This window comes from Canis lupus, chromosome 4 (genome assembly GCF_048164855.1).
Source record: "Canis lupus baileyi chromosome 4, mCanLup2.hap1, whole genome shotgun sequence".
Lineage (NCBI taxonomy): Eukaryota > Metazoa > Chordata > Mammalia > Carnivora > Canidae > Canis > Canis lupus.
In genome coordinates this window covers 29,104,487-29,247,399 of record NC_132841.1, presented here as the reverse complement: position 1 = coordinate 29,247,399, position 142,913 = coordinate 29,104,487, and the positions used below count along the sequence as shown (strand labels likewise).

The following is a 142,913-nucleotide window of genomic DNA, read 5'->3' as shown; positions in this document are numbered from 1 at the left end:
TATGGTGACCAATGGCTTTGCCTCCTGCAAGGTGGCTGACCGTGAGCAAGTCCTCTACCATCTCTGAGCTCCAACTGCCCCGGCCGCCCCCGCCCCAGGGTTTTGCCTGTGGTTCCACGTATGTGCAGGTCCCCGACGGTGCTCCTGGCACACAGCAGTAACTCAGTAACTGGTGGCTGCAGCGACGATGATGCTGACGACCCCTAAGTCAGAGGAGCTCCCCAGCAATGATGTCTGTGAGTCCGTCGCCCTCAGCAGAGCCTGCTGGGTCCGAGATATGGGTCTGCCTGTCTCCCACCCGGACAATGCCTGCTTTGCAAGAGGCAGCTCGTTATGCTGGAGATATATGTCCTGTCGTAAAGTGTTTAATATTTTAGCTCCTAATTGCGTTACCAGAGACAGACAGCCGTTTATCCTCATTGCTCTCGCGTCGCTGTCTTTGGCAGGACCCACTGGGCCGCTCCAGGTGTTTGCTTGCCTCCTCTTTCGAGAATCTGGGACGGCTACACGGGCACCTGGAGGCTATTCAGTGTGGTCAGTGATGAGTGGTGCCAGCAGGTGGGGGCCAGGCTTAGCACTGTGGGGGCTTCGAAATGACCCTCACCACCTCCTATCTGCCTGCCACCCTCTTGTTTATGAGGCACCATGCCAGCCATCAGCTCATCTGCTTCTCATAGCAGTCCTGCAAGGCAAGAACTGTTGTTACTGACCCTGTGATAGAAAATGGGAAACTGAGGCCAGGAGAGGTTGTGAATTTCATCCATCCATTCATCCATCCATCCATCCAACCATCCATCCATCCACACATCCATCCATCCACCCATCCATCCAATCATCCACTCATCCATCCATCCATCCATCCATCCATCCATCCATCCATCCAATTGTCCATCCATCCATTCATCCATCCATCCATCCATCCATCCATCCATCCATCCATCCATCCAATTGTCTAACCATCCATCCATCCATCCATCCATCCATCCATCCATCCATCCATCCAATTGTCTAACCATCCATCCATCCATCCATCCATCCATCCATCCAATTGTCCAACTTTCCATCCAACATCCATCCAACCATCCATCCATCCATCGAATCATCCATCTAATCATCCATCCATCCATCCATCCATCCAATTGTCCAACCTTCCATCCAACCATCCATCCATCCATCCATCCATCCATCCATCCATCCATCCAATTGTCCATCCATCCATCCATCCATCCATCCATCCATCCATCCATCCAATTATCCATCCATCCATCCATCCATCCATCCATCCATCCATCCATCCAATTGTCCAACTTTCCATCCAACCATCCATCCAACCATCCATCCATCCATCCATCGAATCATCCATCTAATCATCCATCCATCCATCCATCCATCCATCCATCCATCCATCCAATTGTCCAACCTTCCATCCAACCATCCATCCATCCATCCATCCATCCATCCATCCATCCATCCATCCAATTGTCCATCCATCCATCCATCCATCCATCCATCCATCCATCCAATTGTCCATCCATCCATCCATCCATCCATCCATCCAATTGTCCATCCATCTATCCATCCATCCATCCATCGATCCATCCATCCATCCATCCAATCATCCAACTATTCATTCATTCATTCATTCATTCATTCATTCATTCATTCATTCCCTCAGCAATACTTTTAGGTAAGAGCAGCATATGGAAGGGACAGGGAACATTAGAATGAATAAGACACAGTCCTCCCCACACCCCCACCCCTGCTGGGACCCACAGCCTTGCCTAGATGACCACAGTACAGCCACCCTTGGCATGTCTCAGCACTGCCCAGGTAGTGTTCACAGTCAGCAAAGCGCTTGTTCTAAAACACACCCCAACCTTAGGTCCAGAGCTCTTAGAGAGGTTGCCCTTGGTTTAAAGCCCCGGAAGCTTTCTGTTCACATTCTCGTCTGAGCTAGCCCCGGACCCTCTCCTTCACCACCTGGAGCCCCCACAGAGCCTCATGCTTACCACTGACCCTGGACACACGTGGCAGCCCTGCTCACTGCCCACCCAGGGGCCATTCCCCCACCGGTCTTTCCATCAGAGCCCTGATGGTGTTGGTGGTGGGCAGGGACTCAGTTTCCAATCTCCTCCACAGTGTAAACGGATCATAGGAATCTCGATACCCTTTTCCAGACACTTCCTGAGCCCGCCTTATAACTGGGTGGCCAGGCCATGACAATGTTAGAGAGACCAGAGGGTTATTATGGATTGAATGTCTGCTCCCCCTCAGACTCATATGTTAGATCCTAACCCCCAAGGTGACGACGTTAGGAAGTGGGGCCTTTGGGAGGCAATGAGGCCGTGAGGCAGGGCCCTCGGGAATGGAATCGGAGCCCTTATAAAAGAGACCCCAGGAGAGCTCTCTCTCCCTCTGTCTGCCCTGTGAGAATATGAGAGGTTGTCAGTCTGCTTCTGGCCCTCGCCAGAACCCAGCCACGCGGGCACCCTGTTCTCAGACGTCCAGCCTCCGGCACTGCGAGAAACGGTGCTTCGCTACAGCAGCCCAACCCGTCTAAGACTGGAGCGTATGCAGTAGAGCTTCAGGACACAAGGTGGGAGAGAATCCTCTGGAATCTCTCCGTCTCTTTCCTCCTGCCTTGAAGGTCCTCGTGGGCAGGAAAGGCGTTTGGCACTGCCACAGCCACCTTTTGATCATGTGGTAACAGGCGGAGAGCCAAGAGCCAGGACATGGAGAAAGGCTGAGAACTGTGGGGCAAGTCTGGGTCTTTGCGGGCGTGGCCGGGCCTCTGCATGACCCTGGGCCCGGCCTCCCGCCAACACCCTGCCCTCTGGGGCTCGCTGGCTTCTACTAGGTGTCTTCTGACGGACCCTGAGCCAGCCTCTGTTGTGCCCCCCTCGAATGCTCTGTCCTCTGGTTTTGTTTTGAAAACTGCTTCTCAGTTTTTCAAGACCTGACTCCAGAAACCCTTTCTGGGTTTTCCTTGAAGTCCCCTCACCCTACCCTGACCACGGGACTGGGCATGCACGGCATGTCATGCACGGCATGTCATTCATACCCCTCTCATGCTGCCTTCACCACAGCCATTTGAATAGTTATTTATTCTCCTTGTCTGTCTGCAGTCACCCTGGGAGCTTCCCCCCAAGGAGGTACTCGGTCAAGGCTAGAGTGACAAGGGGCTGCTACGGGGCCCTTAGGTCATTGACTTCTCCCAGTGACCTTGGGAACCAAGACTGGTGCCCATGAAGAAACTGAGGACAGGGATGTCTCAGAGTGAGTTCTGTGCATGCTGGAGGGAAGCCCTGGACCAGGGCATCTGGGGGTCTGCTCAGCCCCGACCACCCCGCCTGGACCACAGTCCCCGTGAGCCACCTTCCTGCCGTGGCGGGCACTGTCTACGATCACAGGGTGGTGGGTGGCACAGCCAGGTGCTTGGCCCCAGGGCAGTGAACAGACCTTGCTTGTCCTGGCACAGCCGCTGGGGAAGGGTTCAGGGGCCATTCTCTGTAGGCAGCTGGGGCCGGGGCCCATCAAAAATATCAGACCCAAGCAGGGCCTGCCGGGGGGATGAAGTCATGTGGAAAAACACTCAAGTCAGAACAAAACTGTCTTTCTGCAAATGACTTCATCACCTTGCCAGAAGGCTCGGATCACTCCACCTCTCACCTCTTCCAGCCCGCCCACGGGAGCGGGGAAGACCAGTTCCTCGGGTCCTGTTACATCACTTAGCAAAAGTAAACGCTGCAGAGACCCACCCATGAGGTGCTGGGGAGCGGGTGCCTCCATCTTCCTCCACAACCAGGGCTTCCTTTGACCCACCAGGCTGGGAAGGCTTTGTGGGCAGGCCAGAGCCTTCTCTGCCTCTGTGTTCCCAGTGCCCAGCTCAGAGACCAGCAAACATAACACAACATAATGTAACACCCGCTTACTGAATGCATGTGTTCCTGTGCTCTACGGATACTAACTGAGCAGCTCTTCTTCTACCAGACATGGTGCTGGCACTGGGGTTATGCTTGCAGAAGAAGGAAACGAAGAGGGAAGAAAGGAAGGAAGGAAGAAAGGAAGGAAGGAAGGAAGGAAGGAAGGAAGGAAGGAAGGAAGGAAGGAAGGAAGGAGGGAAGGAGTGACTTCTTCACTGGCGTGATAGAGCATGAAGGAGCAGGACAGGCCCTGAGACAGGTGAAAACAAGGCTGAGTACTTTTTGTCATCCCACAATGCATTTCCATCCAGCAGGGTTTCCTTGGGCATAGCCCCACATTCCTGGAAGTTTAGTAGGACCTGGGGATTAGGGAAGCCGTTCCAGTGCTGTGGCACTGATGGTCTTGCACAGGAGGTGGATGAGGTCGGTGACTCGAGTTGTGTTGCTGTCATGACAAGGTGATGTGGGGCACACAGGAGGAAGTGTCAGGGGGCTGGCCAAGGAGGGGAGCCTTGAAGGATGAACACACCAGGCTGTTGGGAGGGGGTGGATGTGGCAGGGATCTGAGGTTGCAGGGGGCTTGGGTATAGGACAGACAGTGATGTGTTGGGAGCACAGGGTGCATAAAGCACATAATAATAGGTGGTGTTGGTGGCGCGGGCTGAGAGCCAAGCTATGGGGGAGTAGGGAACAAGGAACTGCTGAGGGTCTAGAGAGTTAGATGGTCCAGTTTGGGGTGTGCATTTCAGCAGCACTGCTCTGGACTGGAGGCGGGGGGTGGGGAGTCAGGGAGAGAGAGCTATCAGGAGGCGTTTGGAGTGGTTCAGGGCCAAGAGGGAGACCACCTGGAGTAGAGTGGTGGCAACAGGGTTGGGAAGAGGAGGGAGAGCGAAACGCCCAATGCTCGCAGGCCCTGGAGACCACCAGGACCGGGGGAAAGTGGAGGCTACTGATGTTCTGATCTCTTTGGCTATTCAGTTAAAATTTTAGTTCTAACGCTACAGCAGGGAAACTCAAAATAGCAGTGGCCTAGAAGAGAGAAAAGACCAGGTTGGCAAGTCGCAGGCCAGTCAGTGATCCAAACTCCTTCGGCCGTCTTCAATATCCAGCCTTGACCGCGTGGTCCAGAATCGCTGCTCCAACTCCCACAGACACCATTGCTCTCCCAGTGGTAGGACGGAAGAGAGGAAGTGGGGTGAACCTCCTTTTTCCAGAGATAGGACTTAGAAATCTGCTGATATTCCATCGTCTGAACTTAGCGCTGAGACTTTACGTGGCTGTAAGGGACGCTGGAAATTGTGGGCCACCAAGCCCCCAGCTCAAAAACGCCTCCATTGTGGAAGAAGGAGAAGATGTATCCGTGGAGGGACCCCTGATGATACCGTGTATGTCTGTTGGCTTCTCTGAGTGTGAGATTTCTTCTTTGCACAATGCATTCTGTGGAGAGTCTTACTTATTCCTAACCAAGTAAGTGTTAAATATGATCAGCTCTCTGCCAACAACATGCTGTATTTTCCTGGACAAGGGGAGCCCTCCCATTGGGCTTTAGGTTCTCCAACCATTGAAGGAGATATTGGAAAATATTTTTAGAGTGAACTCTGTGGGGCTAGCTGAGTGGGCCTTAGCGTTCTACGAGTCTCGTATGCTTACATGCTCAATTTGAGGCATACATTTTTCTTTGGAGAGAATCTACAGCCCTCAACAGATTTACGAGGGAGTTTGTGATCCTAAAAATTTGAGGAACAGGCTGAAAGAATTACTCAGGGCCCTCCACACCTAGATTGTATGGCTCTTTTGTCCCTTCCTTGTAGGGGATCCTTGGAAAGGAGTCCACGGAAAAGATAAAGGGGATTGAAGGACTTCAGGAGGGTTGGAGGGTGAACTCCCACCCCACCCCGACAGTACCCACAGAGGCGTGGGTGTGGTCCCCCACCCCTGGGCCTTCCCCTCCGGTCCTTGCCCTGGCTGTGTTGGGATTTGGCTGGGTGCGCGCCTGGCACACGCTGCCTAATGCCTCCCACGCGGTCCCCCAAGCTCCCAGCCAGGAGCCAGTTAGGATTTCAGAGGCACAAGTGAGCTGCTGTGTTTGGCCTGCCAGGTGAAAAGAACAGAGCCCGCATTAACGAGAAGCTCCTCTCTTGGTATCGGTTTTCCCTTCTCAGGCGATGTCTCGGACCGGGAGCAAACCTGTCTCTCTGTCCGGAGCCAGGGATTTGATATTGTCGTGAATGGAGGTTTTCATCCCCCACTCGGCGTCTGCCCTCCGTGGCGCCTGCCGCTGGTGCCAGGCTTGGCACGTGAGTCCCAGCTGCAGGAGCCGTGGGTGGACGGGAGGAGCTGGGCTCCAGGCTCCCCACTCCTCACCCCGCCAACGCTCAGACTCGGTGGAGGGAGAAGAGCCCCCCTCCCCCCGACCCCCTGCACCAGAGAAGGAGCGAGGAAACAGGCACCGTCCTGGGTCTAGGTGGTGAGCATTACGTGGGAATTTCTTGACGGCCCATGGAAGAGCCACACTCACCAGAGCGGAATCACCATGCACAGTCAGGAGGGTTCGGGATAAAGCCACAAAGATGGATTTTATCAAAGGGGAATAGGAGAAGAGAAAGGCATCGTGGCACCAAAACACGTAGAGCAGGGATGGGCATCTCAGCATATGGATGGCAGCAAAAAGGAGGGACAGGGTGCCCGAGGGGCCAGCCCTGGACGCTCCCTGGGGGTGGCCCAGGGAGACAGGAGGGGGCCTGGGCTGCAGTGGACGCCCCAGCACGGGGTTCTAGGACCTGGAGAGCAGCGCCTTCCCACAGGGGAGCTAGACCAGGAGAGGTCAGGGCTGGGTGAGAGCGTGTTCCTGCGGTGACCAGGGAGCTGGAAACGGGCCTAACACCTTGACAGCGCCTGCCTGCCTAGTTCTCCCCTTGTTCTCCCATCCGCAGGCCCTCGGGCCACCTGCCTCCGCCCTGAGCTCTCGCTCAGGCTGGGGACTTGGTTTTGACAGCCTTTGACGGCAGGTGTGGGACCCAGGAGAGTGGCCAAAGGAAAACAAAGAGGGAGAAGGGAATGGCTCCGCTTTCCAAGACCTGCACACACGGGCCGTGGCCTGGCTGCCAAGCCCTCGCTGGTCGGTTCCGCAGTTGAGGCCTGCGTGTTAAGGGCGAGTCTTGTCTAAACACCACGACATTGAGGACAGCTGGACAGGACAGCGGTTCACCAAGCATCGCCTGGGCACTAGATCCTGGGAGGGGCGTGATGGAGATAGAGACCAAGCTAAACACGATGACCTCCTCCATGGCACCCCCCCACCCCCCTGGAGAGCTCACAGTCTGGTCACCGCGGGGTCTGTATCTGAGAGCTCCCTGGAGGTGGGGCTCAGCTGCAGGTCAGAGGTCTGACACGCGCGTCTCGAAGAGCACCCTCACAGCATTCCTGGGACGGAGGATCAGAGGCTCAGAGATGCTATGTAACCTGCCTGGGACCACGCAGCGGGGGAATTTTAAGCCATTCTGTCTGCATCCAAAGCCTGCCTGCAGACCACACCTGCCCACTCTTCTCTGCGGGACGAGGTTTGGAAGGACACGTGGGTGTGGCCTGCAGCCCTACGGGGAGCTGGTCTCGGACACAGCAGTCATTCCTGGCTGGGAACACGTCGAGGTGAAAGGACCTTCTGCTCTGAGACCACCTGTCGGCCGAGGTACCAGGCTCCGTGGAACGTTTGTGGGTGAAGAGGTCAGTAGGAAAGAGATGGCAAGTGTGTTAAGGCCACAGGTGTGGAGCCAGACAGATCTGTGCCCCCCTCTGAGTGGGGGGGCCCGAGGTGAGGGCCAACACATCTCGAAACGTCAGCTTTGTCCTCTATAGAACCCCGGCCGCTGTACCTCATTCATCGCGCTGCTGTAGCGACTACATGAGATGTAATGTGCCCCCCACACAGGGCCTGACACGAGGAGGACCCCGGGATAGTGCCCAGGAGGTGCTCCCGGGATTCGCAGGTGGGGAGAGGGCAGGAGAGGTGGGGACGATGCTGGAAGGCTTCCCGTTTGGTGTTTGTTTTCGTGTCTCCCTGTAGAGTCCTCTTCTTTGAGCCTCTCCGCTCTCACTCATGCTGGATCTCTGGGACCGGCCATCCCTCCAGTGACTGTGCGTGTGTGAGTCGCAGTGTCCATCCGGCCTCAGAGCTCTGGAAGCCTCGGGCACGGCCGTCCCTCCGCCCCTTCCCGGCAGCTCCGGCTCAGGGGCTTCTGCGGAGCCATGAGGCCAGCCATGGCCCAGCAGGCCCTGCCCCGCACATCCCCACTCCAGCTCCTGGAGCGGGGACCCCTGCTCCTGAGCAGCCTGTGGACCTTCTGCCGCTGTTTGCGTTGGCCAGGAGGCCGGAGAGAGCAGCAGAGAGGAGTCCAGAGGCCCGGCCTAGCACCTGCCATCTGCAGACGCGGGCCAGGCTGCTCACCCTCGCGGTGTGGCGAAGCCCTAGGTCCTGCTCTTGCCCCGGTCCACAGCAGAGGGTGCCAGTTTTGCCCACGGGGCAGCAAACACCGCCAATGAGGTGAGATTTAGTGGGTGCACACCTCAGTCCGCCAGTGGGCTGCCCGAGGGATGGTCCGCAGGGACGTGAGCCGTGGACAGACCTACGCAGCCGTACGTTCCTCATTTGCCCCTCTTGATTCCTTGTCTTGCTTCCTGCGTTCCCCGCAGTGCTCCTGGACTGGGGCCACCTCCCAGACGAACTGCTTGTGCCCGAATCCTTGTCTTGGGGTCTGCTCCTTAAGAGCCCGGGTACAGGACAGCCATGGCTGGGGTGTGCCGTCTCTGCGACCCGTTGGCACCGGCCCGGCTGGTGTTCCCTCAGCTTGCCTGCCTTGCCCACGTTCCTGGAGTGTGGGGTGAAGTCAGACCCCTCTGCTCGCCGCCCTGGGTTACGGTGACCTTGCGTTCCCCACATCTTCCTCGATGGCAAGAAGAGACAGTTGGGAAAAAAAATTAAGCGGCTTTGGGCCGGCTCCAGGAGGAGCAGCAGGCCGCTCCCTCAAGCCTCCTGTAAAATGGGTGTGCCGGCTTTATATTTAGAGGGAACACTGTCAGGGGACAGGGGAAAAGGGCTGACTCATCAGGTCCTAATGACACTAACAAGCAGCATCTGCCAGCGCTCCCGGGGCTCCGTCGCGGGGGTGATTTACTTTCTGGGGCTCCAACATCAGAGCCTCCATCTCTGCCTCCCTGGAGTGTGTCATGCTCTGGCTTTTCACAGGAAAGCTGCCTAACGCCATGGCAAAAGCAAGGTAATAAAATATTCATCTGCTGAGGCCGGAGGATGGAAGCTCTCGGGTCCTCCAGGAGCAGCAGAGCCCTAAATTAAAGACACGCACAGACCCAGACAAAAGCATATGCCCACCCAGCAGACATTCCCAGGCACGGTTAGGAGCAACACAGCCTCACGCATGCACAAAAGCACATGCCTGAACATGAACACGTACACGCAGGTGCACCGGTCGTCCACCTGTGCAGCACACAAGTCCATACTAAGGATGCACGCATGTGACCATGTGGGCACATGCATGTGCATTGCATGTACCCATGAACCCCCATTGCATGCCTGCACCCGCACACGTGTTGTCATGAAAAGTGACGTCTCCCTAGCGGTTGGATCGGGGGCAGCAGAGCCCATCACCCAGCCCTGACTTTTGAATGATAGCTGCCCATCTCGGCCGTCCTGCGGAAGCTCGGCTGTGTCAGGCAGAAAGCAAATGCTGTGCTGGGGCAAGTGTGACTCAGAGGTGAGTTACACAACTCCATTCAGCCTGTCTGTCTGCCCGCCCGGGAGGGGGAGGATGAGGAAAGCCTGCAAATGTGAACGCCAAAAGGGCTGCTGCTCTTCTGGAAGCTTCCACATTGTCATGTCTCTTGTCCACGCTAGTGGAGGCTGAGGATCCCTGGGGGGAGAGGGCGGTTCGAGGAGCCACTGCACTGCACTGTCCCACTCGTGACTGTGTGCTTGGTCACAGGAGCACCTTCTGTCGGAAGGGAGGCCGTGGAGGGTCATCTTCCCTCCAACCGGCTCCTGCCTCCTTCCCTCCAACCGGTGCGCTGCCCGGGGCTCCATCACACCTGCAAAGAGAGCAGATTGGCCCCTTGGCTTGTGAGGTAGGGTACATATGTTAGCCTGTGTCTACCAAGGTAAAGGGGATCCTGCCTTCAGATTGTTCTAGAAGCTCGGACTGAGCAGCTCACCATTAAAGGACTGATGCTAGACATAAGGGTTTCGTTTTGTTTTGTTTTAAAGATTTTATTTATTTATTCATGAGAGACAAGAGACAGAGGCAGAGACACAGGCAGAGGGAAAAGCAGGCTCTCTGCAGGGAGCCCGATACGGAACCGATCCTGGGACTCTAGGATCATGCCCTGGGCGGAAGGCAGGTGCTTAACCACTAAGCTCCCCAGGCGTCCCAAAACATGAGGTTTTTTTATTTTTTTTAATTTTTATTTTTTTATTGGAGTTCAATTTGCCAACATATAGCATAACACCCCGTGCTCATCCCATCAAGTGCCCTCCTCAGTGCCCGTCACCCAGTCACCCCCTCCCTCCTCCCTCCTCCCCTTCCACCATCCCTTGTTCGTTTCCCAGAGTTAGGAGTCTTTCATGTTTTGTCTCCCTTTCTGATATTTCCCACTCATTTTTTCTCCTTTCCCCTTTATTCCCTTTCACTATTTTTTATATTCCCCAAATGAATGAGACCATATAATGTTTGTCCTTCTCTGATTGACTTATTTCACTCAGCATAATATCCTCCAGTTCCACCCATGTCGAAGCAAATGGTGGGTATTTGTCGCCAAAACATGAAGTTTTTGAAGCCACTCCTGTTCACAGACCTTCTGTCCTTCCCTGGGATGCTGCGTCTTTGCATATATCCATTCTGCAAACATCCACCAAACATGTACCAAGGCCTAGGGCCTGAGGTGGCAGCCTTGACCATCCTTAAGATCTCCTGGTCTATGAGGGAAACAGACGAGGTCCAAGAGATCGTTGTAATGTGCTTGTCGTGGGGGTGGTGGTGGTGACTCTAAGTGCTTCTGGAAGGGTAAGAAGTTGGCCAGGCAAAGAAAGAGGTATGTGTGTGAACAGGTAGGAGGGGGGTGAGGTGTGGAGGACTAAAGGGTGGGGAGGAGGGAGGCTTAAATTCTGAGCAGAAAAAGCAGCATTCACAAAAAAAAAAAAGGTTTTCTGCACAGGCAATGGCCGGCCAGGGGCTGGTGGCCTACAGCTCACATGCAAGCCCAGCTCATTTCCTATTTTGTAAATAAAGCTTTATGGGTGCACAGCCACGGCCACTCACTTACGTACCATCTTTGGCTGCTTTGGGGCTACAATGGCAGAGTTGAGTCATCATAGCACGGCCTCCGAACCCTAAAATATTTACTGTCTGACCCTTTTTTTAAAAAATTGCCAACCCCTATTCTAGATCTATCAATTAATTCTAGAGCCCGTCATAGAATCCCTGAAACCAACAGCACATATCTAGAACCCACAGCATTAGAATCCAGCACAGCCCTCCAGAGCTCCTGTAAGGGTGACCTTTGTGTAGGATCCACAAGTTTACGGGGAGCTTTTGCGTCGATTTCTCCATTTAATCCTTCCTCAGGCCTGTGTGAGTTTAATGGTAATTTTATCCCGATTTTGCAGATGAAAAAACTAAGACAAAGGGAAATGAAGGGACTTGCTAAAGACCACACGGCTGGGAGATGCCGAGTCCCAGGCAGCCTGGTTCCTACATCCCGTGCTCTTTCCACCACATTAACCCGCAGATGTTTCTCCGACGCACATTCCACCCCTGAGCTGCCCTCCCTGACGGTCCACTTCCCTCCTCTCCGTCCTAACATCCCTGCTGCTGCGGAGGATGCCTTTTGTGCATTGTGCTGTCTTGGGGGGAGAGGGTTCGGAGGAGAATCGAATTTCCTTTCCGTGTCTGTTCGCCGGTGCCCGGTGCACCCTGGGACGCTAACGAACAGTGACAGACGAGCTTCCATTGACTGGCGCGTGTGAAGAACCAGTGGACCAGGTAATTCCGATCCACCTCCCCAGAATGCCATCCCAGAGGGGGCCCCGGGGTGCCAGGGATGGCCCTGCCCCTGGGCCCTGGTGGGGGCTGAGCTGGGAGGGACCCAGCTGTGTCCCCTGGGGGGTGGGCAACCCCTGCCACCTATTCGGAGCACAAGGATTGCACTGCCCTTGCTCATTTGTTTGCAAGGGAGCTGCTCTTAATGGAATTACATTCCATTTATTAGCTACAAGGACCTGCAATGTGGCTGTGTTGTATCAGGCGCATTCTGAAGACCCACCCCTGCCATGCACACATGCACACACACACACACACACACACACACGCGTGCACACACATGCACCTTTCCTGCAGCTCCACGCTGCTGCTGACTGGAGCCCTGCATGCTGTGGGTAACACATTTAGCTCGATAAAATATAATATACGACGGGATCATATTTAACAAGGAAAACAGGGCCCGAATGGACAGAGGAGCAGTGTGGCTGGGTTGCCATGGAAACCTCTGGTTCGGAATTTCCTGACTCCTAGGAGATTACATTTTCAACCTTAATGCTGTATTAACATAAGCTTTGGCACTTAATGTCTCTGTTTTTCACCTCCCCTCTTTCCTTTGCTCACAGACACAAAAAATTAAAAAAAAAAAAAAAAAAAAAAAGCTTTGGGGATGAGCTGGGGAGGAGGGGAGAGGCTGCACTTCATGAAAGGCCAAACAGGATCCGGTCCAGGGCAGCAGCCACCGCACCCGGGCGAGGCGCTCTGCGGTTTTCAGAGAGCATCCCATCCATTATCTGCCATGACCTGCAGACAGGCCCGCGCAGGCCACCTGCCAAATGCCTCTTGAATCCATCCCTTCCTCCCTGTCGCACTGCCACTGACCTTTTCGTCTCTCCCGGAGCTGTTGCAATAGCTTCTCACGGCCTCCCTGCTTCCAGCCCATGCCCTCCTGTCCCCTCTTGCTGCCTGAGTGATCTTTCTGCACCGCAGATTTGTTCATCTTGCCGTTGGCGTCCGAGCCTCCAATGGCCCCCCCCCAGGTACAGACTGAGTTCCCAACTCCTGTGCATTCAAGGATTAATACTTCTGTCACAAGCTCCTTGCCAGCCTTTCAGCAGCATCTCCCACCCTCCAGCCCCGGGGAGGTGACGCTGCGCTTTCTGAACTCGCCAAGCACTTCCAGGTGCCATGCATCTGCTCGTGCCCTGAGCTCAACCTGAACCCCTGGCTTTTCCCATCATTGACCGAGTCTTAACTTCCCTTGAGACCCAGCTCGCCACCACCTACTTCTGAGGTCCCCTGCCCACATGCTTGCCATGTTCCATGGCACTTGTACTGAAGGCTGTTGGATTCCTTCCCAACCGATGGCCCCTTGGGCCTTCATGCAACTGCCCCCTCCAACCATGTTGGGAATCTGTCAGGCCCAAGGGTCGTGCCTCCTCACCACCATCTCCTCCTCCCTCCCAGAATGGTTCTGGCACAGTCTAGGTATTCACATGGCAGTAGTGAAACTGAGTTTACAGGTAAAAGCACTGAGACTCTGAGAGGTCAAGATGAGTCAGCCTCCCTTGTCTGGTAAGAGGCCAAGTTGGTATCTCTCTCCTGTCACTGTTCTCCCCTGCCTCTCTGCTTGCTCTGGGGTTTCAACATCACCTGCAACCCACAAATCCCCTCTCTGTTTGCAGCACTACACACGTCTTTTCTCTGCCAAACACTTCTTTCCTTCCCTTATGCCTTCTCTACCAGCTGCCCAATAGCCTTGGCCCCTTGGGCCACTGGAAAGCCTAGATCTGGGACAGAAAGGCTCAGAGACCCTTCAATTCATAGAAAAACCCATGACTCTTCTATCTGGTGAAACTTTCCATTCTTCTAAAAAAAATGAGGTTCTCAAGGTTCAAGGAATAGCCACTTGGGCACGCAAGCTCATGCCTTGCTGTTTCACAGTAAGGATCCAGGGAGGCAGAGTGAAGGCCAGGATCTCCACTACCACGAGCAGTGACTGGCTGCCACCCCCTACGCACCAAATTATGTCCACCCGGAACCTCAGGAGGGGATGTTAATCGGAATAAGAATCTTTGCAGACGTAATTAGTGGGAAGGTCTTGAGATGAGCTCCTCCAGATGAGGTTGGACTCTAAACCAATGGCAGGCATCCTTTTAGAGGCGGGAAGGAAAAGACACACAGAGACACAGGAGAGCAGGTGATATGAGGATCCCAGGGAAGTCAGACGCAGAGGTGGGAGGGATGGGTCACCAAGGATCGCTGAATGCAGAGTCAGCAGAAGCGAGGACAGAAGCTGGAACGGAACGTCTCTGAGAGCCTCTGGAGGGAACCAGTCCTGTGACACCCTGCTCTCAGACCTCTGGCCTCTGGCACTGACAATAAATGTCTTTTGTTTCAAGCCTCTCCGTTCGTCGTGACTTGTTACCTATGCAGCCCTAGGAGATGCAAACAACCAGGCAGTGCAGCAGGGCAAGTGCCAGCAGAATCATGGGGAACGAGGACTGGGGGCTCATCACCCATGGGTGCCCACTCTGTGCCTTACCCTGGCACCCCTAGGCTCTTTCCAGTTTCTTTGTTGACATCCAGCTGCCTCTGTCCTGCCACACCCCCCTCCTCCCTGTGTCTCCAACTCAGGCTCTCCCTGGGTTCCATCTGCTCCAGGGTCTGCAGCGTGAACTGTCCCCCATGTCCCTCTGTCGGCGGTCTTGCCACTTCCCTTACACCTGCCCACCAGCCAACTCTCTCACCACATTTCTCCTCTCCAGGAGAGGTGATCTGATAATGGTTAACCACCGTCATCCCCAAAGGGCCACGCTTCACTCCAGGCCCCCTCACGGGCAGGAGACCTTGGTCCTGCTCATCCCGGTCAAGGTCCCCCAGAGTCCGGGCAGCTGTGACCAGAGAGGTGGGCCATGCACAGGGAGGGGGGCTCTCTCTCTATGAGGGCAGGACAGGTGACCAGAGCCAACCCCAGACTGGAAACTTCCCTGAGGCTGAACTTCCTGCAGAACTGGCCACCAGGGAGGGGAAGGGGAGGGGGAAAAACACTTCTTTAAAGTGTAAGAAGAAGGGCATCATCAACTGAAGCTTTTGAAAAGCCCACATTGCAACCGGCTTACCTCCTTCTCCAGAGGATAGCTGCCTTTGTCGAGCTGCTTGGAAGTGCTCATTGCTCTGGGGCAGCCCGACAGCCGTGGTGACAGCAGGTGGGGGCCCGAGAGGCTGGGTGGGAGGAGCCGGCTGCCAGGGCCCTGGCCGAACTGGGCGCAGCCTGGGCACCGCAGGTGTCTGCAGAGGGCAAGGACGGCGGCTCCCGTGTGTCAGGCTCCTCTGGCTACAATCCGCTCCCTGCAGGCTCCTGTGGGCTGCACCGTGCTGGCGACGGCCCAGACGTCCTCTCGTTCACTCTCCCCAGGCCCCAGGATGTGGGCATCAGGGTTGGGACCCGTTGTACAGGTCAGAGGATGCAGGTGTGAACATCCAAGGTCACGGGATGAGTAAGCGACGGAGTCGGGATTCCCACCTGGGCCAGGCGGGGCTAGAGACCATCGGCCAAACGCACTGCACGTTCCCGGAGTGGATCCTGGGGTGTGGGGATGCTACAGGGACAACTGGTGACAGTTGGTTATGGGTTCCAGATCAGGTAATAGTTGGATTATCAAGGCTAAATCTCCCGATTTTGATACCTACCCTGTAAACCGTAGAGGGTCTTATTAAGAAATATACACCGCAGAGTTTCAGAGTCATAGGGGGCAGGTCCCCAACTCAGTCTCAAATAGCTCAGGACAAAACTCCAGAAAATTATAAGGTCAGTGAGATGAAATCTGACAACTGGAGAATCCAGTGAATCCGATGTAGGGGACCCTCGACTCTTCCCACATTCTGTACATTTGAAACCATATGAAAATTAAAACTGTTAAAAAAGAAAAGTTCAAAGTACTAGCTCGTATTTTTTTAAAAGATTTTATTTTTTTATTCATGAGAGACACAGAGAGAGAGGCAGAGACACAGGCAGAGGGAGAAGCAGGCTCGCAGCGGGGAGCCTGATGTGGGACTCGATCCTAGGATCCCAGGATTGCGGCCTAACCACTGAGCCACCCAGGGGCCCTGATCTTTGTATTTTTTAAAGCAGCTTTCACGAGGTATCGTTTCCACACATGAACTCCACGTAGTCAAAGAGTGTGCTGTGATAACTTGTGACATGTGCACGCAGCCACGAAGCCGTCACCACTGCCAAGAAGGTGAACGTGCCTGTCACACCTGGAAGTCTCCTCCTGCCCTTCATAGCTACTCCCTGTCACCCCTTCCTATGCCCCCAGCCCCAGACAGCTCCCTTCTGTTGCTTTAGATTGTTGGTATTTCTTAGAATTTTATATACATGGCATCATACAGTATGCACTGTTTTTAGCCCGTCTCCTTTCACTCCATAGGATTTTTTTGAGATTCATCCATATTATACTGTGTATTGATAGCTCATTTCTTTTTATGGCTGAATAGTATTCCACTCCATGGATACACCATTTTGTTTATTCATTCCTCTGCTGATGGATATTTGGGTTGTTTGCAGTTCTTGGCAATTATGAATCAAGCTGCTGTGAAGATTTGTGTACAGTTCCTTGTATGGACATATATTTTCATTTCAACAGAATGACTGGCTCATACAATAGTATGTGTTAACTTTCTTTTTTTTTTTTTTTTTTAAGACTTATCTACTGGGGAGCCTGGGTGGCTCAGTCGGTTCAGCAGCTGACTCTTGATTGCGACTCAGGTCATGATCTCAGGGTCCTAAGATGGAGCCCCACATCAGGCTCCATGCTCAGTGGGGAGTCTGCTCGAGAGTCTCTCTTTCCCTTGTGTTCTCTCTCTCTCTCAAATAAATTTACTTATTTGAGAGAGAGAGAGCACGAGCAAGCAGGGGGAGGCGCAGAGGGAGAGAGACTCTCGAGCAGATTCCCCACTGAGTGCAGAGCTCTATGTAGGGCTCGATCTCAGGATCCTGAGCCGAAATCAAGAGCTGGATGCTCAACCGACTGGGCGACCCAGGCTCCCCTATACGTGTTCACTTTCTAAGAAGCTACAAAACTGTTTTCCAAAGTGGCTGTGCCCCCAGCAGCGTGGACGGGTTCTGGTTTCTCCACATGCTAGCCTCAGTGTTGACTGACTTGGTATCGCCAGCCGCTTTGATTAGACCCATTCTAGCAGATTCTAAGTGGTCTCTCACTGTGGTTTTCGTTCCCATTTCCCTGAGGACTGGTGGTGGGGATGTTATCACTATGGCTTTCCTTCTCTGACTCCCCTGGGCGAAGACATACATGCCACAAGCCTGGCAAGCTCAGGGACTGCCGCCCTGCAGCCCAAAGGTGGACAGTCAAGTCCACGACAGGGAGCATGGAAGCGCTTGGGCCCCGGTTGAAGACTGAAGCCCCAACGTAGAGCACAGGGTACGCGCCCACAGAGGTATTGGCCCCGTGGCTCCGATGGGCAGAGGCTGCCTTTCAGACCACCACCGGCTCAGCAGCCAAACCCGGGGCTTTTCGAGTTAATCAGTAAACAAGGTGCAACAGGTCCTAACCCTTAGCCTTCATTCATTTACTCAACAACCATCAAGTGCCTCTCAAGCCCTCAGTGCTGTGACCTTTACGTGTTTGACAGGCTTTGTGTGGGTCTTAGGTTTTAGGCAACTCTCAGAGTACAAGTCAAAACCCCTAAGGATGATGATCAGGGCCTTTCTTGATCAAGTTCCTAAATTTAGGTTTTCCTACCACATTCTTTCGCCCAACCTGTGTCCCAGGCTCTCACAGATGCCCAGCGTCCCAGGCCTGCCAGCTCCTTCCCGCCTCTCAGCCTTAATCTTCCCTCATGCTTCTCTCTCTCGGCTGCTGGAGAATGACTCAGCCAGCTGGAGCACCAAGCCTCCCTCGGGGCCTCCTCGTCCCACAGAAAGAACTTCCTGGGGCCAGTCCTCTCTGAACATCTACCCCATGCGCGGTGTGCAAGGGCTGTGGGCTCCTGAGGGCCAAGATGCTATTGCCTGGGCCCGTCCTAGCACAGAAGTCTAGTCAGCCAGTCGATGTGGACCGACCTCGGCTGATTGCTGCACCGCACCCTCCCTCTCTGCATTTGGGGGCTACGGGGACTCGCCGCCTCCGCATGCACACACCACATGTGGTTCACAAATCACTCCAAATGCCGGAGGTGGCACCTGCTACATTCTAGAAAGTTAAATACCTTTGCCACCTTGCCCACCATTACCTGGAACAGCCATTATCATTGTGTGAACACATGGCCCAGGAGTTTAAACACTATAACCAATTAGTTTCTCAGGGTGCGTCATCTTAAACACGCCAAGCTCCACGAGATATGAGCTGGTCCTGGAAGCTTTCTTTTCTTCCCTTCTTTTTTTTTTTTTTTTTTTTTTTCTCCTCTTGTTCCGGCAGCACTTACCCATCTGTACTTCCACCACAGAGCTATTCCCACTAGAAATGCCATGAAACCTTTCAAATAAAATATTTAACGTGTGGATTCAGTAATTTTATGTTGTGAGTAATGAAACCTTTATTTAGGTCCCACCTTTTATTAAACCTCAGGGTTCTCCTTTGGTCTCTAATGACATTACGTTGCGTCAGAGTTAGACGGTTTTTTACAGGGGGCTGTATTATTTGTTGTGACTCGGTAATGCTAATGTTTAAATTTTGAGTCCTTTTACTGCTGATTAAACCTCTAAAGACTATAGCAGAATTTCCGCTTCACTGCTAGAAGAAAAGAAAACAGCTCGGTTTGTATTGAGGAGATCACTTGAAGAATGTGCGGGAAGGTTGCTGCATTTATGAATAAAGCGAGGCATTATCATTTTTAATAGGAATTAAACAGCTAGAGGGAGAAGTCGGGCAATGCTGTGATCAGTGCAAAGGAAAACAATCTAACAATTTTAATTAACTGTATTTTAATAGCTTTAGTTATAATTGAATAATTTAAATACCAAGGGAAACAGTTAAATCTCCTAAAAGCCTTTTTTTATTTACATTTTAAATACAGTTCACGGTGAAGAGATGACAGTATGTGTGCTGGGGGGAAATCGCCGGGATGACTCCAGCAGCCGGGCAAGCCTGGAAGAGGCAGGATGGAACCTGGAGTGATCGTGGGCCAGGGGCTCGCACGGGAGGGAGAGATGGCCTCCTGAACGGCCCCGGGGGGCAGACGTGGGCAGCGAGGGGTTCCCCGCCCACCGAGGACCTGCCGCACATCTGCTGTTGCAGCCCCTCCAGCTAGTGGGGCCTGGAGTGAGTCTCCGTATTCACTCGACATTCAAGGGATATTTATTGCCCTCCTGCAGTAATAACCACCATGGCAGTACTAAAATAGTAGAAATAATAGCCGGCACTCACTGAAAGCTTCCTGAATATTCGGGGCTGGAGATAATGGAAGAGGGAGAGAGAGAGAGAGAAGAAGGGAGAGGACAAGGAAACAGAGGAGGAGGTCCCCACCCTCCTGCAGAGATAGATGAGCCAACTACCAAATAAAATAAGCATAAATTATGGTAAGAGGCCTATAGGAAGTAAAATGGGATGCTAAAACAGATGACAATGGGGTGGTGGGGATAATTTTGGACAAGATGGGCAGGGATGGTTCTTCCCTGGAGTTGATATTTATGTCAAGACTTTGAGAAGTGCAGGATGGGGGCTGGTATTGAAGTCTGAGGCAGCTAGGTAGAGCTTTCCTGCCAGATAAGCAGCATATGCAAAGGCTCTGAGGTGGGGAAAGTGTGGTAGCATTTGGAGGAATGGAGAGAAACTAGCAGTGGCCAGCCATAGGGAGGAGAAGAAGATGGTGCAAGGTAGAGTGAAGAAGCTTCCAGGGCACATAGGCTTCCGAGCAGCCGTTGGGAGGTTTTAAGCAGTTGAATGATGCAATTCGGTCAGTGATTCACAAAGATTTTCCTGCTATTTTATTAAGCCTTGTGCTGGGGTTTGATCTCCTCCTTCCCTCACCCCTGTGGGCCCATTCAGGCACGATCGCCCTTCCCTGGATGATGACTGATGTGCGTGCGCCCAACCTCCACCCCATCCCATGCGCTGTGCCTGGAGCCCTGCCCCTTGGCCAGCCCCTCTGGCAGAGTTCCTAATGCCCTAGTTCCTACACATACCCCATCTGGGAGCTGGCCTTTATTCCACGTCCCTTGCTGATCGGGGCCCAGTGTGGAACTGAACAGACTTCCCCAACCACCGCCAACCACCAGACCGTGAAGAGGTGGCTCCCAAACCACTCAGGTTCTACATAGGGATCCTCCCACTACTGCACGGCCAGCTGTGGGCTGGGGCCACCGAAGTGCAAGGGGTCCCTGTATACTAACCAACAGCTTCCCCTTGGGAGACCAGCCCACCCACTGCCCACCCAGTGCCCCTCCCTCCCTTCTCACCAGCCTACTGGGAAAAGCCCTTTGTGACATGCGGCCAAGTCCTCCTGCAGCATGAGAATCTCCATCAGTGCTAACGAGGAATCCTAGGAGTGGCAAGTGTCCACCTCGGCAGAGACTGGCACTGGGAGATGGCAAGATGCCCTCTGGGGGTAGCAGCTGGGGTCACAGCAGACGCTGCTAATGGACGGTGTTTTGGATTGCCATCCCCTTCCATTAGGGGCTGGGCACTCCCACAGCTCCAGGCTGCTCTGGGATGCCCAGGATCCTCTCCTGCTGGGGAAGGCCGGGCTGTTTCACTAATGGGGCCTCCATCCAGCTCAGAGAACAGCAGGGGAAAGCGGCTGCCTGAGCAATCCGTTTCTTCCTCCCTGGAACCCCACCGGCTTCTTGGAGGGCTCAAAGCAGGAGGGACCAGCTCGGACTCCAAGTGTAAGCAAACAGGCTGCACCGACAGGTCTGGACCTCAAGTGCCTTCATGAAATGATGCAGAGTATTCATCCCACAGGGGATGAGGCAGGCTGCGTGGGGCGATGGGGGGGTCTGTGACTCAGAGCCGAGCTACCTTGAGCATACTGTCGACCCTGCTGCACATGCTTGAATTTGTGAAGTGCCCCTTGAGATGAGTCCTGTCATCCCAGCTTCACAAAGAGGGAGCAAACAGCAGAAGGTGTGGCAATGTGCCCACGTCCCCCAGCTGGTGCGCGATGATGGATCGCGCCAGGCTGGCCCTTGTCCTCAACCGCTACGCTGTTGACTCTCCCCAACACCAGCCCTGGCCTGACCTTTGCTGGCCCATGCCACCAGGCCGCATCACCCACGCCATGCTCACGCTTGCTCACCTGAGAACAGTTACCAGGGGCCTCCTCGGCGCCTCTCATCGATCTCATTTACTGGTGAAGAAACTGGTGCTGGGAGACACAAGGTCCTACAGCAGAGCATACACTTATTCATCTCCTTAAACTTGGGCTAGTGGTCCCGCCAGGCTCAGTTTCTCCACAACCCGGTGGTGCCCCTCAGGTCAGCTGCAGCGGCTGGGGGTGCCTGGCTTCGCCATCCACAGCAGGGCGGCTGGGCCGGGTCCAGAATAGGCAGCAGGCAAGGCGGGGAAGGGCCAGAGCTTCCTGAGTGATAAGAGTGCAGAGAATCCAAGTGTGGAGAGTCTGAGTCCAAAGCTCAAAGAAGAAGGACCTGGAAGGTGGTGGAGGGGAAGTGCAGGGGCGGGGGGTGGCATCAAATGCGCCTTCCTGCCCGCAGTAGTCACAGGGTCAAGGGGAGCCCAGGTGTGTATCCTGCTGGGGACAGCTCAGGGCTCTCTGCTCCGTGTGTCTGGAGTCCAAGGCTGAACATGGAGCGTGACCACATCCTGCTCTAGCACCTCTCTGGAAGGCTTGCCCCTTGGAGGAGCCCCTGGCCTGCCCCAAGGGAAATTGGAGGAGGAAGGGGCACAGTGGGCCTGGGCAGAGGGGCCAGGAGGAGAGAGGGAGGCTGAGATCGGGGGTGGGGGGGGGCTGGGGGGTGGCAAGGCCACGGGGAAGGGGTTACAGTATGGGAGTCTCACATCCTGTCCCATAGGGTGTGCAGGTCTCCCCTATGGGACCAAAGAACTTAATTCTCCAGCTGCTGGGAGGTTATTAGCTGAGAGCACTCCACGGTCAGCCCTCCTTAGGGATCCACGTAGCTAAGGAAAGCTGTCAAGGTCACAGCCCCTCACTGACCAGCCACATGGACAGGGAGGAGCCCCGTCCCTTTGCCTAAACTCAGAACCACTCTGAAGGGCCACCAGCTTCCGAGTTCCCCACCGGGCCAGCTTAGGCTTTGCTGCTCCTGCATCCCTGCCCCATTTCTCCCTCAGCTCCTTCCTACTTTCTTCCCTTCTCAGGCAGGTGTGAATCCCGAGAACCTAATTCACATCCCATGCCAACCTGCAGCTCAGAGCCTGCTCCCCAGACAGCCCAACCTGCAATAGCCACCGACCAAAATTTCACACGTACTCAATCAATCTGCATCTAGTTCCTGTTAGGGACAAGACATATCCGGGCCCTGGGGACAGATCCGCATAGGAAATGTCCTTGTGCTCCCTTCTGGCCGGGTAGCCAGGCAGGGAAGCCTATCTGGGTGCTGAAACGTGGTAGCGGCCGTCATGCAGCCTGGCTCCTGGAAGGCCTACCCGGGGCCACTTGTTTTCCCGGCGTGCATTCCCAGTGTCCTAGACATGAAAGGTAGGAAGGGGCTGACCCTGCTTCTGAGGCTGGGCTCCTCGGCCAGTCAGCCTGTCTGGCCCTACATACCTTCAGTGACAGGGGGTTCCCACAGTCCTGGGCAGCTCTGCAGACGTGAGACGTGCTTGTAAAGAGTCCACCCCCGCCCCCCCGTAGTCGTCCCCACACTGGCCTTATTTTCACCCTTGGTCTTCTAGGAAAAGTCCCTTGTAGGGTTGCTGAATGGGTTTGGGAATCCCTGAGCAAGTGAGGAGGTGCATCACTGAGAGAAGCCCAGAGCACGTGGCAAGGGGAGGTGCTCCACCACCCAAGTCTCCAGAGAAGGGGGTCTAATGTTGCTGGGTGTGTGCCCTTGTAGGAGGTGTCTCCTGCTTGAGCCTCGGTTTCCCCTCCAGCCTAGGCCTGTGCTCTCACATTCAGAACAAGTATTCTCAGGATAAAGCATGACTTGGGAAATGCTGCAGGACTTCTCAGTGCCTGCGTGGTTCTAGTGCACATGGGAGACCTGCAAGAGCAGAACGGAGCACGCAACACCTCCCCTAAGCTGCTGCTCCTGCTATTTCCCCTCCTCCTCCTCCTCCTCCTTCTCCCTTTTCTGCAGGACATCTCTCAAGGGCAAACATTTTAGAGAGCGGGCCTTAAAAAAAAAAAAAAAGGCTACTTTCAGAACTTTCCAGAACTGCCCCTGTTCTTGCTCAAAAGAGGAAGAGGAATTCCATCCCGGTGGAGGCTTGCAGCAGAAAAAGGGAGGAGTGGTATCTGGGGGAGGAGGAGACGGAGGCCAGTGAGGAGGGGCAGGGGAGGCAGGGCACCCCTCCTCTCACCTTCCTCAGAGTTGAGGGCGGTGGCGGGGGGGCCCATCTGGTAGGCCAGGGCGAGAAGCCTGGGGAGGCTTGGGTGGCATGACAAGTGCCATGCTATGGGCCGACAATGCAAACACGGGCGTGGGCCAGGCCATCCTTCCTCCCTGCCGGTTCAGATGCTCGGTCACCAGGCACTGGCTTCCATCCTCCCTGACATCTGAATTACGGCGAGGCGGGAGGCAGGGCCCGGCCGGCTCCGGAGCAGGGAAATGATAAACAGATGTTGGAGGACTAAGGGGCAGGATGTGCTGGAAAGGTTTGTGGTACCTTGGGCCTGCTTGCAAGAGCCTCTCTCCCTGGGGGACCCAGAGGGCAGCGAGGCCACAACAAAGAGAAACCGGTGGCAGAGGGGGTGAAGGCCACGGGCTTTGAAGTCCCACAGGCCTGGGCACGAATCCCGACTCTACCACTTGCTCGCTGCGTGACCTTGGACAAGTTGTTTAACCTCGTGTGTCAAGTAGGGAAAATAATAACTCCTTACTCAGACCGTGGCTTTGGGCGGATTAAAGGAGATGCTGCACGGAGAGGACTTCACATAGGGCCTGGCACACAACCCTCAACAAATGGTGGCTATTTGTGCCCAGAACGAAAGCTGACTTGTCCCGCGAGTACGGACTGTGCCCTGCTCGGTGCCAGGTGCCAGGCACAGACCCAGGCAGGCCCTGAGCCTGGCCTATGGAGTCGACGGGCAGGGAGAGGCTGCGCCAGGAGGCCACTGTCATCCAGAGTGTCTGTAAGACTTAGGACCCTCTGCTGTGCCTGAAATCAGAAGGTTGTGGAAGCTGCCTGTGCAGGTCCTGCCTCTGCCGTTAGCTGGCGACAGCGTAGGTCGTCCCGCAAGCTGCCTCCGCCAGACGGACTCTTGCTCAGCCGCCAAAGCCCAGCCCAAATGGCCCCTGCCCCAAACAGTCTTCCCCATAAGGCCAGGGCCCTCCTAGTGCTCGAAGGATGCCTTGGCTGTGGCACTTGCCGGGTTCCGGCAGTGCAGGTGTTCACTCTTTACTTGACTCATAGCCCTTGTGTGGACAAGAAGGGCTGTGAGGGCAGGAAATGTTTGGACAGCAGTGCGGAGTGATGCCTGGGGGTCTGGGTTCTGGAATCAATCTCACGTGGGTTGGAATCCCTGAATGCACCAGCTCCTATGACCTGAGGGGAACTCACTAACGTCTCCAAGCGTCGATCCCTTTATCTCCACCTCCAAGAGATAAGAAAGGGGCCCTTGGCACAGAGCCTGACACAGAGGGGTCACTCAGGGACAGTCGCCAGCACATCAGTACTTCCATCTCCGCGTCTCTCTAGTCCTACCCCGTCACCTGGCTCACCGTGCGTGCTCTCCGAGTTGTTACCCATGGAACGAAATTGATAGTCCATTCCAGGACGCGGGATCAAAACCTGTCAACTTCACATCTCCTCTGTGCACCCAAAGGGACTCTGGAGCAGTCCAGACCCACCCCTTCAATGGACAGACGGGGAAACCGAGGCCCACGCACTTTCGTGGGGGGCCGCGCAAGGCAAGCCAAGCCTCCTCCGTGAGCTGGAATGTTATTTCGGTTAGTTCCGCGGCGCACGGATTCTCAATAGCCAGTCTCTTTCCCATCTGAACCGTTTCTGTGCAGAGGAAATATCAAGGTGTATGATGTCAATGCAGTTAAGTAATCCAGCCAGCTGTGTAAACATCTGGAAGTCGTAGAGACACAGCCCCAGAGCGAAAGCAGGGATCAGCGCGTCCAGACGTCTCGGTGAGGCTTCTGAACTGTAACCTGCACGGAGCCCGTTAGGAGAGGCAGGGCTCTGGTCAGAAACCCGAGCGCATTCTTTCTTCTTCAGGCCCGGGGTCCTGGAGGGCCTGGGAGGAGGACAAGGGGGCCACTGTGCCCGGTCGGTGCAACGTTGGAAAGTGGACGTAAGGTTTAGGAAAATCCTGCTAATGACACGTTAGCAGCAGCTGGAAACAACATGTCAGATACACAGGGACCTGCGTCCTCTGTCTCTCCCCGCAGCAGGGAGGGGCTGTGGCTGTGCCCTGACTCCGATCCCTAAGACAGAAAGGGTGGGTTTGGGTGTCGGGGCTTTTAGAGCTTCGGACGAGAAATCCCTGCTGTACTTTCTCCTTCGAAGTGACTGTTCTTTTTTTTTTTTTTTTTTTTAAGATTTTATTTATTTATTCATGATAGAGAGAGAGAGGCAGAGACACAGGCAGAGGGAGAAGCAGGCTCCATGCAGAAGCCCAACGTGGGATTCGATCCCGGGTCTCCAGGATCACGTGAGCCCTGGGCCAAAGGCAGGTGCTAAACTGCGGAGCCATCCAGGGACCCCCGAAGTGACTATTCTTGAGACAGAGAGCCAGTGGAGAAAGGCCCCTCTAGAGCTTCCAGGCCAGTGCTTGCGTTGAGGATGAGGAAACTGCAGTCCAGAGAGGCAGGCTGCGTGGCCAAGGTCACCCAGCCAGGCACGGAGAGACTCCGAGCTGGAAGCCTAGCTTCCGGATTCCAAATCCATGCCGATTCCCCTACAACCCAATTGCCCGCTCTCATTATTTAAAACTATTTTCCCAGCGCTTGTTGCTCCACACTTATGTCTAATCATGAAAGTAATACTGTCAGAAATGCAGGAAACACTCAGGAGTACAAAATAAACTTGTTAACAGAATGTCCAGCAGGAGTTCATCACTGGTTCTCACTGTCTCTCTCTACACGTAACCCACGCGCACAAATGGTATTCGGCGTCCTTGATTAAGTTTCTTCCTTTTCTTTCCCTTGACAGGTGCGGCCTGGGCTTTTCTGGGACCAGACTTGTCATTTGCATGCAGAGAACACAAGGCAAAGGGGGAACCTGTCTGGCTCATCCATCATGAACGATGGGGTCTCCTCTGAACCCCACTTTTTTATCTTTAAAGTGGGTCATCGTATGTGCCTTAGAGGGGACCAAATACAGAGTAAGGATGAGCAGTGGCTTTACGAAATAGAAAGCATGTCATTCAAAGGCTGGGCAAGTGATGGTGGCAACAGCAGGTGCTTTGGGGAGGGAGGTGCTCTTCTGCAGCAGGCCACCGGGTCTCACGTTCTGCCTCAGGGCACCCACCTCACCCCACTCAGGGTAGCTTCCATCTCCTTCCCACAAAGCCCAATTCCAGCTCTCAGGCCAGCCTCTTTCCCTCCACCCAACGGCACCCAACTCCACCTGACAGCAGCCCCAAGGATGAGGCCCCTTGCTTCGGAACCCTCCATGGATGAACAGGCCGTGCAGGCACCGGGGTGGCGGCGGTGGCAGGATGGCCCTGCGAGGGAGACAGGCAGCTCCCCTCACCTCAGCTGACCTTCCTTGGCTTGGCTGGACCCCAAAAGCTGCCACACTTGAGGCTCCGACCCACAACCCCGGACACTTTGGGGCCGTACACACTGTCCCAGCCACGACGCTGGCAATCTCTCCTACGGGCTGTCACAGCCTCTTCACCCTGGGCAGGCGGGATGTTCATACCTATTTTACAGGCGACGAAATCAAGGCCCTCGGCACTCCCAGGTGATCCTCCTTGGGGGATGTTTGTTTGCCTCAGAAAGAACAAGATGCTGGGGTGGAACTTGAGGGACTGTCTGTGCTGTTGCTGCTGGGGTCTGCAGGGACAGCGGACGTCCTGTCTTCCTCAATCCTGTCGCTGGCGCCCGGGGGCTACGACTGGCCTTTGTTGCCAGCTGCTTCTCCTCCTCGCCTGCCCAAGCAGGGTGGAGGTGGCTGACACCCCGTCATTCCCCTGGGAACCAGCGGAGAGCATGGGGCTGGCTCACACTGGCTGAGCACAAAGGTGGCCCAGTCCCTGGATTCCACCGGCATCCACCCCAGGTGTCACCTGCCCAGGGCTTCGGGTTGGGAAGCTGGGGTAGGCACCTGACATCGGGAGGCTGTGGCCTCCCTGGGGAGCACCCAGGCGGGCGCTGACCATGTCTCAGTAACAGTCTCAGCTGGATCTGGACCCAGAGGGCCGGAGACAAAAGTGTGCAGGCCGCCAGGAGGGGAGCTCCTCCCCCGAAGTCCCCTTGTCTTAGTGACAGCCTCCTCCCCGGATATTAGATGTCCTAGTTTCAGCAACACCCCTCACGCCCTGGAGCGCTTGGACAGACATCTCTGCCCTGTCTGCACCCCAATAATGAGGCCCACGTTGCCACCCTCCTTAAGGACAAATGAAGGACTGTCGAAAACTCTTTTCGAAACCAGAAGCCCGGCCTGGTCTTAGTGGGGCAGGCGGGAAGTGGCCTCTGGCCACCATGGCAGGGGACCCGGGAGCCAAGGGGGATGAATCCAGCCGTGAGCCCCCGTCTGTGGATGACATCCTGGCTTTGGGTCACAGAAACCTGGGATCAGCCCCGTCCAGGAGCCAGGCTCCAGCCTGGCCCACCGCCGCCCGGCTCATGTTTCCCACACGCCGTGTCCAGCCTCGGCCACGCTCACCTCCCGCCGGGGCTCCCCCAGCACTGCCCCACAGGCTCCAGGCCCATCCCCTTGCACGTGGGGATGGGGGTCACTGTGGGAGGTGCCTCTGGATCTGGCCAGCCTGTCGTGGACCAGGGCTTGGGAGGTCTGCGGGAGGCGGGGGCGCGCAGGAGCCTCGGGGTGCGCTCTGGGACCCTCCGGGGCACCCGGGCTGGCCTGAGCCTGGTCATCGTCGCTGTGGGACAGCGACCCATTCGGAGCAGCCAGCTCCAGGGCTCCCGTGGAACCTGGCCCGGCCCCTTAATGGGTCTTGTCAGGGAGCCCCCGATGCGGCGGCGATAAGGAGGCTCCGCCGGGGACAGCGGCCCGGAACCAGCCCAGACCTCCTATCTTCCAGCCTCACAGGCAATCACTGGGGTTCAGTGGCTTCCATTTATCAGGCAGATGCAATCTCCTCGAATAGCTGCCATGCGCTCCTCTTCCGGGCCCGGCCGAAGATAACTGCTTCCCCAGGAGGGGAAGGGGCACTTCCGTCCCCGGGAAGAGATGCCGTCTGCACGTCGGTTTGCACAGAGCCACTCGCTTCTAGGAGCAGAGTTTGCTGGTTGTGCTCAACAGCACCCTCTCCCGCTCTTCTCCTTGACAATAGCGTGGGTGCAGGACAGCCATGGCCCCAGCTGAAGGACGGCTACTCCAGCCTTCCCTGGTGTTACAGGGGTTCTGGTCAATGGCATCTGGTATGGCATCTGGTATCCCTGGTGGTATGGCAACTTTGGGAAGTCTCCTAAAGGGCCAAGGGGAGATTCTACACCTTCCTTTTCTGCTTCCTGCTACCTGGAATGGTGGTGTAATGGCTGGAACCGCAGTACCCATTCTGGGCCTTGAGGTGACCTGCACAATAGGTGCCACGTGCTGCCATGGTAGGGCAGCAACTTTGAAGAGTTAGTCCCTCGCCCTTTGGGAACACTGGATCAAGCTCAGACTCCCTGCCTAGGGCATTCTTTGCAGAGTAGATGACCAACTCCACCTTGTTTAAGGCACTATTATGGAATTTCTATCACATACCACTAAACCTAATCCTAAGAGATACACTTTGATTCCAGTCAGACCACACCACTGCTTTGCTCATTCATGAATTCCTTGATTTTTTTTTTTTTTTCAGTCATGCAGCAAACGTTCTCTGTGCTAGTCTATGTGCTGGGGGTTGAGGGCCTGGAGATGAATGCACCCAGCTGCTGCTTCCTAAGAGCCCCCAGTCCAGGTTACAAGTCAGATGTGGTCTTGCTCTGCTCAGTAGCCTTCAGTGGCTCCCTTTGCCATGGGCATGGTGCCCTGCAGAGCTTCCTGCCCCTGCCTCTGCCCCATCTGTCTTCCTCTCCCCGTGCAAACTCTTGATGGCTGGCATGCAGCCTGAGAGTGAGAGCAATAGTGGCAGAGTCAGTGGCTCTTCGCCTGAGCTCTGATGCTGTCTTTGACTACCTGTGTGGCCTTGGGACATGTTCCTAGAAAGCGCTTACCTGTCCCCTCATCTGTAAAGCAGAGATAAGTCACCCTGTGACCAAACTTCAGAAAATTTGAGGAAATAATGTGGGTACGGCACGTAGCATGGTCCTTAACAATACATCATATTTTTGTTATCATGCTTTATTTAACTCATCCTGCCAGAGGGTAATGGCTGCGTACGAAACGCTGGTTTGTCCCAGGCACTGCATCCTCCCCAGTGTCCACGCCTCTCCCCTCTCCCACAGGGCCATATCCCCTTCTTTCCTGATGCCTAGGCTCTGGGAACACTTAGCCCCGTTGCTCCAGAGGATCTTCTCAAGTTTCACCAATGCTGCGGTCAGTGTCTGTCGTGGCCAGCCCATTCTTGCTTACCCCACTTCATGGGCACGGGCTGAGGTCCATGGGAGTCAAGACCATACCCTTGTTTGTCTCTTTCTCCCCAGTAGGTACTGGTACTTAGAAAATGCTTGCTGACTGGATGAAAGAGGATGGAGGATGGATGACAGATGGATGGATGGGTGGATGGATGGATGGATGGATGGATGGATGATGGATGGATGGGTGGTTGGATGGATGGATGGGTGGATGGATGGGTGGTTGGATGGATGGATGGGTGGATGGATGGGTGGTTGGATGGATGATGGATGGAGGGATGGATGGGTGGATGGATGGATGGGTGGATGAATAAATGCACTAAAGAGCTGGCCACAGTCAGCAAGATAAGTGCTGTAGTAGATGAATATACAAAGTACCATGGGAAGAAGAGGGTTATTCTAACTTATGCAAGTTAGGGAGAGGGAAGAGGGAGGACATTTGTGCTGGTGGGGGTCTCCAGGATGGTTGGGGGTCTCTAGGGTGGGCAGTTACTTGTATAAAATCATACTGTAAGTGGGGTGAACTGGTTTTGTCACACTGATCCCAAGTGCTGAACCCTTTTCATCATGCCTGAACTCTTCCTTCCTCGAGGTGAGGAAAAGTGGGTTCTTCTTGAGACTCTAACCCATAAGGCTAGAGCATGCCTAAGTGTTTCCTCTTAAGATGAACAATCATGAAACTTTGTCATGAAGAGGCTGAGGGCTGGTCTCAGGACACCTGAGGAGGAGGAGGAGGAGGAGGAGGAGGAGGAGGAGGAGGAGGGCTGAACCAACATGAAAATGCCACCATGTCCTGGAGTCAAACACACGTGACTTGGAGCCCGATGACCAGGTGAAGACACTGGTTTGCTCCTCTGCTGCAGCATGGAAAGTGGGACTAGGAACAGTCAAGTCACTTCCTCTAATCATCCAGCTAGTGGGTAGTGGAGCAGACCCCGGAACCTTGAAATTGAGGGCCAAGAGCACCCCCATTCAGGTTCCCATACTACCCTGGAGCCTTGCAGGGGCAGCCAGGGAGCTCAAGACTCACTCAAGAGCCTACCTGGATGGGAGAAAGTCTTGGCAGTAGAACAGGTGGGGTGGCAGGCTGCGGCAAGGAGCATCAAGGCACGTGCTGGTGAGAGTAAGAGGAAGGGTCCCAATGTTTCATTCATTCATGCATTCCCTCCCTCACTCATTAATCTATCAACCATTCATTCACACATATTTATCGATCACCTTATAGGCACCAGGCACTGTTCTAGATGCTGAAGGGAACAGAGGCAGGATCTACACATCCTGGAGTTTATTCACAGGGTGGGGGGATGGATGACAAATTAAGATGAGCCAAATGAGGACATGTGGAGAGCACAGCGGAGAAGACAGAATGGGGCATGGACCACGATGGCTAGAGGTAGACGAAGCCAGGAGAGGCCCAGGAAGGAGGCTGAGACCCGAATAACAAGAAGCTGGCTGTAGGAGGGGTTGGAGAAAGAGCTCTAGGCAGAGGGCTCAGAGGGGTGGAATGGTATCCCAGGGGGCACCCAGAATGCCCAGGAGAGCCTCAACCCAGGGCCAGAGGAGCGTGGGAAGCAGGGCTGCTCTTGAGAGCGCCCACCCCCCAGCATGGAGCTCTGGGGGAGGCTGGCTGCGAGCGTGGGGCAGAGACCTGGAGGTCTAAGTGGGGCCTCCCACTTCCCTCACCCTGGCAGCCAAATTTTTGGTACCAGTATTTGCTCAGCTGTGCACAGGAAGAGAACAAATTTGGCAGGCTTGGTGGGGGCAGACCCTGGCTCACGCCACCCACCTAGCAGAGGCTGTTATTTATGTCCTAAAACCCTTTCTCCTCCTTTCCTTGGTAACGGGGGCCCCGATTCCTATCTGGGCGCTGGCCACCCAAATGAAAGATCACATCCCCAGTTTCCCTGGATGCTTAGCTACGATCTCATCAACGAGATATAAATGACGAAGTACGGTGTGGCCACTTCCAGGGCCTTCCTGAAAAGACAGTGGGCTCAGGGCCCTTTGTTTCCTCTTCAGACATTCCCTCCGTTCCTGTGAGCCGGTGGCAGGGCCTGTTGGCTGGTGCTGTGCCAGCCTCCCAGGACCTCGAGATGGTCTTAGGAGAGGAGGCTGCACGGGGTAGGATGACAAGACAGAGGAGCCTCGATGGGAAGAAACCCCAGCAGGAGCTCCAGACTTCCTACATTCCAAGAGTGAGATGAAGAAGAAGTAACTGTCTATCTAATGAAGAGGCTACTATTTTGTACCTCTGCCGCTTGCAGATCGGCACACCGACACGGCCTACGGAGAAGAGGCACATGCCAATTCAGGCCAGCCCCAAGGACACAGCCGCTATGGGGCACCCAGGATCAAGGGGTTGGCTGGTCCTGAGGGGCCACAGCCTCCCTCCATCGGCGGCAAGAAGTGCAGGAGAGGCCAGGCGGGGATCCTTCACCACGGTGAGCCCGCTCCCCAGGAACCAGGGCCCAGCCTGGGTCTCGCAGGTACCCCGGCCTGACTGGCAAGCTTCCCCCTCAGCGTGTCTGGGGAGGGGCGTAGAGGTGGGTTTGGCACGGGGAGCAGGTGGGAGCTCTTCCCCGCACAGAGCAGAGCTGCCAGTAGGGAAGTCTGACCCTGGGTGGATGTCTGGCCGTGTGCACGATGGTTCTCTGGGACGCTGGGTGTCAGTCAGCAGCCACGATGCGGCCTCATGCTGGAGCCACATCTCCGGCCACACTATGTGATCTGGACGGATTGTCAGGTCGGGGTGGCTGGGCCCACTGAGCAGAGGGGTGGACGGTGATGTGACAATGGGATGCGGCCTGCACGGTCTGAGTCGGAGCCACCCCAGGGAGGGTACGGGAGTCTGAAGTCAGGTATTTTGGTGGCTTGTGGATACCGACAAGGACCCCGCTCCTTGACCAAACCCCAGTCAGGCTGCTCTGAGCCCCTCTTCTTGACTAAGCCTCCACTATGGCCTATAGAGACCCGGATAAGCAAGAACGTAGTTTCTTACAGCTCACGGGTGCATCCCTAGGGTGACTGTGGCCCCCTCCAGAGTGCCTGCCTGGAAAAGCTCCAGGCTGCCGGAAAACTGAGGGTTCCAGTCATCACAGCCTCTGGGGGAGGGGAGGAGGCCCAGGCAGCAAAGCCAGGGAGGGTCCCCGTGGAGGGCCACTCCCTCTTGCCTGTTGCCTCGTGCACTTCCCTGACCCCCCTGAGCCCCCGGGCTCAGAGCCCTCTCCTGTTCCCTCAGACTCCCTTTAAGATGCCCCATCCCCTGGCTGTAAACAGAAGCTCAGCTCTGTCTGTGCTGAAGTCTTTTCCCTATTGCAGTGGCAGTTACCGATCACTTCTGTCCCTCCCCATTAACTGGTGTCTGGCTCTGCTCACGTGGGAGGGAACCAAACAGAGGCTCTAGGAGCACCAGTGCGTTTGTGAGCGCTGGGACTCTGGGACTGCGGCTTTGAGCACCCAGGTGAGCTGAGTGTGGGTGAGGCCGCCTGGGCCAGGGCTGGGGAAGCAGGGGTGCAGAGAGGTGTGGCGGGGGTGCCCGGCTCAGTACAGGGCAGGGCAGAGGTACCCCCCGAAGATGGGTTTTCTAGGGGAGCCTCGCATGCTTTCGTTTGTCAGACCCTGTGCCCTCCTATTGTCACTCTGTGAACGGGAAAAGCTGAGCTGCTGGATGGGCAGCCCCTGCTACCAGCGGGCGGTTTCGAGAGGCTGCAAGCCGAAATGGCAGGCCCCCTGGGGCTTCCTTCCCGCTGAGGGCCCGACCCCATCCCCGGGCTCCTGCTTGCTCGGCCTGGCCCAGAGCTCTGCGACTCCCACCCGGCCCTGTTTTTCTTTACCTTGCTGTAAATGTCAAAAATGTCAGCTTCATAAAGTCAATTGGAGGTCTCTTTGACCTCTCGAGCTGCACGGCAGCGCCAGGGTCTCCCCCCGCCCCGGATCCGGGTATTATTGCTCTGATGGTCCCCCGGTGGAATTTCCACAGCAGCCCGGATCCTCCCGATTCAAAAGCGCCCTGTGCTGCTTGATGCTCGGGTGTCGGGGGCGCTGGCCGGCTCTCCTGGCTCTGCACGTGCCCTGGGTGAGCCCAGACAGTGTCTGTCTGTCTGTCATGACCCTGGTGCTGAACCATCAAATGCACGTAATGCCTTAGCGGGAACACCCCCCTTCTGGCACCTGCCGCAGTCCTGGAAGCTCCAGGGGGCACCGTGCGCAGCGGGGGTGAGCCTCCTCCTGCCTCCGTCTCTCTTCCCCGCCTTGGTCCTGACCTGATGCCACTCAGCTCTCACCACGACAGGAGACGAAGCCCAGAGAGGAGCTGTGGGTACAGACAGCACCACCTGGCGCCGGGCCTCTCGGCTTCCTTGGCACCCCGACAGGTGGACCTGGGCGACTCTTCCGCTCTTGGGCTGGGGGTGGGGGTCGGTGCTCCCCACCGTGGGACACGCACCGTGGGGCATTTAGCAGCGCTCCTGGCCTCTACCCACCAGGCGCCAGCAGCACCATCGTCCCCTAGCTGTGACCAAAAATGTCTCCAGATAGCTCCTGCGTGCAGAGCCACCCAGGGGGGAGAGCCCCTGATCCAGGGCAAGGGGGCTGTTCCCGGAGGCTGGAGGGGAGGCCACAGAGTCTGGTGGCTGAGAGCATGGCCTCTGGAGCCCCCTTCCCGCGCCCACAACCCGCCTCCACCTCTTATTTGCCGAGTGCCTGTGGGCAGGTGGCCTACTTCCCTGTGCCTCAGTGTCTTCACCTGGACACGGGGAAATGCCAGTAGCTCACTCAGTGAGCCCGGGTGACAGTGCGTGACTCCTGGTTAGCACAGCCTCGGGTGAGACACAGACAGGCCCCTGTGCAGAAAGGCTGTGCCTTGTGTTCCTATTCCCAGCGCTCCTCTGTGCCTCTGGCATGACGGCCCTGGCTGGCGTTCAAGGTCTTGGTGGTCAGAACTTGGCCACTTTCTCCAGCGCCACCTCTCTCTCACCAGCGTTCCCCACCTGAGTGAACCCCTCAGAGCTCATGGGAGGCACCGTGTTCCCTCTAATAGCTGTGGCTGGGGGCCCGGTGTCTGCCCTGGGGCCGGGAATGGGGGACCCCATCCAGTTCCTTCCCTCGCCTACTCTATCCCTGCTTGGGAGTCAGGAGTTAGGGGCTCTAGGACACCCTCCAGCCCTCCCTCTCTTGGCTTGTACCTCCCCCTCCCCAGTTGCAATCCCCTCCACTAGCTCCTAGACCAAGGGCTCGCTTGCAGGTATTCTATTTGGGGGAAATGATCTCGGGGTGGGCGGACTGGAAAGAGTGGGACAGGAGAGGAGAAACCAGCCCATGAATGTGTCATTCATTGAGTTGGTTCTAGCTGCCAGCAACTGGGGCCACTCTCAGGAAACTTCTGGAATATGTCAGTGAGTTGTATACCCTAGATACCCACCCTACTCATCCCTCCCCTCCACCCACCATCCCCTACTGCATTCACCCATCTGTGTGCCTTGCCCCCTGGGAGATGGTGACTCCCATGAGTGGAAGCCATTCCTTGCTAGATACCCAGGTCCTAGAGAGTGGCTGGAAGAAACTAGGTTTTTAAATAGACGCTAGTTGAATGAATGACCAAATGAGTCAGGGGTAGGCCTGGACCCCAGTGCTCAGAGAGCTTCTGGGGCTGTGCTGAAGGGACGTCAGTGCCCACGGCATCTGGAGACACCAGCTGTGAAGACTCAGAACTTTGGGGGGGACAGGAGCTTTGGCAAGCACCCTCTACAAGGAGCTCATGGTAGGGACACGGGAACAGAGGCTTTGCCTGAACCTCCGAGATCCAGGGCTTTGGGCCTGACATGCATGTGCTCTTGTCCGCAGAGCGCACTCCACGGTGTGGAGCCGAGGACCGTCCTTAGAGAGGTTTGCGTACTGTTTCAGTTGGTAGTCTCTCAAGAGCAGATGCTCATTCAAGGGCTGGGGTGCCAGCGGTTTATCTGGGAGGCGCCCCCGGGAAGCAGGTACAAAGGAGCGGGGAGAGGGAGGTGCACCGGTGCGCTAGTGGGGTCGCCACCGTAGATGGCAGGGCCCACTTTCACCAAGACTTCTGGGGAGCCCAGGGGATGCCCGTGAGCTGTTCAAGGAAGGCAGAGAAGCTGGGGCATCTCTTCCCTGGCCCTGGGGCCATTGACCTGAGGCTGGCCACCGGGGTTGGCAATTCCCTTCTCTCTTCTCCTTGGGGACTGAGTGATCCCTGCAGGTGCTGGAGAGATGGACAGAGCTGCTCAGCTGCACTTGCGGGAGAGGCTGGCGGTGCAGGTGGAGTCTGAGCATGTGCAGGACCCCCGGGGGCTGAAATCAAAGGTGGGCCAAGGGGCTGCGTGCCTAGCGTCAGCTGCCAGCCTGGGCCCACGCATGAATGTTTGCTAGCGTGTCTCCCGTTGCACCGGGCGGGTTGCTCTGGGCCCCTCACCTAACCGGTGGCAATCTGGTGGCATGGCTCTGGGGACTGGGCAGTGTATTAGGGACCATAGCTGGGGGTGTGGGTCAACACAAGAAGGTGGATGGACAGGAGGGAGCCCGTCACGGCAACAATGCCATCAGGGAGGCCGGACGAGAAGACCTCTTTGCTTGTGTTGTCATCTGCTAGCCCACACAGTGGGCCCTTTCCCTGCTGAATTCCACGGCCCCCCGTGGAGGTAGGCGGGCTTGTGGAAGGTAGGATGGCCAGCCGCTTGCATGTGATGTGAGAAACGACTAGAGAGATACCAGAGGCCTCTGTGAATCTTCAACCATTCCTTCAGCAGAGGAGGCTGGGGGAAGCAGCATCTGGAGAGTTCTGGCCCTGTTACATGTAGAGGCTGTGCTGGGGGCTCTTTGCAGATGTGAACACATTTGGTCTTTGTCACGGGTCCGTGTGGTGACTTCTGTTCAATCAACAGCCCAGAGAGGTCAAGAGAGATGTTCCAGAGTCATCTGCAACAGGTTGTCTGCAGCACGCGGTGGGATGATGGACGCTCGGGTGCTGCTGACCCTGGGGCCAGGCACTCCTGAAGAGAAGCAGGCTCAGAGCACGGAGGGGAGCTGCGTCCACTGCATGTTCCCATGTTCACTGTACTCATGCCCTAGGCCCCCTGGCTTTCAGATGGAATCTACACTCCCCCTCGCATGCACTCTGCAAGGCGGCTGCCACGGCCCCAATTTAATAGGTGAAAAGACAGGATTCAGGGAAATGCAGCACGCAGGCAGTTGGCATTCTTTCCAAGATCAGCCTCTCCGTTCCGTGCCTCTTCTGGGATCTGCTAAGTCTAATTTTCAAAACCCTCTCTCTCTCTCTCTCTCTCTCTCTTTTTCTTGTTCCAGGAAACCACTTGAAAGCTTTGCTGCCCTTGACGCAAAGTGTTCCAGGTCAGCTCACATTCTAGAAGTGTCTGTGACCGAGGGTATTTTAAGAGCAGTGAGCCAGGCAGGGAAATTTGGAAAGCAGCCAGCTCCCTGATAAGTGTCTTCCAGGGGGTTGGTGGCTGATAGAGAGGATGAAGATTTTTCTTTCTTTCTTTTAGAAGGAGCATCTCTGCTTCTGAACCTACAAACTCAGGGTGAGAGCAAGGGGAAAATTAACAACAACAAAAAAAAACCCTCTTACATGTGGGTGTGCTGCTGGCGTGATCTGGTCTCGCTCATCCTCCCAGCCCCTCTCTCTACTCACTCTTCTAAAACCATTGCAGATTTTTGTTGCTTGGTATGCAATACCTCTTTTTTACTCTGGCTGCTTTGCAATTTTTTCTTCTTCTTCTTTTTTTTTTTAGCACCTTGATTATCATATATTGTCATTTGGTTTTCTTTGTGCTTATCTGGGGTTTGTTGAGCTTGGGCGAGGTGTCTGTGGGTTTATAAATTCTTATCAAGTTTAAAAATGTTTAGCCATTATTTTTGCCAAATACTTTCCTGCCTCCCTCCCTTTTATGCTCATGTTTGGCTGTTTGATACTATCCCAGAGCTCACTGAGACTCTGCTGAGTCTTCAGTATCTGTGCTTCATTGTAGATAAACTCATTTGCTAGGCCTTCAAATTCACTGATCTTTTCCCTTCCGGTATCTGATCCATTGTTAATCCTATCCGGTGAAATATTCATTTCAGATACTGTATTTTTTTTTAATCTCTGGACTTCCATGTGCTCTTGTTTATCTTCTACTTTGCCTCTTCGTTGGGTTCCTAATTTCCTTTAGATGCTTTAACATAACAGTTGTTCTAACTTCCTTATCTGCCAGTTCCAGCATTTCTGCTGTTTCTCATCTCTTCCTGTTGACAGGTTTTTCTTCCTTATGGTCTGCTTCTCTTTGCTTCTTGGGGAGTCTGGTAATTTTTAGCAGATGATGGACACAGTGAATTTTATGTTGTTGACTGTCTGGATTTTGTTGTCTTCCTTTAAAGGGACTTGGGTTTTATTCTGGAAAGCAATTATGCTCCTTGTAGATTATTTGATCACTTTCAGCTGGCTTCTGAGATTTGCTAGGGCAGGACCGGAGCAGCCTTCACCCTAGGGCTGGAATCTTTAGAAGTGACCTCCTGAGGTCCTATCGAATGCTCTGGTGACCACCAAGGACTCTCCATTCTCGTTATCAGTATTCACACATCCCCGCCCTGTGTAAGTGCTGGGACTCGTCCAGCTTACAAATCCCCAGTGACTGTTTGCCTGATTTTGTGGAGTTTCATGCTATGTAAACAAGGCCCCACACTCATCAAAGACCCAACGGGCCTCGTCTGCAGATTTATGGAGCTCTTTTACTCTGTTCCAGAAATAGGTTCTATAACTTCTAGCCATCTCGGCTTTCCCAAACTTCCATCTTTACCCCTTTGTCTCAGCAAGACTGTGAGTTCTATTGTACTCCCCCATCTTCTTCATGCCCAACATCTGGAACTTGCCTCTAGTGCAGAAAGCCAGGGTGACCACAGCCAGGAGGTTGTCGACTGCAGGGCACCCCTGCTCTGTTGCTCTTTTCTCAAGAATCCTAGCCCTGTGCTGCCTATCACCCCATGTTTGGAAAGAATCATTTCATACAGTTGCTCCCTTTTCCTACTTGCTCACAGCAGAAGGATAAATCCCATCTGTAATATTCCATCCTGGCCCAATTTCAGGATTTTGATGATATTCCTTTTGGCTAGAACCCTCCTGTTGGACTCTACTATCCTGCTCCCCAGACTTTCCCTCAGCAACTCCAAATATACTGCCTCACAGGAGATCCCATTTTATGAACAGTTCCCATTATTGGTGGGTTATGGCCAACCTGAGCTAGAACCTGCATGGTCGGGGACAGTTAGAGCGAGCATAGTTCACGACTTGGTCAGTGTGTTGTGCTAGACAATGCACTTTCCTTTCTTCTAAAATTATTTTCATAGAAACTCAGAGCAATGAAGACACAGAGGCTGAGAGATGCTCTGGACCTGTCAAGTAAGCCACAGGATTACTGGACTCCAGAGTCTCCACTGTGGGATTTACCAGCAGCAAAACTTAGATGTGGGATTTACCAGCAGCAAAACTTAGATGTCATGGTTCTAGTTCTGCACCCCATTCATCTGGGGTGAGTGATAGGAGATGCTGGCAATTTCTTCTATTTTGCAGCTACTCAGATCTCACTCTACCTGCAGGACCCAGAAGCCTCAATTTATAGCAACATTATGACAATTCTGCTCTCTCAGCAACAGTGTTAGGACCCTGGTTGGGGAATGAGCAATGGTGGAAGCCCAGTATCACTGGGGAAGAAAGCTGGTGGCAGATGAGCCCAGGGCAGTGACATCCAGGCAGCCTGGATGTCAAGAAGGGACCTGCCTTCTGAAGAGCACTGGTTCAGACATCATATCACGCAGGTGGGCCTGAGGCTCTGCCCTGGGATGCTTGGGGTGGATCAGATTGCTCGCTGCTTGGGATGTGGCCCTAAGAAGAGAGAATTCCTGAATGAAGAGGGAGCGTTTCATTTATCAAGCACCCACTCTGTGCAGAGAACTGTAAGAAGCGGTACCTCCTATAATTCTCACAGTGTTCTCTTGGGGGGAAATTCTTAAATATTACAAATGTAGTATCTGCTGGTTGAGAGGAAAGAGTAGAAACAACCCAAGAACGACACAAATTACCTTTGATCCTACCATTCGGAGGTAATAACTTACCAGTTCGCTGTATGTCCTTTCAGAAACGTTAAGAAGTAGCTTTGATGGAGTATGATTTACGTACCATAAAATTCATTTTAGGTGTATGGTTGGATAAGTTTTAGTAAATTTTTACAGCTGGGAACTTACCACCATAATCCAGCTTAGAACATTTCTGTCACCCCCAAAACTCTCGCGTCCCTTTGCAGGCAGTCTGCCTCCAGCCCAACCCAGGCAAACGTTCATCTGCTGTCTCTTTTCTAGAAAGTTCAGGCAAATTGGCTCATGCGGCCTGTACTTCTCTGTATCTGGTGTCTGACATCTTTCACTCAGCATAGCCCTTTTGAGATTTACCGTGCTGCCACTACACAGACCAGACATCCATTCCTTTTTTATTGTTCCATAGTATTCCCCTGTGTAAATGCACCAGTTTATCTCTTTATTAGTTGATGGACATTTGAGTTATTTCCAGTTTCCAGCTGTTATAAGTAACGTTGCTATGAACCACTTTGTATGGGTCTTTGCATAACCTATTTTCATTTCACGTGGGCCAACGTCTGGGAGCAGAATTGTTGGTCTGTGTGCTAGGTGTATTTTTAACTTGATCAGGAGACTGCCAGGCTATTATCCAAAGTGGTCACACCATTTATATTCTGAAAGCAATGTGAGAAGGTTCCAGTTCCTCTCCATTTTTTTCCAACTTTTGGCATCTTCCATCCTTTTGATGACAGACATTCTAGTGGGTGTGTAGTGATCATTCATTTTGATCTTAATTTGCATTTCCTTAATACTAATGACGGTGAGCCTGCTTTCATGTGCTTATCGGCCATTCATCTATCTTCTTCTGTTCAGATATTTTGTCTGTTTTTTTATCTACTCTGTTTACCTTCTTACTGAGTTGTTGTAATAGTTTTTGTGTTTTGTTCTGCATATACATCCTTTATCAGATGTATGACTTGCAAAGAGATTTTCCTGTCTGTGGTTCATCTTTTCATTTTCTCCATCGGTGTTTTTTGAGGAACAGTAATTTTTTTGGTTTTGGTGAAATCTGGTTCAGCAATTTTTCTTTTCAGAAATTTTTATGTAAATATATTTTAATAGGATTGTGAAGGTGCCATTATGTTTTCTCTTATTATTTTTATCTTGATAAATTATGTTAATGGTAGGTTTTAAGCCTACCATTCCCAGATTATACCCTATCTAATCATACTGCATTATCCTTTTAATATCCTTCTGAAATTTGATACATATACTTACTTTATTTAGAAACTTCACATGTAAATTCACTGATATCATTTTGTAGGTTTATTTTTTTGTATATTGTTTCTGTCAAATGTGGTATTCTAGTTTATAAAATGAATCGGTTTTCTTTCTTTCTTTCTTTCTTTCTTTCTTTCTTTCTTTCTTTCTTTCTTTCTTTCTTTCTTTCTTTCTTTCTTTCTTTCTTTTGTATCTTGAATAGTTTACATAGCCTTGAAGTTCTGAGGAAAAAACCAGAACAGTGAAACTTGTGTGTCTGTGAGTGGCCTTGCATCACCGTCTTTCCTGAGTGGGGCTTAGCTTTGCTTTGGAAAGATGTCTCTCCCACTGCAGACCTCAAGTGGGATTTGCCTATTTATTTCCAGATGGAGAGACACTCCTGTGCTTTTGTACAAAACTATTTAATGTGCCTGAGTCTTGGGGACTCAGCAGACAGGAGCTTCCAGCCCCTTTGGCCATTGCTAGTGGTCTGTCATGGGTGGGATCAGCTCAAGGGTGATGTAGGCACACTGGCCAGCTCCATTCCCTGCACATCTTGGGGTGATGTCATCCCATGTAAAACCACCACCTTCATCCTGGATCTCTGGAAGGGAAATCAGGAAATATAGGGAGTTCATTTCTATTTGAGTCTGTTGATTTTTTTTTGACAAAGATACAAATTGTTTAGAAAGGTAATTTATTGACACCCCCCTAATTTTTTCCCACGGTTTTGCTCTGATAAAGTTTTCACTGCTAAAGTTAATTTTAGCAATTTCTATCTTCATAAAAAAATCATGTATTTGCTCTTGACTTCAAAATGTTTATACAGTTGATACGTATATTCTTATATTAGTCTAATAATGTCCTTTGTACGATGCTGACAGTCGCTTCCCTCCCGCACTCCAAATTTTGACGATTGTTTCATCTGCCCTATTTTTGTTATTAGATGAACTAGATGTTTTCCTACTTTGAAGCTTTTACACGTTCTCCACTCTCCCCGTCCCCATCCCTGCTTTCCATTATCTCATTTTGTTTCTAAGACAAGAGAGTGGATAGATTTTTTTAATGCCAATTTCTGGAAGTCAGAGCAGTCCATTCAAGGGGTTGTCATTTTATAGATGGAGGAACCTAGGTTCCGAGAATTTTCAGGACCAGGAGAATGGCAGAGCTGGAGTTGGATGCAGAGCTGCCTTTCTGCAGCTCATCCCTGAGAAGCAATGTGGGTGCTTGAGGGGTGCAACGGGGTACAGAGGGCAGTGACCGCTCACCTCCGAGGATCACAAGTGAGCCTGGGGCCCCATCTCTCCTGTGCATGGTCTCTGTGACCACCCCAGCCCTTCTCTGTGAGGTTGCGGGGCCGCACCTGCTAAGTTGCTAAGCTTCACACTCACACACTGGGGCCCAGAAGCCTCAGGCCACATTCTTCCCCTGCAGTCAGGGATAAGAGGGTGGGTGCGATGTGGGTGTGTGTGGAGGTGTGTATAGAAGAGGAAGGCAGAGGCCAAGCACGTGTTGCTCCCCGGCAGCACTGCCCAAAGAAAAGAGGTTGGCCAAATATTTGGCAAGATCAAATATTCTGGTCTCTGGAAAGAAGTGCTGTGGGAAGGGGGAGAGAGCTTTGCTACCAAGCCCTGCTATAGTCTGCACCCATTTACCCCGTTTCCTTAACCCCCTCCCAACAAACGCTCACTCGTCCCAAGCTCCAGGGACCACTAAAGCCACTAAACACTGCCCTGCTTTCCAAGTTTTTGGACACTTAGGTAAGTACACAAATGGTCTGATCACTGCAGAATTCTGTCCCCTATTGTGAATTGATGAGTAGTCTTTGGACACCTAAATGAGGCAGGAAGACAGCCTGTAATTCACAGCCAGGGAATCCCTAAGCCTCTAACACCCCCTCCTCCATGAAGCTGTCCCAGATTCCCCAGGTGCTGCTTCCTCAGGCCTTCTGGTTGGTTTTGCCTCTCTATAGCCATCCCTGGGGTCTGCTTTGTGTTCATTCATCTCTTCTTTTACTCACTGTTATATCTATTAAGCTATAACTGTGCTATGGGACAGGTGACAAGGTGCATAGATCAGACCCAGTGCTTGTCTTCATGGAACCTGCAGTCTGGTGGCAAAGAAAAAAAAATAAGTAAGAACCAGTTACAAACTGCAATTGGTGCTCTGAAGGAACCAGTTACAAACTGCAATTGGTGCTCCGAAGCAAAGAAGCGAAATGGGAGCCGGGTTAGCCGGGCAGGAGCTAGCAGCCAGCTAGCAGGAGCCAGGAGCCAGCGTGGCTGATACTCAGTGAGGGGTGAGGGGTGAGAGAGGGCGGGGTGGATAGGGACGCAGAAGCCAGCCTGCAGCACCGCCCCCCCCACCCCCCCCACCCCCGGCTCTCTGGGTGCCTCCTCTGCTGGCACAGCCCTCTCAGCCCCGAGACCTTATGGAGTGTCCTTCTCCCGCTCGAGAGCACAGGGTCTGGGTCTGAGTCATTTCAGGCCCTGGCTTTGAGGCAGGCCACGATTAGCCAATGGACAGAGCTGGAGTGGGCACCTGCCTTGGTGAAACTATAAATATGGGAATTGTTTGCCAACCAGATCAGCTACTATTTCAAGCCAGAAGCCGCCAGACAAACGTGCCCATTGCTGTGCCCCTTTGAGTGGCAGGCAGCTCGTCTCTCACAAGAGCAGCCCTGCCTTCCTGCCTGCATCCCAGGGTCCCTTGTAGGCACACGATTCGGGGGAACGTGCACTGAGAGCACTACGAACCTTGGAGATGCACGGACATAACAGATACGATCCATGCCCCTTATTTGTGTTCGAGAGAGAAGCCTCCAGACCAGCTCATCCCTTCCTTGGCCCCCTGAAAACCTTTGCGCCCTGGCTCCTTGGAGGGTGCCAGTTGGCGGTGCCTCATCTCTTACCTCTTCCCCGGTAGCAGTGTGGAGACACCCGCTCAGAGAGGACTGGTCAGGAGACGTCCCTGACATGAGAAGCCAGCCTGTGATTTGTGCTGGGGAAGTGCATAATTGATGGGCAGTCGGACCCAGGCCCTCTCGGGGAACAAACTGTAATCAGCTGTGGCGCTTGGTCAGGACAGGAGTTCCTTTTACCTTCTAACGTGGCCGTGAACCTGGCGAACAAGTCCCCGTGGTTATTAAGAAGCATCCTGACTTCAGCAGGTTGCCTCGGGTCACTGCAGCTGCATCCATTCTGGCTGCTGGACTGGAAGCGAGCACCAGGCTCAGATCAGGGCTCGGGTGTCCTTGAGGAGATGCTGACTGAGTGCGTGGTCCTGCCCGTGCTTGGGCAGGTGGGTGGGGGAAAGTCGTGTCTCCCAAGGCAAGAGCAGGAGAGGGCGTGCAGTCCAAAATGCGAAAATGTGCTACGGCTACTTCCACAATGAATTATTCACACACCGGGATGAATTAATAATCTGAGCTGTGAATTAATTTCGTTGGGCTTCTTCCAAAAAGGTGAGCATTTCAGAGGCAGGAAGGAAGTAGCCTGTGCCCCACCCCCAACCCTGGCCCCCAACCCAAATCATTAGAGGTGTGAGCACACGGTTCACCCACAGCAAGTCACTCAGAAAGTTCCATTTTTTCTGTGTTGGAAGGTGACTCATGGACCCTCTCAACAATTTTTTTTTGACCTTAGTAAGAAATTACAATACCCCTAATTGCCCCGGCATCTTTCCCTGTGGCCAGAGTAAAAATTTCAAATTAAATGCCTTCTCTTCTTCCCTGAGGTTGGCTAAGACAGCCTTGTAGACACAAATCCCTTTACACTTGGACATGGAGAGAAGAATCAAGATGGATGGCCCCAGCCCTCCCAGCCTGCTGCACACCTGCCTGCCCCCGCTCCCACCGCTTCGCCACCTCCCTCCTGGCTGGTTCCTTGACAAGTTCATTGCTGTGTTCACCAGAAAGCGATCAGCAGAGTCTTGCTTCTGGAGAAGTTAAATGCAGGCCGACAATTCCTCAGGGGTTCAGTGGATGAAAGGCTGCAAAAGAGGGTTTGGAAGCGCTTCACAGAGGGGCTCACGTCTACACATACGTCAAGAGAACTGTTGTTTGGGGAAAACAAGTTGTATTGGAGGCTTTGGGAATTGCAGAGAGGTTTTGCAAGAATTCAAAGGAGCAAAGAGGAAACAAAAGACACAGCTAACATTTACTGAGTGTGTGCTATGTGGTGGGGTTCGTGTTAAGGCTTTTCGAGTCATTGTTTTGTGGAAGTCTCGGGACCCTAGTGGACTGGCTCCTGTTACGAACACGCAGAGGTCAAACCATCCTTCCGAGGTCACCAAATAGGTAGCAGAGCCGAGACTTAAACTCAAGCCTGCTGGAACCCAAGAGCGCATGACGTCGCTCTGTGTGCACGTATCTCCGGGATGAGGGAGGGGAAAACAACACAGGCACATGCATCCACAGGGCAGCAATAGCAGCAACAAAGAACGGGCATGCTGGGAGCTCTGGACTCCCAGCCCAACCCCATCACCAGCTCCCTGGGACCCTGCAGAGGCCCCTTTGCTGCTCTGGGCCTTAGTCTCCTCACGGGTAAGATGGCAGGTATGGAGCTCAAGCAGTCTCAGGCCCAATTTGGTAATGCTCGCCTCTTCCCAGTGCACAGGTGAGGAGAGTTTAGCTCAGGAACAGGGCCACAGAAACTCGTGGCCAATCTGGCCCAACCAGTCCCTGAGACCTTGAAGCCCCTTGACAACATGTCCAGGGACTCCTGGCCCTGCTACCAAGGGCCTTAAGACAAAAATGAATGAGGTCAAAGGCTGCTTGTAGCAACGTCAGAGAGTTGGGCCAAGTCCACTACCTGCCCTGTCAGAGACCCGTTGATTGATGTTCGATGCTTACTTATTGAGCAAATGTAGTGTTTTTAGCACAACTTCCCCAAGTCCTTGCCACGTGCCCACACTAGCAGCAGCACTGAGCTCCTTGTCTGCATTGAATTCATTCTCTCTACCCAGTGCCACCAGGATCCTGACAGCCAGATGCTTGACTCCCTCTGTCCTGGGGGATGAGGGAAATCAGGGCAGACCTTGATTCAATTTGATGGAAAGAAATTTATTTCTAGCAGTGAAAAGTTAGAGGAAGAGCCGAGTGTCGTAGAACAGAGAGCACGCAGGCTGGTGTCCGGCGGGCCTGTTTTGGGCGGCAGCTGATGCTTACTGGCCACGTGGTTCCAGATAAAACCCCTTGTGTCCACATGTCTTGGTTTTCTTCTCTGAATAAAGAGATGTAGGAATCCAGCCCGTGGAGATCAAAGCACCAGGAAGGAAGGGTGTGTGTGTGTGCAGGGGTGCTCATTGCTCCATTGTCTAGGGTGAAAACACAGATAACAGGGTGAGCACCTGGCAGGGGGGCAGTGGGAGTCAGCCTAGCCGTGTCTCTACCCACGGTGTGGAATGTTGCACAGCCTTTCAGAAACCATATGCCAGTTCACCTGGAGGGGGTTTCTAATACCGAGAAGTGTCTAGAATAGGATCCAATTTTGTAAATTCAAGAATAACAGAGGGTCTACTAACCTATGATGAGAAAGGTGTGTGGGGGACACACTTGGGATTATGAGCCTAGCGTTTTGGGGATGGATTGCAAGTTGACATCAAAGGGAGGGAGAGAAGTGGGGAAAGGAAATGAAAAGCCAAAGGGGCATAAAGGTGAATGAGGGTATCCAAAGCAAAACAGCATGCAAATACACACCCCAGAATGGACAAAAGCCCGTTCAACAAAACATGACTCTCCTAGATAGAACCCTAATTCCTGTCTTGGAGACATGTCTTGGACATGATGTGTCTTGGACAGGATGGGTCTTGGACATGATGATGTCATCATGTGTCCGGCTCCGAGAACTGTCAGAAGCCCCATCTCATGAGGTGCTCCAAGACTTTGAGTTGTACTCCGCCGGCGCCCTGGCCAGGGCTCTTCCCCCCACAGCCGCCGCACTAAATAATCATGAGTCAGACAGATTCCAGTGACTGACTCGTTGAACGTGGGACATTGATTATTAGTCATTCTCTCAGGCTAAGAGCATGAATCAAAACAGATGGCAGTCCCCTCGCTTTAGTGGGAGAGGTTCACCCAGTCAACCACGAGTGCTGTAATCATGATGTCAAAGCAGCAGTCACATTTCAGCTTAAAAATAACTGGAAATGCCCACTTGAACTAAGTATGTGAGGGGCGTGAGGCTGACGGGTGGTACCGGCGGATGATACTTGACATTAACCCACGGCCAGCCCCGCGATCCCGTGTGCATGAGAGCCAGGAGACAGCTCGCTCTGTGACACAGCTCGCTCTGTCCATTCCATGCAAAGCATCTTGTGTGCATTAATCTCAACTAATAGTGCCAAGAACTCCACTTAGGTTCAGGAAACTGGGGTTCAGGGAGTTTAGGTAATGCACTCCAGGTTTCACGGCTGGTGTCTGGTAGGACCAGGATCAAACTCCAGGGCTGCTTGACGCCAGCACCCACACTTTTAATCCCACGCTACCATGGTAGGACTCCAGATTGGGAGATTTTTGAGGCTTTATTCTTTTCGCTTGCTGTGTGTGTCCATAGTGACCAAACACAGCTTTCCCCTGTCACCAGTGGTGGCTTAATTGTGGTGTGCTCTTGATGTTGTGGGAATGTGACATTACTCAGCACACTCCTCTGCAAAGGGATATGACCCGTAGATGTCATTGATGTGTCCTTGGGGGTGTTACTAACGTGTGCTCTCGATGGAGATTTAATTTTGGAAGTGGATTTCCCTATCACAGTAGAAGCTTGAGAGAGAATTAGAGCAGCACCCCTCAAAATATAAATTTGCTGTTCTCTCAAAGATCACCAGTGACCACTGAGACCCCAAACCAGTGGGCCAGTCTCGTTCTGCTTCCTCCTCCACTTTGCCGCACGTGGGACACTGTGGCTGTCCCCTCCCCATTGCCGTTTCTGCCTCCTTCCACTGTGGATCCACGGTGAATATGATCATGGAGATCCAGATGGAGGAGACGGAGGGAGGTCTTGGTAGACCCACCCTTTCCCATGGCTCAGCTAATTCCGGAGCCTCCTCAACAAAATGCGCACTAAGCTGGTGTCCGGCATCTGCTCGGACGTCCCTTGTGGGGCAGAGCTCGCTCGCTTGCGATACAGTAGCTTCAACTTTGAGCGGCTGCACTGCTGTTCTTCTGCTCCAAACGTGAAAGGACGTGGGAGTCCTCTACTTCTCGGCGCTAATTCTAACTCTGGGGCAGCAGACTTTGTGTCTAGTCCCTTTCAGTGGCCGGCTCCTTGATGAGTCGAAAATAGGGAACATACGCCTTCTGAATTTCTTTTTCAGGCTGCACATCTGTACTTCTTTGCACAATTGTGATGATGTTTGAGCACCTTCAAGATTGTCAGTTGTCCTCCTAAATCTTGGGGCTGAGAACTGAATGCAAGACTCAGGCAAGACGTGACTACGAAAGCCTTGAATAGGAAGCTTTGACCTTCTTTGTCCTACACACTCTACTTCTGTTAACGCAACCCCAAATTGTTTCTCACCGGTGAGCACTAGGGCATGGTGTTGATGCCTATTGAGCAGCTGATGATCCAAACTTCCTTTCCTCTCAGGCTGCTTCCCAGGCAGGGCTGCCTCACTCTCTGCTTACACAGTAGAGGCTCCCGAGCACCACTGAGAAGTCTCCTCTCCCCTTTATGTTTTTTTTTTTGCCTTGTGAGTTTTGTTGCATCACCACGACCCACTGAGAGCTTTGGGATTGGAATTCTCCCCTCCACCTCATTTGTCATCCCCTCCCGGTTCAGTGGCATCCACAGATTTGATAAGGAGCTTTCTATGCCTTCATTCAAGTATTCACAAAATTTGTTTTAACAGGAGAGAGCCAAGGACAAAGCCTTATCTCGGGCCCCTGGAGAGCTCCAGAAGTGACAAGCTGAACAGGAATGAATTAATCACAGCCAGCTCTGGGCCTGGTTCTTGAAGTGGTTACAAGTCCACCTTCCTCACCGTATTCTTACCCTAGCTAGAGTTTTTAATGTTACCCAAAAGGATATTGTAAAAACTTGATTATATCCTGTGCCCAGGTGCGTTTTCCTGGTCTACCTAATAATTACAAACACCCCTCGAAAAGGGAAAAAAAGGAAGGCAAGAAGGAGGGTCGGAGGGAAAAGAAATCAAATTGCTTTGCTAGGACTCATTTTTAAATAGACATGCTGATTGCTAGGAACCAACCCAAGTTCCTGGACCACCTTTCATGAAAACCAGCCCTTTCATTGCTACATTATTGCTCGGGATACAAGGTCAGTCATGGGCCTCTAGGTGTTGTCTTCATGTTAGTTTTGAAAACTGAAAGAGCTCCGTTCATCTTCATTCATGCTTCCTACATTTTCAGGGCCCCACTCTCTGGCACTGGCCTAGCACTCGGGGCCCAAGGGGTGGGAAATCCATGGGCCTGTATCAGGACCCTCTGTGCCTTCACTTCTCCTTTATTTGACAACTCTTTCCATGTCTCTGGCCAAGGATGAGGGACCCCATGTTCAGGTCCTCTTTTGGCCCCATGGCCAGAGGTCCCAAAGTAATTGAAAACTGTCAGGTGGGTTCCTCTTCTCTCTCCAGACCACTGGGGTCTCCCTTTCAGGCCAAAGCGCAGCCTCCCGAGCTGGAAAGACAAAAGTCCATTCCCATCATCACAGTCACATTATTTTACTGGGCCTGGGGAAGTTCTTCCTCACCCTTCTTGCTCTGACTATGAATTTGAAAGCCGATTTCCTCCCAGATCTCAGTCTACTCTGGGCTGTGGCCCTTCAGACTGTAGAGTGTTAGGACAATTTTATTTCCAGGGATTGAGAACCAAATGCAAACCAGCTAAAGAAAAAACAGGAATGTAACGGCTGACGCGGTTGAAAAGTCTGAGGACAGGCCAGGCTTCAAGAATTGTCCTGTTCAGGGGTGCAAGCAGCATCGTTAGCACCCAGTCCCTGTGTGTCTGTCACGTCTCCTTGACTTTTTTCTCAGAAGGCACCTTTGGCCTCAGGAGCTCCTCAGGAGCTCCTCAGGCTTTCTCTTCACTGCTGTAGAGCACAAAAAGAAAGGTATCCTCCTTGATCATGTGAAGTACTGGGTTAACAGTGATTGGCTTCTTTCACATGCCCACTGTGACCAATCTCCATCACAAGGCCATGCTGTGCTCTGATTGGCCAGGAAGAGCCACCTGTCCATGCCTGAGGCTGGGGTTAGAGCTGGCCCCTCCTAACTCTGGAACTGAGTGGGAGCCAGTGTCCAGAGAAATGCTTGGGTTTCTTATTGTCGAAAGAAAGGAGAATAAAAACTGAGATGTAAAAAAAAAAGAAAACAACCTAGAAGAGTTCCTCAATTGCTCATAAGGTACCTGGCATGGAGTACCTGCTCGATGAATCTTGGTTGAGAGACATTAAAAACCATGACCTCACTTGTGCTCTTGCATGTCCCTCTTTCTCTGATGTCCTCACCAATAGTAAGTTGATCCTGGTGGTTGTCTACATAGAGACCATTCTTATTTTGTCCCTTGTGAATAAAACCTGAGCTGGCTGAGGTCTCCATGCCTCAGGGAAGACGATGTTTGAGACAAAAGCTGATCCATCTAGATTAGAGGTTCTCAAACTTCTCTATGCTCAGAGACACCTCCAGGGCTCCTTACAGCTCAGATTGCCAGCCAGTGCATGCACCATGTTTTAAGGACCATGTTCTGGAAGGGTCATTTCAATACAGAATGTAGGCTAAAGTTTAAGAAACTCCACTCCAGGAAAAAAAAAAAAAAAAAAAAGCAAACAGACAACAGACAGAAAAGCCAGGATTGCATGGTGTTGGCATGTCTTGATTGAAGAAAAAGCTCCAGGAAAGCCCTCTCACATTTATAAAATAAAACCCAGCCCTCCCTATCAGGGCTTTCTTCTCCACAACTTGCCTTCCAGCCTCAACCCCACTCCCTGAAATGAGCTTTCTCCCTAGCCACGTAGAACCATAATCTTTCACGGACTTACGCCACTTCTAGAGCTCTTGCCCACCTCATCCATCCACTCATTCTCCGTGGAGTATCTCTCCTGAGAGGCCCACCCCAACGGCCCTCCTCTCTCCTGGGATGCCCTAAAATGCACAAACACCCACCAAAACACCATATGTGTCTTTCTGCCTTGCACAGTTTCTGGAGGGCAGACACCGGTCTCTTCTCCTGATGACCCTAGGCCCAGAAGTAGGGTGGCCCATACTGAAGACTCATTGAATGAATGAGGTTCCCTGGGCAGAAAGAACATCTATGATCTTTCATAGATGCGGTGCACCCTTCACCGTCCTGAGCCCTGAAGCCCCTATATGAACAATGGCTTAAGAGTAGGTATCTGGTTGACCGATGCACATCGAATGCCATTCCAGGAAGCCCAAAGCCAAGAACTGCAACGTAAAACGTCAGACAAAACAATGTTTGATCCTGGCTCTGCCCGGTTACCCGCTGTGTGACCCAGGCTTTGCTATACCTCACTGTCCTCATCTGTAAGATGGGAATATTGATAGCATCTAAATGATTTTTATTAAGAGACTGTGAGTTTAGACACCAGGCACCTGCTTGCCACATAATAAGTCTCCATCTGTGCCAGCCCTTAATATTATTTTATAACAATCATTCAAATATTGCAACCAAACACGTACACCAGCTTGGCCAATTTCGGTTTCCAGTGGCTTTGTTCTTAGGAGGGAATCCCGGACAGGATGACAATGGGCTCATACAACTTGGCCTAATGTTATTGAAGCTGCCTAACACAGTCAGTGGGGCTCAGGCTCAAATTCACCAAGAAATCATCGTGCAGAGCCAAACTTGTTCTGCAACAATCTCTGCACATGTGCTGGAGTGGAGAAGGCAACGATTCACCAGAAAATGACGACACAGTTCTGCAGAAGCAACCTCTCCACTTATCTACTTGTGAGGCAAATTCTTCTTCATCTCCCAGATGTGAGGCTGACATTCTTGTCCGGAAGCCATCCTCATCCCAGGGTCTTGAGCAGTCACTCAGCTTTGATGTCACCTCTGTCTCTTGTTCTTATGCACCTTCTTGCCTCATCTCCATGATACTGAGTTGTTGACAAGTCTGCAGCAGGAGCCTGGCTGTTCCTTGAGCCCAGCCCCATGCCCAGCACAGGATGGGAGGTGGGGCAAAGTTAGGGATCTCCCTTTTTCTCCGAAGAGTTGTCAGTGTCTTTGAGGGAGTCTCACTGACCCACAGCATGACCACAGGGAGCTTTAAGTGGTGCCATACTTACAATTCAGCCTGGGCTCAAGGGCCTATCAATCCTGTCATCTTGCTCTGTGGATGCTGGAGGAAGCCTGGGTGGTCAGAAGAGTCGGACAGTCACAGGAGAATGGACTTATGGTAGCAGAGGGGACAGGAGGACAACCAGGAAAATAGGACAGCCCAGGAGAACCCTTCCTAGGGGAAAGGACCCACTGGATAGTGAGGGTTGAGTCTTCTGCATCTAATGAGGCTGTCCCAGGCTCTGGCCCAGCCCCAGGGTAATCAAGGCAGCCAGTCCTATGACACCCTGATGAGGATGAGGCCCAAGTCTCGGTTAAAAGCACCATGGGGATTTATTTACTATACTCAAGCCCTGGCCCTGCTGTTCACCAGCTGGGTAGTCTTGGGCAGTAGTTGCATCTGATTGCCAGTTTTCTCATGATTTCTACCCTACATCATTTGGTAGCAGCTTGGTGTGGATCAAACGTGGTGTCTGAAAGCCGTGTCTGTGATGGTAGCACAGTAGATAAATTCAAGGCATCCCGAGCACTGTTACTTGGATGTATTAACTCTTCGTCCTACAGGTATGGAGAGGGAGGAAGGGATGCAGAGGGAGAGAACACCAGGAATGAGTTTCTCGTCATGGCACATCACAGCGGTACACCCATCTGAGCCTTTGTGTAATCCTTCACACCCCACCTTGTCCTGGTTCTGTAATCTCTAGTATTTTTGTCTTACCCAAAGTGCCAGAAGTCGGTGCTACAATAAGAGCCGAGAAAAGGACGCAGAACAACCGGCCATTTCTTCTTTCTCATTAACTCAACACTCTCATGATCTGCTGCACGTTTTCAGAAAAGAGATCACAGAGGCCAATCCACGCATCAGCGATCCTGAGGTTTCTATCAAACGAATCATTTGAAATGGGATCTTCCGTGGATTTGAGCAGAACCATGCCAGTGCTCTGCCCAGTGAAAGGTGTCCATGCTCTGCATTGGGACATGAAAAAAAAAAGTTTTCATCACAGCAAATGTTTAAGCTTGTATTACAGGCCGGTGCTCCCTGCAGCTTCAAGCCTTTCTGCTTGGTTGGAATCAAGTTTCCTTGAAAAGACTGGGAACCCATACTTAATAAGGGACGAATGGAGTCCGGGCCAGTGTCCGCGGTGGCAAAGTGACACCACACCCACGAGCCGTAAAATCCGAGTCCCAGGCAAAAACGAGGCCGACTCTTTGCCTACTGAGCCTCTTACTCTTTTCTGTGCCGACTCCTTTCTTTCCCACACACCAGGGTGGGTAAAGACACGGTGTCATTTGTACAAATCGGGCTCCCTTCTTGTAAGTTTCCAGTTAAACATTCTTTTGTAGCTGACACCTATTAATAATTTAAAATGCCTGGTCTTTTGAACAATGATCAAAATTAAGCTATTACCCACTGGGGGATATTTACATACAGTTAGTCGGCAGCTGCTTAACAGCCTTTTTGACTCAAGATTTCTCGTGACCCTCACATACCGTTTGTGAGCAGAAGAATATTTGGTGATTGTATGATTTTTTTTCCTTCCGCGTGTTTGATAAATGGCCACTGGGAATCGCTTAGGAAGTAAATAAGGTAATTCCGTGTGATTTCTGCAGGCTGCTGAAGTTATGGGAGAAAGGCAATTACTTTTAGATCCCTCTACATGCAATTTACTAATAAGCTACGGAAGGCAGAAACATGTAATTAGTAATTACTATAGTATGTAGTGATGCAGTGCTCACCCAGCCCGTCTTTGGGCCTGTAATCTAGTGGCAGAAAATGAACCGAACTTCGTGCACCCTGTATTTGAAGGCAGTTGCAACGGTACACTGAACTGCTGTCGCGGAGGGGACACCAAGCGGCAGTATGTTCGGCCTCGTATGCGTGACCTCCCCACCACAAGGCTCAGGGGAAATTGCCTCCGTGACTCCACTTTGAAGCCAGTCTCCAAACCTGTTGAGGGGCTGCCTGAGATCACAGGGTGATGAGGACTGGACCCAGACCTGCATCCTGGGCTCCAGGGCCAAGCCCAGCCCCGTCGATCACCGCGGGGCATTGCTTAGCCAATGCTGCCGGAGAAGCCATACCACCTCCTAGGGCTCAGGCGTAGGTGGGACCCACCTGTGGGTGTGTTTTTATGGCAGTTGGGGCCTGGGAAGAGAAGAAAAAAGAAAAGCAGACAGGAAACAAGTTCCTCGTTTTGAGAAGGAGACACTCACTCACCCCTTGATGTGTGTTACCTTATTTACAGTAGCTAGGTATTATTGTGCTCATTTTTATAGCAGAGAGGATCAAGGGTTCATGGTTTTATATCACTTGGTCAAGATCACTCAGTATTAAGTGGCAGAGCTGGGATGTGACCCTGGGTGAGTCTGACTCCAATGACAACCATCTCTCCCTCCTACCAAGAAGTTATTCTGTTGCACGTGACTCCTTATTTCAGCAAACTAAGTGGATCTGCATCAAATGTCTCTAAAAGGTATTTGGGGGGCAAGGGAGGAGGGCCCACGGATAGCAGGATGTTAAAGCTGAGTGCTTTCACCCAGTAATCTCAATTTTATCCTGAAAAGAGAAGAGAATCTAAAAACTGCAGATATTAGTTTATGCACAGAGAGATGTTCAACAAAGATGTTATTTATAATACCAAAACCTAAAGAAAGAATTCAAATGCCAAATAGCATAATAGTAGAGAGGTAAGTTATGGTTGTAACCATATGACTGAATATCAGGCAAATCTGAAAGATAATATTAATGAAGTTATTAATAACACAGAAAGAGACTTAAAATCTAATGGAGAGTGAGAAAAATACAAAATTACGTGTAGAGTAAGGGCTCATTTATGTACAGTACTATTTATAGAAAAAGACATAGAAAAATGGTGTGTGGTAAGTTAAGGAGTGACTTTATTTTTTATTAAATAACAGCTTAATTAAGATATAATTTACATACCACAAAATGTACTTTTAGCATGTGACACATGTTGGTCTTAGTGTGTTCACAGGCTTGTACAACCATCACCACCATCTAATCTTAGAAAAATGTCACAAACCCATTAATCACTCCCACTTTCCCCATGGCCCCAGCCCCTGGCAAACACTAACATATTTTCTGTCTCTATAAATTTGCCTATTCTGGACACTTCCTATAAATGAATCAAATAACATGTGGCCCTTTGTTTCTGGCTTCTTTCACTTAAGATTATGTTTTCAAGGCTCATCCATGTCATAGCAGGTGTTGGCACCTCATTACTGTTTAAGGTGAGTAATGGCCCATTGTGTGGCAATATCACATTTTGTTTATTCAATCGTAAGTCGATAGATGATTTTTCCATGTTAAGGCTATTATAAATATTGCTGACATGAACATCAATATGCAATATGTTTTCAGTTCCCTTGGGTATATCCTGAGAAGTAGAATTGCCGGGAACTCCATGTGTAACACCTTGAGGAACTGCCGAAATGTTTTCCAAAGTGGCTGCCCTACTGTGCTACATCCCCACCAGCAATGACTGAAGGCTTCAACTTGTCCATGTGATTGAGAATGATTGTTATTATCTGTCTTTTTAATTTAAATCATACTCGTGGGTGAGGAGAAGGATCTAATGCTGGTTTTTATATATATTTCCTAATGACTCACAATGTTGATCATTTTTTCACACAAATATCTTCTTTGGAGAAATATCTGTTGACATTCTTTGTCCATTTTTAAAATGAGTTGTCTTTTTGTTATTTATGTATGAGTTCTTTATATATTCTGGGTACTAGTCCTTTATCAAATATATGATTGGCTTGGGGCAGCCTGGGTGGCTTAGTGGTTAAGCACCATCTTTGGCCCAGGGCCTGATCCTGGAGACCTGGGACCGAGACCCAGGATCGAGTCCCATGTCGGGCTCCCTGTATGGAGCCTGCTTTCCCTCTGCCTGTGTCTCTGCCTCTCTCTCTGTGTATCTCATGAATAAATAAATAAAATATTTAAAAAAAAATATATATATATGATTGGCAAATATTTCCTACCATTTTATAGGTTATCTTCTCACTTTCTTGATGATATGGTTGACAGTACAAAAATTTATAATTTTGAGAAAGCCCAAATTATCTATTTTTTGTTATTGCTTGTGTCTAACCCCAGGTCATGCATATTTACTCATGTTTTCTTCTAAGAGTTTTACAGTTTTAGATCTATAATCCATTTGCATATGGTGTGATGTAAGAGGCCCCCTTCAATCTTTTGCATGTGGATACTAGTTGTTCTAGAATCATTTGTTAGCACAGCTATTGTTCCCCCATTGAATTGTCTTGGCACACTTGTCAAAAATCAGTTGATTACAAATGTAAGAGTTTTACTTATGGGCTCTCAATTCTATCTCCTTGATCTTTTTATCTGCCCTTATGCATGTACTGCATTGTCTTGATTACTGGAGCTTTGTAGTAAGTTTTTAAAGTGGGAAGTGAGGGTTCTCCAACTTTGTTCTTCGTCCTAAAGATCATTTCAGCTATTTTGAGTCCTTTTGAGATTCTGCATGAATTTTAGGATTGGCTTGTCAACTTCTACAGAAAAGGCAGTTGGGATTTTGATAGAGATTGCATTGACTCTGCAGCTGTTTATTGCAAGTTGTCACCCTGTTGACAAAGTGATGGCTGTTGCCCACTGCAGATCCTATGATCTTTTCTGAGCTGTGAAGGAACATCATCTTTGCCTGGCAAGAGCAGTGTAGCTCCATGGAACATGAAGGCAGGCTTGGAAATTATATCCATATAGAGACGACCTATAAAGGAAAGGCGGCTGCTCCCCTGAGGCCGGTTCTTGGCCACTCCATACACCATGCGGCTTCTATTACTTAGGCCAGCAAGGCTTTAAATACCTCCGGGCACCCCTCCTCCACTTCCTGTGGAATACTATTTCACAGTCCAATAGATCTTCCTACAGGGGATTTCCCCTGTTACTTAGCCCACATTTCCTTTTGCGTTTTCGTCCATTGCTTCCTTAAAACCACACCATTCCAGATTGGTTTGCCTACTTGGGATTTCCGTGTTTCGCAGCCTCAGAGGCCATATCTTTCCCAGTTGTTAGGTAAATTCTGGGTTTTATAGATGAAGGTTCTCAAAGGAAGCCCCTAGAGTCAGGGCTAATACCAGGGCCCCTTGGCTCATGAAGCTAGGAGCAAACACAGCCAATTCAAAGACACCAGAGAATCTGAGGTCCTCCTCATCAAGAACTTGAGAGTTCTTTCTGCACTTTGGAGAATGGCTCACTTCTCTGGCTTCCCTTTTTTCTTGCACGGATCTGGGGCTCTAGTCTCCCCAGGTCCCCCTCTGTGCCCCAGTGAGAAGGGCAGGGGGTTGAGTGCCAGCCTGGTACCTGCCTAGCAAACTCACAGGAGATCTAGGCCCCAGGGCCAAGGAGGGCTCGCTCATCACTCTAGAGGGGGACTGGAGACAGACACTAGAGGCTCAGTGGAGAGGGGGGAGCCAGAAAGTACGAGGACATGGAATGAGCATGTCCTGAGTGCTTTGCTCACATGGTACACTTGATCTTGAATCAGCCCATCCAGGTGGAAAGTGCTAACAGGATGATTGCAACGCAAGATGGGAAAGTCACCAACCTGAGCCATACCTTAAACCAAAGGAGTAAGGCAGGGGCTCAGACTCAATTGGGTTTTCTCTAAAACCCATGGTCTTTTTGGTATACAATAGGCCTCGGTTTCCTCATCTAGGGAATGGAGCTAATGCAATATCACAGACTGCTGAGAGAACTGATTGGGAGAATGACTGTGAAAAAAATCAGGCTCAATAAATGTTATATTGCTTCTTGCCTCTCTTCCCCCCTGGATGGCTGATCAGGGCCATTTCTCCAAGTAATTTAGCAAGGCGACTGTCTGCGGTCCCTCTCCTCCCAGCCTCCTGCCCTGCACTGATAAGTTTTATTAGCAAAGAGGGAAGGGATTTTCTGTGACCAAATTTCTTCTGGGCTTTCCAGGAGAAATTGATGGAGCTGCCTGGCTCCTTGGCCGGCACTTCATTCTGATGGGATTGCTGGCCTATGCGGGGACTGAGTGCTACAGAAACCTTTCTAGCCCAGGGAGGGAGGGCCGGGCAATGTTATTCTTCTGAAGGGGAAAATCATCATTTGGCTTCTTGGGTTTATGTACCCTGGGCGCCAGGGAAGCAGCTGGAATTTGCCTGGAAACCACGGCGCTGTCTGTTTGGTTCTCAATAGGCGGCTGGGGACAAGACTGCATTTGACAGTCGGTCACCTGCTTTTCTGTTCTGCATAATAAAAACCAATTCCCGGGGCATCTCATTGGCTCTGCTGAGCTAGGGTCTGCTGTTCAATTTCCTGAGAACACGAAGGGGTGTGTGTGTGTGTATGTAAGCTTGCCTGCAGTGCATGTATGTTGTGTCCATGTGAATGGATATATGTATGAATATGGTTGTATATGCCTGTGTGTGTAGCATATATATGTGCCTGTGTGTAAATGTATGTATGTAAGTATATGTGTATGAATGTGTATGTGAATATACATTTATGGCATGTGTACGAACATATGTGTATACATATAAGTATGTATACATGCGTGTGCGTGCAGAATATATGCATGTGCCTCTGTGTGTAAGTTGGTGTGTGTATTTATGTATGTGTGTACAGGTGGGGGACATACACCGATGTTTGTGTGTGTGTTTGGGGCACAATTTTGTGTGTGTGTGTGAGTGTAGTTATCCGAAGGTAGTTATGTGTGTGTACGTATCTGTTTCTGCCTCCATTAGGTGCTAGGTGGAGTCCCAGAAACACTCTGAGGAATGGAAGTTTTGGGAGATGCAGAGACACATCTGCGGATGCCCCACCTAACCAGTCGCTTCAATCTATCTTGGGAAGCAGGAAGTGCAATGGGAGTCCTGCCCAAACTATGCTGCATCTGCCTGCATAGATGGACACCCCAGTCACTAGGGTAAGTTCCCCACCCCTGGTCACTGCAAGGGTAACTCTTAGTACCTCGTGCTGTCCTCCACTTCCTCCTAGAAGCCCTCTGATTCTGCTTCCCATTCCATGCCTGGGTTGGGCTCCTCTCTCAGAGCTTTTACTTATGCCAGCACTAAAGACTCCATCATGAACTGGTACAGGTTCTTTCTACACATCTGCTTCTACAGATCTGGACTGCTAGCTCTCTAAGAGCAGAGTTGTTTCTAGCTCAGAGCCTAGTACTGTCAGCCACCTTTTAGACACTCAGTAAATGATGTAGAACGAATAAATGAATGAATAAATGTTCTCGGTGTTTCACTGGTCTCATCTCTAAATTGTAATTAAGGTAAAAATACTTTAAATGGTTCCTGGGAGGATCACCTGGGATGAACTCTCTGGAAGTATGCTTTAAAGTACCAAAGGTTCACACAGCAATTCAGCCCTTGGAGGTCTGGGGAATCCCTGCAGTTGAATGGGACAGCAGGTAGCAGGCACCATAGAAGGCAAATAGGTTTTGGAGAAAGAAGGTTCTGGTTCAAATTCTGGTTCCACCACTCAGTGTCTGATTGACCTTGGATGAGCCACTTTGCTGTCAGCCTTCCTCTCCTCAACTGTAGAAGGGTCATTGGCACTTCCCTTATAAGCAGAAGGGCCAGCTTTTACACAGAGAAGGACACATGGAAGCATTCAATAAAGGTTGGTTAAACAGAGGAACATGTGCAGGTACATGGACACTGGCATAGGGTTGGCATGTTGACAAAGAAGTACCAGGAATCTCAAGTAGGGAGTGTAAGTGTGCCCTGGAGAAGCAAGGCCTGGTGAAGGGTTTGGAGAATCATGGATTTGGACAAACAGGAATGAAGGTGTCTTGGGTGGGCAGGCTCAAGTGAGCACATGAGCAGATGATGGAAGTCACAATGTGAATTTGGAGTTTGTGTTAGTTTCCTATTGCTGTGTTTTCAAACCAACAGAAACTCGGTGACTTACGACAACTTCCATTTTCATCTGATGCTTTTTATAGGTCAAGTGTCTGAACACAACTGAACTGGGTTCTCTACTCAGGATCTCACAGGCTGAAACCAAGATGTCATCTGAGCTGCATTCTCATCTGAAGGCTCAACTAGAGAAGGATTTGCTCCCCATAGGTTGTTGGAAGAATTTTCCTTGCAACTCTGTGGAAATGATGCTGCCATTTTCTTATTGGCCATTGGTCAAGGGTCTTTCTCAGCTCCTAGAAGTTGCCATTAAGTTCCTGTCATAACACAGCTTACTTCTTTCTTCTTGCTCACTTCCTTTTCAGGAAGTGCCACATCTTTCTAGTAAACGCTTTCACCTGATTAAGTCAAGCCCATCTAAGATAATCTCCCCTTTGATTAACCCAAAGCCAACTGGTTTAGGACTTTAACTACATTGACAAAATGTTTTCATCTTTCCAAACATAGCCTAATCATGACGTGATATCCTCCCATACTCACAGGCACACTCAAAATAAGGAGATGACACAGGGTCTGTGCGTTAGGGTGGGGGAGTGGTTATCTTCTAATTCTGCCCCACAGAGAGTTATCAGGCCATCTCATCTAGCTGTGCCATATGGCTAGAATTGTGTGAAGAGGCAACTTTCCTGTCTCCTATACCAATCCCTAGAGCTGACAAAACAAGTAGTGGAGGGTGGCAATATGATCCTGTTGGCTTAGACAGTCCTGGTTTATGCCCGTTTTTTCAGGTGTGATTATTAACAGTGTTCTTTTCACCCTTAAAAGTGACCCAGATGGGGGGAATATAAATTGTCATTTGGGCTAAAGGAAGGAGCTTTTCTCCTGAGTCTTCCGGGTTCTTTTGAAAGAAGGAGATGGAGGTATGCGTGTAAGCTATTATCATGGACAACAGAGTGCAAGTACTCAGCCATAGACAGATTGTAAAAAGAGAAGGAAAAGGAGATGAGCATGTGCAGAGGTCTTGGGAAACATCAAGGTATTTTGACAAGGTGTCTTCCTGAGTTCCCATGACAATCCTATAAGAAACAAACAGCATCATCCCAAATGTCTGGCTGAGAAAACTGAGGCTCAGAAGGTGACATTGACCAGTCTAGGGTCACAACACCATGCAAAGGGGGATTTGACCTTCATGGACCTCACTTCAAGTTCACTGCACCTGCCCCATCCTGCTGCTCCACCTCCCCCCACCCCCAGAAGCTATTCTAGTAACTCATCCTGGGCCCCACCTCTTACAGTCATCTATTTCTTTTCACGGTGACTTGCTTTTTTTTTTTTTTTTTTACCACTGAGAGACATCAAGTTACAAGGCTGAATTTTGAGATGTAATAAGCTCAAACCGTGGGTACTGGGATCTGTTCTTCAATGGGGAAGATCAACCAACTGCTCTCAAGCACCGGCTTTTATCCTGAAGGTGAAGTAACCAGACACTACCCTCGAATGGAGCTTGAATGTCAGCTCTACGGGAGTGAAAGCTACATCTTCATTGTTGCATCCCCAACGTCTAGCAATGTTCTAGTATACTGCATGGTACTCACTAAATATTTGTTCAAAGGATGAGTGAATAAACCCTTGACTCAAGGGAAACTCAACTTTAATATCAAAGCCAACTTATCTCTTTGAAAATGCATTCCAACAAAGAATCAACAGTGCCCAACGAGTCTACCTGTCTGGCTAAACCTTCCTTTCATAAGACCCAGTGTCAGGAGACTGAGACAATATGCATTTTTAATTAATGTCTAAGACCGTCAATTTACACGAGTTCTCCAAGGCTGAAAGTGAATTAACCACTCAATGACCACTTCAATCAACTCACAGGCGACTGGCATGAGAGATTTGCATGGTGTTCTCAACAACACCTGGCGAGCTGGTTTGTGCTGACTCAGAAGCCTTCACAATTGGTGTGACGTGGTCTCAGCAGAGCCGGCAAGTGTGCAACCTGATGGGGGACATTTTGTACAGGATTAAACAGTGGTGCTGATTACCTGCCTCCCTCTGTGTCCTCACAGGTAGTCCTGAGCACAGGTGATGCCAAAGAGAGCAAAGGTTCTCCCCTGCTGAAAGGCGAAGGTGGGTTGTCTGATGGCATTTGCCGCTAAATCCCTCCTGATTAATCAGGCTGCTCCAGTCTGTGAGTGCAAATTTCTGCCTTGAATGGAATTATCTTGAACCCTGATGCCAGTGTAGGTAAATCCTTCAAAAAGCAGAGGGGGCTCTGAATGGTAGGGTCTGTCCCCATCATGCAAACTGAAACAGCACTAACAAAAGGTGGATGTAGTCTGATGAGGGCTATTTTCAAATTATGAATATATTTGTAGGAGAAGTCTTGCAAATGCAAATGAACTCACATTGAGTGGGTTATTTTTACCAAAAATAAGAGAATCACAAAAAAATTCAGAAACCCAGGATACATAGGGCTGCCCCGCCCACAGGGACTGGTACATTTCTAGCATCATGACCACGAGCTCTCCAGCTCGTGTTGGCAAATATAAGGGAGCCAGGCTTCTCTCTTCATCAGAACCAAACTGACGGGCAGTCAGGCCCCGGGCTTTTGCACTAGGTGACTGCACCTGGCTCCAGGGAGGAGATTACAGTCAGAACAGGTGCAAGTGTCTTGACTGGGCTCCCAACTTCCAGCTGAAGTCTTTCCCCTCCTGTCTCTCAGCCTCTTCTTGGGCAGTTGGCACTCTCTTCCATCTATGACCCTCTGCCTTCTTGAACTCACCCTTCCATCCCTCCACTTGACTTTACATCTGCCCCTTGGAATACTACTATCTCAATTCTTTGGGGAACTCTACCCTACTCCATTCAACTAAAGGAATCAAATAATCAAGGGATTGTGTCTCCCTGGGAAAAGGATGCTGACTTTTTCATTGATCACAGGTTGGCCCCTTCTCTTTTTTCAGAAGGTGCATGAAGTAAAGGTGCTAAACCAAAGGAAACTGGAGAAGCAGCAGGGTCTATGAAAGGCAAGATTTCTCCTGACCCTGGAATATTCACAGCTAAGCCACCCAGAAGCCTGCCAAGCAACTGAGTATTTTTTTTAATCATTATTACTCTCTTGTAAGGAGGGGAAAGAGTCATTTGTAGCCTGGCAACCGAGATCTGCATGTTCTTCCTTCATGCCAAGCTGTAAACACAGCCTTGCTTCTTCTTCTAAACCTAATGATGCTAAAAGGCCAGTGACCAGGACAAATTAGGGTGGCACTACTGATGGCTGCAGGCACTAGTGATATGAACAGGCCAACAGGGAGTGTCACAGAAATTGGCACGTGACCGACAGGCATTTAGTAGAAACCCAAAAGATCGTTGGAAAAGTTGCACATTAATGGGTAAGGAGCTGCTCCCAGCCTCAAGGCTCCATTTCCTAGACTAGACAGTGATGAGGTTCTGGAGGCCAGGGTGGGCAAGAGTGCACCATGAAGAAGAGCTATAGCTTGGGCCTTAATGAGGAGCTACATGCCCGGGAGCCGTTCCTGCTCCCTCTTGGGGCACCAGTCCCCGGCTGCCGCTGCTACCACCCACCAGATCTCCAGGCAGCACTCCTCTGCTTTTTATCTCAATCCGGACACAAATCCTGCACCTCGGCATGCCACAGCAGGCTTGAATGGTTCCAAGAAAAGTGTTCTTGAGGCAGAGTAAGAAACAGACCTGAAGCAATAACTCAGGTGAGCATACTCCCCAGCATTTCGCACCACCTTAGAGAGGCTGCATGGAGGAATGGTTAAGAATGTGGCACTGGGGGCAGCCTCCCTGGGAGCAAATCCTAATTACCAACAGAGGAGTCATGGGCAAGTGACTTCCCTCCGAGCCTCAGTTTTCCCCTCCATGAAGTGGAGATGGAAGTAAATCCCATAAAATAGAGATTTACGCAAAACAGTTAGCACAGGGCCTGGCAATGGAAAGTGAATGCTAGAGGATGTTAGATACTATTGGTAGTATTATTATGACTACTGCTACTTCTGAAATATTTAAGTGTGGACAAGTAACATATGTACTTGGCTTTCTCCTTTCAGGGTTGTTGTTGTCAGGTTTAAATGAGATTACGCATTGAACTCATTTAGCATAGTTCTTGGCACAAAGCTGGTCTTTAATCAGTGTTACCTAGTAATTCCTTCTGTGGGCAAAGCCTGCAAGGGATGAGGTGAGCCTGCCTTGCAGACCATAGTACTCTGGCCACTCCCTCTCCCGCTCCCCGGAGCCAGGCACGTAGTAGGTGCTCAGGAGGACAGAGTCTAAGACTATCTCCCCGTAAGTTTACTTACTTAGCACAAAGGGAAAATGTACTTTTATAATGAGATCTAGGAGACACCCCCTCAACCAAGGGATCAAAGCCAACATGACCAATATCAGGACAGATCTACATTACCTGCTCCTCGGTATGGCGCACTGAGAGGGACACAGGAGCACTTCTGTGGGATTCCTGCCAGAAATGGAAAGCCTGGATCTTACCCCGAGAAAATAGCAGATGAACCCAACTGAGGGATATTCCACAAAACAACTGCCCTGTCTGCAGAAATAACAAGGTCAAGAAGCAAAAAGGAACTGAGGAACTGTTCTAGATCAAAAGACTCAAAAAAAGACATGACAACTGAATGCAATGCATGAGCTTGGCCTGGATCCAAGACTAGGAAAAAAGTGAATCTAAATGACATTATTGGCACAACTGATGAAATCGGAATATAGGCTGTGGGTTAGATAATACTATTATATTAATGTTATGTGTCCAGATTTTTATCACCGCAGTGTGGTTTTATAAGAGACTCCTTAGTCTTCGGAAATATACACTGAAATATTTAGACACACACTGAAATATTTAAGAACAAAGGGGCAGGAGGTCTCAGATTCTCAGATGGTTTGGAAAAAGTATATATTTTATTATATATATGGAAAGAAACAGATAAAAAGCTCTCTAGCTGTACATCACTGTCTACCTATCTTTTGTCTACCCACCTAGACCATCCTAGTTATCACTCAGACTCAAGGATATCTATTCTCTTGACTTCTCAGTGTTGTTTGCTGGGGAATTTATGTAGATGAGGTCACCTAGTATGTATTTTTTTGGGTTTCACTTCTTGGCTTTATAGTATGATTCTGAGATTCATCTGTACCATGTATAGGAATGGTTTGTTCCTCTTCACTGTGGTAAGAATTCCATCACATGCTATATGTATTTTTATAGATCCATTCTCCCATTGGCATCTATTTGGATTTTTCTCTCTTTTTGGCTATTACGAATAATGTGGCTATGAATAATCTAGCACATGACTTTTGATGAACATATGCATGCATTTATGTTGTATTTACTCATAGAAGTAGAGTCACTGATGCACAGACTATGTGTAGGTTCCACTTTAATAGAGCCTGATGGTATCCCACGTTTGTTGGAGCACTTTCCATCTTCAGAGGCAGGGTATGAAAGTTTCAGTTGCTCTACGCTCTCGTCAACACTTAGTATTGTCAGCCCTTTGGATTTTAGCCATTCTAAACAGTGGCATCTCACTGTGGGTTTAACTTGTTTCTCAAACAACCATTGAGGATAAGCCACTTCTGCTTATTGACATGTCGATAAGAGTCTTTTGTAGAGTGTTTATTCAAATCTTTTGTCCATTTTTTGTGGGCTATCATTTCTTGTTCATTTGAAAGATTTTTTTTTAATATAGTCTGGCCAGAAGTCCTTTGTAAGATACATTTATTATGAATATTTTCTGATCTTTGGTATGCTTTTTAACTGTCTGCAATGGTATGTTTTGTGAGTATAAATTCTAATCTTAATTAGGCCCAAATTATTATAACTTCCAGAAATGTATATTCTAACCTTTATTCTTCAAAAGCATTTAACTAGGGGGAGATCATGAAGAATAAAATCAGCGAGGTCTCAGTTCTAGGTCCTAATGGGAGAAGTCCTACCTAGAAGACCCCAGGTCAAACCAAAGGGCCCTCTTCAGGCCCCCCAGGCCTGTGTGTGGTCTAGGGCAGTGTTTGGGGAGACTGGTGGAGGAAAACACACCCTCTCCTCAAGGTAGCATATAAAATCCAAAATTCAGAAGTCCATCTCCCTCTTCCCCTTGCATCCTGCTCCCGCGTTGCAAGGTCATCTTTCCCAAGGTCAGGCATAGTCCCACCTAGGAGGAGGCCTCAGTGTGGACAGAGATCAGACCTGGGGACAGAACTGCAGTTTGTGTCACAGGATCAGCTGCAGAGGTGGGGACTGAGCGGTTCAGGGGGTCTAGAGGGTGAGGAAGCACTCTACTCACAGCAGGTGGGAGAGAGGAATAAATCAGTTAAGACTTCACAGAGGAAGGGATTGTTGGAACGGGTCTTGATGGATGCATAGGGGCCTGCCAGATAGGCAATGGGGAGAAAGGCATTCTAGTACAGATAAGCACCCAGGGCCCAGGCAAAGCCGTAATACTTGGGAAAACTGTAAGATATAGAATAAGGCATGAGAAAGGGAGCAGCGACCGCCCTCTGTTTCTCCGTCTGCAAAGGGGATGTTTGAATCAGCCCATCTCCTCGCTGATGCGATTGCTCATCTTTCACTGCCTGGTGCAGCAGACATGGAGATGATTTCCAGGTATAAGCCCTGTCTTTAAAGACACAAAAGAACACAAGCTAAGAGCTCGGAGAGTTAGGGAGGTCAAATCCTGACATGGAGGAGGCGGCCCTGGAGCTAGGCCTTGAAGACCCTACTGTCCCCTCAGCTATGGAAGATGCATCAGGCCTGCTGAGAGTCACCAGGAAATTCTGAGCGGTCCCTCAGCGTGGCAGTGAGGACTGGGTGCTCTCCTCCCAATGCAGAGTCCCTACGCAGGGACCCGGAGGGAGAAGAGAGGGAGTGGACAAGTTAAGGGAGCTCAGGCTGCATGCCCCCCTCCCATGGACTGTGCGGCCCTGTCCATGTGGCCATCTGGAAGGATCTACACTATCTGTCTCTGTGAAAAAGGTACATAAAGTTCAAGCTGCACCACGAAGAGCCCGCTGAGCAGGGGCCCGCGTGCAGGTCAGCGAGCATGAGCCCCGTCGACTGTCCAGTAGCCGCCTTCCTGCAGCACACAGCCCCTCCCTGCCGGGCCCCACGGACACAGGCAGGCTGCCACTCCTCCACTGCCCTCCCTCCCCAGCTTCCTGACACAACCGAAGCTTGAAACCGGGGACAGAATTAAAAACTAGAATATTTTATCGCTCTCTCTCCTCTATCTTCTGAAGGTCTTGACTTTTTTTTTTTTTTAAGTGTTTGTTACCCTTTCCACAAATCGCTTTCGGATGCACAACCTACGTCACTACATTTTTCTGTCTCTGTCTCTGGTTGCCCTCTGGGTAGTGGACACAGGACCCGGGCCTGTGGGCATGGCAGTGATGCGCTGCAGCTGGCTCCCTTGGGTTTGTGAGAGCACATCTCTTCCCAGTCCCGTCCTCAGTGATGTCAGATAGGGAGCGTGAAATCAGCCATGGCGGGAGGGCTCCCACCACAGGAGCCACCAAGTGCTCCAAATCCAGCTTCTCTCACTTTTTGCGGGGAGGGGGTGCTGGAGGAGGAGCTGGTTGTTTGACTTAACACAAGCACAGCCCTGGGACAGGTGGCCCGGTTCTCACCTGCCTCACCAGCCGTGGCAGGTCCTGGTTCATGCTCTCGTCTGTTGCCCCTACATTTACTATGGGTTGAGCACAGCCCTGCATGACATTTGCTACACCCACAGTCCCTCCTTTGCAGGGGTTAAAGATGCAGAGGGAGGGGCCCTAAGGAGGCTGATCCTGTTGAAGGATACTCCCCCAAACACTTCTGAGTCAGACTCCAGGCCAACTGTAAAATAATTTCACACCAACATTTTCCAAATATCCGGTTAGTGGGAATTTAGAGACCAGGCCAAGCTCTGCAGAGCAGGAGGATACAAAGCAAGGAAGGGGGAGCCTGCCTTAGTTTCTCCTTTCTTGCTCTGAGCTATTCCACTCTCGCCCAAACGTACACAACCCATTTAGCAGCCAGAAGTCCCACAGTCAGGGCTGTGCTCACCCTCTGTAGAAGGCAGGGGGGTGAGGAGACGTGACTACAATGGGAGAGGAAACGTAAGTGTCCCTCCACCCTTCTGGGTTCTTGGCTGAGACACTCGCCTCCCTCACTGCTGCCATGATGAAAGAGAGACTAATAGGAGAAAAACAAATTTAATTTAATTTCGTATAAATTACCCCCGAAGACATGAGACCCCCAAAGAAATGACCAAAGCAGGCAGCTTTTATACCTTTTAGACAAAGAAACAATGGATTAGTGAAGAACAGACAAGGCGAAGAAGTTGGGGCTTGGGTAGCAACTCAATGAAGTCACAGGGTTTGTTTCTACAGCCTTCTGGGTCCCGAATCTCCTACCTCTGGCCACAAGGATGCCTTCTACTCTCCAGGTGCAGGGAGGGCACCCTTCCCACGGGGAGTGTGGCTCCCGCTTTCAGAGAGACAAAGGCGGTCAGAACGGCCTTCTTGCATCCCTGTTTCTTACGTAACTTCAATTCAAAATAACCAATATGCCAGAGTGGCACAACTGGGGGCTGCCTACCCTGAATCCCGTCAACACTCAGGCCTGCCCTGGGGGGAGTCTCTCCACCCCCACCTGTACTGCTCCTACTGTCCACAGGTGTGCACGGTGTCTTCCCCACCCTAGGCGTTGACCCCAGCGGGGTCCTAGGGAAGGAGAAAGAGTCCCTGTCTTACTGCACTTCTAGGGATGCTTTAGGGCTCTGCACGAACCGGCCCCCCCTGTGCCGTTGTCCAGCTGGCCTGTCCTCTAAACACCCCTGAGGACCTGGAAGAGCAGGACAGACGGCGCTCTCTGATGCGGAGCTTGTTGATCCATCATCTGGCTCAGCCTGCACCTTTCCCTCCTCGCTCCTCACTTCCTCCTCCATCCTTCTCTGCCCATTTCCACTCACCTTGGACTTGTTAACTATTTCAAACAAGGCTGGGAAAAGCTCTGATAACGGGTCCTCATCGTGCCCTCAGCCTGGGCCATGTGGCTGATGCCCCAAGTTACATTCTCGGTCCCCTTGTGTCACCTTGGTGCCAGGAAAATGGCCCAGTGTGATGAGAGAATGTCCACAGAGTGGTTGAAACCCAAGCGTCCCCATGGCTTAGATCTGAGCCCTGTGAGTTGACTGTACACCTGTGGGTGAGACGTTTAATTTTCCTGTGCCTTAGTTTCCCCATCTGCAAAGTGGGGCTGATACAAAACCCCTTAGGTTTACCAAGATGAGATTATAGCCTAAAGGCATCTACTCTTCCATTCGACAAATATTTAGGAGGCAGCTCAGTGTGCCAGGCCCTGAGCTGGCAGCTGGGTGCTTAATTGATCATTAGTTCCCCACACCCCTCCCCTTCCCCCAGAGGGACTGCAGAGATGATGAAAAGGAGTTGACAAGATGATGCTAGAGTCTTCCCTTCTGGGCTGTGCTGCAGGGAAATCGTGTCAGGCGTAGCTTTGATGCCACTACCCCAAAAACCAAGGCTGCAGGGCTAAGTCTCTTTTCCATGGGGGTCACAGAGCCTGTGCAGCTGGGCGAAGGGAGCATCCCCCTTGGGTGAGCCCAGGCCTCAGCACTCGGCCTGGGCAAGCAGGTCTGTGGGCAGTCACCAGATTGCCATAAAACGGGGAAAACAGCTGCAGATTCCTTGAAAGCCTACACCTTCAGCCAGCGCTTTACCAGCAGGGTAGGGTCTGGCCCAGGTTCAGAATGGAAAGTTCAGGCAGGCTCCAGGGCTCGAGGGCTTGAGGGCAGCTCCCGGCAGGATAGAAGGTAGGTGAGCAAGGATGCAGGGCAGAGAACAGCCAGCCCTGGGCCCAGGCTTCGAGGGGTGGCAACATTCACCGGGATCAGCACTTTCTCTATATTATTTTTTCTAATCCCCAGTGAGCCCATTTTACAGATAAGGAAACTGATTGACTGGGGTCAATGCCTTGTCCGCTATCCCCTTAAGGGGCAGAGCTGTCATGGGAACTCAAGTCCACCCACCTTTTCTGCTACCCAAGACTGACTTCGACCTCTGGGGAAGTATTCCATCCCCACCGGAACAAAAACTGGACCCTGAGCCAAAACCTGGAATAGTCCATGTGTAGTAAAAGTTAAAGCGAATGGAACCAGCCTCCAACACCTAAGTGATGCGGACAAAGACCACACCCATACCTTTAATTATTTAACGGGAGCTAAGTAGTATTAAAGGGTGCCCTGCTGGGCTCAGAGGAGAAATCCCCAGTCCTTGCTCCCGAAAAAGTACATGTGTGCAAGAGCACCGATACCCAGGGCCGGGCTGGTGCTGGAATGCGGGGACAGGGAAGGGGGCTGCTGAGCCCCAAACAGATCAGATCGGCTCCGGTTCCAAACGGGAGCACTGTCACCGGCGGGCGGCAGCATCTCGGTGGGAAGGCCATCCCGGCGTGGGCTGCTCTCAAGCAACCTCAGGGAGGGCCAGCCTGGGCCCCTGCCCGCCGCCCTGGGGCCGCACAGCCTCCGTGGCTCTAGAACTGGAAATCCCAGGTGGATCCGGATCGAAGACAAGCGGTCTCAGGGTTCCCTAGCAACCGGAGAGGCTTGCAGTCACCCGCCCCGCAGGGCCGCAGCTGCCGCCCGTCCCTCCCTTCGCACCGGGCACTGGGTTTTAGGTGCTCCAGGATGCTTCCTAACGTCCCTCCAATGAGCCACGAAGCCATTTGCTTATAAAATCTCCCTCGGTCCTTCCCCCCGCCCCCCCCCCCGCCCAGAACCCTCTGCCACAGACAAAACCCTCCTTCCACAGCGGTGGCCACAGCCTGGGAGTGACCCCCACCCCCCACCACGAGGATGCTGCCTCCCGAGGGCTGTGCTGGGAGTGGGGTGCTGCGGGACGGGATGGATGGGATCCAGAGACAGAAGCCAAACAAGCCCAGCACCAGGCAGAGGTGGAGGGGAGGGGGGGGAGAGATGGGGTGCAGGAGGAGGGGAGGAGGGGAGGGATCGGCGAGGTGGGGGAGCAGGGGGAGGAGAGGAGAGGCCACTTCATGTATTTATTATGATGCCAGTTGTAGCGCCGGTCTCATGTGCGGGGAGCAGACTGTATTTTATGTTTTAATCCTCCAAGCTGTGTGTGTGGGCTGGGGATAATTACATTGAAAAATGTGTATAATATGCAGAAGGTTCTTTTTGTGGGGAACGGGAAGGCTCCAGCGGAATATCTTCCTCATGGCAACCAATGCCTTTTCCATAAGCCGCTCCGGAGGTGCCAGTAATTGGGAGCCCGTGGAAGCCTGCCGCCCCCCCCCCAGGACGGCCAAGCCCCCTATTTGAGGGGAGGCTCCGGCGTGGAGAATCAGAGCCCGGCACCCCCACCCCGCCTGCCCAGCAGCCTCGTGCGTGACAGGCAGGATACAAATGGGAGTCCTGATTGCTTTCTGGGCGCAGCCTTGGGGCAGCCGCGGAAGGATGCGGGAGGGAGATGACAGGCGGGCTGCTAGGAGACAGAGCTGGGCTGTGCGCGCGCACACTCGCCCTCATGCACCCCTCCGCACGCTACGCGCATGTGCACAGACTCACTCATCCACACACACAATATAGGCACACATGCACACACACACCCCCGCCGGCCCGCCACGCTCGCACCCCCTCATGCATACACACACATGCACGTGCACATGCGAGTGCTTATGCACACAAGCATGTGTGCACCCACACACTCCCATACCCATACTTTGAGACAGACACACATGCACACACTCACATAAATGCACACAACAGTGCACACTTGCAGTCACACACATGCACACAATGGCGCACACGTGTATGCACCTGCACACTTGCATGCAGCCTCTCTCTCTCTCACACACACACACACACACTCAAATGGCTGCAAACCCACTTAGGCCTGCATCCACGTTTCCACCAGCTCCCCATTCTTACCCACAGCCATACACGTGTACCCACACACCTTCCCATCCTCTCTCACACACACACACGCTGTACACGCACAACTGCCCTGGGGAGGCAGACCAGGTGAGGTGAGGTTGCATCAGAAATATTGCCAGTGATGTTTTTACTTGGAATTCAAAAGAAGAGAAACACGAAAGGACATTGACGTCTGCCTTCCCTAAAAGGCCACAAGGAAAGAGTATCCTCAACTCTGACATTCTAATGTTTGTGTTTTAGTACACATGCTCTAGTGACTGCACCACTCACTTAATTTGAGCCACATGGTGAGTTTGCAAACTTTCCTTTGGCTCACACCGACTGCTGATTTGATGCCTGTTTACCCAGAAACTGCAGATCCAGTGGAAAAAAAAATACCCCAACCTACAGAGGTACGATTAGCCGCTCTTCCCACAGTAGGCCAGCATCCCACTGAAGGAAATCCACGGGTGGACAGCAACGCGGTCCCCAGGAAGCTGGGCTATGATGAATGGGGTTCCTGGCTCCCTTGAGACTTGGCTGGTTATTTTGTAGGAAATTCAATTTCTTGGTACATTAGAGGATGCGCTAATGAGCATTAATGTGGGCCGAAGGGCTGGGGCTGGGCTCCGACCTGGCCATCAGCTCGGTCAGCTTCCACTCCTGCCTCTGGGTGGGACCCCTGGATGCTCCTCTCCCCTCTGCCCTCTCCTAGCTCCCATGGCCAGACCCACATGATGCCGTCGACATGCTCTTTGCCCTGGCATGGCTTCCGCTCCCGTCCAGGCCTCCGGTCTCTCAGAGAGTCTACGCTGAGCCCACCAGCTTGTGGCCTTCCGCGGCCCCCACAGACAACTTAAGGCCTGTAGAATTATGTGGAGTTTCTCAGCCTCTTAAAGCCTCTTAAAAATCTCTTCTCTAGTCTCCATCCAGCCTTATCTACTATTTCTCTACTCCTGCCCTCTTGGGGGGCCAGACAACCCTGGTCACGGTTCCCTCAACTTGCCCTGGCCCTGCACCTTGACCACCTCCACCAGTTAATTGGAGGTCATCCTTCCCTGTGGGAGTGGAGGTCAAAGTCCCTGGTCCAGGGTGCCTGCAAAGCCTAGAGAATTTGGCTCCTGGCAGCTGCTCCAAGTTGTTCCCCTTTGTCCCCTCTGCCCCAGCCATGCTGACCACCCTCAGCTGCTCCGGGCACACCCCCACTGCAGGGCCTTGCATCTGCTACTCTTGCTGCTGCCTGGAAAGTTCTTTGCCCAGATGCACACTCGGCTCACTGTCCACCTGGCTCACTCTCATTCCTGGAATGTCATCTCCGTGAGGCCATGCCTGGCCAGCTGTTCAAGGCCTCCCCCAACTCGGGTCCCCCGTGTGCCCCTCTCTGCCTTCCCCTGTTTCCTTGGGCAGCCCTGGCCACCTGCCACACTATGTGTTACTAGTCAGGGAGCTTTCTGAAGACTCTCCCAGTGGCTGTTTTGGTCACTGCTCTATCGTCTGCACCCAACGTGGGAGCAGGTACTTAGCTGATCCACAACCGTCTGTTGAACAAATACATGATGAGCTCCCATCCAACCACCGGTTCCCCCCCAGCCTCCCCAGCTCATCGCCAACATGGCCCGACCTGGGTCCATCTTAGGCTGGAAAAAGGAGCTGAACTTTTCTTTCTTGGTACAGACATACTTCGGGTTTTTTTTTTTTTTTTTTTTTTTGCCCTTCGTAGATGCTGCATTTTTTTTTTTTTTTTTTTTTTTTTTTTACAAACTGAGGGTTTGTGGCGACCGTGCATCAAGCAGGTCTATTGGTGCCATTTTTTTTCAACAGCATTTGTGCACTTCCTGTCTTTGTGTCAAGTTTTGGTAATTCTCGCCATATTTCAAACTTTCTCATTTTTATTACATCTGTTACAGTGATCCAGGATCAGTGATCTTTGATGTTACTATTGGGATGTTTGGGGGCATCACCAACTGCACCCTGATAGGACAGCAGGTTTCATAAACGTGTGCGTCCTAACTGCTCCTCCCACTGGCCATTCCCCTGTCTCTCTCCCTCTCCTCAGGCCTCTCTAGGCCCGGAGACACAGCAATATTGCAATTAGGCCAATTAATAACCCTACAGCGGCCTCCAAGTGTTCAAGTGAAAGGGAGAGTCAGTGGATGTGACAAACTTCATTGTCACCTTATGTCATGGAACTGCCCCAGTCGCCGCAGCCTTCAGCAGCCACCGCCCAGCCATCAACATCCAGAGCCCTCCACCAGCAAAAGGATTGCGACTCACTGGAAGCCCAGTTGATAGCTAGCGTTTTTCTGACAATAAAGTATTTCTAAAGTAAGGTGTGCACATTATTGTTTAAAACATAACGCCGTTGCACACCAAACAGACTACAGCAGAGCCTTTGTATACACATACGTAGCTTTTGTACACACAGGGAAGCCCAAAAGCTCATTGGATCCGCTTTATTTGCGTGATTTGCTTTATCGCGGGGGTCCAGAACTGAGCCCAAGGTATCTCCGAGGTGCACCGGTACTCCAAACCTGTGTTCAGGGTTCTTGCTGTTCATGTAGAGCACACACACACAGGTTTCTTTTTATTGAACCTATAGTGAGATTTGGCCCCATGTTTTTAAGTATTTTCTCTGTAGGATCTGACTTGCTGGTCACAAGAATGCAACAAAATAGGTACTGTTATTATACCCTTTGGACAGGTGGACAAACTGAGGCTCAGAGAGGTGAAACGACTTGCCCGGGTCACACAGCCTCCTCTTGCCTATGCTCTTTGTGCCATCCCCCAGCCACCCCCCCACCCCCAGCACTGCTATTTGTACCTGGTGGGCAGTGATGTCTGTTCCTTGGCCGGCACCTGCTCTCCACCCAGCAGAAACGTTCTGCACGTCAAGCCAAGACAGTGCAGATGTGGTCTGAGAACAAGGGAGAAAACATGCTCTCACTGAAGAGTGGGGTCTCTAATCTGGCCCTTCCTGGCCTAATGACCCGGGCCTATTTCTCCACCCTCTGAGCCTCTGTGCCCATATCTATCAAATGAGTGTAACACCCACCTCCTAATCACGAAATCACATAGCTGATGTATACAGAGGGAGCCCAGGAAAGCTTAGACTTGTTCCAGCCTCCAAATAATCTTTCTATACATTAAATAATCTATGATTTCCTGACTGGGGCAAGTCCATCTCACCCCTGGGTGGTTTCACGGTGGCCCACCATCGCTTGGGCTTTATTGGGCAGCTGCTCCGCCCCGTGGACCCCCAGGACAGCAAAGAATACCCCGCCTTTCCCCTACAGCACAGCTCCCATCCTTGAAGGCGCTGCCGGCATCTGTATGCCAAGCAGGGAGCCCATCAGCATCCCCAAAGAGGGGTGCGCAGAAGCTGTGAAATAAAACCTGAACGTGGCAGGGGCGGGGGGGTTGTCGGGGACTCGATCAGGCCAGGGTGGTGGGAAGGACAGAGAGGCAGCAGTGGGGACAGCTTGCCTGCGTGGGGGGGGGGGCGGTGTCAGGAAGGGGGTCCCCGCGAATCAGGCGGAGGTGAAAGCCGATGGGAGGCAGGTGCCTTTGCAGCCGGGATGTGGGGCCGCTTCCACGCAGCAGCCCCGTCAGCCGCCGTGGAGCAAACAAAGCCAGAGGTGCTGCTGCAGACATCGCACGCGGCTGGGAAACAGGGGCCGGCTGCACCTTTCAATGCTCTCATCTCATTAATCTTGTACCTCCGCAGTCCTCCTGAAGAGCGCACTCACCCAGGCTCATTCATTACGGCTCTAATAGCGCGGCAGGCATGGGCGCAGGGCTGCGGAGGAGCCGGCCTCTGCAGCAGCAGAAAGCCAGTACCTTCTGAAACACATTTACACAGCAATAAATAAAAGCGGTCTCAGTTTACCTCTTTATTAAACTCTATTTGCTCGTCGGAGTTAAGGGCCGCATTTGTGTCTTGCTATTCAAATTTATTTGTGCGCGTCCCCCAAGCTGGCCGCATTTATTCCAAAGCGCAGGGATGGTGGCTGGAGCTTCAGGGCTCTTTCATCATCCAGCGGCCCTCATTAAGGGCTCTGCTCCAGGCTCCCTGGTTCCATTTGAGCACCACGAAGACCAGCCCCATTATCCAGAGGGGAAAACAAAGGCCAGGACCCGGCGTGCCCTGTTGAGCCCCTCCCAGCAACCAGTGAGCTGATGACCCGAGGCTGATGAGACCAGAGTTCCCACACCCAGGACCAGAGAGGTGGTCCCCTAAAGGGGTTCCTGCAGCTTACCCGGCTGTCACCTGTCACGGGAACAGTCAGGGAGATTCACAGCATGCAACCTATTCAAATTGGTTTTGACTTTGGATCTTCTCTCTCTTTCTCTCTTTCAATGCCTGGTCTTACTCCAAGAAACCTACTTGATATGTTTATTGAGAAGGCAGGATTGACCAGTCTGGAGGGTTTCCCTGCTTTGAGATCTCTTGACAGTTCCCAGGAAGGACAATTTCTTGCCTCTGCAAGCATTTCCCACGGCCTCTCCTCTAGGGCCTTGTCTTCTTTGAGAATCTTGCACTCTCTGTAAAAGACCCCGGTGTTAATTGAATTTAAGTAAAATAAAATTTAGAAAGAAAGAAAGAAAGAAAGAAAGAAAGAAAGAAAGAAAGAAAGAAAGAAAGAAAGAAAGAAAGAAAGAAAGAAAGAAAGAAAGAAAGAAAGAAAGAAAAGAAAAGAAAAGAAAAGAAAAGAAAAGAAAAGAAAAGAAAAGAAAGAAAAGAAAAGAAAAGAAAGGAAAAGAAAAGAAAGAAAAAGAAAGGAAAGGCCCCTAGTGGATGGGTAAGTACAATCACTAGCAATAAACTCTTATCCCAAAGCTCAGGGGTGCCTCCACCCTTCTGAGTGTAGTGTCCCAAATTCTCAGACTCAGGACTAAAGTAGGTTGGCACAATGCTGACTGATCATGACCAGAAGCCCCAGGTGGTCAGGTCTCCCTGGGCAGGTGTCACAAACAGGGTTTTGCATCAACAGGTTGGGGACAGCCTGGGAAAGTCACCTGAGGGTGCCTGAATGTATGGACCTGGCCTTCTGTGGAGATGAGTGGGGTCTTACCCTGCACCCCCAGTTCTTACCCTCCATGCTCCCCGCCATGGCTCACCCGTACTGACTGTGGGTGACACACCAGGAACACGTTGCTACCTCCAATGAGACAGCAGACCCACAGAAGCAGTGGGACAATCGTCCCCATTTCATGGGTGGAGAAACGGGCACAGAGAGGTTGTATGCCTTGCCCAAGCTCACACAGCCAGTCAAGATTCCAGTTCAGGGAGTCTGTTCCCACTCCTAACGTCTGCACTGCAGATCCTCCAGAAGCAGTGTCAGGAACCAGCCCAGCATCAGTGGCCTTCGGGAGGTGCTGAGTGATCCCTGCGTTAGAGAGGGAGGGGGGACCTGTGGGGTGGGAAGGGCTCGTGAGGGCCTGCAGCCAGTTCAAAGCGCCAAGTTATGCTGAATATTGGAGTCCTCTTTCCCTGGGATTGGTCACTGCTTCCTGCCCTTCCTTGGCCTTTTTCCCCCATTGACACCACAGCCAGGTGCTGGGCACTGCAGAACAAACAACGACCAGGAGACCAGCAGATGAGGACTCTGATTCCAGATTTGCTTCTCTCTAGCTGCAGACTTGGGGCAGGTCACCTCACCTCTCTGAGCCTGAGGGAGTCAGACCATGAATCCACACCTTCTATGTCATTCCAAGCCTGCTGCATGGATTCCTTTGGAAAGAAAGAGAACAGGTGACAGTCTTGGGCTGGCCGTGCCCGTGGCTTGCTGACTTATGAGCTGTGCCATTCCACGCGAGCCGCTTCTGGGTCTCAATTCCCTCATTTGGTAAAAGATGAGAGAACTCACACTTCCCACGCCATGTACACAGAGTCGTCGAAAGGATGGGACACCCAGGAAACATCCAGTATAGGAAGTACACGGTGAACATTGATTCAGTTCCCTTCCTTCATCTTAGCTTGGGTAGATGGGTAGGCAACTGGGGCAAAGGAGGGAATCTGTTCTTTTAATTTTAAGTTCAAGGGAAGAGTGCAGAGCAGCCTGGCCGTTTACTATAACATTGGAGCACTGATACAGCCAGGTCATGCCAAGTAAGAGTCTGAGAGCACTGACCACCAGCTGCGTGACAAGTCTTTTCTCCATTTGGAACGGTAGGTTGGGCAGACAGGACTCATTAGCTGGCCCAACATTGGCACTCTATCCCCTTTCCCTTGTCTTCTGGAAACCAAAGCACTGTATTCCCAGCTTCCTTTGCAGTTAGGAGTGGCCCTAGGACCAAGTTTGGCCAACGAAACAGAAACAAAAAATGTCTAAATCTTCAGAGTGGGTGGTAAGCTTCTGGAAAAGATTTTGTTGGGGAAGAGGATACACTCGCCATCTTGATCATGATGATAGTTCCACGTGTTTACGCTTCTCAAAACTGATCAAAAGGTACAGGTCACATACGTACAGTTTGCTGTGTCAATCATACCTCAAGGAAGCTGATTTACAAACTCTGCCAAGAGTCCTGAGAAATGCTGGGATTCCCAACCAAAGGGACCTTCGTGGAAGACACCTCTGTTCCCCCCTCTTCCTGCTTCAAATGAAGATTTGGTGCCCAGAGGCTGGGTTGGGAATAACCAGGGGGGCCACGTCTGTTGGAAGGCCACCAGAGATCCTGAGAGGTTGACTCCCAATCTGTCCACAGACACCTTTTGTTGAGGAAAATCAACACTTCTTTGTCTAAACCCTGAGGTTTGTGTCTTGTTGCTGCCCAAAGCCTTCCCACATATACGTCGGTGCTCAATCAGTATTTGTCAAATAAATGCATTAAGAGTTGGGTAAACCAAGGATCGGGGAGGAAGGAGAGGTCTGGATGATGTTTGGGGCCTGGAATTAGAGCTGGCCCTGGAAGGACGGGCAGGATCTGGCCAGGAAGAGAAGCCGCAGGCGTAGGTTCGAGGTGGGGAGGGCCGCAGGGACACAAGGTGAACGGATGGGGCACTCACAGATGAGCCCCTCTCGGAGGAAGAGGCAGCTTCACCCCTCCCTCTGTTGTGGTTAATAAGGCATCTTATAGTTTGCTTTCCTCCCACATTACTTTTTTTCAGTGGCAGAAAATTATAGCTGACAAGTGGCAATTGATCTCTTCACATTATTTTGAAGCAATTATATTGAAATGGGAAACAATGCTTCCAGGAAAGCGCCCGATAACAGAGTTGAACACAAAGCTCCCTCCAAGACAGATAGGGAAGGCCAATTTGCACTGTGTAGAAACTGACCAAATCTCCTTCCCCTGAAATTACAGTTAATTATTGCCTAAAAAATCTTCAAAGATAACTTCTGTTTCAACCCAAGGGGCAGAGGATAGGCCAGTGTCAGATAAGCTCCCTCAATGCTGTCCAGCCTGGGGCTTGCTGGGATTGCCCCCAAACCTCCCACATACCAAGGAGGTGGGGGTGGGGAGATCTGTGGACCCAAATCAGGGCACATAAAACCAGCTTCTACAGAGCAGATGCTATAATTCCCCAAACTCAGAAGAGCCTAGGACCCCCTTAAAGCAGATTTCCACAGGCCCCCGATATTACCTTATTATATTTGAATGTTGCTTACATCTATACAAACCAAAGGAAGTATAAATGTCCCCTGCTTATCGTTTATATCTGATGGCAAACAAAAACACCATTACAGATTAAGAAATAAGCCCTAAAACCAGAAGTGAATTAACAACATTAATCTAACATGAAAAATCACGCAGCCTTTCTCATACTGGATTTGCACCTGACCCCGGCACGCATGGCTACCTGCCACAGCACAGCCAGATCCCGTGAGATTCTCCTGGCCCTACTGTGTGCGTGGGACGAGGCCCCACCACTCGTCTCTACCAAGTTTCTGCTCACATAGCATGGCCCTCACCTGCTAAGGGGGCATCCCTGGGCCAGCCTTTGCTCTGTCCTCGTTAGTTCACAGCGATGCATATGGTGCCATCGTGACTGTAACACCCCTAGGTCATCTGAAAGCATAAAAGGGCACTTTGGTGTAAGCCATTCACCTGTATCAGTGGTTTTCAACCTTAGCTACACATCGGAGTCACTTAGGGAGGCTTTAAAAATCCTCATGCTTGGGGCCCCCAGGTGGCTCAGTGGTTGAGCGTCTGCCTTTGGCTCAGGTTGTGATCCTGGGGTCCTGGGATCAAGTCCCCACATCGGGCTCTCGGCAGGGAGCATGCTTCTCTCTCTCTGCCTGTGTCTCTGCCTCTCTCTCTGTCTCTGTCTCTCATGAATACATAAATAAATAAAAATATTTTAGAAATCAGGCTTTGTTAGGTGGGGCAGGGGGAGAGACGTGGGCTTTGGTCCCAGCTCCGTGACCTGGTGGCTGTGTGACCTTGGTCGAGGTGCTTATCAGTACTGAAAAGATGAGGAAAGGGCGAGTAGTAGCTGGCAGGCTTGTTGTGAGGCTCAACTGTATGTGGAAACACTTTGACAACTGCAAAGCACTATAATGGCTTATTTTGTAAATTAAAACCTATTTCAAAGGTGGTAGGGACACTTGTGAAACAGTTTACGAAAGCCACACAAAGCCATCTCTTCTGTCCATGTCCCGGGTGGGCTTTCCTAGAGGGGACCCTTCCTAGCAGTTTGTTGAGAAGTCCCTCCTGTTGCCAAAGCTGGAAAAAAAAAATCATCTAAGTCCCAAAGACGGTTGCTGATGGGTGGCCCATATGAGGGGACCTGTTCAATCTGGCGGCATTTACGAGCAGGGCAACCATTGGAACGAGCTCCTCTTCATTATCTGCCCCCTTCGTAACTGACGCTCAGCACAACGAATGAATGCTTGAATGAATGAAACGAATAAAGGATTTTAAAGACATCCCTGCATAGCACAGTTAGCGCAGAGCTCAAAAATTTGCTGACGCTTGAACATCTGTAACATAGCAAAGGGGCACGTGTTTTATGAGGAAACCAAGAAGGATCTTGGAAAACCAAGTAATTGAGTAACATGACAGCAGATGAATTTCATTTAGGGGAACAATTTTAAGTGTTCGCACAAGCTGATGGATTTTGAATTAGTTGTAACCTTTGGGAAAAAAAAAAAAAAAGATCTCAGTGTCGCTTTAGACACCTCGATGGAGTCCGAACCCAGTGGCAAGACTTCACAATTAAGATGTTTGGTCTGACCGGGGAGGGGAGAAAAGAGATGGAAATTATTTTAACGTCTGCAGGACAAGTCCGCCGAGAGAGGGACCATGGCACATCTCCTTCCAGAGAGACCTGGCCCCCAAGCCAGAAGGGAAGAGTCAACAGCAGCAGATCCACTAGCTTTCTCTTTTTGGGAAAACTGCAAAATAGCAGCTGGGAACAGAATGAGGGGAGTTCAAATTAGGAGCTCGCATTTATCTTACTCCATTTGGCAGAAGCCAACAGTCATTCAGAATGAAAAGCCCAAAATTTAAGGCAGAAAGAAGGAAATTGCTTTTTCTGGGCCACGTCTAATTAACCCTTGGAGCAACACAGCAATTCTCCTTTACTGCGACTTCTCGCTTAGGAAGACTCAAAAATAAAGATTAAATACGGGGTGTTCGTGAGCGGTTATTCTCACCAGGATGTAACTCGCAGAGGCCATCCATCCTTGTGCCCAAAGGAGCAACTGGGGCAAGAAGCACATCTCTGCTCCTGTGGCCTCCGTCCTACACGTAGGATGAGACACGCTACTAGGAGGAGTTTGTCTTCCAGAGCCTTAGCCGGTGGTTACTGCTGAAAAAAGGGATGTGAAAAATCAGCCATAGGCGACTGCCCCAGGCTCTTCGAGGGAAGTCAGAGTTCCCTTTGATGTATCCTGGTGTTGACCCTGACTGCCCCCCACCCCACTCCAACCCCAAAACAAGACTTGGTAAATAGACACACACTTTCTGAAGGTCATCTCTGTCATTCTCTTGAGGTTTGGGGAAGGATTTCTTAAATTGTTGGAAAAGCTATTTGAAGAAAGAAAAAAGGAAGGAAGGAAGGAAGGAAGGAAGGAAGGAAGGAAGGAAGGAAGGAAGGAAAGGAGGGAGGGAGGGAAGGGAGGAAGGAAGGGAGGGAAGGAGAGGAGGGAGGGAGGGAAGGGAGGGGAGTGAGGGAGGGAAGAAGTGAGGGAGCAAGGGAGGGAAGGAGGGGAGGAAGGGAGGGAGGGAAGGAGGGAGGTTGGGAGGGAGGGAAGAAAGGAAAGCAATGCTTAGGCCAGAGGTGATCCATGACTCTGGGCAAAACCCACCTGAACATGGTTTCAAATCAGCAGCAGGGCCGGTGTGAATGCTTCAGCCTGCAGGACAGCGCACCTTCCGGTTGAAGGATCGGCCTTGGCTCCTCCGTATAAACAGCCGCATTAGCCCCAGGGGCAGAGAATCAGGCCACCTCCACTTCGAATATGCTACGTGTCCTCATTATGCAAAGGCACAAAACCGGGCAGGTGCTCCGTTTCAATGAAGAGCCGCACCAGCCAGCTGCATGCGTCGACGGCAGGCGCGCCTCCGTGCAACCGGGTTGGAGTTACAGGAGGTCCAATTTCTGGAGATGGGAAAGCCGGGGACCAGGGACCAGGCCTCCATGGACAAAATAAGCTCTGAGAACCCCCTGGATTTCCAAAGCCTGAGCATCCCCAGGGTGGCCCCCCACCCCCCCACCCCCCCACCCCCCCGCCTCTGAGAGCGGCCTCTGCTGGCGAGGTGCGGCCCGCAGGCCGGCTGAAGGCGCAGAGAGCCTAGGATAGCAAACGTGGATGTGATGGATGGATGTGAAAATCTCGGGGTGGGGGGGAATGTACAGGCTCAAATGGCACTTATGTAACAATTCCCAAAGGAAAGCTCTGCGAAGGGCTGTGGAGTTCTGAAAAGAGAGCTCACCACAAATAGCACATCATGGGCGCAACTACCAACTCCCCTGCGCCAGAGGGAGCAGAAGCTGGCACAGACCCTTTCCTTACAAAATATCTTCCATTCGGTATGTGGAGACATGCACCTAACTTTGTCACGGGAGCCAACGCAAAAGTGATGTCTTTAGTTATCTTCTCACCGCCGATTTAAGAAAAAAAAAAAAAAAGGCTTCCAGCCGTGTGAATGGGCTATGGCCACACTATAGGCATCCCCTGAGTTTCAAGGCACATAGAGTTGGTTCCTAGAAAACAAACACTTATTTGTCCAGATAATTTAAACCCTCGAGGCAGAGGTTGAGATGCCTAGGATAGCAAACGCGCAGAAGGAGCGCATCAGAGTCCAAGGGGCCGCAGAAGGCTAGCTTCCAGGTTCTCCCTGCTGTATGGATGGAGAACCTGAATCCCAAAGAGGGGTGCTGACGTCCCCAGGGCCTTTTGGCAAAAGGCTAATCAACTCAGACAGACTCGAGGCTTGATTGTTACCAGCCCAGAGCTCCTTATCATTTGGTAGACAGGCTCCTGGATTTTTGTAGCAAAGTTCCCATTTAAGTAGGATGTCCCCTCATCCCTCCAAAATATGATTGTCTAGTGGAAACTCCAATAATTCTTCACCAAACCATATTTCTCAGACTGTCTCTGTCCTCCCCAGGAAAAAGTCCTTTTTTTAAAAAAAAAAAAAAAGATTTTATTTATTTATTCATGAGAGACACACTGAGAGAGGCAGAGACCCAGGCAGAGGGAGAAGCAGGCTCCATGCAGGGAGCCTGATGCAGGACTCGATCCCAGGACCCCGGGGTCACGCCCTGAGCCCAAGGCAGATGCTCAACGGCTGAGCCATCCAGGCGTCCCTGGTCCTGACTTTTGATTCAGAAATTATGGTTACGGTAACACTACACCCCTCTCATTCGTGTTAACCTGGATGGCTGTCAGTAGGGTGAGGTATGCCCGGAATAGGTAAGGTACATTAACCACTCAAGAGCACGAGGAAGAGGAGCCCACCCAGCCCACCCGGAACCCTCTTCCCACAGGAGTAGTATCTCCTGCCACCCACCCCTAGGGCCTCTTGCAGGAGCTGAGAACTTCGGTGCCCTTCAAGAGACAATTAGAGTCAACTTAAAGAAAGCTGAATTAGAGAGAATGAGCCTCCATGGATTCAAGAGCGTCTTCCCTCCCAATGTCCCTTATGTTCCTCATAATGGATCCTTTCTTTAAACATTACACCCCTCAATTAGCTCATAATTGCTGTCCATGCCGTATGAATTATGCATCACACAATGCGAATCCAGGTTCCCTGGCACCGGACAAGTCACAAGCTGTTGAAGAAGCTGCAGTAATTACCAAAACAATCCCAGGAGACCTGGACAAAATGAGCATTATCTGGTCGCCAGGCCCTTCTTTCTGCCCCGCCTTTCCCACCTGCAGCCGGGATTCGCCCCCTCCCCACCGAGCGTTAATAAGTAGTGGCTGGGGCTGGAGCCCGTGCCCTGTGCCAAGCAACGTGCTAACCCGCCTTCACAGTTCTATTCCTTGCGATCCTTGGGAGGCAAAGACTACAGTTTTACATATCATACAAACTTAGCTTAAAATACCCTCTCCTTCTGGAGTTTCTGGGTCTCACATGCCGGGGCGTGGGTGAGGTTCACCTTGGTGACATAAGTGGAAAAGAGAGCTCGTTTAAGTAAGTGACAAATGTCATGACAAGGGATGGCTGGAAGCTATGCAAAAGGACAAAGAGGGCACTTTGGAGGCACTCAATGTGTTCATTACCAGTCAAATCACATTTATTGAGACTACTTGTTAAGAACCTCTAAAGAAGGGTTAATATATATATATATATATATATATATATATATATATGTATATATACACAAAAAACATTAAAATTGCACTTCTTCCCATATATTCATATTCATGTATGCAGATTCTTAACAAATTTCAAACAATTATCTCAAATCGTCTAGTTACTACTACTACTACTACTACTACACACACTGGCGCACATGCACACACATGCACACAGAGGTGCGTGTGTCAGTTATATCAGGTCGACTGGTAAGGACATACTCCCTCAGTGGTTGCTACCTTCCTTCTATCACCATCTCTAGATGTAAATTTGGAGGGTAGCCCGTCACTGCAATTATACCTTCATTCACGTTCTTTCAATAAGATTTGTCCAGATTTTTATTCCCCAAACATTTGCAATAAAACAAATCATTCTCTATAAGTGTTCATTCAGCTTAAGGGGGTAAATGTTTATCTTTGGTTTCTAAGCATTTGTTGGATCAATGTACGGCCCTCTCTGAATCCTACTCGTCTTTCACGGAAGCAACGTTGAGCCAAGGGCTGCTTCAAGCTCTGGTGTTGCCAGAGACAAATAAGATGCAATCTCTAACTTTTCTTTCTTCTTCTTTTTTTTTTTTTAATTTTTAAATTTTTTAAATTTTTTGGATCTCTAACTTTTCAGTAGCTTGTGGTCTACTAGAGGCCACTGTAATTTGAAATGGTGTTCGGGGATCAAAAAAAGTGACGGGCAGACGACTTGGAGGCAGACAGGCCAGCAGCAGCGCTCACTAATTTCATGATCGTTATCATACTCAGTTTGCTCATCTGTAAAATGGGAGTAAGGAACAACACACACTTGCAGTGGTACAATGCTCTGTAAGCAGGACTTTTGGATCTGTTCATACTTTTCAACAGCCAGGAGTGTATCAGAATTTTTATTAAAAAAAAAAAAACAAGCAGACACCGTTTTGAAATTAATGCTGACACAGAATGGATTGCTGCAGGGACACCTAGAGACTTCTTTTTCATCTTGCCCAAGGACAATTCACCTATCTTGTCTGGTTGCGACTTTCTTCACTGGACAAAAGACGAAGTTGAATAAATGGCCTTTAAGGTAGCTTTGATGTTTAAGAGTCAGTGATTTTATTTATAGGTAACAAATCACAAGCCCCTTTGGTGGTCTTCCCATCCTCGGGAATATGATTGGGGTCAAGCCCGATGGGGTGGATGGGGGGGTGGGCTGTGGTGGTTGTGATGGGTGGGCGTGACCTCGCCGTGTGTGAGTGATGTAGCCAAGAGTGGTGGCAGGGAGCCAAGGTCAGGAGATGAGAGACACCAGCGCATGCATCAAATCCCAAGAGGGAGCTAGAATTTCAATAGAAAAGCGACATCAAAGTTGAGAGCAGAAGAGCTCAAGGCATTGATGTAGGGAGGGCCCGGGCAGATGAGGCCTACTTCTTAGCACAGAAATTCGTTCATGCATTCACTCGCCCAACAAATATTTCTTCGGTTCCCACTGTTTGCTGGTTGTACCGTGTGGTGCGTGTGCAACACGAGCAAGACAGGCCAGGGCCCCTGTCCTCATGAGGTTTGCAGTCTCATGGGAGAAGCAAACGTTAGGAGAAGAACCACTTAAATGTATAATTTTTGGCCCTGGAGACTGCTCTTATAGTGATGAAACATTACATGGGGAGGAAAAAAAAAGGGTCATGCAGGTAGAAAAAGCCAACCAGATCAGCGTGCAGTCAGGGAAGCCATCCTGGAGGAAGTGTCATTTAGTGATACAGAGGAGACCTAAGAACTAACTATGCCAAGTTAAAGGAACAATTTCCATAAATGACAGGCACTGTGGGGAAGCCAGTCTATATGGACATTGGTGTTTCCCACTTAAAGGGCAGCCGAGGGGGCAGTTCCTTAAAGGGCTGTTCAAAACAGAAGGGCTATCACGTTAGGTCTCTGTAAATGGGTTATATATAAATACAGAGAGGGCATCAACATATTTCTTGCATCAAAGTTTCAAAAACTGCTGCAGCAGTATCTGTTGCCTGTGAAAGGGTTCAGATTTGAGTTCAGGTTCAGGTTCAGTTCAGGTTCCTGCTTTTCCAGAATTCTCCGGAAGTTTTAAGCGCTGTGGATGAGTTGTTCTTCTAAGCAGACACTGAACATGGGCCCCGGGTAGCTTAAAATGGACTCTCTCCTCCCACTCCCGCTCCCTGCCCAGGATCCTTCCAGAGATAGAACTACCCACAGAGAATAGGCTAGAAGGCAAGCATCGAAGGAGATGAGGATTCACCAATTTTAGAATTATTCTAGTGTTTGTAAAGCGTGTTCCATAGCAAAGTAGTTTCACCAGATGTCAATAAATGTTAGGTGGGGGAGAAAAAAAGGGTCCAGAATCCAATACAACCAGGAAATAGATTAAATATTTGTATAAACTTTCATTGTAGGACTCATCAGAACTTTCAACATTATAAGGTACGTTATAAATCTCTCATTGGCAGGTATGATTGGGAATATTTTCCAAACACACTTGACCATGAAACATGCTTTCCTAGGAATATTTCTTGGGTGTATTGTGCTCCCGAATGCATCTTTTTAGCAGAATTTAAACAGAATGCTGTTTAAATAAGTAGCTCAAATTTAGGGTTTCAAAGTGAAATAGATCTTAGAGACCACCTCATCCAACTCTCCCATTTTGTACAGGAATAGAAGCAAAAACTACTGCTCTACATCCACTTCTTTGGCATTTTAACACGCATTTCTCTTCTACTATGAACATCCATCCTGTTAAGCTATAGGAGAAAAAAAAATGCCATAAAGGAACAAGGAAATCCCTTCCCAGTACGAAGTAACTTTGAGATGGTCACTGCTCTGGACTTCAACTTAATTACGTGTTGAATGAAAACGATGCACCCCTGGGCTGTTGAAGAGCCAGTACTGTGTGCAAAGCACCTGCTAGAGGAGGCACTCGGTTGTTAGCTCCCGCTCCCCCCACCCTGAGAAATAAGCATCCTGCTTTATATAAACACCACCCGCAAATTTTCTGTATGCAATATGCAAATATTCAAGACATTTTCTATAATGTTAGGTTTTATCCTGGTCCCTTGGGGAACACATTAATGCAAAGTAAAATCCTCTGTTCAGTCCTGCTGGCTTAGATGGTTCCTTGTCCTCCCAGGAAGTACCTCTACTTTATTTATTTATTTATTTTTTTAGTTTTATGATAGTCACAGAGAGAGAGAGAGAGAGGCAGAGACATAGGCAGAGGGAGAAGCAGGCTCCATGCACTGGGAGCCCGATGTGGGATTGGATCCCGGGTCTCCAGGATCGCGCCCTGGGCCAAAGGCAGGCGCCAAACCGCTGCACCACCCATGTACCTCTACTTTAGAAGCTCATGTTAAACTTCATTAAAGACAAATACCTGGGAGTTTATCAATTTTGGCTCCCTTACATTTCAGAAAACTAGAAACAGATCCACAAGAGGAAGTGACTGGCCCAAGATCACTGTGCGATCTAGCAATCCCAACCCCAGCTAAGCTAGCAATGTCTAGCCAGGGGCCTTTTCTCCAAATCAGCAACTCCTCATTTGTTTTATTGGAAGCCTAGGACCAGAATGCTGACCTGTTTGCTCTTGGGTTCTCTTTACCTCTAGTAAAACCAGAAGTCTCAGGAGATTTTCTATCCCCGGGTAGGAAGATTCAGTTTGTTGAAAAGAGATAACCCCTTCAGCTCTGATCTGAAGGTTTTGTGCCACACAGAGGGTTTGGCAGGTTTTAGCAGGGTTTGGGCTAGAATCCAAGCTGGGCACCGGCCTCTGTCTTTCTGCAACCAGTTGGGAGGGAAGAGAAAATTCTCAGCTCCGAGAGAAAGCCCCCTCCCTGACGTGCACACAGTGGAGCAGGTGCCAGGCAGCAGCCCCGACAGTTAGGCAAATCAGTTGTGCAGATTTTAAAAACAAAAACAAAGGTAAACTGAATAACGCTGAACATAGCATTTTGTGCCACATGAGTGTAAATAATAAGAGCATCGATTCTCGCTCTCTGCTTTCTCTCTGGGACTTACCCAGGTGGTGGCTTGGACGGCACTGCAGATGGAACAGTGACAGCTGTGGAGCCTGCGGGCCTGGGTTCTGATTCTGCTCCTCCACTCACTGCCTGGTGACCTGGAACCCGGCACGCTCACTTCTTCCCATCTGATCCCTTGTCCGTCCATCCTATGGAGATGATAGCTGCTTCAAATCCTTTTCATGAGAATCAACTGGAAGACTGAAATCAAACCTCCAATTCCCCCTTGCTACTCCAGAGCAAGTACCACACGCTGTGAGATCCCTCCTTGCCCTTCCTGGTCCTTGCTCTTCTGGGGCACCTGCACCCCAGCTTCTGTGATAGGTCCCCTCATTAAAAGTCCCTGCAAAGTGCTCACCAAACAGCAAGGAAGTGCAAGGCAGACCTTTGCCCTCTGCCCGGATGATGTATTTGCTTGTTCCTGGCTCCTTCAGAGAGTAGGTTTTGTAGCCATTGGGCCCCAGAGCTCATGAGCTGATGAGGGGATTCTGTGCGTGATCTGCTTGAGCAAAATCTGAGAATTTGCTAGGTTATGAGGGAGGACAGCAGACAGATCCTTGGAACCAATTTTAAAAGGAAGCTCCCCCCTGCCCCCAGAAGTTAATGCTAACGGGCATGTCTTCCAGTTTATAGGCTGTGGGTCCAAGGTGGCACGGGTTTCAGGCTTCAGGCACTGTAGCTAGCACAGGCTAGGCCAAAGGGTTGCCTGGCACAGGGGAGGGAGGCCTCTGGAGATCGGAAACCAGACTAACCCTGACATGCTTGTTCCCACTGGACCTCACTCAGGCCATTCAAGGATCATAGGGAGGCCTTGGCTTCTTCACTGAAAAGAGGGCTGGAAGGTGCCCTGGAAGGTGACCAGACTTAGTCTTCTCTGAGAAATCAAATGGTTCTGGCATCACCCAAAGAACGCCCTAAGAAGATTTTCTTCCCTCCTGGGAAGTAAAATCCTAAATCCTGGCAGGACTGTCGCTCAGACAACAGAGTAGACTTGAGGTGGGCCACTGACGCCACCTGGCCGCCTCTAAAGTCACAGATGGGGAAACTGAGGCGGTGAAGATTTGCAGGAGGATCCGCAGTGAGCTAGTGGCTGGTTCCGAAAGCCACGGTCCCGTCCCTGGGGAAGCTCTCAGTCCGCAGAGTGCGCTGCATCACAGGGGGGGCGTTCAGACCATGACCTGGCAGGAGGCCCACACTGCCCTGGTTGGGAAGTGGGTTCCAAGCTCATCTGTACAGCCCAGGGCTCGCACCCTGCCTTGCTGTTTCTCCCCGGCAACGGCCCCTGCCTAGACACCCCCAACCCGATCCCCACACCCCCCCCTCGGGGCCGGGGAGCTTGACCACCTTCCCATCCTTGACCAACACATCGGAGCTTCCCTAACACTTGCACCTAAGTTTGCTTCTCTCGATTGGAACCCTGACCTGTCCAAGCACTTCCCAGGGAGCGTGCAGATGGGCAGAGTGGCCCCCGAGGGGGACACCGGGGTGCAGCATGGGGAGCGGAGACAGACAGGAGATTTTTAACCGGAGACCTGCGCCCCCTCCTCCTTGCAGACCCTTCCTGAGCGCCTACTACGTGCGGCCGCCGGGGATGCTGGCCGTCTAATCAGTGCTGCGAGCCGCGCGCCCCTCTGAATGTCAGCCCCCCAGCCCTGGCTTTGTGCTGGGTCTCTTTCTTCTTCACTCTCTTTCTTTCTTTCTTAAGCCACCAACAAAACTCTGACCTCTCCCCGCGCACACAATGCAGGCAGTCACTCATGCATTAACAACCACCCGGCCCCAAAGGTCGTTTCTATGACAACCCCGAGGTCCTTAATGACCCTGGCAGGCCAATGATTTTGTTTTGTTTGAGAGTGAAGGAATAATAAGTCAGGCCGGCTCCCGCGGCCCCTCCCCCGCGCCCCTCCGCAGCCGCGATCCTCTGTTCATTATCTGGCTGCTGCATCAGCCCCAGAGACAGGGCGGCAGCCAGCAATGAAAGACAAGAGCCCGCTGCAGACAAAGAGCTGTAAAGGACCAGAGTGTGCCTGCATCCGAGGCTGCCCGGGCCTCATTAATTCCATCGCCGGCCAGGGAGCGGGGAGCGGGAACCGGGGCCCCGGGGTCCCCGGTTCCGGGAGTCCAGTGTGCGCGCGGGAACCCCAAACCACAGCGCAGAGCCCGGTTTGGGAGGCCTCTCCAGCCAGCAGGCAGCCCCCCTCCCAGCGGCAGGACCTATCATTTTAATGATGGGATGAACAAGGCAATTAACGTGCAGCCCCACCAGCTTCCAGGGGATCATCGCCGGTAACTTCGGAGGCTGGGCCGTGGCTGCCAGACAAAGGAGGGCAGCCTGTCCCCCCCAACCCCCCGAGGGCTGATTCCCCGTCCACTGCCTCCGGGTGGGGCATTGCCCCTCTAGGTTTTCCACTGGGCTCTTTTGGGGTTCAGCCCTGTGAAGCTTCCTGGGGAGGAAGCTCTTATTGTCTTCTGATCTTGGGGCAAACAGGCCTCCAGCTTGTCACATTAATTTTCAAATGTGATGTTTGGCAGCATGGGATTTTGCTAGCAGACACTTGGAATTATTTTTGGTGTGTGTGTATGTGTGTGTGTGTGTGTGTGTGTGTGTGTGCACGGCTGAAATCCCCCAGAATAAGTCATTATCCTGTAAAAAAAAAAAAAATCTGCTGCTACTGGCTGCCTGGTGGCCCAATCAGCTGACTCATTTTCCACGCTTTCCCTCAAGTAATTAGCGTTTTCATTTTTCCCAACCTGCCTATTAGATAAACTCCGGGATCTCATTCTGTTGAAGCACATTTTTGTGAGTTGACTTGCCCCGGCCCCTCCCCGAGAAACAAAAGGAGAGGTCTTGGAGGGAGGCACAAAGATGGGGGATTTAGGCCCACGTTCTCCAACCTGGACTGCTTCTTAATCAAGGACATGGTCAAGAAGGGCCGTGTGTCGTCGAGGGAAGAGCTTGGGCACGGTGTCCTGACGTGGATCCCAGCCTCTGCTGTCGGTCCCCGGCGGGATCCTGCGCAAGGGTCCCTGGCAGTCACGGGTCTCCGGCGGTCACAGAACCCCTCGCAGAGCTCGACATTCCAGAGAAGCAGCACTGAGACCCTACAGGTTACAGGAAGGCCACCCCCCGCCCCCCCATGCCCATCTCTTGCCATCTCTCTCTCTGGCCTCAGTTTCCCCTCTGCCAAACGAGGGACTTGGCTCTAGATCCGGAATGGAAACCTCTAGGCTCTCACAGGCCAGCAGGCAGCATGGATGATGAGAGAGGAGGGGAGGCCGGGGAGGCTGGCGGGCACCCCACCCTGCTAATTCCAGCAGTTGCAGAGCAGCTCTGGGAGTGGGAGTATAGATCCAGGATGGCCGCAGATCCGAGGCTTCTCAAAAGAAGACAGAACGTGGATTTTTTCTTTTTTTTTAATTTTCCCCAATGTGAAATCTTCAGATTTTCAAACGTGGTCGACTCATTCTAATTTTTGAGAACATTATGCTAAGCTAAGAAAACACACTTGCATATAATGTGTGATGCTGGGGCTACCAGTTTATGGTTTCTGCCCTAGACCTTTGCAGCTCCAAGGGTGGTCGGACAACCAGGCACGTCAGCAGCACCTGGAAGCTCACTGGAAATAAAGAATCCCAGGCCTCCCTCCGGATCTCTTGCCTCACAAACCAGTGATCCACATGTTCATTAATGTTCGTGCAGCAACGGAGTGGCTCTTCAAGTGCTTTGAAATCTACTGTCCAGCTCTCCTTACCCGAAACATTCTCCAGCATCTTGCCTGAGGGCCGGCTTGCTCTCTGAGCCTCCCATGCACACCTTTGTCACACCCCAGGGAAGAAGAATGGCCCGCTAAGAGGACAGGAGACCAAAGTGTGTAGGCTCACGCGAGGGGCCCTGGACTCATCTGGCCCAAACCTTTCCCTCTGGCAGGCGGGGGAAGAGTTAAGCCATCCAGGGCAGATGGCTGTTTATTCTCTCCTCCAGGGGGTGGGGCTGCTCAGTCTCATAAAAAATGCCAACTTTTTCAGTCCTCTGTTCCTAGAATTTACAGCCATTGACACAACTGACCACGATTCTTCCCCTCATTTCCTTTCTTGGGCGGTCCTTGACCTGACATCATCCTGGTTTGTATCCACTTCTTCAAAAGCCTTCCCAGTCTACTCTTGCGTTTCCCTCCCTCTCCAGCTTTCCAAATGTGGGCTGTCCCCGGGGGCTGCTGTCTCCACAGCAGTGTTCTTGCAAACACTTCGACCTCTGACTCTACTTCTCAGCTTTGATCTCTCTGAGGGATAGTGGTGCTTTTCCACCTGCTGGGTGGCACCTCGGGCTCAGATGGCCTAGAAGGGAAGCGCGGCCTTTGGTCCAAAGCTCATTCTACTCTTGGTCGCACAACCAATTTTAGTGGCCTCTTCACTCAGGCTCGAATCTGGGTGCCAGGCTGGCATAACACAAAGAGCCAAAGGCCTGTGCCCTGATGTTAACCACGCAGCTTAAATGTTCTCATCCCCAGTATGAGATGCCTCCAGGAGTAAGTGCTCTAGAAACCGGCAGGTCAGCAAGATGATTTTATGGACATACTTTGTTTTCAACTCACCGTTGTAAGTAATATTTATTTCCCACCCTCCTTCCATCGGGATCCAACAGCTGCAAGATTCAGCGTATGGCACCTCCTGGATCTCTGTTGCCCACCTCCCCTTACTTTCACACTAGGCCGTGCCCTCATTAACTGTCACCCACCATGCTGCAAGACGTTCTAGGTGTGAGCCTCTAAGAAACCTCCCAATGACTCTGCCCAAGGCACTGTGCTAAATGGAGCTCCTTTTGTCTAGAATTGGGAAGGCATCTTCTGTGCCTCCTAAGAGAAATCCACAGTCTTCATCCTGGACGTTCAGAGCCCTTCACAACTTGACCCAGTGTGTCTCACACTCTTGGGTGTCACACACACGCCAGACTCTCCAGACAAATGGAAGATGTCTGTGTTCCTCCTGCTGGCTGAGCCTGCCGCATTTCCTGTAGCCGGAATGGTCCTCCATGTCAGTCTCACCCCAACCTAAGTGCCTCCATGTGTTTGAGGCTCAGCTCAAGGTCACCTCCTCTAGCGAGTGATCAGTTATCTCTTCCCTAGTTCGATGCCACTCTGTTCCGGCCCCTCATGGTGCTGCATCACGGGGATTATCTCAGACAGCTCGGGCTGCCAGGACACCATGCCACAGACTGGGTGGCTTAAGCAACAGCAATGTACCTTCTCATAGTTTGGGAGGAGAGAAGTCCAAGATCAAAGTTCCGGCCAACTCATTTTCTGGGCAGGTCCTGCTTCCTGACTTGTAGATGGCTGCCCTCTTGCTGTGCTCCTGCATGGTGTTTCCTCAGGGCAGGCTTTTGGAAAGAGATAGACAAACAGACAGACAGATGGAGAGGCAGAAGGGGGTGCTTTCTGGGGTTTCTCTCTTTTTTAAGTTTTTTAAAGATTTTATTTACTTTTTTTTTTTTTAATAAACTGCCTGATTTCACCAAGTAAATAGAGCATTTCTCAACAGCCTGGTGAGTATCTCTATGCTTATCTTTACAGCATAGTGATGTCCATTTGCTTCCTTGCAGGTGTCCCCAGGTGAGGTTCTTAGGGCAGGGACTGGGGCTCCTTGTTCTCCTGTGCCCAGCACTTGGCATATTGCTTGACAACTGATAATAGCACACTTTAATGTTTGTTGAAAAGAAGAAATGAATACAAACAGGAACATTAGGAAAATTTTTCCTTATCATTCCTCTAAACTTCCTAAAATTGCCTTTTAAGAGTGAATTTATTATAACATTTCAGACAATTACTTTACATGACTGTTCACAGGATATTCTCATTTCAGATCCCATGACAATGAAAAAAGTGATTAGTGTACAGAGAAGGTGAAAGAAGGGAAATTGGAGATCTGTATTAAATTCGAAAAGAGAATAATAGTAGCTTCTTGCCATTCATGAGAGATACGTCAGAAAACCGACGTCACGAACGCCGAGTTTCACTTATTCCGATACCACACGTAGCTCCCATCCAGGAGAATGTGAATCCACCAGATTCATAACAATTCTGGCAACAGTCACAGTAAGTGGTAGCATGACACTTACTGAGCCAAGCATTCCACTAAGTACTAGAACATATTCCCATTCAATGCTCACAACAGTCATAAAAGGTCAGAATTATTATTATTCCCATTTTAGAGTTAAAGACATTGGGAATCAAAGAGATCAAGTAACTTGCCCAAGGACATGAAGCTAGTGAAGGGCTACGGTAGTCGGTCGTCCAGTTTGCCCAGCACATGGGACTTTCCACGCTAAAAGCAGGGAGGTCCCCAGCAAAGCAGGATGGTTGGCCAGTCTATAAGGGATTCATGGGGGTTTGGAAGCTAGCATCTGATGCCAGGATTTAAGCCATTAAACAGTATTCAGTACCTGCTTGGAAAAGTTTCCAGCTACCATATTTATGAGCTAAGCTAAAATTTTCAAAGTGGTAAATTCGAAAGTATTAACCAAGCATCATTCAGCGTAGGAGTTGACGTTCCAAGACTGGCAGCTCCTGAGGGCAGGGGCTCTCACCTACTTCTCTTCCTCTGTTCCACAGTCCCAACAGGAGACTTTGCACATGGTACAAGTGCAGGAAGAACTTGTTCAATGGCAGTTCTTCTCCAGTCACCAGAAGTGGAAAAATGTAATCCATCAGTAACTGACGACTGGGATACTCATGTTCTGTTACCACATTTCTCCCTCTTCTTCTTGCTTCTCCCCCTGAGCACACCGGAATGGCTGCCTTCCTTCCCATGACCCTTCCAGGCTTCCAGCTCATCTGCCCCACTGGAGAATATGTGCCCTAGAGCACGATCCATCGCTTGTTTTGCCTTTCTCTGCTGACCAATATCTCCTTATTCTCTCATAAGTCATAGCACCCCCATTTGCTTCCTGGGATTCCTCTTCTGGGGAATTATTTACTTGGGATGCTCCTACTGGGAGCCAGACACCTAAACTGCAACGGCCAATCAGCCTCCAACACATAACACTGTCTTTGTATTTTCCATAATTTAGGACTTTGTGAAGGATTAATCAGTGTGGCAGAGATCCCTGGTTGTTACCTGATATCTGTTTTCCTTTCTTCCCTAGGATTAAAATATTTACCAGGGTGCATGGCTGCCCTGAATCAAGGCCCCATCTCCCAGTCTCTCTTGCATGGCCATGTGACAAAATCCGGGCTGATGGGATGTCAGTGGCAGGGTCCTATAATGTCTTCCAGGACCTTTCCTGGTGAGAGCTGGTATGTACCCTTGATACTCTCTTCTCCATCATTTTCTCTCTCCTGGAACACAAAGTCCGCCTTAGACTATGAAGGCAAGGGCTGCACTGCAAGGATGACAAGGTGGTGATCTAGAAGCTTCCTGGGCCCCTGACCCTGTGGGCTGCTACCTTGGCCCTTGCTCTGCCTGCCCAGATTTCTATATTAAAAAAAATAAGCTTCTATCTTGTTTAAGCCGCTGTTATATTTTACTTTTTGTTTAGTTGCAGCTTCAATTCTAAATAAGATCGCTGTGATGATTTGGGGTGCTGCGTGAGATGAAGCACGTGTCCCCCCTTACACCCTGCAAAACCCAGGGACCACTCTGCTTTGGTGTTCACACTGTGGAGATGGAAACACAAAAGCCCTCAGGGGGCCACGGGTCCTCGCCGTCCTGCACCCCTCGCCAACCTGTGCTTTCTGCTGCTCTGTATTGGAATGGCCACGTCTGGGCTTTTACCACGACTCCCTCAGATTCCGTCAAATAACTGAGGAGTGGCTTCTCTGAGCATCTCCACGCACTCCATTGCCCTTCTGGTCTGCATTACAGCAGAAGAGAAGATTTCTATAGCTCCGGATCCTTAATGTTTTTAATGAAGCAACTTCCAGAATAAATATACCATGAAATGGGTTCCCCAAGGTGCTGTACAGCCTCCCATCCCCCAACTCATCATGGACTAGAAGCTTCCATTCCGAGTCCAGCTGAGTGACCGAGGCTCAAGATGATGGCCTGGCCTAGAGTAGCGTAGGGTACTCAGCAGAGTCATCCGACTCTGAGTCATGGCTTGGAGCCCAAGTACGACATCCTCTCTCATTTCATCTCTCTTGGGCACATGCTGTCTCTTACCCTTTATAATATAAAGCTTATATTAGCTTTAACCAGCAGTTTGTTATGTAAAATGTTCCACATGACAGCTCAGCTTTGCCCTAATTCCCCCATTTCCTGCAACCTCTCAAAGATCTTTCTTAATGCCCTTGCTCTATAATCCATTAATTTCTATTTTATGAGTAGAGACTTCCCTTGGTATTTCTTTGCTACTACCAGTTTTTTCTTCTTTCTCAGTCTTTTTTCCCCTCCTCTTGACATCCTTTCTCATCATACTCTTCTCCCCGTTTGATACAAACCTCCCCTATTTTAGGTCAGGCCTATTGCCCAATATTTCATCCTGCATGCAAAGGGAAGATAAATGGTCGAGACAGCCTTCTCAGAAACAAAAGCAAAAAAGGTTTTCTTTGTGTAGTTCAGGGGTTAGACCTTGTTTAAAATGCCCATATCACCCTCTTGGATCTTTTTCCTTTCCTTTTCTCCTATGAGCTCCATTACCTACTGTGCTCCTCTCTTCCAGCACCAATAGCACATACCTAATATAATAAAGAATTCGTTTCACCTCTCCCATCATGCTATGAACATCCTGAAACCAGGGATCATGTCTCTTGCAGTTTTGCATGGAGCCACACAGCTCCTAGTGCATAGTAGGTTCTGCACAAATGTTAAATGATTGTATGCCTCAAACCACTCAGCTTTCTTTGTTCTAAGTTAAAATTTTTCTAATCGTGAACTAAGAAGTTGCCAGACTTCCTCAAAACTACCTGATAAACTGAGCTTCATCAAAATTTAAAATTTCTGCTTTTTAGAAGGTGAAGAGAATGAAAAAATAAGCCACAGACTAAGAAAATGTAAAGGTCCTGTCTAAATGTAAAGGTCTAAATATTTAAATAATTTCAAAAATCAGGGGTGCCTGGGTGGTGTACTCAGTTAAGCGTCCAACTCTTGATTTTGGCTCTGGTCATGATCTCAGGGTCCTGGAACCAACTTCCACATTGGGCTCCAAGCTTAGCGGGGAGTCTGCTTGGAATTCTTTCTCCCTCTCCCTCTGCCCCTCCTCACCCTGTGCTCACACTCCATCTCTCTCTCTCTCTCATAAATAAATAAATCTTTAAATAAATAATTTTGAAAGTCAATAATAGCAAAATAACCGAACAAAAAGTGGCAAAATATTCAGACAGATACTTTATGAAAGAAAATGTATGGATAGAAAATAAGCACATGAAAAGGCATTCATCCTCATTAGCATTAGAGAAATGCAAATTAAAACCATAAGATAACAGTCTCCATTAAAGTGGCTAAAACTAAAAAGACTGATCATTCCAAGTGTTGATAATGAGAAGGAACCAGAATACACACACTGCTGGTGGCCATATAAAATGGTGCAACCACTTTGGAAAACAGTTTCAAAGTGTTTTAAAAAGTTACACAGATACCTACCATGTGACCCAGCTATTCAATCCTCAGTATTTACCCACAAGACATAAGAGCATATGTTCAAACAAAGACTTATAAATGAATCTCCAGGGCACCTTGGTTTGCAGTAGCCAAACACCAGATACAATTCAGATGTCTCTCAATAGATCAATGGATAAAAAAACCTGTGGTACGCCCTTGCAATGGAATACTACTCAGCAATATAAAGGAATGGATATTTGATACACAGTACCACATGCACAAATCTTAACATAATCTTGCAGATGAAAGAAACCAGACAAAAAAGTGCCTACTCTAGGATAAAATTCTAGGATATACAAGCTAATCTTTAGTTACAGAAAACACATTAGAGATTGTTTAGGACCAGAGTCAGAGGGCCAAGGAAGGGCTGTAAAGAGCAAGAGGAAACTTTGTAGGGGTGATTGGACATGCTCAGCATCTTGATGGTGTTATAGGTGAATACATTTGTCCAAATGTACCAAACCAATGCTTTAGATATGTGTAGTGTCTCACCATATGAAAGAATGAGAACTATGGGGACACCTGGGTGGCTCAGTGGTTGAGTGTCTGCCTTTGGCTCAAGGCATGACCCCGGAGTTCTGGGATCAAGTCCCACATCGGGCTCCCTGCATGGAGCCTCTTCTCCCGCTGCCTATATAGGTCTCTGCCTCTCTCTCTCTCTGTGTCTCTCCTGAATAAATAAATAAAAATCTTTTTAAAAGAAAGAATGAGAACTATGTGACATGATGAAGGTGGTAGCTGATATGATGGTGGTCATCATTTTGCAATGTATAAATGTGTCAAATCAACACATCTTGTACTTTAAACTTACCCAGTGTTATATGTCAATGAAGTCTCAGTAAAGCTGGAAAAAAATAAGTGCGGTTTAATATATTATTTATTGATAAACAGTTATTTATACTAATTATTGTTTATGTATTTGTGTATTGTTTATTATTGTTTATTTATTGTTTTTATTTTTTATTTATTTTTATTGTTTTATTGTTTATTTATAATTCAAAAAGCTGGGGAGACAGAAATAGACGATAAGCAGATGCTTTGATTACCACCCACCATTCTTTCAATTGCTCTCGTTTTCCTCAGAAGCTAGTCTATCTACTGCTTTCCCCATAAAATAAAGACACCACTCACACAGCTTGAGTCAAGGGGCAGATTTGGTCTTCTGTGAACCTAGATGAAAGGTTCCTTGACTTTGCTATTAAAAAGTGTGTCTGGGAAGATGTGATATTGTTGTACTGTGTTATTGACACACATTTCTCATTTTTTCCTCAAGCACCTTCTTGTCAACCACAATTAGGAGTGGTGGAGTGGGAGGAGCTTACAGCCTGGACTCATTTTGAGACTCTAGGCGTTAGTACTAAATGCATGAATGATTCTGCTAAACAGAGCTGGCTAGGATGTCACAGACTGGCCCAATGGAAACTGCCCAAAGTTAGGAGATTTCCCTCTATGACTTGTTGGGCCCCTTTTCAATGCCAGGACACAAAGGTGAATGTGCCCAGCTCAACCCTTTCGTATTGGGGACAGCTTGGGGCCAAGGGTGCAGTCAGCCCTTCACCTGGCCAGCCCTAACACAGTATGCTGGGTCCTACCAGAGAGGCATGCAGGGGGAGCCTGGGAGAGGTGGTGGTGTTTTACCCCTCCCTCTGATGCCAGTGGAGACAGCTTCTGTTGTGAGTGCTGAGGGTGAGTAGAGTCGACCCTGGAGAGGGGCAGACGCATTTTAGGTCGAGCAAACAGTGTAATGATGAACCCTGGTGAGCAGTGTGGAGGTGACTCTAAAGGGGATATAGTTGGCTCTGGGCTGGTGAGAGGAGGTCCCTCAGCTGGTGAGCAGGATCAAGTGAAAAAGATCTGGCGATAGCATTCTATAAAAATGTTCCTAGTCCCAAGTCTTGCTGCTAACTTGTTTTATGAATTTGAACAAAGGACTACACAGACTCCCTTGGTCATAGGTAAAGCCGGAATACTATTGGGTGCTAGGAACAGAAGAGTTTAACTGTGACATTGCTTTAAGAAGTCACCCATGGCAGGTACCCACCTCTCTGCCCCCAGGCCTTAGATCCTGTGCCCAGACAGGCATGGTTCATATTGCAGAGCAGACGTGTTGCTGATTCCAGCTAAGCTGAAGTCAATACGTGTTTGGTGAGTGACTTGCAGAGACCTCTGCAAAGCTATCCCTAACCTGTTTCAGGTTGTGATGCACCAAAGGGGCCCTGATGAGAGTGTGCAGCCAAAGGGAAGATCGATATGGTCTGGGAGAGTCAAGGAAGACTTCTTGGAGGAGACAAGAATATAGCTGAACCCTGAGGAGTCACAAGGATTCAGAGCTCTGAGCACTGGAGCATGGATGGGAGCAGGGGAAGGAACAGGATCCAGGGAAGCGGGCAGGAGGCTGGTCCAGATGAGAACATGCAGAAAGGACTAGCAGATCCAAGAAGAGGTCATGCTTTCACCTCATCTTCCCAGGAGGTGCCAAGCACTGCACACTGGCTGACTGAGTGAGCGAGACTAGTCTAGGAGTGAGCACATAAAGGAAACTGAGAAAGCCCAGTTTGGAAGCCCTCAAAAACTGTAGTCAGGTGAATGGTGCTCCCAGAAGATACAACCACCCAGAACCTATGAATGTGAGCTTATTTAGAACAAGGGTCTTTGAAGATGTAAGTCAAATAAAGATCTTGAGATGAGATTTTCCTGGACTATCCAGGTGGGCTTTAAATCCCTTGACAAGTGTCCTTGTAAGAAAAGAGAAGGGGAGCAGACACAGACACAGAACAGAAGACCATGTGATGGGGAGGCAGAGACCAGAGGGATGCAGCTACCAGCCAAGGAACACAAGGATTGCTGGCAGACACCAGAAGCCAGGAGCTAGGCATGGGACGATTCTCCCTCAGAGCTTCCAGAAGGAACCAACCTTGCAGACACCTCGATTTCTAACTTGTAGCCTCTAGAACTGTAAGGAATACATTTCTATTGTTCTAAGCCACTGGGTTTGTGGCATTTTGTTATGGCAGCCCTAGGACATCACACAATACAGTTGAGATTTATCTCCCAGAAAACAGGGAGCCACCAAAGATGTTTGAGCTCCAAATCGGCGGAAGAGTATTCTGAGAGCGTATGCGGGATGGACTGCTCTCAGAATGCAAATGAGCCAGGAAAAACTGGAGGTTGGTGTTCTAGGACACCTCTCTGAGCCACAAAGCTTTCTTGATTACATTTGAAGCATGACCCCCTCCATCAGCTCCCCAGCTGCTGATTGGGGGTCTGCTGCAGTCTTGTCATACCAAGGCTAAAAGTAGCGCACGGTTACATAGGCAGGCATGAAGGAGACCTAGAAGGGCCTGTTCCTTTCCTTCTCCAATCCCTCTATTGCTACAGCGACATCCCTGGCAGCAGGCCCAGCTCTCGGGGAATGAGTGTAAAGGAAGGTGCTCCGAGCATCTGGCAAACTGTGAGGGACCAGAGTCAGCTGAGGCTAGGGCCAACCATCGGAGGGATCAGCCACTCCTCCTCTCCTATCATCTTCTTGTCCGGTTTTATTTTCCTTTGGGTTACTGAGGGCCTCCAGAGCGATAGCATCCACCCTTCCCCAACCTCTCATGGCTTCCTCTTTTCAGCAACCTCTCCCCAGCGGTTTCTGTGCTTCCTGTCTTAGAATAGTGCTCCTAAGAAGTAGGTGATGCTGCTGACAGCAGTGTGGATCTGTGCAGGGGAGCACCTCGCTGGGCTCCAAAGACGTGGGATCAATGAGATCCAACCAGAGAGACCCCAGGCCAAGGCCTTTCTCTGTCCCTCATCTGCTCACCTGATCATCCCATTTTCCCCTGTCATTCTGGAGTATGTGTGGACAGGTCAGGATATACAGCAGTGGTTTTCAGCCAATGGTGATTCTGCTCCCAAGGAAACATCTGGCAATGTCCAGAGACGTGTTTTGTTGTCACTAGATAAAGACCCTTCCAGCCTGGAGTTGGCTAGTGGAATCTAGCAGAGGGTAGAGCCCAGAGATGATGCTAAGTCTCCTGCCATGCACACAACAGTGCCCACGACAATTATCGAGCCCCAAATGTGCTGAGGTTGAGAAACCTTGGCGCACAGTAAGGCCCTAGTAACCAGAAGGTGAGAAACAGCTGTTCTAAAACCCATGCATGCCACTCCAGAGAAGAACAGGAGATAGTTCTTCCTTCAGGGATTGTTGGACTCATAATTATTGTGAAAAACAAAACAAAGCAAAAGATAAGAGAATTGAGAGTTTAGTAGAAGTGACAGCTGAGAGCTGAAAAAGTAATGATTATTTCTAAACATGACTGAGAAGGAATTAATTGTGGCTAATGTCCAAAGATGGAATATCTTCTAGAAATAACGGATATGTGCATGGTGTTTAACAGCTTTTATGAAGTGCTTTCTTAAATCTTACCAAAAATACTGAAAGCACTTTTTAACCAAAATAGCAACATCAACAGCAAAACCCATGGGGGCTGACACATAAAAGTTTAGTTAAATTTTGCTGGAACATAACTCAGACAAATGGGATGCTGCCGTATAGGTTTTGGAGATTTCTGCAGTTTTAGATGACGGAAGTGACGATGTAAAAATCCTTTTATTTACCTGAAAAAACTTCTATGTACTTATTGCTTTCTTTTGCAAGTGGCCTGAGATCTTAATGGGAATATCATATAACATATAGAAGTGAAAAGAAAGAGAATGACCCATAATTCCAATATCTAGAGATAAATACTGTTAATATCTTAACGAATATAACCCATATCTTTGTTATGAATTACTACCAGATTATACACACTATGCTGTGACATTTTAAATATATATTTTATTATGGACCTCCTCCCACCGAAGCACCTGTACGCACACTACATCAGTTGTGATGACTGGATGGTGGCTGGATGGCTGCGTGATATTTTGTAAGCACTTTCTTTGTATCAGTGCTAGAGAGAACATCATGCATTGTCTTTAGATCGTGTAAATGTGAGACACTCCCTGAGGTCTGAGGAAGGTTTTATTTTTTTTGTCCTCAGCAAAACATCCCAATCAAGTATGATTGCATCCCAGGTAAGTTCCTGGATTCTATGTGCCCTGCCCTTAGATGGCAGGCTAAGGGTCAATTTTATGTGTCCCCTTGGCTGGTTAAATGTTATTCTAGATGATTCCATGACAGTGTTTTTGGATGAGTGCTCCATTTCAATTGCCAGACTTTGAGTAAAGCAGATTGCCCTCCATAGTGAGGGTGGGCCTCATCCAATCAGTTGAAGGCCTGGATGAAACAAAAGACTCAATTCCTCCACGCAAGAAAGAGCTCTGCCAACAGACTGCCTTCAGGCTTCATCTGCAGTGTTAGTTTTCCTGGTTCTTCAACAGACTGCCTTTGAACTTGAACTACAACTCTTTCCTGGTTTTGCAGGCCTCCCTAATCAGATTTTTGGACTCACCAATTTCCCACAATCACATGAGCCAATTCCTTAAATATATGTATATATACACATATATTTCACTGGCTCTGTACTACTACACTAGATAAAGGCACCTCCTCGGGGTCTTGGCTCCCTCAACCACATCTATAGGATGAGTCACAGCTGACTCTTAGAAGGAGCGGATACATCCTGGCAACAGTTTCAGAAGGTTGACCTTCTTTGTCAACGTCAGTAATAGAATGCTGGTATCAACTCATGGTTAAGGTGTGGGCCTAGAGTCACCCTCACATCACTAATCACACTGGAGACACACACTGATACCTTCCTACAGCATCTCGATCATCACATTTTCCAGGTAAATAGGTAAGTTCAAGAGGTTGTTTACAAGGCACCCTGGGTGCCCAACCACCTTGTCCAACTCCTTCCCTAAGGATCTCCCTGCCACACCGGACTTGGTGGTGCATTGGAGAGAAGTTCTTTCCTCCTGAAACAGAAGGGGGCCTAGGGTGTGAGGGGCCAGAAACCCAACTGCACAAGAACTGCATAGACAGTTGTAGGGATCGGGGGCATTTGGATTCAGAAAAGAGCAAGGCTCAGCGGTTGAGCATCTGCCTTTGGCTCAGGGTGTGATCCCGGAGTTCTGGGATCGAGTCCCACATCGGGCTTCCTGCAAGGAACCTGCTTCTCCCTCTGCCTATGTCTCTGTCTCTCTTTCTCTGTGTCTCTCATGAATAAATAAATAAAATCTTTAAAAAAAGAAAAGAGCAAAGGAGGACCATGGTTGGTGTCTTCACTGATGAGCTCATTATGGAAGAAGGATTCAGTTTACATGGTGCAGGAGGCAGAATTAGGATCAATGGGTGGAAGCCACAGGGAGGCAGATCTTAAACCATTGTGAGCTGTTCGGGACAGGTAACGGGCTTCCTTTGAGCACATGAATGTAAGAGAGAGGCTACGGGGTGCCTGGGTGGCTCGGAGGTTAAGCCTCTGCCTGGGTCCTGACATCCAGCCCCACATCAGGCTCCCTGCTTCTCCCTCTGTTCCTCTGTTGCTCATTCTCTCTCTCTCTCTCTCTCTCTCTCTCTCTCTAATAAATAAATAAAATCTTTAACAAAGAGAGACAAGCTATAGAAAACTAATTCAGCCTGTGTTGGGCAGGATGATCTTTTGTATGCTTCCCAGGCCTGGATACTGAGACAGCTAACCAACCACACACAGCCAGGGTGCAGAGGAAGCCAGCCCTCCATACCCCGGCTGGACAATAGGTAATGAACCAGTCACCGCAGAAGAGGCATGAGATCACCTCACGCGTGTTTCCAAAGCAGCCGGGCCTCCTTGGGCGCAGCCAGTTACCCGGGCTCCCGAGCCTGCCAGCCTGCTAGGACACGGGCCTCCCGCTCATCCAGGGTTCCGACAGTGGGTTCTGTAGACAAGGCTCTGCTCGGCTGGTGACCCAGGTGGTCTGTGCCTCCCAGCATGGGACCTTCGGGCACCCAGGGTGTGCACAGGTTTACGACGCTGCTGTGCTCCGGCCAAGTGACCAAGTAATTGATGGCAGGGCTGTGGGTGTCAGGGACTGAACTGGGAAAAGCTGAAATGGGGCCTGGTTCATCCCTGCAGAACTCCTCAGGCCCGGCAGGTACCTAGAAGCTTCTTCTCCGCAGGGTCAGACATGGAGGGGCTTTGAGACTGTGTCTGGCTGACCTGACCTGGCACCCACTCCCACTTCTCAGGAACTGGGGGCTCCTGAGAAACCCCTCCAATCACTCAGGCACTGCTGCCTGCTGGTTTGCAAATGCCCCCTCCCCTGCGCTTCCCAGGAGCACTAGCAGCAAGGGTGTTCAGAAGGAGCGTAGATTTTCTTTCTTACAAATGCCTTGGGACACCAGGCAATCTGAGGTCTCAGGAGGGCAGAGACGTGGTAGAAAACGGCAGCGTGAGAATGGACTTGCCAGGGGTGAGCTCAGGCTGGGTCAAGGTGCTGCGGCTGCAGAAGAGCTCCCACTTCTCAGGGGCAGCGACGGCGGTGCTGGGAGCGAGGGCAGCCACAGCCCTCCGCGGCCCCCGCTCTGATCAGCGACCCTCGGCTATTGTGTCTCCCTCTGGCCACGTGGAACCGGAGGAAGGCAGAGCTGGCTCAGTCTGGCCAAGCTGCAGGAGGCAGGGGGCTGGGCCGTTTAACGGGATGAGAGATGGTGGAAGTCAGGGGGGATGTTTAACCCCAAGAAGCAAAGACTGAGCAGGATGTGAGAGCGCTTTTCACGCCTCTGAACAGCTGTTGGGAAGGAAATGAGGTTGTATGTATCCCATGCGGCCCTGAGGGCCAAGTGGAAGGTAGGGGCGAGGGTTTGACGCATGATAAAGAAGTTTAGCACCTCCATATTTCTAAATGTGACATGGGCTGTGGCAGGAAACAGAGTCTCCCCTCCCCTGAGATGTATAAAGTGCAGCCAGAAGGCAAGGTTTACATGAAGGATTGGTGATGGCGGGGAGGTAGTGCCAAGATCGCCACTGAATCCCATCCACATACAAGGGTCTGTTTCATAAACACTTTTCAGAGTCTCATTCAGTTAGCTACTGTCATAAAATGCAAAGTGACAAGCAATCAGAAGGTCTTAGCAGCAGGTAACTGAACACTGATGTAGCACATGTGTCTGTAAGGTTGGCTGGGAGCAGCTGAGCCAGGCTGGGTTGGCTGGAAGAGGCTCTGTGCCACATGGTCCCCCTCCTCTTCCTGGGACCAGGGGGCTAGCCTGGGTTTATCCATCTCACTGTGGTGCAGAAGGGCAAAAATATAGGCAGAAGAAGGGAAGACCTCTGAGGCCCTTGGCCCAGGCTCCACCACCCCTGCCCCATCCTATTGCCCAAAGCAAGTTGTAGGAGGAAGAGATGAGGAAGTGTGTCCTGTTCATGGATACAGGCAAGGGAGAAGACTTAGGGCAATAGTGCAGTCTAGTACAGTGGTCATTATGTCACTTTTGACAGACACACACAAAGTAGGTGTGCAACATTGAGTGGACAATGATAAGCTTCCTAGCAAAGAGTAATACCAAAAGGAGGTTCATGAGGAAATCAGAACTCTGTAGAATGCAAAAGTTCATCATCATTCAAAGCTTTGCTGAGCATATAAAAGTCTTCAGGCTTTGTACTGTGCCTAAAAGTCTATAATAATGATGGGGAGGGGGGCCCAGGCATCACCTAGCCTAAGTATCTCACTTCACAGACTGGGAATCCAAGATCCAGAAAGAGGAAGAGTCCTGCCCAACTCATCCAGTTGACATCCAGCTCTTGTTGTAGTGTTTCTTCTCCTCCTCTGCACAGCCAGGATCCACTGGGCCTGCTATGCTTCTGAAGGTGAAGTTCTAGGGGCCAAGTGCAAATGCAAATAAGATATAAAATGTAGTTTGGAACCCCCATCTCTGAGAGCTCTGAGATTTCAATCAGAAGACAAATTTGCAGTGTCCGGCACATGGTAGGTGTGCAATAGCTGATGGCTACTAGAAATATTAATCAATAAAGTATTGTGGATGCTCAGAGGCAGGAAAAGAGGCTTGATGATGAGAGAGGCAGAAACCAAGGCTGGCATTCAGAAGGCTTTTGCAAGAGCTGGGACTGCGGGGTATGGCTTATAGGTAGCCTCGAGGGGCGCACAGCTTTTCCTGCCCTCATTCACAGTGGCTTTAATTGGCATGCTGGCAAGAAAAGATGTGGTCTTAGAGAAAGGGAGGTAGATTACACCCAAGTGGAAAGACATCTGAGCACATGAGATGTCTTATGTCCTTGATGATTTGCAAGGACATCTGTGGATGTGGATGATGCTTTTGAAACAGTCTGACTGGGCAGAGAAAACTGCTAGCAATGAGGGCAAACTGATGGCCATGGAGCTGTGAGGAATTCCATCAAAGTACAAGCTATCATTCTCCAGTACCTAGAAGAATACCTGGCATACAGAAGGTGCTAAATAAGTGTTGGTGGCATGAACGAGTGTCAGATGAGTCTGAGAGGTTACTAAAATCTTCCTGGAGCAGGCGAAATCTGGACTGGTGCTGAAGACAAGGTAGGATTGGAATCCATGATGGTCAGTTATTCTGGATATGGATTTGCCTTCCTTGTACACATTTCTGCTGGAATTCCCATGCTTGGACTTATCTACTGCACCGCGTGCCATTCCACACATCTGCCTCTGATCAACTCACTCCACAGCCAGTGAAGTGTAGCAGTGAGCCCGTGCTCAAGAAAATTCACTGGTCTTGCCATGTTCCTCACTTACCTGAAGCAGCTGACTTGCTAGAATGGCAGAATGGAAGGCAGACAATACCTTGCAGGGCCAGGGCAATGTCCTCCATGGTGCTGGATATGCTATAAATCAGTGTTCAATATGTTTCTCATTGCCAGGATTCTTAGGTCCAGGCATAAAGGAATGGAAAAGGGAATGGGCCAGTCACTACTTCCCCTAGTGATTTTCTAGCAAGACTTTTGCTTCCTTGCCTTGTGATCTTATTCTCTGTTGGATTAGAAGTCTTCATTCCAAAGGGAGGAACGCGTCTGCCAGGAGCCACATCAGTGATTCCATTGAACTAGACATGAAGATTGCCATCCTGACCATTTGGGGCTTCTCATGCCTCTGAATCAACAGGCAAAGGAGTTATTATACTGGGGGGTGATGCATCCTGACTACCAAGGGGAGATCGAGTTGCCACAATACACCAGAGGTGAAAGAGAACTCGGTCTGGTGAATATAGGGCACCCCTCAGTAATCCTTTGCTCTGTGGTCAATATCAATGGAAAACCACACATCGAATTCAAGCAGAGCTGCTAATGACCTAGATCCTTGAGGAATGAAGATCTGAGTCATTCCACCAGGTAAGGACGATGACAAGCAGCTGAGGCACTTGCTAGGGAGAAGCAAAGGTGGAGTGGTAGTGGAAACAGTTAGTTATAAATACCAGTCATGACCATATGACTAGCTGTAAGAACGAAGATTGTTAAGTGTTGGGTTTCTTCCTTACTTTGTTATGAATGTGTGTGCACACATGTGTATTTAAGTGGTCAGGTATCAAAAGAGGAGAGTGAATATTACCAAAGAGCATTGCATCCTCTCATGTGGGAAGGGTTAACATGTTTCTGATGCATTCAAGACAGTCGCATCATTGTAGGTGGAAATACAGCTTTTTTATTCTCTTGGCAATTATGTAGGGTTTCCGGAAATGTATATTGCTGCCAAGTTGACAAGGGGTGGACTGTGATGGTTACTTTTAAGTGTCAACTTGGCTAGGTTATGGTTCCTAAGGATTCAATCAAGCGTTAATCTAAGTGTTGTCATGAAGTTATTTAATAGATGTGATGAAAGTCCGTAGTCAGTTGATTTTAACTGAGGGAGACTTTCCTAGATAGTCTGGGTGGGCCTGATCCAATCAGTTGGAAGGCTTTAAGAACAGAGTGGAGGCTTCATACAATAAGAAATTCTACCTGTGGACTGTGATTTCAGCTGAGGCCTGCAAATTGAGGCCTGTTCTTCCTGATGGCCTCTTGACTTGTCTAGCCACCTCTCATAACCCACATAACCTCCATAACTCCATAAGCCATGGGTTTTGTTTCTCTCGTTGAATTGTGACTGACACAAAATGCATGGAGGTCAACCCAGTGGAAGGGGCTAAGGAGAAGGGCACGGCACATTAGGGGTAGGTCACAGGGATTGATCAATGCAAGGAATAAAAGGCACTTGGTCCAGTTAGGCCAGGACAGTAATAGCTGGGTTCAGTAGTACAACGTTTTGTGGCTGAAATGTCAGCCTAAGGCGTTAGAGCTCAATGCCGTAAATGATGGAAGCCATCCAAAGCTTCCATGTTGGGTACAGACTGACAAAAATCTAGGCCTATAAAGGATCCATCTGAATCTTTTACCAGAATGGGCTGGAGCTAGGAGAAACTGAAAGCAGGGTGGTGCCCTTTGACTCGTTCTGTTCTAGAAGGAGAGCTAAGTACCCCTTGCAGGAGTTTCACTGAGAACCATTAATTCACCAGGAAGCCATTTCTGCATTTCTGACAAAGAGGGATGGAGGAGAAGATACGGGAACAGTGGCAGTGTATTGACTGGGGGAGAATTGGGGGAAATTGAAACTTCACAGGGACCGTTGGATCATTTGCTCAAGACTTTATAGCCTCCCTGCATTAGAATTATACGTCCATGGCCTTTACCAAGGGATGCTGTGGCAGTTCTTCTCCGAGAGACAGGGTAGTTTTCTCTGACCCGCTGATGTTCAGGTGACTTTCTTTGGCCAGTGGAACCTCTGTGGAGGTTATAATAAGCTAGTTCTAAACCAAGGCTTCAAAAGGCATCACGTCTCCACTTTCTTGTGCTTCGGTGATTCGCTATGAGAAGAGCTTTCCAAAGAAGGTAGTTGTCACCCCTTCAGCCCGAGCTCTGGTTTGAACAGGTGTGGGGCCTTTTGGAGATCAACTTCAGCCTGGAGCTGAGCTTAATCAACCCACACCCCGAAGTAGGCCCGTCCGGCCGGATTCAGTCGGGACCAGCCGAGCCTCAGCTCATCTGCAGACCCATAAGCATGAGAATGAATCCTTACTGCCCTAAGCCCTTGACTTCCAGGGCAGTTGGCACCGTAGCATCATCGCAGCAATTCTGTCCTTTATACTAAGTGAATGCGGCTGCCTCCAAACATGGTGTTCTCTCCCATAGTTTCGCTGATGTCAGTAGCTACGTAAGCACTGGCCCCAGAGGGAGGATCCGTTCAGCTGTGGGCCACAGGTAACCTCTGAGACCCTGCAGAGAAGTGGGGAGTACATTGTCCCTGGTTCAGGAGACCCATATCTGCCACTAATTCTGCATGACCTTTGGCTGATCATTTTCTCTGACCAAATGCCTGCTGGTTTACCTCTGCCAAGTTCCTATCAGAATCTCTATGTGTTGAGTGACTGCACTGCGTGGCACAGGGGTCCCCATCAGAAATCCTTTCCAACAGCCCAGTGTTGGGCCTTGCTTCAGACTCTTAGAACGTTGATAGTGGCTGGGGGCGCCTGGGGGGCTCAGTTGATTGAACATGTGACTCTTGATTTCAGCTCAGGTCATGATCTCGGGGTTGTGGGAAGGAGCCCTGGGGTCGGACTGTGTGCTCAATGAGGAGTCTGCTGGGGATTCTCTCTCTCTCCCTCGCCCTCAGCCCCTCCCCCACTCTCTCTCTGGCACCTGTGCACATTTTCTCTCTCTCTCAAATAAATAAATAAATAAATAAATAAATAAATAAATAAATCTTTAAAAAAAACATTGGTAATGGCTCCTTAGAGCCTCCTTGAGAAAGAGACTGAGACTGTATCCAAGCTTAGCAGGAATGAGTTCCACGGGTGGCCCCCTTGGAAGTTAGGAAATGTTGGGGTGGTGATTTGTGCTCCTGAGGTTACCACTCCCCACTGGGAAAGGTGTTCACAGTGGTATGTGACCATGATGCTTTAGGGCTACCTGTTGAACAGGTGGGCCTGTGGAGCTGGAGCAGGTGCTGTTGGGTGCTCCTTGCACTGAGAGCCTACGGGCCAGGCTCAATGTTTCTGGCACTCAGGAGGAGATCGTCTGCTATTTTGAAGCAGTCAAATAAGCAATAAAATCATGGCTCCCTTGAGCTTCTTGGAGCACATAGGAGGCAGGCTGTTTGCACTGCTTCCGCTTCCCCATGGCTACCCAAGGAAGCCCTTGTGGCACGAATAACCACTGTGCTTTCCTGAGCTCTGCAGCCCTGATGGAGCACAGCTGTGCACACAGCATCCTTTCAAGAGGCTCGAGAGAGGAGCACAGCTCTGTCCTGGGATGCACGGGGGCCCAGCTCTGTCCACAGCGCCCTGTGCAGTCTTGTAAGAATTGCCCAGCTTCTCTAGGACTCGGGTTCATCATCTCCAGATTGTGGTCATGCAGCGCAGATAAGAACAGGAGGATGTACCTGGGTTCCAGGGTGCCTTATAGCTTCTGTGTGCTCAGTTTCTATTAAAAAGGAGCTCAGATAAGAGATGTTTTGGAACAAGAGACTGAGGGTTTGAGCTTCAAATCTTTGTGTCGTAGGTGCCAGAAAACCTGAGCCAAAGTGGTTTAAGGAGAAAAAGCATTCTGACTTCTATAAGCCGAAAGTACAGGGACAGGGCTTGGTTGCAGGTGTGGCTGGACCCAGGCTTTTAATACCACCATCTGATACCAGTAAGTCAATCTCCCTCCATGCCTTGACTGTTGTCCTCAGTAACGGCTCTGCCGGCAGGCCGGATTCCTCCATGTGGGGGTGGCTCTTGGCAGCTCCAGAGTCCCCTACCTCCTAAAAACAAAAGACTAGCAGAAGAAGGTCTTCATTTCTCCAACCCCCACTTTTTTTTTCCAGCAAAAGTTCCAGGATTATATTTCATTGGATGGCGTAGGTTCTGTATCCATCCTGAATCCATCCCTGGGGCCGGGAGTGGAGTCCTGGCTCTAAACCAGGGTGGACCCTCCTTATAAATACACGGGGAGAGAATGGGAAAATGCTTCAGAAAGAAAGGGGGCTCGGGCCTGGAGAGACAAAAATGACGGACAGGCACACCGTGGATCAAGGTCTCTGTGTTTATCCGTTGACAGCTGACCCAGCCAGGAGATGTTCCTGGGGTTAGGAAAACCAACAAACACACAAAAAACACCTGCTCACTCATTAGCTGGTGCAGAAACACCTGCCAGCACGTACGTGGGTGTCGCCCACGTGCTCAGCACCATGCTAGTAACTTTTAGAATTCAAGAACGTTGGCAGAGCAGGAGACCCCAGCCCCGAGGGGCAAGCAACCTAGTTGGTGACAGATGAGCCCAGAACAGTTAATGAGGTAGACCGACTAGTCTGATCCACACCCGTGCTCCGGGAAGCAAGAGACTGCTGGGGTCACGGTGACCCGAACGGTGAGGTCAGGGGGCCTCGATGGAGAGACGACGTTCGGACGAGCGCCAGGAGTAAAGGCGGATTCTCTAGATGTGGGGTGGATGCTGGAGGTGTCGGGGTGACTCACCGATGCGGAGTGGAGCTGGCTAAACAGACAGGAAAAAGCAGGGCCAGACCCCGAAGGCGCCAGACACCACGTGAGGGATCAGATTTACACGGAGGGCAGCAGGGAGCCGTGGGAAGCTTTAGAGCAAGGGCATGGCCGGACAATGAGCTCGCTTTTTCACTGCCAGCCCCACGCCCCACAGGTCTGCGCAGGGCGATGCACGGGTCCCCCCACCCCACCCAAGGACTCGGGACGGCCCATGTTAAAATCGCACGTTTATGCGGTCAAAGAAAAAGGAAATGTATCACACTGTATATATTGTATGATCCCAGTTGGGTGGAAAAAAAATATAGGCAGATCCTGCCAACTGCCACGAAGTGAGCCCTGGTATTTACTGAGGGCTCCGCGGAACGTGCCACAGAGCTCTCGCGGTTAGTTCGGTCCTCACCCGGTGACGTGGGTCTTATCTTCCCCTTTCACAGCTGGAGAACTAAAGTGGCAGGGTGTGACGCCAGGCGTGTCTAAATCCACCTTCGACCCTGTGTGGAAACGTTAACCATGATTATAACTCTGTGTGCGGATTACAAGGGATTTTCCTTCTCCTTTCTATACTTTTCTATAGTTTGCAAATTGTCTGCAGTGGATATATGTTACTTTGTCAGGAGGAAACAAATACATACTTAGGGAAAAAGCCTCTATTCCTCGTGCTGGGGGACCTGGGCCCTTTAGAGAAACTACTACCAAAGCTACAGCGAACTTCCCAGCGTTTTGGGGGCAACAAACCAACAGACAGCGGCTTCGCCCTCAGACTTGAAGTCCCCTGTATGTCCCGGTGCCTATTTCAATTTTGCCATTTTCTGTCATTTACAAATTAATTTTAATTGCATCAAGGGTATGAGGATACTTGTGCCTTATAGAAAATCAAAATGTTATATAGATGAGACTCGAATTCCATTTGGTCCCCACGCCTCCCACCCAATGACTACCCCCTCCTCCATAAGGGGTCACTGAGTCTAGTTATTCTTCTAGAACTTTCCTTCTGTATTTACACATGTAAATAAACACCCAGAAAAAGAAGAGAGCATTATCGCGGGTGCATTGAACACTATCACATTCTGGTTTGTGTGCTATTCTGCGACTTGCTTTTTTCCTTCACCGGGATGCCACAGCTGTTCCCTGGAATCGTGAAGAACCAAAAATGTCATTCGAGCAACGCACGGGGCTCGTTCCACAGAAGGACCAGGCCTTTCACCTGGCCTCTCTTGCCAAGCGGGAGCATTTCACGGACTGCACCTGGTGCACACCTGGTGTGCCATGGGCGTTACCATCACCGGCCACCATCACAGTTGGGACATCTTTAGCAACTCAAGACAGGAGTTCATGCCACCTCCAGGAACACCACAGGGGCCATTATTTCTCCTCGCTGACTGGGGCTGGTTTCAAGGATCTGGCCTAGAAACCTAGAGAGGAGCTGGAGGGGAAGGCCTTGCTTCACCCAGGAGGTGAGGAGATGGTGGGGCAGGGAGCCTGGCACCTCCTGTGCCAACAGGTGCGGCCTCCCCAAGGACAGCGCTGGCATGGGAAGGTCCACAGCAGGGAGAACAATACGCTAATGAAGCCAAAGAGGTGGAGCCACATCCACTTGTTCTTTGCTTACGCAGCAGGAGGGTTGGACTGATCCAGGGCCTGACAAAGGGATGGACGGTGGACCTCTCTGGGGGCTCCGGCTGGATTCACCCGGTGGAGCAAAGGTACAGACGCCTTGTCTTGTGTTCTCGGTATCATGGTCACATTCCCAATCCCTCTCTGCGTCCCTGGGGAAGAGTCTGGAGAGGTCGTGAAGCGTCACCAGTGTGGAACCCATGACAGGCACCGCATTTTAGGAGGCCCCCACCCTGGGGGTTGCCCCTCCGTGTGCACGACCGCGAGGATGAGCGTCCCCTTGGGGCTACACCTGCCAGCCTGCCTGCCTCACCCTGTCCCTCTGAGCACCCTGTAATGACCGTCCGGAGGTGAGCACCAGCGGAGGGAAGCCCAACGTCGATTTCTTGCTCTGGGCCCTCCCGGCTGGCAGCCCCAAGAGCCACAGTGCTCTGTGAGCCTCCGTTTCTTCTTCTGCAAACAGGCAATAATGAACATCTCACACGCAGTTGAGTCACATATGCAAAAGGGCCTAACAGCTGTGCTCGAAGCCCACTGGCTTCCCCGCACGTCAGTCCTAACTCGCACTTTCCAGTGGCCAGAGACCAGCAGCAGCCCCCTACCCGGGCTCCTGCACGGGCATGCAGGCTGCTGGAGCTTTGAACCCCCATCAGGAGCCCCCCGGCCCCCCACTGGGTCAGGCCGGGCCTGCCCTCTACCCTTGCACACCCACACCGGCAGCAGGTGTGCTTTGGGACACGATTGCACGGCTCCAGGTGCCTCGGAGGATCCCTTGGGGTGATCGTGTCTGCCTGTGCCGAGGTGTAGGGACTGAGCAATGGGCCCACAGGAGTCGGGGTGCTCCCCGGAGCCCCGGGCTGGGCCGCGCTCTTAGGAGCTGAGGCGTCACTCGCACACACACACGTGTCCCTGTGCGGCCGTGACTACATTCCCAGCATAATTGCATCTGCCCAGTCACTTCGCCCAAATGTTTATACAGCTGGGGAAGATGAGGGTGTTGGAGGAGTAAGGTCAGAACCCGCCGTTATTGTGAGACTCGGCCTGGGCACCAGGCAGGAAGGTCCTCCCGTGGGACCAAGTGCTGGGAACGTGTGTGTGTGTGTGTGTGTGTGTGTGTGTGTGTGTGCTGAGCTACTTACTTCCCTGGTTTGCCGAGAGACCCCCAGCTCCTGGGGGACAGTGGTCTGAAACCCATTCCTGCCTCTTCCACCCAGAGGAGTTCCCGTTTGGGTTCCCACGGGGTCCCGCTGCTCTCTCTCTCTCTCTCTCTCTATCTCTCTCTCTCATGCTTTTGCTTCTGGACTGCTCCTCACTAAGGCCTTGGTTCTTTTGGGGCCTATATGTAGGCCAGTGTCTGATTCATCTTTCCTCCTCTGGATACCAAGCACAGGACCTGAAGCAAAGTCAACTGTTAGTAATAGTTTATTGGATTAATAATAATGATAATAATAATAATAATAATAGGCCACCTGGGTGGTTCAGTGGTTGAGCACCTGCCTTTGGCTTAGGGCGTGATCCTGGAGACCTGGCATCGAGTCCCACATCGGGCCCCCTGCATGGAGCCTGCTTCTCCTTCTGCCTGTGTCTCTGCCTCTCTCTCTGTGTCTCAAATAAATAAATAAATAAATAAATAAATAAATAAATAAATGTGATAATAATAATTGAAAGAAAGGAGCCCAAACTTAAAGCCCTAAGTAGAATATCTACCTCCCAGGCAGCCCACCCAGCTGTACGTAGCATTGGCAGGGGGACCAGAGGCCAGAGTGAGGCTCCCAGGGCCCCCCGCTTGGTCTCTGGCTTCTTCTGGGGTGGTTCAGTACCCGCTCCATCGGCCCCATCCCACAGCTACCATCCCTGTCCCATCTGTGACCATCCAGATATGAAACACCGACTCTTCCTTGACCTCAAAAGGACTGTGTGCATGGCCCAGAGTTGGTGGCAAGGAGCGTGCCAATGACCCTGGACACAGGTGCCACTGGGGAGACAGATCCCTGGCTGCCCTTCCTGATTGAGGCTCCCCCAAAGCCAAGGTCTCTGCTCTTCCACTCTTCAGCCTTCCAGGCTCCATATATGTCTTCCCTTGGATCAGCAGGTGAAATCTCCTCATAGTCCTCTCCCTTCAAACTCAAAAGTTCAGAGCTGGAAAATCCACCATCATGCTCCAAAACATAAGAATTTTTTTTTTTAAATCCCCTGGGGACAAAGATTCCCAAGCTTTGAGAAACACCATACTGTGTTCTCCCAGGTGAGCAGAGAAAACAGAAGAGAGGCTTTCGCCTTCCCAGGCAGGTCTGTAACCAACACCAGTGGAAAGAAGACACCAAGAACCTCTCCCAGGCCTAATTGTTCAGCAAGAAATTTCCAATCCCGCTCTTCAAGCTACAGTATGGCAGAGCCAAGCCACGTCGTCCAAATTGAACTTCGAAATGTGGTCGGTGGGGAAAGAGCCCAGGTCACACCTTCTTGGGCCAGAGATCCCAAGCTCAAGATGTCATGGAGCAGGGATCCCATCAGATAGGCACCCATGGTCAGTACAATAAATAGAGCTTTCTAGGCCTATTGTTCTAAAAATTATTTGTTATGATAACAGACCCCTTGGCTTGAGCTTGAATAAGTATGATTCCTGGAGAAGAGAGAGTAACTGGGTGTGTTTTGGCGGTGACCCTCAGATGCTGCAGCTACATTCAATCTATTAGTTTGCAAGAAGAGGAACTGCCTGTCTCCTATCCCCAGCGTGCAGGAGTCTGTCCGCAATTCTACTGCTGGGCCCCCGGTGCGGCAGATGCTCTCCCTGCTTCAGAAGCAGCTACCCTGCAATTTTAGCAGAGGGCAAGCTTTCCCCTGTGCTGTCCACACAGACTCCAGCAAGGTGGGTGAGACTGGGGGCATGCCAAGGCGTGGTGGCCAGAAGCAGAGAAGAAAGCACATATGTTTAACTGGAACAGGGGGTGTGGCTATATTTCTTGTTTGGCTCAACCCAGAGAGAAAGAATCAGAAAGAAGCATGTAACCATGTTTATAACTTGGTGACAAGACAGCATTTGACCACTAGTCAAGAGGTGCAGGGATCGTAATCCTGAACGTGAGCTGCAGGGAGAGCTGAGCCAGGCCTGACGGCAGAACCTCAGAGGGTCCAGGACACAGGGCAGAGGCAGAGGAAGAGGAAGGAGGGAGAAAGTCCTGGCTTCCGTGGGACTCCCTGGGCACTGGGAGGAGTGCAAACCCTGCCCCTGAGTCCTTGCCCAGGTAGTGAGGAGAAAGGTCCCATGGATGAACAGGTGCAAGGACACCCCCGCTGTGGTTGGTAGCAAACAGGATGGGCATCTAGAGACTCTAGTCTCTGCTCTTTGGCTACCTCGGCCTGGGATCGGGACAGGTCTCCTGCCTTCTCTCAGCCCCAGGATCCCCATCAGTTATATCCTTGGAGTGATCTATGGGAGTCTTTCTGGTGGCCTCAGGGGTTGTCTTGAAAAGGAAGGAAGCAGAGGGGGAGGTGAGTTATGGGGAGAAGCAGAGCACCTTATACCACCACAGCTCACCTCCTCCTCCGACCACAGCGAGAGCTCAGCAGCTGACCAGGAGGGTGCCTGTGTGGGGCCCATGACCCAGAGCCCCAGCAGAGCCCTGAGCTCACAGAGCTGTGAATGCTGGAGACGGATGGTCAGGCACAAGGGTAAGGAGCGGGCCGCACACAGATGGCCTCATCCGGATGAGCAGCTCAAGCAAAGCAGCCGTTCCCAGGCCCTAGCCCCAAGGTCCCCCCCCGCCCGGATCCCTGGGATCCATCAAGCTGGTGGATCCCTGGTTGATGGATCCCTAGGTGGTCCCCCCAACCCAGATCCTGGCTGATGACCTGGGGAATGGGTTCTCGTCCTATTCCTGGCCAACCCAGGTACAGCAGCTCCCCTCTAGAGAGCTTCCCTAATTCAGAGCACTTGCATCCTGAGCAGTCTGCAGAACCACAGGGGCCAGCGCCAGGGTGCACCCTCCACATCAGCCTGCCTGTGGCAGGGTCTCAGCCAGGGGCCTCCTGGGGATGCAGGACAGCTGAAGGCAGGAAACAAGGATAAAACACAGCAAAGAAAAATCCACATCTCCCTCCTTCGAGCAAGAGTCTGAATAGGCCCCCTACCCAGCCATGTTTCTGGTGAGGGAGGAAGACGTGGAGTAAAAACGCATCCACAAGGGGCCCCTAGGACATGGCCTTGGCGATTCAGATCTCCTCTCCTATGGATCGCAATTCCCTCATTTCCTCCAGGAAGCCTTCCAGCCTACACTAGCCCACAGAGGGTCTCTCACACTTATCATGCTTTTGTTACAAAATCTTGCACTTAATTTTTTTCCCACGGTCCCACACTTGTCATATTTTTCTCTGCCCCGAACATAGGATATAGCCTCACCCTAACGCTAATTCACAGTCCACTACAGAAGATATTGTCTGGATTTCAACAACGTTCAAGAAGTATCCTCTGCTTGCTTCACGTTAGCCAAGGGCTCATGACTGACCACTTGCAGTCCAAAGTCTCCGCTTTACAGATGGAGAAACTGAGGCTCAAAGAGGATGTGCTCTACCTGAGGTCACAAGGTGAGTCAGTGGCGGGGCTGGGCCTACAGCCCACAGTGCTGTGGCTTCTATCTCACTGCCAATTCTTCTTTTCTGGAGCCTCCTTGACAGATGGTCTCCCTCCGCATGGATGCCTCTAGTTCCTGGGAGCTCAGCCCTGCAGAAGGCAGCTAGGGCAGCACTGGGCAGCTCTCAGAACCCTGTTCTTTCTGCCAAGCAACAATCTGCTTCATTGCAACCTCCTCTCCCTGATCCGTCTTTGTCACTCACTCCTCTGTTCCATCTCTCATTCATTCGTCCAATCACCATTGAGCACCTGCCTTCCGCCGGTTGAATTCAAGAAGTGTGTCTTGCCTACCGAGCAGGGACAGCTGCGGAGAACATTAGATGCTTGGTGTGAAACTGAGCTCCAGAAGGCCAGGGACCACTTCCGTGTTCCCCCACTGTATCTTCAGGGACAACCACGGTGCCCAGCACGGCGAAGGGGCTAATAAATATTCCCGGATACAAAAGAAATTGTGAATGACATTGATGTGAAACAGGAAAAGGTGTGTTCAGGTAGGGCGATGACAGAGAGACAGCTGCTAGCCTGTTTGGGTCGGAGGAGGGAACAGTCAAGACAGACTTCGCATTGGGTGGGAGAGGGTGGGTTTAAGCAGATAGAGGAGGCGGGAGGGCCCCGCAGAAGGAGGAGACACCACTACAAAGAACAGGGTACATCCTGCATCAGTAAAAGCTTCCTTTAGGAGCCATCCTGAGGCAGGAACCAGGAGTAGGAAGAAACGAGATGAGTAGGGACAGCTGGTCACCAAGGGCCTCGAACGCTAGGCGGAGATCCCTGGACCTGGTCCTAAGTCAAAAGGAAGGCAGCGGCGACGGTGACTCCAAGGTGAGTGACAGGATCTGAGCAGTGCTTTGGAAAGATCACTATGGTGACCGTGTGTGGAATGCATCCGCCGCCTCACGTGGGGACCCGTCGGGAAGCCGGTGCAATTGTCCAGGTGAGAGATGATTACAGGGCGGCCAAAAGACCAATCATTTCCCAGTTGAATGGTAATTGGCCATTCTGAACGCAATCCCGGGGTTGTCAGTGTCCCCAGCTGTAATTTCCTTCTTGTGCTCCGGCTCGCCCTGCGTGAGCAGTTTAAGCAGCTTATGGCTAATCCTCCCCACCCTGCCATGGCCAGCCCCTCGGTGGGCAGGGCTGTGTTTCTGCCTAAGGACTCCGATCTCTTCTCTTGTCCCTTCTCTGGGGCTGCCGTCAGGCCCCAGCCCCCTGCAGCCTCTGCCGGGCCAACCAGAGCACCAAGCTCGCGACACCAAGATGGCCTCCGTGGGTCTGGGGCCCAAATTGATTAATCATCACTTTATTCCAGCGATCGGCTCTGCTGCAATTGGCATATTTATTTCTAATCAGCTCTTAAAAATGGCATCATTCAAAGGTGCTTAACCACATTACTTAATTCTCAGTCTGTATTACTATTGATTTCAAATATTCTCCTCAAGATATGGCTCATCATTCAATGCAGAAGTCTGTTTATATAATAATCTTATCTGGTTACTAAAATCTGTGAAATCTCTTCAATTGCCTCTAATGCAAGATCGGAGGCTGGTTGCTAAATGAGTCAATTTTACTTTAATTTGGTTTATTTACAGTACATGTTTTAATGCTCTGCTTTCCCATCTTTTGCAGCAACACTGAAAAATAAAGGCAAATGTAAGCAGAGAGAGGGGCCTGTGCTTCCCTCCATCTGCAGGAGTTCAGGCAGCCTGACTGAGCTCCCGGAGGTAGAGCTTTCCGCCTCTGCCAGCCAGCAGAGGGGTGTGTGGTGGCCCCCAAATGCCAACAGCGAGAGCGCGGTGTCGTCAAAGGAGCACAGATTTGGTGCAAATCTCCGCCATTCCATAACATCACTGGGTGCTTCGGCGTCATGGAGACTCAGCTTCCCTGTCCGTGAAATGGGGATGATAGAACGTGCCTCCAGGTGAGGGCCTCGGGAACCCCACAGAGACGAGGAGGTGAAAGTGCACGTGGTAGGGATGTAGGGATGCGGTGCTCCCTGTGCACCTGTGCATTGGCTTCCTGCTCATGCCGCCTTGCTCCTGGGCCAAGGGGGCCCCAACCCCTCTGTATCACAGCACTGCCCCTGCACGTTTGGCTTCATACCCCCTGCTAAGTGACACCGTCTGTCTGTGTCTCTCTGATGGAATGCCAGAGGAGAAAAGGCAAGGGAACCACCCCTGCGTGCGAGCCAGGGCCCGGAGTCGCTCACTGCTGGTGGCCTGGGGCCCAGTTGGGTCACCTGCGGCCAGGGAGCAGAAGCCCACAGAGCTCTCTGCAGAGCTGGAACATGCCAGGGGCCAGGAGAGGCTCCGGCTCTGCGACACGGGGCCCTGGCCTGGGTTTGCCCCTCACTTGGCCGGAGATGCCGGCCAAGGCCAGAGGAGGGGGCACCGGCTGGCAAGTGCCTGCTGGGGGGGCAGGGGCAGGATGCTAAGCAAACCTGCCGTTCCTGTTGCAAGTGCTGTGCCCGTGCTGTCGTCTCCGTGCCCGTGCTGTCATCTCCGTGCCTGTCCTCTGCCAAGGCGGCGCCGAGGAGCCCCCCGCCTGCAGCGGGCCGTTTCTATTTGCCCCTTGATGCCGCCGCTCTCTTGGTCAGGTGTGAAAGCGGCCATTTCATGCTCATCTCCCCCAATTAACAACAGCTGGTCCCCTATAAAACCAACTGGTGAGATGGTTTGTTATTGGAAGACAATGCGACATCATTAGGCATTAATGGCTCCAGCCTGGCCGCCTGGCCTGGGTTCGTGGGGTTAATGCGGCGCGATGTCGGGTCTCACCCTGCAGGGCTACTAGCCTCCTCTGCTGTTTGCAGGCCGCTTCTCCAGCTTCCCTCTTCTGAATCAGGGCCTGGGGGGCGGAAAGAAGTCAGAGGAAGCTCTCGATTTCTTGCAGGGAAGCTGCAGGAGCCCTGGATCTATCCCTTACAGGAGGGAGGGCCTCACAGGATTTCAATTGAAAGAACAATTTTGAATTCAGAAAGCTTTTTTCTTTTTAATTCTTTCTTGTGCCTGGGTTAATCCGTTGGCACCTAGATAAACACTCTTTTTGCCCCTCTCTTTGTTCATCCCTGCATCCCTGCCACTGGCTGGTTTGAGACCCTTCATGCTCCCGGTTTGAACATTAAGAGTGGAGTCGTGGAAAGAGCCTTTTCCCTGGCAATTTAAGAGTGTGACTGGGAGAGAAGATCCTGGGCAGGCCGGGACCCAGAAGTCACACTGAACAGACTGGGCGCTGAGCGTAACTTTGCCACATTTGGTCCAAACTGGCCTCCTGATGTGAACGTTTCATCGTGGGCTCGTTTATGTTTCCCTGTGACCTAAAACCAAAGCCTTAGTCTGCGTAGCCCTGTCGATCTTAGCAACAGTGACCAACACGGTTCCACAAGGGAGTCTCCCTTTCAGTAAGCAAATCCCAAATCTCCATGCTATTCATTCATTCACTTGGCAAACATGAAATGACCACTGATTTCTCTCTCTCTCTCTCTCTCTCTCTCTCTCTCTCTCTCTGTCAAGCTCTACTGACAAAAACATCTGTCGCTCCCAACAAATGCAGTTAGAACAGATGCATATCAAGGATTTTGGAGGAAAGGAAAATTCTTGATCTATCCTTCACTCCTTCCTTCTTTCCATCTTTCCTTTCTTCCTCTGTCCTCCTACGAAAACATCTTAAGCATTCATACTTGACTTGATTAAGATTTGGGTTCTATGCTACGGGAACAAGAAACTAGCCATCTGCACAGAGCGACAAAGCGGCACCCCCACCAAGAGAAGGCTCAAAGCCCAGTCAAGGAGCCCTTGGGGCTGCTGGCAGCCAGCTCTTCCGGCATGAGATGTGGCCAGAACCTTGAGGGTGAGCCAGCAATGGCAGGACAGAGCCCCTGGGATGAGTTAATGCTTCTTGTGCCTTCTGTGCTTATTGCCCTGTTGTCCTCCCTTGATGTTTAGGGGAATGGATCCTATCTCAACTCTTCTAAGGGAAACCAGCCAGTAGACGTGGAATCCATCCAATTGTGCCCAAAGCTGGGCAGAGCTTTGTTGGGAGAAGAGCATCCCTAGGCCAAAATCCTAACCCACCCCGGGGGAGCTGCACCAGGACTACTTAATAAGGCCCCTATAAAGGGTCTGGAGTAAAGCCTCAGCCCATCAGGGTTTTGTGTTAATAAAGAAGGACAATTCCTGCTCGTACATCCTGGGTAGGAGTAGATTAAAAGAACTCACTGTCTGTCCCATTCGTGAGCCATTTAATCAAACAGTTCCATGAGCACTCACTTTTCTTCCTTCTCATGGTCTCCAACTTTTCCTGGGAATAAGTCTTAAACCTCGGGTTCCCAAAGGAGAGAGATAGAAACCTTATCTACACTTACTTTATTGTTTTGAAACCGAAAATATGACATCAGTTCTGCCAGAGGATTGTCCTACCCACTCTGAGGATAGGAAGTGACCTAGAAAATGCAATAGCGTCCACACCAAAAATATTGGTATTTAGGAAGGTCAAACGACTCAAGAAAGACTTGGGATATCTTCTCAACTTTACCACTTGCAAACGTACTGGGTGACCACAGGCAAGTATCCCACCCTCTCTCTCTGGGCATCAGTTTCCTGTCTGAAGGAAGACTGTTCTGGAGAACAGATGATGGTTGCCAGAATCATAATTCACTGCCTCTCTCTACGTCTAGCATCTCCCACGTGAGCCCATGCCCAGCATACAGCTGAACACCCAGAAGCCCCTCAGCAAGGAAGTTTTGAATGAATGAAAAACATCATTTCACAACTGGAGACATGCTCCAAATGATCCAGCCCCCAGGCTCTTTGCAGTAGGACTTTTGGAAAAAATCTCTCTAGATGCCGCTTCATCTGGATGCTGACTTCCTGCAAACCAGCTGACCTGTATTTACAGTATCCACATTTGTTTTGGAAAAAATCCAAATGTCCACTTAACTGGGCTGGAGGCCAGCATAATCTTCCTATATTGTTTGTAACCGTGAGATTAATGGTGGGCCTTGCTCTGAGCCTTCTGGTTACATCATTCACCTGGGGGTGTCTCTTCAGTACAGATAACAGTAATGGATCGATCTTCCCCATGGCTGTGCTCTGTTTTAGGAGCCTCGGCTTCTGGGGGTCGGGGGGAGAGCATGGGAGACAGAGCTACATGGCTTTGGAGACAGACAATGGTGAGTGTGGAGAGAAGTCCCAAACCCTGCTCTGCGGATCCTGTACCGGCTGAGTGATCTTGGGCAAGTTGCCTAAGCTCTCCGAACCTCAGTGTCCTCGTACAGAAGGGTCGTACCACTTACTTCACACAGTGTTGGCAAAGATTAAACAGAAGAAATGCTTCCTCAATGCTTGCATTCCAGCCACTGATACATATACCCACATAATTTCTTTTACTAGTGGAAAGATGGTTGAGCAGTTCACTTTATGTTAAAATAGAGCATGAGAGGGCCACCTGGGTGACTCAGTCGATTAAGCGTCTGCCTTAGGCTCAGGTCATGATCCCGGGGTCCTGGGATAGAACCCCACATACAGCTCCCTGCTCAGTGGGGAATCTGCTTCTCCCTCCCCCTCTGCCCCCCACCCTGTTTTTTCTCTCTCTCTCAAATAAATAAATCTTTTGTTAAAATAAAAAAAATATATAATAAAACATAGCATGAGTTACAACTCAACAACAACCACAAAACCAAACCCATTTAAAAAACGTGCCAAGAACGTGACAGATGTTTCCCCAGAGAAACTAGACATGGGGACAGCAAGTTCATACAAAGATGCTCAATATCCCTCGTCATCATCACTAACCACCCATTAAGACGGCTAGAGCAACGGCAGCAACTCAAAGACCAAAACCAGAAAATGCAAGCGCTAGTAAGGCTGTGGAGACGTCAGCATCCTTGTGGACCGCTCTGGGGAACGTGAAATAGCACAGCCACTGTGCAAAATGGTATGGTGACTCCTCAAAGCAGCCGATCCTCTAAGTCCACTCCCAAGTACATGCCCCAAATAAGTGGAGGTGGAGACTTGAACAGCCATTTGCACGCCCATGTTCATAGAGACATTGTTTAGAAAACAGAAAAAAAATTCATCTGTTTTGATGAACAGGTCAACAAAATATGGTACATACAGGCACTGGGAGATTACTTAGTCTTAAAAAACAGGGAAATTCTGACACGTGCTACAACATGGGGGAATCTTGAGGATGCCAGCCCAAGTAAAATTGACAAAAGGACAAATACTGTTTGATTCCACTTATGGGAAGTTCCCCAAAAGGTCAAATTCATGAAGACAGAGGGGAAATGATGGTTTCCAGGGGCTTGGGGAGGAGGGAATGGACAGTTAGTGTAAGATGGGGACACATTTCAGTCTGGGAAGATGAGAAAGTTCTGGAGATGGATGGTTGTGATGGTTGCAGACCAATGTGGATGCACTTAATGCCAATGAACCACATACCTAAAAATGGTTACGACGGTAAATGTTGTGTTATACGTATTTTATCACAAACATTCTTTGAAAAAAATACAGGACATGGGTGATGTTATTTCCAACAGAGAAATCAAGCTCCTGGGGGGTTTGATATCCATCCTCTGAATGTACTTGTTACGATGTTGACAATGGCCATGATGATGGTGATTAGTGGTGATAATCGCAATCATAACAATTTTAGGTGTTTTTTCGTTGTCAGAAGAAACACCCTGTTTTTTACAGAAGGGGAAATTGAGGCTCAGAAAGGACTCCCTCCTAGGCCAGGATCCCGAGGCCACTCAGCTGCTCATGTGGCAGAGGCAGAACCATAAGTACAGCGGGTGGTGCGCAGGAAGAGCACCGTGTATGTAGGGGGAACACAGGACGTAGGTCTTGTCCACTCGAGGCAGGTTTCCATGAGCCTCTCCAATTGAGGTCCAAAGCTCGGGCAACCCCTAGTCGGGTTGAGGAGGTCTAACCAGAAGCCTAACCAGAGGAGGACATGACCTCTGTTTGTCCTCTTGGCCACTGGACATGGGCCACAGAGGAGATTAGAGGGTGTGTTTTCCCTTGTTCCCCCAAGCACATCACTACTTCCTCACCGAAGATCATTCCTGAGTGAGCTAGGGATGCTGGGAAGTAGCAGCCTGGACACACACACACACACACACACCCCGCCCCTGACCTGCCCCTGATCTGGAGAATCAATCTGAGCTCCATCAGTTACTTCCTGTGTGACCTGGGGTGGAGCACTTACCTCTCCGGGCCTCTGGTTTCTCTGTCCATCTTATACTTCTCAGGAGGTTGATCCCAAAGACTGGGAGTGGATGGAAAGTTCTGTGTGAGGGGTGAGTGTCCTCTTACCAAACTAAGACCCCCAAGGCATGGTGGTCAAAGATGCACATTCAACCCCCATTTATGGAACACATGCCTGGCTTCCTGCCACAGGTGTTTACAAATGGTGTTCTACTTCTCATGCAGCCGTCTACACTGGGCATTACTACCCCTGTTTTCCAGGTGAGCCTCTGAGGGGCTAAGAAATGTGTTCGGGGTCACACGGGTACTGAGCGGTAGAGCCATGGTGCTAACACAGGTGGGCCGCCCTCGGAGCCACTGACTTCCCTTCTTGAGACTGTGGCCAGGAGTGGATGCCGGGTGGGGCTTGCAAAGACGGAGAGGATTCGGTCTCCGCATCCAGGGAAGTGAGTCCCATCAGGAGCCAATCCCAACGTACTGTGGCTCATCACTGAGCTAGGGAGCTTGATAGGGGTGCCCGGCAAGGGGTGTGGGCCCAGACTTAGAGGGATTTCTGGAAACCTGTATGTGAGCTGGGCTGTGAAAGATGCACAAGGGTGGTCAGATGGGATGGGGGCAAGGCTTTCCAGGCCGAGGGACGTCCCTGAGCCACCACACAGAGGCCCGGCTCTGCACGCTGTGTTTGGAGAAGCAGGTGTCTGGTCCCGTGGGGGGCGGGGGTGGCTCCAGGTGGAAGGGAGGATAGAGCTGAAGATGTGGGCAGGGCCTGGGTGCAGCCCCAGGGCCTTAGAGTGTCCTCCGTGGGTAACAGCTCATGCAAAGCTTAAAAGCCAGGAAGCCGGGGTCAGGTTGGTCCACACTCCGTGACTGAAGCTTCAGCGTTCAGCTTGGGTGGGGGGCCGGGGAGCAGCCGCGTGGGCATGGAGTCGGAGACACTTGTTCCGAAGCTGCTGAGGACTTGGCCAAGGCCCTCGCTCTGCCTGCGTAGACCCAGCCCTACGGGGCTGAGCAGCCGGGAGAGGTGGTCTAGAAGGTGTGAGCAGTTACCTGCTGCACAGCCTGCAGCAACTCACTGCCCCCTCCTGCCCCTTGGGCCTCGGCTGTCATGTCAGTCGGATGGGAAGGACGCCCATGGACCTCGGGTGGCCTAAGGTGGGGGCAGCCCTGCAGAGTGGTGTGCAGTGCCTCGTGTCCCGGAGGCAGCTCAGTGACGGTTGCGGCTCGCCGGCCAGAGAGGGGAGCCTCTCCCATCACCCCGGGAAGGCTCCACACCCACTCCATCCACACCCCCATCCACCACCCCCCAAGGCCTCGAAGGAGGGGTGGGCAGTGAGGAGCAAATGGCTGGGATGAAATGCATTCTGCTGGCAATTGCCTTCATTGCCAGCCATAAAAATACATCTATATTTAAATATGCTGGGATAATTCTTAAGTTTTATTAGTACTTAAATATTTTGGCATGTTTATTTCTCCTGGAACAATTATGGAGGTTTCATTGTTTTACTCACAAAAAAGAGACTAAATCTCCTTTTACAATAACCCCCTGACAGGCTGAATGTGGCACTCTCTCGAGCGCGGGTCCCATTACGGCCTTGTCTGCTGCAGGGGCAAAACCCGGAGGGTGGAGGGGGTTCCGACAGGCCCCCTGTGCTATGTGGCCCTGGATGGCACCTGTTTGTCCCTCGGGCCTGCTCTCGCCTCCCCTCGGGGGGGGGGGGCCTGCCTGGGTGGAGCGTGTGTGCTCCAGCAAGCCCACGCTGAGCTCGGCCATGGGCCGCTCAAGGAGGAGACCGCAGCGGGGATGAAAGCGCAGCTGGGGCGCCCGGGCCTTCCTCCGCTGGGGCCTGGGAGTTGCCGTCTACACGGCAGCCATCACCTCCCAGCCCTGGCTGCTGTCCCTGCTGTCCTACCCGCCCTCCTCCTGCACCTGCAGACCTGCTGTGGGGAGGCCTCTCGGCTCCCACCAGCCTTTGCAAGCACCACGGCATTCAGGGCTTCCTGCATGCTGGCCCCACTTTCGTAAACAATCTCTTACTGATTCCTTCTCCCTCACCCCACCTGAGTGAGCCAGCTGTCTTCGACGGGGACCCTGAGACACACAAAGCCCTCGGTGCCTTTGCCGCTGAGGAAGTACTCTGACTCCAAATACATGGCACTTTGGTTAATGGTCCTAACAACCCTGTAAGTTGAGAGGGCAGGGCTGCTTTCCCCCTTTTGACTGATGAAGACACCAAGGCCCAGAGGGGTTGCCTGCCCTTCCCAAAGTCACACAGCCAGTAAGAAAAGGAGGCCGACTGAAACCCAAGGCCCCTGAACACAAGCTCCACATTCTCCCCACCTCGTCACAGCTGGCTGTGGTAGGCGGTTTGATAGAGTGACAAAGGCTCGTCCAGGCCAATCCTCCTTCCAGCCTGGAGGAGATCCCATGCTCACCTGCTGCCCAACTGTGGGTCTCCTTCCTGGAGCAGTGGGGGTACAGCAAGAGGGAAGAGAAGCTTGGTGACAGAGGAGCCTGAGGCCTGGCCCGTCCCCACTTCAGCTGCGTGAACTTGCGCAAGTTACGTAAACTCTCTGGGCCTCCGTCTCTCATTTGTACCATGGAGACAATACTTGCTTGCCATTGTCTTGCTCAGAGCCGTAATGACCACTCCACTCTCAGTGTGACAATCAGAGACTTACTGAGTACGTACCATGTGGCTGGGACTGTTATTCTAAGTGCTTTCTGTGCAACGTCCAGAGGAGGCAACTACTGTTATTATCCCATTTAACAAGAGGGATCTTTCCCCTCATCCCACTGCTGGGATGAACACAGGCCATCAGGCCCCAGAGCCTACCCTCCAATCCTCATAGAGGAGGAGCTGGAGGGCCTCTCAGAGTACATCCAACCCAGGTGGCTTTATAGGTGAGCATGTGAGCCCAAACAGGGTAAGCGCCACAGCCAGTATTACACAGTAATGGGGACCCAGGGCTTCAGCCCCTAAATCCATGGTTTGTTTCTTGTGGAGTCACCAAAATACAACCAACCAAAGATTGCCATTTGCGATCCACTTCTCTGAGTGGTGGGTCTCTGCTTCATTCCTCTTCCACGTGGATGAAGGACCACTGACCGCTGTTCAGCAACAGCATCCCGGCAGGCCCCGGGGCCCCCTGCATGCCAGCAACGTGGCAGGTGTTTGCCCTTCCAGGATGGGGCTGAGCCCAGGCGGAGTGCTTTTCTTGTAAACAGATGGGCTGCGCCACCCGGAGGTCCAGCTTGCCGGAGAGGCAGCCCGCACCCACCCCAGGGTGAACGCTGACCCCAGGCCTATCGAGGGTGGGAGAAGCCTGCCCTAGCTGAGGAAAGGGAGGGATGAAAGCCCGGCTCTGAGGTCAAATGGTGTGCAGGTTAAGTGACATGTGCCGCAGACACTCCAGGCTCCCATGTCCGACTCTGGCAAGAGCAAACCGTGTGGCTTTGGGTGATCTCCTTCTCTCCTGTGAGCCTCATTCTTCATCCGTAAGATGGGACAACCATAAGGGCACATGACTTAAAGGCAGGCGTGGTACTCAAATGTCCAACGAGGAACACAGAGGGCACTGACCTATCAGGACCAATGCCAGCCACAGCCACCTCTCCTGGAGCCAACTGAGTTGATCGTCAAGAGTCAGAGAGAAATGCGCACAATGGGTCCTACGACAGGTGCTCCATAAACCGGGGCCACTGTTTTATTTGTAAATTTCAAAAGCTCCGGTTTCCTCCGGGTTGTGACATTTTCGACATTTCAATCCTTTACTGCGCGAGGCAGAAATTTCATTACTGCGGCTTTAGGTGCAGGAAAATGCCAACCACTGTGTGGGGAGATTTAATTCAATCCTTCAAACACTGACTGAGCAGCCCCTCTGCGCAGCACTGTGGGCCAGGCGGAGGGGAAGAGAGCAGCCTCTGTTCTCAGGAGACCCCAGATCGGGGGAGAAGCCACACAAACAAGCCTGGGTAAACCAGTCAGGAAGAAAGAAATGCTTGGAAGGAAACAGAAGTCTGCACAGAACATTGGAACAGAATCCAGGCTTTGAGGACTTTTTCCACTTTTCTGGCTGTGTGACCTTCGGCAGGTCAGTTCGTCAGCCCCATCCAGACCTCGTCGGTAGATGGGGACATTAGTATTTATCCCCAAAGGTTGCTATGGGGTCTATCTGAGGTCCTGCTCGAGTGAAGCAGCTGGCATGGGGTTCAGACACCATCTTCTCTCCTCTCAACACCCCGTTGACCAAGGGTTGTAGGGAAAGGAAACCTCACTCGGATTTGGGTATCTGGAAAGGCTTTGTAGAGAAGGTGGCCTGGAGCTGTCTCAAAGCATAGGAGAGGCCTTGAGGGGTGGAGAAGGCCCAAGGAACCACCCATGGGAAGGCGCAGAGGTGGGAAGAAGGGTACACTGACCCCAGAGAGAAACCACAGGCAGCAGAGAAGCACAGGGTCCCTTAACGAGTGAGTGGAATCTTAAAGAAGTGGACAGTGAGAGCCAGTGCTCCGTGGCTTTTCACTGACTGTTCTTGTGAATGCATCATAATTTCAAGTGGGATAATGATTTTCCTCTAAAGAATGTCACATGATCTGAGTCAGGAAGCAACCCCCCTCGCCCCCCAGAAGCTACCTTGTGGATCCTGCCCGTGAAGAACCAGAGAAGGAGCTCTAAGTGGGGTGGAGGGGGTGGAGGGCCCAGGGTTGGGGGGTGGGGGCCCCGGGTGGAGGGCCCAGAATGGGGGGATTGGAGAGCCCGGGGTGGGGGGTGGGGGCCCAGGGTGAAGGGAGTGGAGAGCCCAGGATGGGGCGGAGGAGGGCCCAGGGTAGGGGTTGGAGGGCCCAGGGTGGAGGGGTTGGAGGGCCCAGGGTGGGAGGTGGAGGCCCCGTGGTGGAGGGGGTGGAGGGCCCGGGGTAAGGGGATGGGAGGGTGGAGGGCCTGGGGTGGAGGGGTGGAGGGCCTGGGGTGGGGAGGGTGGAGGGTCCCGGGTGGAGGGGGTGGAGGGCCCGGGATGGGGGCTTGGATGGGGAGGCCCCAGGGCAGGCTCACCACAGGGTGGGATGTGGACCGGCCAGGCATCCTTTCCAGGAGGAGCACTTGGGCAGGGGAGTCTGGCTCCTGCTGGTCTGGACCACTGGTCCCCCTTCCCCTAGCCTGGGATTTACTGGGAAGCGAGGGAGGGTGTGGGTGCCGAGGGGTGAAGAACACCAGGAGGCTTGGGGAGGGAAGAAGAAAATGCTCAGTTCTTGCTCAGGTGGCACAGCAGGTGCCCCCCAGACCTCTGGCCCCGTGGAGCTGTCTTGGCCTTGGTTCTTTCTCCTAGAAATTAGTCCGTGACCTCAGCCCTGGCGCCCTGTCAGCCCCACTTCGGGAAGCCCAGAAAGGAAGCCAGCGGTGGAGCTTCCTTTGCCAAAGGAGCCCCCCAGCTCCCAGATGTGGCCCCCTGGACAGAGCTGGGGGGAGAGAAGGAGAGAGCGAACACCTGGCGTGTCCAGTGGGGACAGCCGCTGTAGTCCCGGCCTCCTCGGCTCCTCCGTCTCACGCTGGAGACCTAATTCCAACCCCCTGCGACCCCTGGTCCCCCAGCCCCAGGGCCCTGGCTTCTCAGCTGAGCACAGAGGGCAGCGGCCCAGCCCGGCGGGCGCTCTCAGCGTGGCTGTGAGTCTGAACCCAGCATGGAGCCAGGAAGGAAGTGGGCTCTAGTCCCTCCCGGCCCGTCCATTTTACAGATGGTGAGACTGAGGCCACCCAGAGGTGCAGCCAGATGGAGCCGAGCCCCGATGACAGCTAAGAACCCATGGCTCCTACTCCCAGAGCTCCCCGTCCTCCGCAGGCTTGTTATTCGGGACCCCCGAGTTCAAGGAATCCGTCCCCCTCCCTCGCCTCTGATGCAAAGTGTCAGGGGTCGGTGCCTATTTCCAGAGAGGGGACCCACAGCTCTCGTTAGGCTTCTTGATGGTTTGCATCCTCATCTCCCAAAATGTCTTAAGGAAAAACACAAAGTCGCACAGGCACGCTCCGCTGTGCTCTGCTGTTCTGCACCCCAGCCTCGAGGCAGGGAGCCCACCGCCCCCCTCGCAGCCTCGAGGCAGGCCCTATATTCAGTCTGGAAGTCTGCTGTCTTCACAAGTGACAGCAGGCTCCCCTCCGTGTCTCTGACACGTTTTCCCGGGCCCAAAGTAGGGGTGCTAACTCATGCTTGCTCACATCTCCTCTTCGAGTTCATCCTACATGAGGGCCCCGGCTCCCCCTGCCCCCCTACCCCCGGAGCCCCGGAACCCGCGGTGGAGCTGAGCTGCCCCAGGAAGCGGCCAGAACACCACCACCGCATCCGCCTCCTTCCCTGTTTCTCTCCGAAAGCCAGGAAAGCTTTGGGATCATCGGGGGTGGCCTCCGCTTTCCCTTGAGGGGAAGATGAGGCCCCAAAAGGGCAGGACCATTCTCTACCTGTCCTAGAGGTCGAGTATCAGGGAAATCCTGCGGGCTGCTGGGTACGGCAGAGATCTTCCTCCACCAGGAAGCCCCAGGCCGTTGACCTGTTGGGGTTCAGCATTGTGAGCGCGAAATGGGGGGCCAGGGTGGGGCAGCTGGCCGGGGCTGCTCCTGTGGGCTGCAGGCTGTGGACTCCCACTGCCGTGGCTACAACCTGCGTGGAGAACCGTGTGAGCCACGCACCGATGGCCTTGGTCAAGCTGGGCTCTATAAGGATCACGGAAGGACCCAACTCAGCACGGATTCCTTCATTAAACTGGTATTTATTAAGTTATTCTAAGAAGTTTACACGCCAGGGGCTGGCAAAACGGTGGTGACCAAGGTAGACTCTGGAGTCTCGAGACCTGGACTCTCGTGGAGAAACAGCACGCATGAGCTTCCACCTGTGGGAGGAGACCTGGGTGAGGCTCCGTGCACAGCCCATGGCAGTGCAATCACACTCAGCCACGCAGGGATGATGTGCAGCGGCACCTGCTATCAACTCCCAGGTCCTTCTCCTTGCTCGCTTAGTGGGGAAACCCGCAGCCCCGCGCCCTGGCAGAGCCCTCCCTCCCTGTCCTCCTTCCCTCCTTCCTTCAGTGTTTAATAGGCACCATATGCTGGAGAAGATGCTGGGAATGCAGAAGGGGCTTCTAGGAAGGAAGCCGACTGGAAGCCAGATCGTTCTAATGCACGGTGACAGCAAGCCCAGGGCATCACGGGAGCACAGAAGAGGGGCCCCAGCTCACACCACAACATCCTGGTGAGCCTCCGCAGGGAAGAGGTGCTACGGCTCCTTCCTTCACCTTGCTGAGCGCCTGCTGCGTTCTGGGCGTGGAGGGCCATGCACCTGGCCCTCTGGGCTCGCCTTGAGGGCCTGGTTACCGTTGGTTATTTCCCTTTGCATCAGGCAGGTCCTGGACCCTCTGCTCTGTGCCCATTACCCCTGGCTCTTCTGGGCAGAGCTGGGCTCTCATCCCCCTCCACGGGGAAATATTTTCTGCTTGGAATCCCTCGGCATTCCAGTCACGTATCTGGTGTTCCGATACCTCCGAGAGCACAGCCCCGAGGAGGACCGTCTACCTGTCTCTGTGCCTGCCCTGCCCAGGGCCTGCCCCCAGTGACCCACCGCACATGGAGTCCCACAGGGGTCCATCTGTCCCTCTCAGAGCCACTTCAGTGTCCTGCCATGTCACAAGGGCAGGCAAGGACTGAGGTTAAGCAGGAAGAATGACTTCTGGGTTGAATCCAAAGGAAGTATTTTCCCCAATGTCCAGAGGTGTGTCTCCTGCCCTGCTCCTGTATCACCCCATCATTGAGGTGTCCTTAGCTGATGGCGCTGGGGTCTTAAATTGTGTTGACTCTATATGTCTTTTGTGTGATCCAGAAGTGAAATCAGTCAAATCTGTTAATTAAATAACATTCAGGGATCCCTAGGTGGCTCAGCGCTTTAGCACCTGCCTTCAGTCCAGCGCATGATCCTGGAGTCCCGGGATCGAGTCCCGCACCGGGCTCCCTGCGTGGAGCCTGCTTCTCCCTCTGCCTGTGTCTCTGCCTCTCTCTCTGTGTCCCTCATGAATAAATAAATAAAATCTTTAAAATAAATAAATACCATTCAGCCATGGGATGGCTTAAATAATATAAGCAAGACGGACACTGCCCTTAGTGATAGGCATTTGATATTCTTAAATTAAGACTTTACTAATTCCAAACCAAATTTCAATGAAAAAAATGAAAACTGCCAATTTCCCACTTACCAATTTCCAAGTTGTTCAAATAGAGTAACACAATCAAAACGAAAACAGGTTTTATGCCCCTCGAGACAGTGTCTGGTGGTGGAAGTATAAATACTTTTCATTGTGGATTTGCTGTGTGACCCTGGGCAAGTCACTCCACCTCTCTGCTTTCGTCTCCTCATCTATCAAATAGGGTATTCCCCGCACTGTGAGGAACAGCAAATGAAATAAGAAAAGTAAGGGTGGGTTTGATGTGGTATTATTTGATCACTTGTTTGATTGCTTTATTTCTTTGTAGCCCTCTTGGAACCACTCGGTTTTGGAGCCTGGGACAAACAGCAAATGAGGGGTCACTTCTCACTGCCTTAATCTCACAGGGACACCCAATTTCTAAGAGCTGAGAAATGGTCTTCCCTATAGGGGGCCCCGGGGGAGGAGAGGAAGTTCCCACACTTTAAGTGCAAGATTTCTACACTTCTACATCCAAGGCCAAACGCAATTTTCAAGGGGCCCGGAGTTTGTTCCTGAGTTTGGGATGAAAGGAACAATAGACAGGTTTACCTTCAAAAGCCAACCCTGGTTTCCGTGGCTTCCTCACTGCATCCGGAGCCATTGCTTTGAATTATACATGAGGCGCTCGCAGGGGCTGTGATGATTTTTCAAATATTTCTCTAATTGATGAGAGAAGCTTTGATAAATAGCTGTAGAACCAGGAACATCTGATCACAAGGAGTCCTGTCTTGTTCCTCCTTGACAGATGTTTATTTGACTTTAAGAAGGGGGGGGGGCAGGGTCCAAAGGAACTACTTCTCCCTCCTGGAACTTTTATTGTATTGAGGGGAAACCAGATAAAATAGAAAGTCTATGGTTTTGTTTTTATATCCCAACGTAGAGAGCTCTCCAAGGTCTCAAGTCTGGTGCCTGCCATCATCCAGACAGGGAGTATGGAGCAGGCCGCCGAAGACCCTGTCCTGTCAGCCCGAGTTCTTGCTTTCCCATGACGTTCTCCTTGTGGCTGCCAAAGGGGGAGAGACAAAATATCTAAGAAGCAGATGCACAGGCACCAACCAACCAAAACACCAGAACGGGCATCAACAATGAGCCGAAGCAGGGGCCTGCTAGGCCAGGCACTCACTTTTACTGCTGGACAGTGGTGGGGTCCAAGGGCCCAGGAGAGGGGAGAGCAGCAGCAGAGGGGCTGAGTTGGGAGCGGGGAATGTGTAAAGGGCAATATAACCCAGGGGAGCCTTCCACAGAGGCGGGCTTTTTGCTAATGGAATAGAGATATTTCAATACTGTCAAAATTGGTGTGCCTAACCCCGTGCTGTTCTTGATGAACACCTCCCATGCTCCCCCTCTCCAGGATGGTACATCCCAATCTCAATCCGGCATTTAACATCCTTCTCTATCTCATTCCCCCCTCCCTGGGTTTCCCACCTCATCTCCCACAATTCCTCCTCATTCCCCAACTCCCCGAGTTCTAGGTACCTTGGTCTCCCATCTCAAGCCCAACCACGCCCATTCACTCTGTATTATCACAACATTGTCATCAATGTCTCATGTAGAATTTAATGTACTCCAATGTGATCTTTCTAACCTGTGTACACATTTACCTATATGTGATGTTGGTCCAACAAGTGAGCCTTGGTTCTCATTCCTGCTTGCTATTGTAAGACCCCCAGGCTCTCATTCCCCTGCCCATCCTACTGCCTCAGTTATTTCTGCAGTTAGAGTGCAGCTCAGTCATCAGAGTGTGCTCACCAAAAGCCTTTATTGGAGGGTCCCCTGGCTCCCAACTTCCATGCTGAGGAACCTTATGTCTTCTCTCCACATGGCTCATCTGGTGAGTGTGTGAGAAGGAAACAGGCATGCAGGGGGTCATGTCCATTCAGACTGCTATAACAAAAACACTGTAGACTGGGTGGCTTAAACAGCAAGCATTTATTTCTCACAGTTCTGGAGACTAGGGAGTTCAAGATTGAGGCATGGGCAGATTAGGTATCTGGTGAGGGCCAGCTTTCTGGTTCATAGATGACCATCTTTTCCCTGTGTCTTTGCATGGTGGAAGGAGAAGGGAGTTCTCTGGAGTCTCTTTTATATGGGCATAAATCCCATTCATTTGGCCCTCTGCCCTCATAATCACCTCCTAAACCCTCCCCTCCTCCAAATACCATCACACTAGAGATTAGATTTCAATATATGAATGGGCTAAGGGGGCACAAATATTCATTCTGTAGCCCAGAACTTACCTCATACCATCGCTTTTGTTCTTGCTGCTTTGAGGTCTACCACATACAGAAAGCACATCTTCACCTACAAGCCACATGTTTTACAAAGGCTGGCTTGTATAAGGAAGCCTGTGTTTTTCAGGATTACTATGATAAGATGGATGAGTACAATTCCAGGTGTGTTAGCAAGCCCCCTCTATGTCTAGGCAACATCCTTCAAGATGGCTTTATGAGGATCAAAGGCTACTGTCTGATTCCCTCCTGGGCAGGAAGAAAGAAGAGAGGATGTTATTTTTTAAGCTCCCTCAAAACTAAAAGCCACAGACACCATATAGGATAAGTAAAAAGGAAATATTACAAATGACTCCATGCATATAAATTCAATAGCTTAAATGAAATGGACCAATTTTTTAAAGCAATAAATTAAAAAAAAAACTCCCCTAGGAAGAAATAGATAACCTGAATAGTCCTACATTTATTAAAGAAATAGATTTTCAGTTTAAAAATCTGCCATAAAAGAAAACTCCAGGCCAAGATGATTTCACTGCCATATTCTACTTTAAACAAGAAATAATATCAATTCTATATAACCATTTCCAGAAAACATAAAGAAAATACTTCACAGTTCATTTTATAAAGCCACCATTATTCTAATATCAAAACTATATAAAAAACAGTACAGAGAGAAAGAGAAAACTGTATAGATCAATATCCCCCATTAATATGCAAATATACTCAACAAAACATTAGCAAATCAAATCCAGCAATATATAAGAAAACTACATCATAACCAAATGAGATTTATCTCAGAAATGCAAGACTGTTTCAATATTTGAAAATTATTCAATGCAAGTTATTATATCAATAGGTTAAAGAATAAAAGTCATGCAAACATATCAACTGATACAGAAAAAATAACAAAACTCAACATACATTCATCTTAAAAACTTGCAGCAAACTATGATTAGAAGAGAACTTTAATTAAGGACATCTACAAAAAAAATCATAGTTAACATCAAACTTAACAATAAAGGACTGAATGCTTTCCTCCTAAGAAAGAAAACAGGGCCAAGTTGTTCACTTTCACTGCTATTCAACCTCATACCAGAAGGCCTAGTGCAATAAGACAGGAAAAAGACATCAAAGATGTATAGATTGTAAAAGAAGACATAGAACTATCCCTATTCACAAAGAACATGACTATTGAAAAATCCCAAAGACTTTATACCAAAAACTCCTGATTATTGTGTTTGGCAAGGTTGAAGGATATGAGGTAAACATGAAAAAAAATCAATCATATGTTTATATGCTAACAATAAATAATTGGAAACTAGAATTTCAAAGACCAATACCATTTACAAAAAGTTCCCCAAATTAAATACTTGGCTACAAATCTGAGAAAACATGTATAGGACCTGCATGATAAAAACTACAAAACACTGATGAAAGCAATAACTCCTAAATAAATGGACAGATGTACTGTATTCCAGGAATGGAAGACTCACTATAGTTAAGATGGTAATTCTTCTCAAATTGTTCTTTAGATTTAGTGCACTTCCAATCAAAATCTCTACAGAATTTTTTTGTACATATAGACAAGCTGATTATAGAATTTATAGGAAAAGGAAAGAGAACTAGAATAACTATAACAATTTTGAAAAAAAGAGAATAAATTTGGGGGACTGACTGACACTATTTTAAGACTTAACTCCAAAGCTCCAGCAATGAAGACTGCAGGGCATTGGTGATGGGACAGGCTCACAGATCAATAGAACAGAATAAAAATCTTGGAAATATACACAAATAGGACCAATGGATTTTTGACAAATCCCATGGAAATAGCGATTATCTTTTCAACAAATAGCATCGGAACAATTGGAAACCCTGTTGCAAAAACAAACAAACAAAAACCAAAACCTCATGCCTTCCTTACATAAAATGGATCAGAGATCTAAATGTAAAGTGATAAAACTTTTAGAGAAAAATATAAGAGAAAATCTTCATGTCCTTGAGTTAGGCAAAGACTTCTTAGAATATGACAAAAAAGCCTAATTCATAAAAGAAACCAATAGATAAATTGACCTTCAAAATTAAAAGTTTTTTCCTTATGAAAGAGAATGAAAAGAAGAGCTACAGCCTGTGAGAAAAATGACTATAAATCACATATCCAACAAAGGACTGGTCTCCAGAATTCACAAACAACTCTCAAAACTCAACTGACGGAACAAACAACCCCATAAAAAATTGGGCAAGCGATTTAGACAGACATTTCCCCCAAAGAAGATACACAGATGGCCAGTAAATTCAAGAAATTCAACATAAAACAAAAACACAAGGCACCATTAGAATCTATTAGAATGGCAGAAAACAAAGCAAAACAATGACAAAAACAAAAAACCAAACAAGCAAATGAAAAACCCCACAAATGCTGGTGAGTATGTGGGGCAAATGGGAAACTCTTATACGTCGCTCAGAGAATGCAAACAAGAATCGCCACTCTGGAAACAGTTTGGCAGTTTCTTATGATGCTAAACATACACCTACCACACATCCCAGCAGTCCCACTCCTGGGCATTTACCCAAGAGAAATAAAAACTTGTGTTCATGCAAACAGTGCTCTATTTATAATTGCCAGAACTGGAAACAAAACTAAATGTCCTTCAGTGGGTGAACGGATAAACAAACTGTGGTCCACTCAAGCCCTGGAATACTACTCAGCAATTAAAAAGGAGCCATCGTCAAACGTCAAAATATGCGTGCATCTTGAAGGCATCGTGTCAAGCAAAAAAGCCACCTCGGATGGTTACATATTGTCTGATTCCACTTACAGGATGACATTCTGGGAAGGCAAATTTTAGGGATGGAGATTAGATCTGTGGTTGCATGCGGTCCGGGGGCGGAGGAGGGTTTGACAAAAAGGATAGAGATAAGGGATTTTGTGTGTGTGTGTGGGGGGGGGGTGTAATGGAACCGTTCTGTATGTTGACTGTGGTGATGGTTACATAAATCTATACTTGTATAACTGTATACACACACACACACACACACACACACACACACATACACACCCCCAGCCGTCTCCTCCACCAGTCTATGATGGCCACATTAATTTCATCTTCATCCAGTCCTTCCAGTAAGGTCTCCTGACAAGAGAATCCTTACCCAGAAGCTCCATGAAGACCTTGCAGTCACTGTTCTCAGTGCCCACCCACCAAAGCTGCCAAGGTGTTGTCATGCTCCCCCAGAATCTAGCACTACCTCCCACCACTGCCATCATCATTGCCAAGCACCCAGCCCTACTGGCAAGTCCGCCAGTAGGAAGGTGTCACGCTGGGCTACGCCTCTCACAAGCCTCTGTGCAATAGGGGAGAGATATTTTGTGCTAAAAGGAAAAGGTGTCTGTCCCCTGTTCTGCATCAGACTTTCATAGAGATGTTGCAAAGTATGCCCGATTTACGGAAATTTTTGTAGAAGCAGTTCATGTGTTTTATTTCCTCCCATAGCTGAACCCCTGCCTCCGTTTCCCTCAACCTTGTCCCAAGGCACAGGGCTGAGCTGGGAAAAAACCTGAGTAGGAGATCCCATGCTGTACTCAGACTCAGCCCTCCCTCTTCCCTTAGGGTGAGGGGCCTCCCAGGAGACACAGGGCCCCTCCAAGATATGCATGCTGCAACCCACCTGTATGTCACGTTGCATGGCAAAAGGGGCTTTGAGGATGTAATTAAGGAGATGGAGCTTAAAATAGGGAGAATACCTAAGTTATCTGGTGAGCCTAATCACATGAGCCCTTAAAAGCCAGGAACCCAAAAGCCAAGACAGGAAGAGAAATCAAAGAGATTCAAGTAGGTGAAGGGCCCACTGTGCCGTTGTTGGCTTTGAAATGGAGGGTGGATGTGACAAGGAATGCAAGTGGTCCTGACGGGCTGAGGGAGGCTCCCACAACCACCGCGAAGGAAATGAGAACTTGGCCCCTCATTCTGTCAACAACCTAAATGAACCTGGGAGCAAGCTGCTTCTTCTCTCCTCTAGACAAGAGCCCTGGCCAGTGACATCCTGACCAGCCTGGTGAGATGTGGAGCAGAGAAGCAGGCCCAGCCTCCCCAGATTCCTGACCTATAGAACTGTGAGCCGATCGACTTGTGTACTGAGCCCCTAAGCTTGTGGTACTTTCTATGACAGCAATAGGAAGCTGATGCAGTCATCATGCCGCTAAACTCCTGGCAGGTCCAGCCAACACCCCAGGTTCCCTGGGTCAGCCCGAGCCTCTGAGGTGTCTGCTGTCTCTTCTTTTTTTCCTGCTGTCTCTTCTATGCTCTGTCTTCTAACCCCGCAGCCCCTGTCCCTAGCACCCAAGGGCTGGCTGACGGGTGCCTCACTGAAGCCACCACGGAGGGACTTTCCCGGAACACAAGAATTATTTAATTTGAACAAATACATTCTGGTTCCTCCTTCACAAGCCCCCACAGACACAGCATGATTCACAGCTTAAATTTAGGCAGAGATACAGGCTCCTTGTCAGTCTTCTTTAAGACCTTTCGGGAATGCGGGCGGAATATAAATGGTGGCCAAGGAGAAGTGGGGCAGGCCTAACCTACTTCCTCGGGGACTAGGAGCCAGCCCCTTCCCTTCCCTGCTTCAATGTCATCTGCTGGGACATGAGGGGGTGGTCCAGATGGGCCCCAACTTCCTTCCAGCCTAGGGACCTAGAAATAGAAGATGTCCCCACCCCCACCTTCACCGCCACCAGGCTGCGTTGGCTCCTGAAAAGGAAACCCTGGCTCTGCCGGGAAGTGGCAGTCAGCCCAGTCCAGCGGGGACCCTTCCAGAACAGAAGCCAGCAATGGAATATCCCAGGACATTTTTGGTATTTATTCAGTGCTATGGATTGAATCATGTTCCCTCAAAAGATACGTTGGAGTCCTAGCCCCAGGTCATCTGGGAATGTGACCTTATTTGGAAAGAGGGGCTTTACAGATGTGATCATCTAAGATAAGGAAATTAGGGTGGTCCCAAATCCAGCATGATCGATGTCCTTATAAGAATTAGGGTGGTCCCAAATCCAGCATGACCGGTGTCCTTATAAGATAGGAGAAGCTATCTTGTGATGGCAGAGGTGGAGACAGGAGTGACGCAGCTGTAAGCCAAGGAACACCAAAAACTGGCAGTCACAACCGCCAGCAGCTAGAAGAGGCCGTAAGGATTCTCTCCTACAGGTTTCAGGGCAAGCATGGCCCTGCTGACACCTTGATTTTGGACTTCTAGCCTCCAGATCTACAAGAGTTTTTTGTTGTTTTACAAGAATTTTTGTTGTTTTAAGCCACCCAGTTTGCGGTACTTTGTTACAGTAGTCCTAGAAAACTAATACATCCAGTTAGTCAACAAATATTTATTGAACACCTGCTATGTCCCAGGCACTGGCCTAGGTTCTGGGGCACAACACTAACGCAAACAGAAGTTCATGCCACTGTGAAGTTTTCACAGGATCCTCGTTCTGAGTGAACAAGGAATTTGTCAAAAAGGTACGAATAGGAGTGTAAATAGTGTCCATAGTCTTCCTTATTTATTTGAAATAAAATATGCTATGGGAAGGGCAGGTCATTTTCCAGATAGAATCATAGAATTTCAGAGCTTGAAGGGACATGAAAATTTCTCCAGTCCAAATCCATGATTTCTCCAGTAGAGGAACTTAAGTGTAGAGGGAGGAAGGGCCTGGTCTAAACTGACCCCTCAAGCCAATGCCGTGTGTGCCTGGGTCTCCAGTGGAGTTGGATACTGGACTATGGGGTGAGGTCCATGGCTCATGCTTGGAGGGGGTCTGGGACTGGGGTTTTCTGGGGCCCAACTTTGGAGTCTCCAATAGTGCTGTGATTTGGGGGCCCTGCAGAGACAACAGGAGACTTTTGCGTGGAAGGCACACAGCACACCATCCCAGGCATCTCCCCACTTGGGACTGTGGCAGGGACTTGGGGCAGGAAGGGCATAGGTTAGGGTGATCCTTCAGTCA

At 50.7% G+C, this 142,913-nt stretch overlaps 3 long non-coding RNA genes across 15 annotated transcripts; 1 reads left to right on the top strand and 2 right to left on the bottom strand.

The window, feature by feature from the left end:
• Positions 1 to 76,084: 76,084 nt before the first annotated feature.
• LOC140632096 (uncharacterized) lies at positions 76,085 to 82,852 on the bottom strand. Of its 3 annotated transcripts, XR_012029626.1 has the most exons (4): positions 82,463 to 82,852; positions 81,809 to 81,963; positions 77,328 to 80,219; positions 76,085 to 76,751 (listed from the first exon to the last, which is right to left on the bottom strand). It is a non-coding gene; the product is annotated as an uncharacterized lncRNA (long non-coding RNA). The 3 variants fall into 3 exon arrangements; XR_012029625.1 differs by lacking the exon at positions 76,085 to 76,751 and having other exon boundaries at positions 76,896 to 80,219; XR_012029627.1 differs by lacking the exon at positions 76,085 to 76,751 and having other exon boundaries at positions 76,896 to 80,219; positions 81,809 to 81,960.
• Positions 82,853 to 86,044: 3,192 nt separating this feature from the next.
• Positions 86,045 to 90,643, bottom strand: LOC140631527 (uncharacterized). 2 transcript variants are annotated; one of them, XR_012029068.1, is made up of 4 exons: positions 90,388 to 90,643; positions 89,324 to 89,479; positions 88,964 to 89,114; positions 86,045 to 86,266 (listed from the first exon to the last, which is right to left on the bottom strand). It is a non-coding gene; the product is annotated as an uncharacterized lncRNA (long non-coding RNA). The 2 variants fall into 2 exon arrangements; XR_012029069.1 differs by lacking the exon at positions 89,324 to 89,479.
• Positions 90,644 to 104,214: 13,571 nt separating this feature from the next.
• LOC140632082 (uncharacterized) lies at positions 104,215 to 127,272 on the top strand. Of its 10 annotated transcripts, XR_012029610.1 has the most exons (10): positions 104,215 to 104,342; positions 105,138 to 105,244; positions 107,203 to 107,333; positions 112,044 to 112,175; positions 116,886 to 117,167; positions 117,310 to 117,509; positions 119,027 to 119,224; positions 119,303 to 119,761; positions 119,950 to 120,204; positions 120,897 to 127,272. It is a non-coding gene; the product is annotated as an uncharacterized lncRNA (long non-coding RNA). The 10 variants fall into 10 exon arrangements; XR_012029608.1 differs by lacking the exon at positions 112,044 to 112,175; XR_012029611.1 differs by lacking the exon at positions 116,886 to 117,167.
• The last annotated feature ends 15,641 nt before the right edge of the window (positions 127,273 to 142,913 follow it).